The sequence below is a fragment of the Onthophagus taurus genome, chromosome 11, assembly GCF_036711975.1.
Source record: "Onthophagus taurus isolate NC chromosome 11, IU_Otau_3.0, whole genome shotgun sequence".
In the NCBI taxonomy this organism is placed as follows: Eukaryota; Metazoa; Arthropoda; class Insecta; order Coleoptera; family Scarabaeidae; genus Onthophagus; species Onthophagus taurus.
Genome location: NC_091976.1, coordinates 1565009 through 1685524, shown reverse-complemented (window position 1 = coordinate 1685524; position 120516 = coordinate 1565009). Strand labels below are relative to the sequence as shown.

Sequence of the window (120516 nt, the reverse complement as noted above, 5' to 3'; positions counted from 1 at the left end):
CTTTGGCAGCTTGAATTGAGATGTTGGGACTAGGCTCGAAATAAGCCAAGGCATTCACCTCTTCCGTTGCATTATCTACAACATTTTTTGGTCAGCTTAACACGTGATTAATTCGTCCAAAATGCAAAAAATTTGCTTCTATCCTTCTAAATTTATCTTTTGTCATCGGAGGTAAATGCGGATAATTTTCATTAAACATTCTGCAAGTTCTACCAAGAACTTTGTCGCACTTTTCGTGCACAAAAAATAAATTATGGATTTCTTTATTTGTATAAACATTATTTACGTTATTAATATCCATTTTATCTGGTTTCACACTCACAAGCATCAAACAACGTAAATCAGACTTTGTCTCCGTTAACTCATATCTATAAATTTTCCATTGAAACATCATCCTTTCCGTCCATGTGGAAGCTTGCGCATGTTGTGCCTATTCCTAAGCTAAAAAACTCCAGTTTCCCCTTGTGACTTTCGTCCTATATCAAGTTTCTCTATCCTGTCAAATGCTATTGAGCGTATTATGTATAATTAAGTATTTAATTATCTTGAGGAGCGTGGTATAATCAATGACTTACAGTCTGGTTTCCGGCCAGATCACAGTACTACAACTGCACTGATCAAGATTACTGATGATATAAGATACGCTTGTGATAACCGACGTTTGACTTTGCTAGTACTGTTTGATTTCAGTAAAGCCTTTGATTCAGTCGATCATGATATTCTCCTTGCAACTCTCTCATCTATCGGTTTTTCTCCTACTTCTTTCTTATGGTTCCGATCCTACCTTTCCCATCGCCTCTTATGTGTTCGCACTGACACAAGCCCTTCGTCCACTCACGAACTTTTTTGTGGGGTGCCCCAAGGAAGTGTTTTGGTTCCCCTGCTTTTCTCTATTTTTATCAATAGTGTCACAAAAATAATTTCTTCTAGTTATCATTTATATGAAGATTACCTCCAGATTTACACCAATACTGACTGGTCTAAGCCTTTTGGGTTAAAGCTAAATGCTACTAAAACTCAAGCAATTGTGTTTGGTACAAATTCTTTTTTAAATAGATTACCCGCTTTTACTAATTCCCAACTTATCCTCGATGGCCTCGACTCCTCTCTCCGCATAGCTTATATCTGTTTCTCTTCAATTTGTAATTCCATTAAATCGGTCTTAAAAAATTAGGGAGCTCTAATTTTGAAAAACTGATAACGGAATCCGACAATCGACATTATTTGACACATTTTGGTAAAAATCGCGTTGAAATCACCCAGATCGTTTTCAAAATAACCGCTCCACTAAACCGCGATTTTCCGCGAAACTATATGGAATATCGAAAAAATAAAATATGCCCCACATTAAGAACACATCGGTTTACCACTAGTTCAAATTTGAATTTTTTTCGTCAAATAGTTTTAGAAAAAAAAAATTGCAAAGTAGACAAAGTTTCTGGCACTCTCAAAAATCGGGTACTTTTTTCACTTAACTCGCGATAAAAGAAAAACCGCGGGCCCGAAAATTTTCAAATTAACATGTCATACGCAGAAATGTTCACTGATAACAATAAACTTTACCGTAATTTTTTCCATAGAGCGGTTACGAAGATATCAATCTCTAAAGTGAGGGGCCTTGACTTGTTGCACGGATAGTAGATATGAACTTCAATTATATCTCTGAAACAATTGTTTTTAGGACCTAGGTTTACCAAGACTTTTTTGTTTATCTTGATGAGAACTATAAGTGGGTAAAATATAGGAACACAATTTTTAAACACCCGGTGTATGAACTCCATCGCGTCAATTTGTTGTTCTTGAGTAAGGTTTGAAACTTGATTGAATGGTAAAAGCACGCTCTTTCTTCTCTTCAAATAAATTTTGAAATCATTTGAAGAGATGGCAACATCGTTTTCCTAAAAGTCCATGTCACTTTCGAAAAGATTTTCTCTTAAATTTACTTCAACATTTGACATATATTCACAAACTTTGTAAACAATACAGTCTTGTGTTTGAAATTTGTCTAAAGAGTCCGCAATTAGTTTCAATTATATCTAATAAATTTCTTTTCATATGTGCAGGTAGCAATTCAGATGATTCTTCTTTTACAGCTAGGTGTTGAAGTGACATTTTTGATTTTTTAAAGGATTTGAGAGAGGCAGACGAGAGAACTACGCAAACGTGTTACACACTTTTCTTTTTTTATTAATTTCTATAAATAAGGCATTTAAAACATGGACGGTTTTGATTTTTTCTTGCAATTGTGTTTTGCAAGAATTTAGAATTTACTCAGTTAATTAACAATGAAAATGAATTGTTTCGAATAAAATAAAATGTCATTGAATTAGAAAAAAATAGTCTTACTTTTCATTATTTGAAGCACTATCACTGAATTAAACTTTATATGAGGCGATCTGAAGAAATTACTTGAGAAAAACGAAAAATGAGAAGACGCACTTTTGGATTTTTGACAGATGTGTTTTTTTATTTTAATTGAACGAAAGGTAACTAGATACAAATGTTTTTTAAGACGAATAAAATTATTTAAATTAAAGAGTTAATTAACATTTTTAACATATTGCATTCACATTGTTCATGAATTCTTGAATACAATCACATTTCAGTACATCTCGACACAGTAAATAAAAAGTGTGTGCTAGACATTCTAATGGAATTATATGACTATACTTTTCTTGGACATATTTGAAATATTTTTGCATATTTGCAGCGTTGTCCTCTATTACACAGAAGAATCTCTTTGATTGTCACGACTTCTTTAGAATTCGCGTTCGGCCTTTTCCATGTTCATTTGAATCTCTAATTACCAGAGTACCAGTAAAAGATACCATAGATGGTCTTCGCTAGAAACTTATCCTAAATGACTTATCGAAGTATGTTCCAGGGCTAGTGGAGGACTGTTTATCAACGACATATTTTACCTGGAAGGGAGAATTCTACGAGTAATGCAAAGGCTTGGTTCTAGTTCTAGGTTTAGTGTTATCTCTGTTATTGCACTTTCCCCTCCATATTTGAATGATTCATTTGGGATCCAGTCTTGACCTGGTGATTTGCAATTTTTCAGATTTCTTAGCGTTTCACTGACACTTTCTGGTGTTATTGTAATGTCGTCATTTTTTGTGGTGTTATTTGCTTTATTTTCCTGTATGTTGCCTTCCTTAAACATTTTTGTTAGACACCCTATGCAAGTATTTTCCTCTATTTATTTTATAACATTCAAGCGCGTGAACAAGTGAGAGGTGTACGTGTCATATTCGCTGTGTTTGCTGCTTGGTTTTGCTTGGTGAGACTAGTTATTCTGAGGTATATTTATTACCGAAGTGTGAGTCTATGTTCGTGATTCACGTTGCCGTAATTAGTAAGTGATTATAGCGGTGAATGCTTGTCTTTATAAAATTTGTTTATTTGCTTTGGTTGGTATTGAGATTATGGTAGCGATTTCATTGCTCGGTAAGAAACAGGATTGATTTGCTATTGCACTCTGGGTGGTGTATTGTCTCCTTCGATCTACTCCTGACTCTCTCTTTATCCTTTTTCCTTCTCCGGGGCCTGCCTTTCTGTGTCGTCAGTCACCGTAACGGGCACTACAGGTGTGAAGAGTGTTGTATGTAGTTTCACGTGGGGGTGAGTTACTCACAGCACTTAGGCCCCAGCGGACCCTTTGTACGTCCCCACAATTACTGTTCATTCAAGGGTCAGAAAACCAGCCCAATCTTTTCATGAACGTTAATATAGAACAGAAAGGTATGTTCCTTATATCCGAAATTTGGAGCCATGGTACTCCGAAAATAGATTCCCTTAAGTACACGAGGTTTGGACAGTCACAAACAATATGACTTACCGTCTCGTCTTCCATTTCACACCCTCTACAGAGGGGTGTATTCGCCAGCTTCATGTAAAACATGTGCTTACGTAACCTGCAGTGTCCGGTCAAGAAGTGGGTGAGAAGCCTCAAGTCACTTTTCGATTTTCCCAGAAACTGAGTGGATGTCTTCCGGTCAGGGTAGAGCAGAGTTTTCTTAGCAAAGGCACCTACTGCTGTCCCATCCCATCTATCGCAAAAAGCTCGGTGGGAGATGGAGTTTATCAGTTTTGATGCTGTATTAACAGCTAGTGGTACAAACGGTTCAGGGGAGATCGGTGACTTGTTAGCCGCCCGTTTCGCCAACCTGTCTGCATGATCATGTCCTTTAATTCCGATGTGTCCTTTTCGCCATTTTATCGTGACGTTGTTGTATACGTTTGCCTCTTCGAGTGATTGCCGACAGGACTTCACCAACGATGATGCAGTATGATGTCTGCCAACCGCCAGCATAGCCTGTCTGCTATCAGTACAGATTACAAAGTTTCTGCCGACTTTTTTGGAGTCGATAATCGCATCGGCTGCTATGTTTATAGCAATTAATTCGGCTTGAGCAGTCGTGCAATACGATCCTAACGAAGTGGAAAGGTGCAGCTGGAGATCGTGCGAGAAGATTCCCGCTCCGGAACCTGCAGCCTTCTTTGATCCATCAGTGTAGATGGTCAGCGTTTTGCCCGAGCTTGAGTTGCTCTGCGGTATCGTTTCAATGCCAAAGTGTGGCTTGCCTAAGAAAGTAGGTGTAATGTAGTCTGTGCGAGCTTTAAGGAGGGGTTGTTTACTAACAGCCTCACTCCAGAGCTTGCTCCGGACTATTCCCATTTTAACAACCTGCTTTTCATTTACTGATCGCAACCGAAGCAATGCCATCACGGCCACCTCCCTGATAAAAATATCTAGGGGCAGCACGTTTAACATAGTCTTCATTGCAATCGTAGGTGTAGATCTCATAGCGCCTGTGATTAGCAGGCAGGCCAGTCGTTGCAAATGATGCAGCAATGTAGCTTTATATGCATGTTTTAGTGCTGAGCACCAGACTATGGCTCCGTGAGTTACCATGGGTCTTATCACAGAAGTGTAGATCCACATTGTAACTTTCGGATTTAATCCCCAAGTATTCCCAATAGCCCTTCGGCATTGGGTCAGTACAATTGTTGCTTTTTTGATTTTGCAACTAATGTGTGATGTCCAAGTTAGTCCTTTGTCCAAGATAACACCCAGATATTTCACCTCTGGAGCAAAGGTTAATGGATTATTGCAGAAATTGGGTGGCGTTAAGTGTCCCAATTTCTTCTGTTTAGTGAAGAGAACAGTCTCTGTCTTTTTAGGATTGACAGAGAGGGTATGTTCTTCACACCATCGTTCAACGAGTTTAAGTGCCTGCTGCATTCTGTAACAAAGAAAATTGTCAGGTTTACCTCTTAACAAGATAGCCACGTCGTCTGCGTAACCAACTGTGAAGAGATATTTATTATTTAACTCACGAATGAGATCATCAACTATTAAGCACCAGAGAAGCGGTGAGAGTACCCCACCTTGTGGGCAACCCTTAACCACAGCTCTCTGTACTATGTGTCCTTTCGCCTTAGTCTGAACAACTCTGCTTGCTAGCATTGTTTTAATCCAGCCCGCGATGACCGATGGCACGCTTCGAGATACCAGTGCCAGGTTAATGCTACTAAAGGTGGTTTTGTCAAACGCTCCCTCTATGTCAAGGAAAGTTCCCAGGATGGACTCTTTCGAATCAAATGCTTGTTCGATGCGCCCCACTACCATGTGTAGGGCGCTATCCACAGATTTACCTTTGATATATGCATGTTGGTTGAAATGCAAAGGAAACGCTTTAAGTACATTCTCTCTAATGTAATGTTCACATAGTCTTTCAAGCGTCTTTAAAAGAAATGATGAGAGACTAATTGGTCGAAAGGCTTTAGGATCCGTTGGGTCCTTTTTTCCATTCTTTGGTATAAAGGTTACTGTAACCTTCCTCCAGCTGATGGGAACGTAGTTAAAGGCTAAGCAAGCCTTAAAAACTCTCATCAAGTGTATTTTCATATCCTCTAGACTCCATTGAAGAAGAGCAGGAAATATACCGTCGGGTCCGGGTGTTTTGAAGGGCTCAAAACTGCCGACGGCCCACTCTACCAACTCATTCCTTACAACCTGGTTAGCTATCTGCCAGTCCTGGCTGCTAGGAGAGTTGTTAAATTCCACTTGGTGTAGAAGCATTGAAAAATCTTGCAAAGAACCTGGAAAATGAACATCCATTAATAAATGCAACGATTCTTCTGGATCCTTGGCAAAACTGCCATCAGACTTTTTTAGAATGTCATGACTGTGCTTTTGGCCGCGAGAAAGTATTTTGTTTAGGCGTTAGGCCTCAGCAGCGCTCTCCACCTCTTCACAAAAACCTCTCCAGGCCTGTCGTTTCTTTTGTCGCATTAAATGTTTGAATTCTGACTGGTGTGTTTTGAACAAGGTCCAGTCAGAATTCAGTCTAGTTTGCTTTGCTTTATTAAAAGCTTTTCTGCAAGTGACCCTCAGTGAATGTAGATCAGGAGTCCACCAAGGTGTAGCCCTACCTCTCTCCTCCACAATTCTCTCAGGACATGCACTATGGAAGGCCTGAGTTAGTGTGTCACCCACGAGGTTTGAGTAATACTCCAATTCATCGGTATTTCCAGGAAGGGCATCTGGAAAAGTGAAGAGTGTTATCCCGTCTCCTTCCTTTTAGATCGTCGTGGACATACGCCTGATGGATAAATGTGCCTGTTGTAATCGCCAGTACGAAGAGCATCGCACTGTGAGGTGCTGCGTCTGTAGCAAGATATTTAATGTTAGTTGTGTCGATGTCTCTGCGGCTGAGGCGCGCAATGTTCATGCGGGGAAGGATCTGTCTTTCTCATGCGTCTCGTGCGTTTCATTGGGGAATGACTTAAATAGTCTGAAAGCCGTTATACTCTCTCTCCAGAAGGATATTGCTGCTCTGAAATCAAATGTTACTCCGCCGTCTTCACATTCTTTAACTGATTTTGATTCTGAAAAAATTATACACGAAGTGATGGAACGCGAGCGTAGGAAGAATAATCTGATGATTTATAATATTCCAGAATCCCACGGTTTATCACGAAAAGAACAAGGTGATGCGGATGTTGCCTTTCTAAGCAAACCATTTACGCATTTGGGGGTTACTGAACCTATTATTCAGCATTTTCGCTGTGGTAAATTTGACGCTTCTAATACCGCGAGATCTAGGCCTATACGAGTAAAATTATCAGATCATAATTCTTTTAAGCTTATTTTTCGTAATATGCGGAATTTGAAATCCCATAATGAATTTAAGAACATCTCTGTCTCGAATGATTGTACTCCTTTCCAGGTTGATCTTGATAGGAGGGCGAGGACTGAATTAAAAACAAGAACTGAGTCTGGTGAAAAGGATTTGATACTAAAGTACATCCGTGGCATTCCCTCAATTGTCAAGGCTTCGGAAAACTGATTTTGCCCAACAAAATGTATCAATCTGTTAATGTATACTATCAAAATATTAATGGTCTTCGTACAAAAACGCGTGAATTTTATGTCAATTGTTCTGATTGTACCTATGATTTGATTGCTTTATCGGAAACTAATTTAAATTCGGATCTTGGATCTAATAAATTATTCGTGGATAAGTACAGAGTCTTACGAGCTGATCGTAAGTTTGATTTGGTTGGACATAACAGAGGTGGTGGAGTTCTGCTTGCTGTAGCTAGTCATCATGATGTTGAGCTGGTTGATTCTATAGACATTCAGGCTTTAGTACCTCTTGTCGATGTGTTGATTTGCAAGTGCTCTTTATGGTCTGTGACCTTATATATCATGGTGTTGTACATACCTCCTGATAATCCGCAACCTGATTTACTATGTTTCTTGGACGCCCTAGAACATAAAGTTTTGAATTTTAATTTGCCTGAATATATTAAGGCACCTGGTATGTCAACCAAATGTGGAAAAACGGAGTTATTTCGTAACTTTTGTGATTTTCTGGACCTTCGCCAACTCAATCATGTACTGAACTGTGACAATCGTCTATTGGATTTGGTTCTGACAAATACTGACCATCAGTTTGATCTTGTTCATGATGATTGTCCCTTCGTCTACGAGGATCAGTACCATCCTGCCTTAGATATTACAATGAATTTACTGACGGCAAATGATGGTTTGCCGAACTTTCCGTCTTTGGGTTTCGAAGACCTAACTTTCCTGGCATGTATGATAAACTACTTTACACGGATTGGTCTTTTCTAAATGTGGAGGTTAATGCGGATGATACTTTGCGAGCTTTTTATAAAAAGTTGTATGAGATTTTGGATTTATTTGTTCCTAAGAGATTGAGTCGTGGATCCTCATACCCTATTTGGTACACCCCAGAAATTAAGCGGCTATTAAAGTTGAAAGAGTATTATAGGAGGAAGTGGAGGAGAAGCAATTGTGCTTTCTATTCAGCGGAATATAAAAGACTGAGATGTTTGACTAAACAGAAAATCTCTGATGCGTATACTTCCTTTACTATTAGTGCTGAACAATCGCTTAGTTCTGATCCCCGTAACTTTTGGAATTATATAAGACAGAAAACAACGACCTCTCGACTTCCTGGAAAAATGATGCGTGATAAGTCCACCTACACTGATCCTGAAAAAATAGTTAATGCTTTTGCAGATCAATTCTCTGGAGTATATTCTGGTGTCTCTGCTTATAACATGGTTGATGTACACTCTACGTATCCTCCAGTATTTGTTGCCGATGACACCGAAGAAGAGGTTCTTCATTTCCGAAAAAGGTTACCTAATAAATTTACTGCTGGTGATGATGATCTTCCTGCATTTTTCATTCGTGATTGTTGTGCAGTTTTTGCAGTTCCGCTTCATTTAATAATTAACCTATCCTTAAGCACTTGCTCGTTTCCTAAGCTTTGGAAGCGCTCACGCATTGTTCCTGTATTCAAGCATGGCGAACGTACCAACATTACTGATTATCGACCAATATCGTTATTGTCCAATTTCGCTAAGGTATTTGAACAGATTATTTACAAGATGATTTATCCACAGGTTCAGTCATTTGTGTCACCATATCAGCATGGGTTTATCAAGCGACGTTCGACCATTACCAACCTCGCGGTGGTTACTGAGGTAATTTGTGAATCTTTGGATAGGGGCGGTCAGGTAGATGTGGTATACACTGATTTTTTTAAAGCATTCGACATGATTCATCATGACGTCCTCTTGTATAAACTTAGTGCTTTTGGCTTGTCTCCTAAGTTTATGAAACTATTTGCCTCTTACCTATCGGGTCGTATAAATTATGTGTACTACAACGGTTATGTGTCTATGGAGTTTACGGCTAGGTCTGATGTTCCTCAGGGCTCAAATCTGGGCCCCCTACTATTTGTTATCTTCTTGAATGACCTTCAAGACAAATTTTCATCAAGCGTACTAGCTTACGCGGATGATCTGAAACTATTCCGACCTATTTTTGCGGACCGTGATGTTGTCAGTCTTCAGTCGGATTTGGACGGCTTGGTGGAATGGTGTAACCGTTATCAGCTAAAGATTAATGCCAATAAGTGCGGTGCGGTTAGTTTTACACGCAAGCTGTCTCCTCTTCCATCTTCTTATTATATAGAAGGTGTTCTTCTTGAGAAACTATCTACAATCAAGGATCTGGGAGTAACTTTTAACCGCAAATTGTCTTTTGTACCTCACATCGAAAATATTGCATCTTCTGCAGCGAGGATGCTTGGTTTCGTTCTGCGCACCTCGCGTGCTTTTTCTGATATCGGTGTGTACAAGACCCTATTTTCGACCTATTTTTTTTGTATTGTCCAAATTGGAATATGGCTCTGTAATTTGGTCGCCACAGCAATAGACTTATATTGGAGAGAATTCAGAGGAGATTTCTCTAATATTTGTCTCTACGCCTGGACGGATCATACCCGGATCGTGGAATGGATTACGCATCCCTGCTGCGGCGTCACAACTTTTCTGCACTAGACGTAAGAAGAGATGACCAGTGCATCAAGTTTTTGCAGAAGTTAGTGCAAGGTGAATTGGATTGTGGTTGGTTGCTGTCGCGGATCATTTTCGCGGTGCCTACGCGTGCAACACGTAGTACAAATCAGTTTTATTTGAGGAATTGCAGATCCAATGTTTTAGCCAACTCCCCGGTGCAGAGGATGTGTAAACTAACTAACAATCAATAATAGTGTAAGAGTGTTTATGTGAATTATATTTGTTTTATGGCATATGTTATTTCTTATTTTCTTTTTCTTGTAATATTGTCCTGTAATTGATCTTTGTTGGGCAATAAAGTGAATTATTATTATTATTATTATTTGGTTCGATTCTATCAATTCGTTTATCTATTTTCTGTGTTGTCTGAAAAGTTTCCACATTTGCTTCTGTAGGCTGTAAAAATCTGATTCCTGTGCCTATATTAGCCCAGTTTAGTGTTCCTACATCTAGTATTTGAGATGGCAATACGTTCCGGTTGGTGAATCACGGATTTGTGATATAACAGTGTTCTCTAATAGAATTCTTATAGAAAATTTGTACATAAAATACTGATTATACCTTAGAATTTGGTACCTGCCATAGTGATCCTCATAAAGCATTAGAGCCTGAAAGATAATAACTTTATTATCAGAAAAGGAGTTAATGGAGGTACAGTCTAAATACTAAATTCGGATTCATCGTTTGATTAGAAAACCTTTTATTTACAACTTACAAAACCTGAATTAAAATTAATAATTTTAATAAAAGTTGAAGTTAAACTATTTCTATCGTTTCTACATAATACTTTTTATTCAATTTAATGTATAAATTGGATGTTTTAATACTAGAATATCTTTGATTAATTTAGGAATTTCCATCCGCATAATAACATTATACGCTTTAAAATTAGCACCTGTTTGATGTTCGTTAAAAATATCTTTCCTACAACGATCTCGCGCGATTTGTATTAAGCTAGGAACATGTCCCTTTTTTGCAAAGTAATTATTTGTCGTAAAGTAATAACCGTAATTGTCGATTCGATTATAGATTAACTTTTTTATAAAAGATCCACAATAATTATCATACCTGATAGGCACCTCCGACGATAAAATTGCTTCAATTTCTTCACAAAAACCTTTCGTTTCGTAAAAGACTTCGATGTCATATAATGTCACTGGAAATCCTTTACTTAAAAGCAACCAAACCCATTTTATACTGTTATGGCAACGAGTAAAACGTGCGTATATTGGTGCAAAACCAATACCGTTAATATCTCTAAGTACTTGTTCGTCTGTCGCGTCATCTATGTTTGCTTTATTTAAGTCTTCAAAAAAGTCGTCAGGTATAGAATTGTTAAACGTAAATAAACACATTGCTGCGTTCAGTGTTTCAAGTACAACAACATAATCCAATTCGTCTACATAATCATATAACATAGCCGCCATTTTAACATTATTGGAATTTAAGGCAATTATATATGGCACATATCCCAAATTATCAGCTTCATTTACAGACGCGTTGTAATATAACAACATGCAAAAAAATTCAGCCGTGCAATCATCATAAAAGTTAGAGACAATATAATGTAAAGGCGTTTTTTCAGCGTTGTCTCTAGCGTCAACAATCGCCCCATTTTCGAGTAGAAGTTGCCCCAATTCAATGTTTTCTCTAATAGCGGCAAAGTGTAACAGAGTGCCTCCATTATAGTTCTTAATGTTAACATCATCTCCATATTCGATTAGCAAGCGAATAAATTCAAGGTTATTATTCTCCTCGGCAACAAACATGGGTGACATGGTACTAACTCTAAAATCCGCTCCAATTTCAAGAAGTAGCCGATACAATTCAAGGTTTCCAGTACTAGAGGCAAACTGTGAAAGTATTTCTTCACAAAATCGCTGTGTGTTGGATATTTCTTTCCAAGCGAGCTCAGCTGTAACATCCGCTCCATTTACGAGTAGTAGTCGAACCAATTCAATGTCTCCACCTATAGCTGCAGAAAGTAAAATTGTCTCACCTGTCGTAGCTTTAGCATTAATATCAGCTCCATTTTCAATTAGCAACCAAGCAAATTCACTGTTCTTATAACTAGCAGCCCAATGTAAAGGTGTATATTTCCATTTGTCCCCCGCGTTAATATCTGCACCATTTTCAATTAGGAACCGTCCAAATTCAATGTGTTCTTTCATGGTAGCCAAATATAAGGGTGTTTCCTCACAATTGGTTTTAGCGTTAACATTGGCCCCATTGTCGAGTAATAATCTACCCAATTCAATGTTTCCATTCATAGCGGCATAGTGTAAAACTGTCTCATTTCTACTTGTTCCAGCATTAACATCGGCCCCATTTTCAATTAAGAGCATGATAAATTCTATATGATTAAATGTTACCGCCATATGTAAAGCTGTTAGGTTATCTTTCATCGTAACATTAACATCTGCTTTATTTTCAATTAGGAGCTGCCCAAATTCTAAGTTTCCCCAGAATATAGCAAAATATAAGGGTGTTTCCTCATCATTGTTTTTAGCGTTAGCATCGGCTCCATTTTCGAGTAGTAGCCGACCCAATTCTATGTGTCCTAGCTTAGCAGTTACGTGTAAGGGTGTTGTTTTATTAATATCCTTCGCATTAACATCAACTCCGTTTTTTAATAATAGTCGCCCCAATTCAATGTTTCCATTCACAGCGACATAGTGTAAAATTGTCGCATTTTCATTTGTTTCAGCATTAACATCAGCCCCATTTTCAATTAAGAACATGACAAACTCAATGCATTTACACTTTACAGCCAAATGTAAATGTGTTTGTTCACATTTTGTCTTAGCATTGATATCTGCTTTATTTTCAATTAGGGGCCGTCCAAGTTCTAACATTTCCCACACTATAGCAAAATATAAGGGGGTTTTCCCATCATTGTCTTTAGCGTTAACATCGGCCCCATTTTCGACTAGTAGCCGACCAAATTCTATGTTTCCTGCCAAAATAGTGAAATGTAACGGTGTCCTTTTATTGATATCCTTCGCATTAACATCAACACCGTTTTTTAATAATAGTCGCCCCAATTCAATGTTTCCAATCACAGCGACATAGTGTAAAATTGTTAAATTTACATTTATTCGTCCATCATCGTCGTTAACATTAACATCCGCTCCGTTTTCGATTAAAAATCGTCCAAATTCAAGGTTTCCGCACATAATAGCAACATACAAAGGAGTCTGATTGCACGCGTTGCGTGCGTTAACATCCATTCCTTTTATCAGCAATAATTGGCCCCATTCGATGTTGTTATTGGCAGCGGCAAGGTGTAGGGCAAATTCCCAATGAAAAGGACTAGTGCTGCGTTCATCCGCTTCTTTCAATGGTAAACAAATTGAACAATCGTTTTTCGCACAATCGTTCCAATGGCTTATTAGTTCCCTCGAAGAGCTACAATGTGGCACCATGCAGTTCTGAAGCTTTTGGCATGATGTCATATGATTTAGTAACGCTTTCATTGTTTTGCAATGGGGTACAGATGACGTGCATTGCCATTCATCGGCTAGTTCTTCAGATCTTCGTCTTTGACATGATGTCATATGATTTAACAACGCTGTTATTGTTTTGCAATAGGGTACGGATGATGTGCACTGCCATTCATCGTCAAGTTCTTGAGATCTTGGTCTTTGACATATGTGCGCATGCAATGATGATAAATATAGTTGTTGAATCCGGTCTTCAGAATCTAGCATTAAATTAAACTGCTCAGTAAATTATAATAAGAATTACTTTATTACAATTATTATGACAATAATTAAAGACAAGATATTGCTTTTGTCGTACTGACGGTCAAACAAGCCAGAAAGGTTCTCTTGACCAAACAAGACACAAACAAACGTACAAGTTGTAAACCAAACAAATAAAATCAATTAATCGGATTTTCAGTCAGCAGGATTTAAAGTAAAACAACTTTTTAAATAGCTTATATTTAGATTGTTGATTACAATCTTCTTCAGAGCATTTTATTGCTAAAAGATTTTACAAAGAAAAAACGTAAGTCAAGCAACCATATTTAAGAAGCAAAAAATATAACTTACTTGTAACTCGAAGATGCGTAAAATCTCAAAATTCGTTAATAATAATATTTATTGGCACAACCCACATAGTTTACATATTTAGTATAAACAAAAAATCAAACATGAATATACAAAAAAAAAAAAAAAATTTACAATAGAACGGGGTTGCAACCAAATGGACTGCGTTTGGCTCGTAACATAGTCACGATCCACTCCGTCACGCAGCCCGCAAGAAAAAAAGAAAAACTATAGATAGCTAACAATATAGATGGATTAAGCTAAATATTTCAAACAGCTTTTGACCAGAACCACCGATTGACCAATTTGAACACATTGAACATTGCCACAACTAACGAACCCACCCTCACCGCAGCTCAGATAAATATTTTATGACGGCCTTTTTAAATTTATATCTCGACTTAAAACAAAAGCAACGATTAAGATCAGTGGAATACTTTGCAATATTGTATGAAAATGATTTCTTAAATAGTTGAGTCCTATGCCTTGGAATTGCGACCTGACCTCTGAATCGAGTACCGAGATTATGAATATCAGTTCTGTAAGTTATAGGTAAGGAGGCATTCGCCAAGTCAACACACTATGAAAAAACAAAGCGGTATGTAAAAACCTTCTCCTCCACATATTATCCAATTGGCGGCCTCTAACATATGAGAAACATGCTGACGACGTTTAATACCATAGATAAATCGTAAGCAACTATTCTGCACTCTCTGAATTCTACCAGCACTAACTTGATCTATAAACGAATGATAAAGTACATCACAGTAATTAAAATGTGATAGGACAAATGACTCACATAACAATTTTCTAAGTTTCACATTCAAAACCGTTTTGTGTGAATATAACATCTTTAAACTGGCAAACGCCCTCCTGACTAGACAGGACACAAACTTCCTCAATCTTAATTCTGAATCTATCCAGACTCCCAAATACCTGACCGAATCCTGATACATCACCTCAGCCCCTCCAATAAGCAATCCCAGATCCCGCTGCGCAGCCAGTTTCTTTCTTCCATTCGCAAAGACCAAACCAACAGTTTTATCCGAATTTACCACTAAACCGTGATCATCCGCAAAGCGGAGAATCCCGCTCAAGTCCTGATTGATTTGACTAGAAGCTAACGCAACATCCGATGGCTTAAAAGAGTAATATATCTGTGTATCATCCGCATAGAGATGATAGCGACAGGTACGAATGTACTTTTGAATATTGAGTGTATGTATCGAGTACAGCAGTGGACCAAGCACTGAGCCTTGTGGCACGCCCGATTTCACATTTAAAATGCTGGATTGACTGCCCCCAAACAACACACTCTGTGTACGATCTCGCAAATAATTATCCATTAACTGAACACCACATCGGCCCATCCCAACATAATGAAGTATACATAACAACAACCTATGATCAATCATATCAAAAGCCTTTGAAAAATCCAAAAGCACAAGCACTGTAGTTAATCCCGCATCCCTAGCTGTAACAATGTCATCCGTAACGTTTGCCAGCGCAGTGGCACAACTGTAGCCAGATCTAAAAGCTGACTGAAAATCGGGCGAGATTTCAAACTGATTTAGGTGACTCGTTAACTGTGATGCCAGTATCTTTTCCAGTACCTTAGACAGAACTGGAAGAACCGATACGGGTCTAATATCATTTAAAGTGTGTGGACCAGATTTTGTGGGTAGTGGTACAACCAGCGAACATTTCCATTTATCTGGAAATATCGACGCAATTATACATGCATTAATCACGTGTGTGATGTAGGGCAGTAAAACAGGTAGACATAGTTTAATCATTTGTAAGCTTATACCGTCAGACCCGACAGAATTAGTTTTAATAGTTAATAAAGCCTTCATTACATCACTCTCCTCAACTGCAGAAAAATTCATAGCTAAGTCGCCGGTCACACCACAAACAAAATTTGAAGTGTAGTAGTTATAAATTTCATCTGGTGGAGATGCGAGTTGTATCGAATTAATGAAATGATCGTTAATAGTATCAGCATTAATTGTTTGATCAGATAAATTGATTGATATGTTCTTCCTACCAACCCTCAAATTTTTCAAAGTATTCCACGTTTCTTTGGGCGATTTTGTACGCAAACAATAATCGAGATATGCCCTTTTTTCACTTTTAATAGCAGTAGCTGTCAAATTGCGCAAGTCCCTATAGTAGCACCAATGATCTAGTTGCTCTGTATTTCCTGAGAGCTCTATCACGTAAACCCATCATCACTCTTATGGTATAAGTTAACCAAGGTGCAGGAGGACGCGTAAAGACCACCGATTTCAGAGGGGCGTGCTTATCAAAAAGATTTAATATATTTTCACTTAGTTTATTTACCTTAATATTAATGTCGTCCTCTAACAGAAAATCTTGCCACGATAGCGAATTTAAATCAGCTTGAAAGTTATCATAATTAATCGATGAAAATGAGCGCAATGTTTTCAGAATAGGAGTACGCAGAGATCTACCCAACCTAAGGCCACAAAAAACCAAATCATGATTAAATCGAGCAATGTGCGAGTACCATCTGTTACTCTCGTATGTTGATAATTACAAGATGAGCCGGCTGTTATCGTCACTACCCGGAACTACTCGGGCATGGCTGCGTTGCCAGCAGTTTGCGGAATGTTTACGTGTTCAGACGTGTTGACAGACGCAGTGGGCAGTGGATGTGTGGATTACAGTGTGTGAAAAGACCGCAGTGAGTGAAACTGTTTCTTGCACCAAGTGATTGCATTAAATAGGCATCTCAACGTCGTCGTGGTTGGCTGTTACTTTTTTTTTGAAATATGGATGTCGTTGACATGCGCAAAAGATTTGAAGACGCTCTGTTGTCTATTATAAGCGGTAAATGTGATGATAACAAAGCCTTTTTAAACCTGACCGAATATAACAACCGTATAGCAGCGGTTAAAAAATCTAAAACGATACTCATCACGCCTGGATCAAAGAAGACAGTGAAAGAATATAGGATGGTACGAAAATATGACACACTGATGATCGGTGGCAAAGAACGTCTCATTAAGCCTGTATCAGATAATGCAGTACCCGTACTGTATTATGTTCCAAACGAAGATTTATTTGATATTCTTCATTCTACGCATTCTGCTATTGGTCATGGCGGCAGAAACAGAATGGTTGCTGAACTAAAAACGAAGTACCCCAATATCACGAAAGAAACAATTATGGCGTATTTGCGACTCTGCGTACACTGCCAGAAGAAATCGTCTCATCCAAAGAAAGGTCTGGTAACAAAGCCTATATTGCACTCTGCATTAAATTCCCGGGCTCAAGTAGATCTCATCGATATGCAATCCCAAAGCTATCACGACTTTCGTTTCATAATGGTGTACCAAGATCATTTAACAAAATTTGTTCTTCTGAAAGCATTGAAAACGAAACGGGCGGAAGAAGTTGCATATTATTTGTTCGACATCTATACTACGTTTGGAGCACCCGTCATTTTACACTCAGATAATGGACGAGAATTCGTTAACTCTGTCCTAACAGAACTTCACGCTATGTGGAACGACATAAAAGTCCGAGACATAGCCAAAGCCAAGGCTCGGTGGAACGTGCCAACAGAGACATTGAAGAAATGTTGGCTACTTGGATGGCAGAAAATAATAGTAATGACTGGCCTTCTGGCTTAAAATACGTACAGTTTCATAAAAATCGAGCCTTTCATTCAGGTATTCGGCAATCCGTTTCCTTATTTATGAATGTTAAGTGATAGATATGTATTTTTAAGGTATCGGCAGATCACCTTACGAAGCGATGTTTGGGTGTTCAGCAAGGGTGGGGTTGGCATCAGCTGGAATCCCTTACGATGAAATACCAAACCTTAATTCTGAAAAAGATTTCGAAGCAGCAGCAACAGCAGCACTACAAGAAGATCAGCAAATTAACGAAACTACTCTACGAATACCAGCAGATAATGCAGAAGATAGTACATATGATAATACAAGAGATACTACAGAAGACAATAGAGACGATAATGACAGTACATCTGAAATGAAAGCGCCTAAACAAACCAAGAAAACAGAATCGGATCCAGAAATGAACAAGCGAGATAAAGATTTGGAGCGTAAGTAACTGAGACAGATTTTGCTAAAGTTATACTTATTTTCATATTTTTTAGCCTCACAGGTTTCACTGAAATGCAATACATGCAACACTTGACTACCGGATGGCGACACGGATATTAAAGGAATTTGTTTCCATTGCAGAACTCAAGAAAATATCGTCAGTCACAGAAAGAAATCTAGAGAATGTTTGGAAAAGCAAGCGCAAAAAATGATGAAGTAGATTGTACATTCACTGTACGTGTTCCTGTACCTGATGTTTGCAGAGCACGTGGATCGCCACGAAATGTGCTAGCGGTGATCACTCACGTTGAGGATAATCTGTACAAGCTTTGTAAGTTACGAATAAAATTGAAACTGTTAAGTTCATTATTTTATTTTTAGGTACAGAAAGCGGTGTCTTAAAATCCAAGTACACCAGATCCCAGTTCAATCCTTGTAAAGAAAAACTTCTCGATAAAGACCAACTTTTGCACGGAGCCACAGAAAAGGAAATCACATTGCGTGAAGCTGCTGCTTGCGCTAGTCCCTCTGGTTCTCAGGGATACCAACGATGTCAGTGCAAAACCAAATGCAAGACCAAGAAATGTATATGTAAATCGACAGGAATATTATGTAATTGAAAATGCCATGGAATGCCATGCCTGCCTTGTGAGAATAAAGCAGACAATTAGCACAATAACACCCTGTTTATTTTCATCATTGTCTAACATGATGTGGTCATTAACGACAGTGCCCAGTCGTTGTTGTTAATTGTATCGAATGTGTTTTACATCTAACAACATTGCCCACTATTAGAGGGAATTTACGTTACCGACCGGCCATTAACGTAAAAATCGACAGAAATGGCTTTTAACGATATTGCCCGGTCCATATCGTAAATGACCGGTTTACATCATCACCCGTAACATATACATCACACACAACGCCATATTTTTACCATCCACTCTAATACTGACCACCATATATTCAACACCATCCTGCACCGAATCGTACACATTTAAATGTTAAAGTTAAAGTTAAAGTGATCAAAAACATGTTAAAATTTAAAAACAATCAAAATTGAGTAATGAACCAATTAAAAAGTCGAAAAACTTAATAATAAAACGTGGAACAAGCAGACGCAAGACGCACGACCGTCAAATGTAAAAAGGTGTTTTTTTGAGTGAGAACACAAATCGCAAAAATTCATCAAACATATTCATTCCGCTATGTGCGTTCGTTTTGAGTAGACGTATTTCCGTTCCAAACCAGTGCTCTAACTTGTTTATATTTGGATCATGTCGGGCCCTGAAACTAGATTTTGTAATAAAAATATTTCAGTGACGGATAAAGATGCATTTGTAGATAAAATACTATCAAAATTAATGTAGTTGGGTGATTTATTAATAACAAAAATCCAGACGAAATTCAAGGTAACAAAAAAAAGAAGTTGTTCGTCTTTAAGGTCAACTGGAAGAGGCGAATCGTAAAATTGACGATTTAGAGCAATACACACGGAGAGAAAATTTAAGAATTTTTGGTGTTAAGGAAAGGTTTAAGGATGAATCAACTGATGATATTGTGATAAAAATATGCCGTGAAAATTTAGGAGTTACCCATTATAGTGCGGTTCACGAATCGGAATATCAAGAAAATAATCTACGCTAAGAAGAGCAAATTGAAAGGCACCAACATTGTAATCAAGGAGGATCTGACGTTACGTAAAATGTTGTTGTTGAAGAAAACAATTAAAAGAGTGGGTTCTCGTTCGGCAGTATGGACCAATAACTATAATGTTTATTTCAAAAAGGATTATAAAATTGTGGAAATTAAGTGCCTGGAAGATATTTATGAGCTGGTGGGAAGAAAGGGTGAAGGATACTAAGTAGTTACGTTTGTTTAGAGAGATTAGTAGCGATGTGGTGGGGATTAACGGCTATACCTTCTTTCGTAAGGATAGGAACACTTTGAATTGCTATTTGATTGATTGTATTGATGAGATGTGGCTTATGAGCGGATATGGGTTTTAATTAGGTTGGAATCTCGGAGTCATGTTATTGGTTATTTGTATAAACCACCGTCTTTGTTGAACAGCTGGAAATACAATTAACTGAAGTTAAGTTACAATATGATAATGTTTTGTGCCTATCTAAATATTAATTTGTTTGAAACTACCAATAATGATACAATTACTTTGCTTACTTTATTTGATTCTTTACAAATGACTCAAGTAATTGCTGAGCCGACTCGTGTCACTGAGTCTTCCGCGACGTTATTGGATGTTGTAGTTGTATCTGATGCTTCAGCTGTTGCTGGAAGCTATGTGTTGTGCTCGGAAATTTCTAATCATGATCTAGCAGACACTGATTTAATAAATCACGCCTTTGTGAATGATGTTCTTCAGCCTACTTATGATCCCTCAGACATGATAGATTTCTCATCAGAATTCTACTAATAACCTGAATCCAATCTCAATTTAATTTTGACGAATTTTGAGATTTTACGCCACTTCGAGTTACAAGTAAGTTATATTTTTTGCTTCTTAAATATGGTTGCTTGACTTACGTTTTTTCTTTGTAAAATCGTTTAGCAATAAAATGCTCTGAAGAAGATTGTAATCAACAATCGAAATATTAGCTATTTTAAAAAGTTGTTTTACTTTTAATCCTGCTGACCGAAAATCTGATTAACTGATTTTATTTGCTGCTCGCGTTGTGGTCGATGATACTTCTTGCTTTAAACCAAACAATCCTCCTAAAGACTTGTTGACAAGAAATTTCGGAGATTCCGTTCGTATTCCCCAAATAAACATAGAGATCACTAGTTACTCTAAGACAGTGGTTGGCAACCTTATCCACCCTAAGGGCTCATTCTAAAATAATTTACTCCTGAAGGGCGCATGAATGGTTGACGCAAATAAAATGTTAAACAAGGATAAAAAAGATGTTTATTAGGCACCTACATGAGGCATAGATAATACATAAGTCAGTAGCAGTTGCTAGTAATTTCAACAATTAGTGTGATCCTTGACCTTGCATTTCTTCCGACAGCTTGTTGAAATCTGGCTCATAATTTGATGTACCTGTCCTCAAACAATGGTCCAAATTGATATTTGTCATTCTGCTTCTATATTTTGATTTCAAGTGCTTCATTGTTGAAAATATGGATTCGCATGCGTACGTTGAAGCACTATACACGTGTATCTTAAGAGATAATGTTCTTAAAATAGGATATTTATTTTCATCAACAATATTCCAAAAGTTTTCGTCCCTTATGTATGATTTCAGGCTCAAGTCGTTCTTCGTGGTTATTATTTCCAGCTCTAATGCATCGTAATTTTCTATGTCAAAATAGTTTTTGATCTTCTCTGAAACATCACCTTCTGCGAATGGGTTAATTATGAACTCCAGGATAGGTTCAAGATTCTTAAATTGTTGGAAACGAGAATTAAATTCGTCGAAAAGTGTATTTAATTGTGAGGCAAACGAACTGGTATCAATATCTTTTTCACATACATTTATATAATCTGTTTTTTATTTAAATCAATTGTCATTGCCAAATTTTTATAAAAAAACGGTCTGTACCACCCTAGATACCATGTTCTATGACCACGCTTTATAATATTTTCCACTAAATAATAAGTAAGGTTGTGTATATTCTAAACAAAGTTGTCACTGATTGTCACTTTAAAGACGAAGCCATTAATCTCTCGTCACTTGGCTAATATATATTTTTGAAATTAAAACTCGTGAGCAATATATTAAGATAACATAATTAAGTGCTATAATTAAAATTTGAATATTGTTTAAAATCAGAATTACTGGAAGAATCTGAGTCTTCCGCTAGTTGGATGATGACAGGAGGTAAATCAGTTATTAATGAATTTCCCATTAATGTTGTCCAATCTTTTTTAATTAGTTCTTCACAGTGGCGAACACTATTTGCCCACATCTCCGGAGTGTAATGACCAAGAGCTTTTTGCCAAGTCTCCTTGACACGACAGATGTTTTTCTCCGAGCTGGACTGAACATGTTTATTGTAATAAGTTTTTAAGAACGCCCAACATAATTCAATGGGATTATATTGGCAATTGTATGGAGGAAGGCGAAGAACAGTATAGCCATGGTCTCTTATTAATTTGTCAATTTCAAAGGATTTTTCAATTTGAGGCTTGTAATAACGGATTATTTCCCATAACGATTTTTTATTTAAGGTTGGTTCAAGCTGTATATTATGTTCAGTTAACCATTTTTTCATATCATTTTCTTTTGTGCAGAAACTTGGAGCTTTCTCGATTTGTTTTGAGTGATATGGAGCATTATCCATTACTACCGCACACTTCGCACCCAAATTATTTAATGCTGGAAGTAATTGATTTTTCACCCATTCCATAAAAATAATTGACGTCATATTTTTATGATAATCTCTGTGCTCCGTGTTGTCACTGAGCAAGAGATCGCAATTTGGCAAAAACCCTGACGAAGTGCCTGCGTGCAAGATTGTAAATCTTTTTCCTTCGCCTTCTGCTCTTTGCGGAATACCGAATCTTTCATTTTCATTTACCCATTGATAAACTTGGGTGCCATTTTCGTAAATGCAAGTTTCGTCAAGAAAAACAAAAGTATACTCTCCGGATTCTAGGTATTGCAAGTATGTCTTTAAAAATGTAATTCTTTTTGAAACTATATGTGGTTGTTCAATTAACACTTTTCTATTGCTAATCTTTTTATATCTATATCCCATAGATTTTATAATTTTATGTAATTTTGATCTACCATTAGTAAAATCACATTCATTTCTTGCAAAAATTAAGTAAATCATTAAGATTAAAATACTGTTTCTTTTCATGCAATTTTTGTATTTGTCTTCCTAACTCTTCTTTAATAAAATATAAATTATTATCCGTTTTGTAGTTCATTTTACAACGCCCTTGTGTTTTTGGTTTTTTTGCAGTTTGATATTTTTTGTAGGTTTCAATAATTTTAAAAACCGTCGTGCTGTGAACCTAATACAATTATGTTGAATACAAATTTAATTTTAAAACTCAAGTGCAATACACATACATCAAAAATACGTGAAGCTTTATCACATATATATTTTAAATTCGTATTTGGTGTCTCCGTCTGTACTTCTTCACAATACCTAATTATAGAGTTTTTTTCGCGTTTAGACAGTTGACATCCCGTTCCACCCTTTCTTAACATTTTTATGGTAGATTTAGCAGCAAAAAAATTATATGTAAATTGTTTTTTAATCAATCTTAACAAATTTGATAGACAGTGGTGACACACAATTAAAGTAAAAGTCACGACATGCGCTTTTACTTTCAATACCAACTTGACGACACTTTGACAATTGATTTAAATAAAAAACAGATTATATGATCGAACATTTTCTTTAAGTTTGGGAAGTGTGAAATTGAATTTCTCAGTAAATGGGATTTCCATAGTGTCAATTTGGCTTTGAATGTATTCACCGATCCAACCATTTTCGCAACATGACGATTTTTTCCTTGCATTTCCAGGTTCAGTTCATTACGTTTTATTGTTATATCAGTGAGAAATCCGAAATCTGCAATCCATCTTGCAATACCGGGATCCCGGACAATTTTTGTCCGGTATTAAAAACCGGTATTGATGGTAAAATACCGGTATTTCGGTATTATTTTTATTTAGCGACCTCGATGTCTTCGAAAACGGCTGTGCTAGTTTGAAGTTGTGCTGGAAAATGACGTAGAGGATTCTTGTTTGTTATCTATCTTCTGTTCGTTCTAAGTTTACATTTTCAAGTGACATTTTTTGACGTTTCATTAAAAAAAAATGCTAGCCGGAGGCGACCGATTGAAAACTGCCGTGTTTAAAGCTGTGCTGGAAAATGATGTTGACCAAACAGAAATTTGTTATCTATCTTACGTCCGTACTAACCTCATTTTTCAAGTGACATTTTTTGATTAATGTGAATACCATCTACAAGAAATATCATTTTGCACTCTGACAGAATGTTGAATATAACGAAGACTCAACCTTTGATGACGACAACTTAATGTTCGTGTTCAATAAATTTGTCATACCTAGCCAACAATCTCTGCATATAATTACTTTTGGAGTTTTTACTCCATAATGGTGCTTCAGGTCAGTTTGATTCGTGTAGTGTCCCATCAAGTATAACAGTAGTATGATAAGTCTGACAAACTACCAAGAGCCATTATCTTAAAGTTTCTTTCTTGAATCTGCATCTTTCCAGAAAATTCCAAAGCAGGAATTCGAAACAATTCCACAGAGCTTCAGATGATGAAGTGTAATTTCATTTTTTGACGCGGTAGTGAAGTTGAAACTTTGGACCAAGTGAAAGACAACAAAACAATAATGGTATTACTAGACCTTTAAGTTTATTGGTACTTTGTACAGATTCTTAATATCTTTCCATTTTTTGATTATCTTCTCAGATTCTGTATTTTTGCCCTAAGTGTGGATAATCTTCGTTTCTCGTTGACAAGAACTGTTTGATTTCGTTTATCAAACTGAGAAAGCGCACAAGTACTTTGCCTCTGCTCAGCCATCGAATTTCTGTATGCAATATCAAGTCCGCGTACTCAGCATCTTCATCTTGCAAAGGCTGCCGAAACAAACGGTGTTGCATTGCCGCAGCCCTAATAGAGTTGATTATCTTTACGACAATCTTCATGACGTGTTCAAAACGAACAGTTTTGGCACACAACGCCTCTTGGTGGATGATGCAGTGGTAATGAACGAACTGAGAAAACACATCATTTGCCATACAAAGTGCAACGAAGCCATTTTTATTACCTATCATTGCAGGCGCACCATCAGTCACTATGGCAGCTAACTTTTTTAATGGTAACTGACTTTCTTCAGCAAAGTTTATAAATGCACCGTTAATATCTTTACCTTGCGTGCGACCCTTGAGCGGCAACAATTTTAAAAATTCCTCCTTTGTGGTAAAATCATGAAATACCATTTTAATAATAACACATAGCTGTGCAGTGTTGGAAATGTCGGTAGACTCGTCGAGTTGAAGAGAAAAAAACTTGCACTTTTTAATATCACTTTCCAACTCCGATTTCATATCAGTAGCGATAACTTCGATTCTTCTCGACACTGTTCTGGCTGACAATGGTATCGCTTCAATAGCAGCAATAATTTCAATTTTATTGTTAAAATTCTGAAAGACAGAATCAGCAGCTGTTAAGAAGGCTTCATTTATTATTTCCCCGTCTACAAAAGGCTTTTTCTTCTTAGCCAACAAATGAGACACCTTCAAAGATGCAATAGTAGCACTTTTCCAAATTTGAACTGGTCTGGTGAACACGACACATGCAGGGTATTGAAGTGTCTTTCAATGTTACTTTTTTTAGGCACTGCTACACTGGCGTTGCATAATAAACAAATACTTTTTCCGTTAAACTCTTCCGGTCTTTCACTCATGATATTTTTTGACAAGTATGCAGCTAAAACTGACGATAAAAATGCGGCTAGTTAACTCGAAGTATCGCAGCGTACTGAGTACTGACTCACTCGAATGGGCGGCAGGCTGCGTAGGCTTATTCCAAGAAACGACATGTTACGTGTTTTTGTGGAGTCAGAGCGTTGCCGTCCGCTGCTCTAAAGCGGCCCATACATGATGACTCTTGCGGCGATGCCGCCAGAGCCGCCGCAAGAGTCGTCGCATGCGACGGATTTTAACGGCCTACACACGTAGACTCTTGTGGCGTCGTGCCGCACTTCTTTAACCACTATCGACGGACCTATAGCAATGCATATCTGGCCAGACAATAGCCAAGAAATTGGCTGCAGAATACCAATACTACTTGCAGAAGACTAAATACTTCCTATAGAGGACAAATACTACCTATACAATACTAGAAACTGCTTAAAAAGATAGATATCGTCTATAGAAACCTAAGTACTGCTACCAATAGACTACAAATTGGTTGCAGAATACCAATACTACTTGTAGAAGACTAAATACTGCCAGCAAAAGGCTAAAAACTCCTTGCGGAAGACAAATACTACCTATACAATACTAGAAACTGTTTGCAGAAGATAGGTATTGTTTATGAAAGGCTAGGTACTGCTACCAATAGCCAAGGAATTGGTTCCAGAATACTAATACTGCTTGCAGAAGACTAAATACTTCCTATAGACGATCAAAAATTCGGTCCGACCCATCTTGTGTGAATGCCCCACTCTGCAAGACCTCAGAATGAGAGACTTCGGAGAGGAATGGTCGACCACAGATGGCATCAGGAACACACCTCTGAGCTGTATCCTAGCCTTCGGAAATTCCTTAGGCTGATTGATGTAGCCGGAGAGAGTGTAGGAGGACGTACAAGGTTGGGGCCTAGGTGCTTTTCTACATACATACATCAAAAATTCCTTTCGGAAGACAAATACTACCTATGCAATACTAGAAACTGCTTAAAAAGATAGATCTTGTTTATATAAGGCTAGGTACTGCTATCAATAGACTACAAATTGGTTCCAGAATACTAATACTGCTTGTAGAAAATTAAATATTGCTGGCAGAAAGCTAAATACTGCCAGACAATTTTACAAGCTCATTTATGGCGGTAGTTTTTCAGTTTCTGTTGATGTAATTTTTTGATTTTGAGTCCCATAAACATGGGTACATTCTATATAGGTTTATAAATTTTTTCCAAAAATCTTTTTCGGCGAACGATGCCATTTCAATGGACGTTGGAAATAAACTAAAGCGATACTTTCGGTGTCGTATGCACGTCGCAATCCCATACACGTTGACTCTTGCAAGGCGCCGGAGGCTGCCACGGTCTTGAATCCGTCGCCGTCGCCGCTGCCGATGCCGTCGCATGAGTAATGGCGCTTCCCTACACACGATGCTTCATGCGGCTCAACTCTTGGCGTCGCTGCATGCGACGCTGCAAGAGTCGTCGTGTATGGGCCGCTTAAGAGGTAGTATTTATTAAGATTTTTGAAGGATAACAATATTGATTTGGTCGCAATTCAGGGAACACGATATAGAAAATGCTACCCCCATTTGTACCTCTTCAGATAATGAAATACACAGTGTCGTAGTCAAAAATGGAGACAGAACCGTTTATAAATCACTTCATGGCCAACCTCAGTGATTCAAATACAACCACACCTTGCAATATACTTGGGTGACTTTAATAGCCACTATGAGCAGTGGAAATATCGAGACTGTGATGTTAATGGCGAATCAAAAAAAAAAGCAAGCAAAAAAAAGGAACTGGGGATAACAAATAAACATATAGATAATCAAACGGGGCTGACTGGGCAAACTGGGGCTAATCAAACGGTAAGAACAGCGCTATGCCATTTGCAAGACTACTTTTGCTGCACGAAAACTGTCGGGTTCTCCAACAAAAATACTACTTCTCCTACTCGTCCGGTACCTGATTCAGAAGCCTTGCCAGTACCCAGACCTATAGGTGTTTCGAGTGAAGAATATGTCATTACAGAAGCAAAAAAACAAATTTCCGAATTATCGACCAGCTATGATGAATATTTGCCATCTCAAGAGGACGAACCCCATTTAGTAAATCAGTCAAACTTAAATGATCTTATTCGAGATCTGAATTTGTCAAAATCTCAAGCGGAAATACTAGGATGTAGACTTCAAGTATGGACGCTGTTAGCTCCAGGCACACATACTTCTGTGTATCGTAATTGCCAGAAAGAAGTGTCACAGTATTTTTCAACCAATGAAGGTTTTTCATTCTGCAATAATATCAATGACTTGATGCTGATATTAGGACAACTGGCAGCTTATGTCGGTCATTCAAGCGATACGGACGTGCGCATTGTGAGATCTGATTCAAGTGATATAAACCTTAACGTAAACCTAATCGAGTGGTTTATTCATAATGTTTAACTTTTATTTATCGTGTTATCGGGAGTGTCAACCCTTATATATCGATATAAACGAGGGGCAACCCTAAGGGATTGTAATTCAACGTTAACTATATGAGCTCCAAGAGAAAATCTGACGAATCGTCACCACTAAAAATGAAACCTTAAAGAAATACATGTGGACTCCAAATACCAAAGCTGTTCATATTTTCGAAACAAATCCGTTTTTTCCACTTTCTCAATTCGACAATCGACCAGATGACAATGAACCGAGTCCATCTACCTTAAGTCAATCAAGAAATTGTCAAAGATTTAAAAAAATCATTTAACTAATGAATGTCCAAAACCTACTAGTGATGCACCTCAATGTGTTAATTGTAATGAAAATCACTCAGCCAATCGCAGAAGATGTAAATACTATCTAGAACAAATTAGTTCTACACTGAAAAAAATAATGTGGGAAAACTACCTAAAATTTAGTCATATTATCTAGAATTTTTAGTCAAAAATTAGCTAACTACTACTACTAGTTATAAAAACAAATTCTATTTCGATAATTTAAGATAGATAAGTGATCGAAAAATGTATCTTATAAATACCTAATCAAATTAGTTTCATTATATAATATTAATAAATGTTTTTACTATTAATATTATTTTTATTATTAATGGTAGTAGATAGCTTTATTATTTAAATATAGACGTCGTACCTAAATTTTTCACTGTAATATCGACAATTTGTAGTCAAAATATCTCAGTAGGTGTTATCACAACATTGTTTTGATGTATTATATAATAATATATTTATATTAACTACTGCAAATAGTTGAATTTAATATTGACGATAGTTCGTTTATCAAAATATTGTAAACCTTTTGATCATTTTTGTGTTTAAAATATTTATTAATGTTTATTATTCATATCCGGTTCACTAGATACTTTATCAAGATATAACTATAAAGAAAACAAGTATACACATATACAGGGTGTTTATAAACAAACTTTACACATGCTGGCAGGTGATAGTAGAGACAAAAACAAGAAAAAAATCCTAATACACATAGGTCCAATACTCATTGGTTTTCGAGATATGGAATTTTTAAATTTTCATTGTCAGCTTTAAATTTGAATGCGATATCGCGTTACCATTAACGCGATAAAACAACAGCCGCAGAAACTGCATGTTAATAAACATTTTGTGACTTATTCTTATTTAAGCTAGCTTATTTTCGCAATGGTTCAATTTACATTTGCGGAATACGCCGATATGCATTTATGTTATGGCGAAGCTCGTCGAAATTCGCGTGAAGCTAGACGAATTTACCAGCAGAGATATCCTACGAGGCATATTCCATCTCATCCAACCTTTCAAGAAGTCGACCGTAGGATCAGAGAAACAGAATGCTTTAAGCCGCCAAAATCAGACACTGGCAAACCTCGTACAGTCCGCACGCCAAACACCGAAGATAATATTTTGCAAGCTGTAAATAATAATCCCCACGTGAGTACCAGGCGAATAAGTAGAGCTATCGGCGTAAATCCTGTATCTGTTTGGCAGACCCTTAAAGAACAATTACTTCATCCGTATCACTTACAGAAGATTCATCATCTACGGTTAGAGGCGGACTGCCGTCCCCGTATCTAATTTTGCCAATGGCTGATACATGAATGTAATTTAAATCCAGATTTGCTTGGGAAGATTTTGTTTACAGATGAAGCCTGTTTTACGCAACTCATGTTAGAAACCATCAATTTGGATTTTCGATAAATGTCTGGTCCGGCATTGTGGGTGATTTTTTAATTGGACCATTTCGTTTACCGAATCGGTTAAATGGTCAAATCTACTTGAACTTTCTGCGTGACAATTTAAACGAGTTACTGGAAGATGTGCCATTAGACGTTATTAGAAACATGTATTTTATGCATGATGGAGCCCCAGCCCACTATTCGCTAAACGTAAGAAACTATTTAAACGAACGATTCGAAAACATGGATTGGTCGTGGAGGACCTGTCGCGTGGCCACCAAGATCTCCTGATCTAACGCCAATGGATTTTTTTGTTTGGGGACATTTAAAAGGTATTGTTTATGCCACGGAAGTTTATACAGAAGATGAACTTTGGCAGAGAATAGTAGTCGGTTGCCAGCAACTAAGAAATCAAACTGCTTTCAATCGAGTGCGTAATTCTCTTCGACAACGAGTGCAACTTTGTTTACAAGAGGAAGGACGACAGTTTGAAAATCTTCCGCGATAACGAGTGTGCTAAATGCGTTGCGTGTTGTAATTTTTTTTTTGTAAAAGCCGTATCTCGGAAAATAAATGAGTATTGGACTTATGTGTATTAGGATTTTTTTTCTGCATATCGGCGTATTCCGCAAATGTAAATTGAACCATTGCGAAAATAAGCTAGCTTAAATAAGAATAAGTCACAAAATGTTTATTGACATGCAGTTTCTGCGGCTGTTGTTTTATCGCGTTAATGGTAACGGGATGTCGCATTCAAATTTAAAGCTGACAATGAAAATTTAAAAATTCCATATCTCGAAAACCAATGAGTATTGGACCTGCCAGCGTGTGTAAAGTTTGTTTATTAACACCCTGTATACATATAACAAATATAATTTCAAGTATATTGTAGTAATTATATCAACAATTATTTTTCTTAAACTATAAAGAATACATATCAATAACACAAACTATAAAAGAACTACATATCATTTTTCATTTAATAAAACGAAGAAAAAAAGACTTATTCGAATGGTGATTTTAATTTTACACATGAGCAATCATCATTTAAAGTAATAATATTTATCGGTGGATAAGTACAACATTATATATTTAAAATGCTAGTGACGGAACTTTGAAGTTGCTGAACCAAACAAGATAAAGTATGATCGTCGTATTTTCTAATATTTACAATACTAGTAACAAAATAGTGCACGTTGGCAACACAAATAATATAGTGAAATTGTAAACCATGGACAGAGTTTCAATCTTTTATTACGATTACATCATTTTTTCTATACTTAGTATTATTTATTCTTATATGAGTACACGATAACACATTATTTAAAAGGGAACGTGAAAAAGGAAGCGCCATTGTGTTTAGTTCTTTACTTACATCACTTAAATTTAGATATTCATATTTATGAGGAACTTCACTGCAATTTCCGAACGAATGTAAGTAATTGGCTAATGTAAGTAACGTGCAATTCCCACTGCTGTAACAAAGTAGTTACAGTATCTTGAACTTGCACATCCATTTTTATTTCTTACCAAATCCTAAAAACACTCCGAATACCTGAACACGTTAATGACGACTTGTGACGACTGAGAGTACCACAAAACATATTAATATTAGTGGACTTCCCTCTAACAAAACAAGAGTATAGTCTTACAGGTTTGTAACTGTAATAATGAAGAAAGTTTATAACTGTAAGTTGGTAGCGAATCCTCAAAAACAGATGCTTTATCGATCGTTATCGACGATGAAAAAGCAATTTTTGTATTAAGAAATATGTTCTATAAACGATCGATGTAACGATGAAAATAGGTAGACAAAACGACTAAAATACATTTAAATAAAGTACTTCATAATAGTACATTTGTCCATTTAGGTAAAATATTTAAGGTAAATTGAATAAATATTACTTTCTATTATACTGTTAATCGATGTATTAATTAAAATATTTCCTTTACATGTTTCGGCTTATTAGGCCATCATCAGAAGGTTTAATGTTAATATGGTTGGGGAGGAATTGGTTTTTATTATTATTATTTTGGAGCAATTTATCGTATTGTTCATATATTAAACTTTAATTTAACTTTGCACTTCTAATAACATCAAGGGAACGACGTTCTTTTATTGGGACGAGATTTAAATAAATATTTTAAGTAGTAAAATATTTCAATGTTAAATGTATATAGAAATGCAGACTAGAACAAAATAGACAAAAATACCAAATACTTTAGGTAACTAAAGTACTCAACAACTAGACTTATCAACTAGTTTCCACGATGTAGTTTCTTTTTCTAAGAATTAGTTATATTACCTCAGTGAATAGATAAATTAACTATCATAAATTTGATTAATTAGAATTGTATATGTCAGCTAAATTACGTTAGGTAAATGAATAAATTTTCTAGCATAAATGAGTATTTGTCTAACAACTAAATTGATTTAGCTCAATTTTTCATATAATTTGTCTCAGTGTAGAAATAAACCTAACACAAGTCGACAAAGACGGCACGAATTTGCTCACACTTTAACAACCCAACTCAATCCTATTCAATTCTTCTAATAATCCCAATAAATCATACGCAAATGCAATTAAAAATACAAATCCATCACAAAATTCAAATGAACCTACAACTTCCTCAACTGATCCCATCGTTAATACCATAATATCCGCTATACTTTCATACTTACAACCGCTGCTGCACCAATTAAAAACATTAATTTTAGCAAACCTCTCCAATATTCTCCAGAAAAATGATTGATAACGCAAATATACTTCTATACGATCTCCAAATACTCTACTTAAACATTAACGGAATTAAAAAGGAACGCAATAGACTAATAACTTTCTTACAGAGAAAAAACATTGACGTTGCATATATCACTGAAACACATTTAGCTCTAAATGATAATTTCACAATTCCTGGTTACAAAATCTATCGCAAGGACAGAAATAATCGCATATCTTCCGGAAGGGTGGCTATATTAATTAAGGAAAAATTCACGAATCAACAACTCCCATTAGTTAACTGCAGTAATATTGAAATTATCGGTATAGAAATTACACTAACTGATAACTCTACCCTTAACATCTTTAGTGCTTACAAGCAACCCAACAAAGCCCTCATTGAGGAGGACATCAAATTAATCTAACCGCCAAATTCTGATGTTGGGTGACATAAACAGTAAGAACACAGCTGTGCACAGGGGGTGTAGAGCTAATAACCAAGCGGGAATTGAACAACTTCATGGTGCACGCACCTAATACATGCACATATTGTTGCATGTATTTTTACACTCAAATGATTTAAAAGCTCACCGGAATTAATAATTAATGGAGAAAGTATTAGATGGAACGCCTAGGACGAACCGGTTAAATATCTTGACATATTCCTTGACACAAGATTAACTTGGAAATGCCATATATTCCAAAAAGTTAATCAAGGTTATGGAAAGTTGAAACAACTGTATCCCTTGATAAACAGGAGAACAAGGCTTAAATGCGAAAACGCTATCCTAATTTATAAAACACTCATTCGACCACTCATCACCTATGCCTGCATTGTCTGGGGAAACTCGGCTAAATCAAATCTTAATAAGGTTCAGGTTTTTGCAAAACAAAATATTACGCATAGCAGTATCTCCAATGATCAACTACACAACGAATTAAAAATTGACAGCATACAATACACAGAAGTACTACTAGTCATACAACCTCAGCAAAAAGAACAACCACTGTCGTCTTAAAAGGAAATTACCACAAGACTACTTGAATTAAAAATACGTTAAATGTTACCATTCAATTTGACATATGTTTATTATTTTGTAGGTGACGAGATCTTAGGGCTTAGTATATTCCTGGTCAAAAGAATATACTTCATAAGGCATTAGCGGAATCTAATAAAATATTTTTACCGAAATTGCATATAAATTTAGGTTTGATGAAGAATTTCGTCAAAGCAATGTTGTGGATTCCAATACCTTTATTTCCCAATATTTCAAATACAAAACTTAAAGAGGGAATTTCTGTAGGACCCCAAATTAAGCGCCTACAACAAGATGCACCATTTGAAGAGACTTTAAATGACTTGGAATGCTTCTAAGAGTGTGGCCCAAAATTTTCTAGGAAACACAAAATCTGATAATTATATAGCAATTATTAATGAACTTCTTAGACCTTCTTTCTAGAGTAGTTCTAAGTCCTTCTTAGACCTAGATCTTCTTCGCACCTGGATTTCTTTCCCCGAAATTCGGCTACGTCAGCGACCAACACGGTGAGAGATTTTATCAAGACATTTCTGTTATTGAAAAACGTTATGAGGGCAACTGGAACAGTGATATGTTGGCTAATTATTGTTGGACATTGATATCAGAAAGTACCGAAGATACAATTTGATATAATATAATATGCGTACCTAATTTATATTATTTAATAATAATAATAATGCCTTTATTAACCCTTACAATTAGTGTACAAGTAAAAAAAAAACAAAATACAAAAACGTAATAATAATAAAAAATAAGTATAAAGTTACAAAAACAAAATTGCAAAGGCTAACAGGTGGCTGGGTCAGACAACACCACAAAGTAGTGAGGTCTGCTCGGTCTGCTCTTCCCCCAGTGCCCATGAACAAAACATATTGCTTCTAAGTAAGTAGTGAAAATGAATACAGCACACAAGACAAAAAATACAAAAAACAAAAATTGAATGCATGAATAACAAATAAAGCAAATTGAGAAAATCTAGAAAACCTAAATTGATTTCATCTGCTGCTCACAGAGAATTTAATTTGTTCTTCAATATCGTTTGTACCAAAACCTGACGTACCAGAATAAATTTGCTTTTATTGTTATTATAACGAGTGTAAGAGAAAGTAAAACTGTACACAGTTACTAAAGAAAAATTTAAAAAATGTAAATTTGTTGTCTAGTGTAATTTAAGAGATATGTTTAATACCTACCATCAGTTTCAACTTGAGCAGCAGCAAACAACGGGTTAAAGATTGATGGGTGTATCGGATTCTGTGACACTTTCGATATTTTCATTCATTTTTCGTTCTTTTATTAGAAAGTTACTTTAATGAATGTTACAAAAACACATTTTAACAAAGGAAATGAAACATAGCACGATAAATAGGCTTACAATTTATTTAATCTTATCTTTAAAATGGCTATTAAAATTATTTGATGCAATTTTTATTTATTAAAAACAATATTATCATTAAAGTGAATAAATAAATATATATTGACTGTTTTGTCTAGATTATACACAGAAATATATACAAAAATTAATTGATATAAAATGGAAACGATAAGCGTTGAAACAATAAACATTTCGTGCTTAATAACTATCAAGAAATATTATCAATAATCGTGAATAATTAAGAGGATTCAATGTAAATAAATTGTCTTTTAAAACTTATAGCCAACTTTTAGAATAATTTTAGGTAAACATGGCGGCACATAGTGGTACATGGCAAGACAATTAACGCGTAAACTATTATCTTTAAGAAAAACTAAAGAGTCAAAAAATTGCCATAAAAAAATGAGTTTTACAATTCATATTTTTTTTATGTTAAAATTCCATGGCGTTAAAAAGTTCATTAAAAAATTCAAAAGGGTTGTAAAATTTATTTCCTTAGAGATTAGGAGATAGAAAAAATGGAGAGGATAGAAGAGATAATTGAAGTAATGGTAAAGAGTAAATAGTAGAGTAGACGTAAACGCCGATGGAGAGGAAACGAGTCCGAGAGATAGTGAATGCTATCAGGCAAGAAAGGAGACAGGAAGAAATATGAGATGGTGGAGAAAAGGTAAATCGTTGGACGCTCAATACAGGGAAGCAAGGAGGAAATATACATATAATGGTATGTAGAACAAAGAAAGAGTTGGTATAAAAATGAGATATTGAAGTACATAAACACAAAAAGAAAGAAGTGGGAGGAGATCTAGCATCATATCTATGAGTAGTCTAAAGGACATTTCATGCAATTGTTGGAAGGGTGTGACGACCGGTAGAGGAGGGATTCGCAAAGGAAAGTGAGGAAAACAGGTACAGAAGAAATCGAGAAGTTATAATTTAATCTTCATCATCCAAAACTCTTCGTCACGTTGAATAACCTCGATGTGAGGTCCTCCAATTGGACTCCATACGACAAAATAATATTTAGTACTTATGCTAGGTTCAATTCTTCTTGGATTTTTGATAATAAAAGTTGTGATTTTTCATTAGCTGGAGTGCGTTATACGGGCATTTTATCTCAACCAATGTATTTTATTCATCGATTAACCCACCAGGGCTTGCTATTAAAAAGAAGTCTTCTTTGCCACCAATAAACAAGCCACAATACCATGAGGATTTTCTTTCACAGCGTTAACACCGGCTGGAAGAGTGTATAATTTCTGCTTCTGCTCCAGACACTGCCTGGAAAATTTGCGATCTGACCTTATGGTGATAAAAGGGAAACATTCGTTTTGTTACTTAGTACATGGAAATGAAAAAGTTATCTAGGGGGTCCAATAGTTTTTTCCTATCTCCATAGGAAGAGGTCTCATTGTCGTCACCTTTCTTCTCGCTGTTGAATCGATCGACTCATAATATCACAGATGTCGATAGTACCGTACTTTTTCTTTTTCCGCGGGGTCTGTGTTATTTCTTTTTTCAAATTTGGAGTCGGAGGTTATGATACAGTTGCACGTTTCCTTTGTCAATCACCATTGTCTCCAATAGAACCTAGGGGTTGCTCAACGGCAGTTCTTTCACCATCGATTGAAAATTTTCCATTACAATCCAGTTGAGTGAACTCTGCGTTTTGACTACGAGCAGATCCCTCGCCCCGACTTTCCAAATTTTCACTCTTTGATGGTTTTGACGAAGGATGGAAATCATCATCACTGTCATAAACGGTTCAAGGAATGACATCTGTTTTTGAAACTAATCCAACACGTGGCACGTGCTGCGCGGAAAACTATGCTTTGTTGAATCAACAAAGGTAAATCGTTGAATCATTCCATGTACTTCGACAAACTGATTTCGGTTCAAACGGAAGTAATTGGTGAAGACATCATCGGGAAATTCGGAAGCCATTTTAAATTGCCCATGAGTTTTTCTTTTCGATAGGTAAAAGTTATTAGGGGACTCAGTTTTAATTTCGTCAACGAGAATAATAACACCTCTTCCCCTTTAGCAGTCCAGTCTGAATCAGATTCAGAACTTAATAACAACTTAACAGAAACTAGCCAATAGAAAGGCTCAATAGAAATATAATTCTAAAACGCCTCCTATTGAATATTACTACTTAACTGATATCTTCAATTCATGCTTAAAAATTAGTTACTTTCCGGTGACTTGGCAAAAAGCTATGATACTAATGTCTCAAAAGCTCTTCCTGGCTTTTAGCAGAGCAGTCTTATATCTAATTACCGTCCTATAAGCCTCTTACCGACTCTCTCAAAATTGTTTGAAAAAGTTATAAGGCGAAGACTTCAAGATCAGCTGCTGGAAAGAAATGTTATCCGAAACAAACAGTTTGGTTTTCGAACGGGTCATTCAGCGATTCACCAATTGGTGCGTGTTACAGAATTTATTAGGAAAGGTTTTGAAAATAAGCAATACAACAATATCGCCTTTTAAGATGTAGCTAAAGTCAACTATTGCATTGAGATCTAGATGATTATGCTTATGTTATATCTTCAAGCAGCAACTTTTTGTGTGAGAATAAATGGGACCTATTCAGATATAAGATGTATTAGTGCAGGAGTTCCTGAAGGAGGTATATTGTCACCATCCTTTGTTAATAAATTTTTGGATGATACCATGCCACAGATGCAATGAAAAAGCTCTGTTTGTTGACGATATGTTGATTATGACCCAAGGTAGTGATTTGGAGGAAGCTATAGAACAGCTACAAGATGCTATTAACGACGTGCAGAAATGGCTTACTCAATCGTCCTTACACCTGAATGAAGACAAATGTGAATCTAAGATCTTTATGTAACGACGTTACCGAAATCCAACACGCATTATAATCAATAACACAGAACTTTATTGAAATCCTAAAGACAAAGCTGTCTCATATTTAGGCCTGCATCTTGATCAACGATTAAATTGGGGTATTCAACTAAACAACAGATTAAATTTGGGATAGGCTCAATTGAAACAACTATTTGCTCTAATAAACAGAAAAAGTCATCTGAAAACTAAGTGCACTATGATACTATATAAAGCTTTAATAAGATCTTTCGTCACCTATGCTTGCCCGGTATGGAGTAATGCTTCCGCAACAAATATCCGAAAAATACAATCTCTGCAAAACAAAATTCTATGGACGACAGTATATGGGCCATGGTTTATTCGCAGTGAACTAAACATAATGATTATTGAAAGTTTTATATGAGCTATACTAAAAAATTTTACGGAAACATCAATAAGTGTTCCAGTGCTACTAAGTTTAATTTAATAATAATAATAATACTTTTATTCGCCCATCAATAATAAGAAGAAAGAAAACAATCAATAATAAAATAATAATAATAAAAAAAAGTAATAATAAATTCTAAATATTAACATAATCATGTAGGTGAACCACAAGGGATAGTTCAAACCACTCTCTGGTTTACAAATATCCGTTGACCACAAGTATGCTAAATATATTAATTACAAGCCTAAAAATATAAAGGAAAAAAAATCAAAATCAAAAACAAAATAAAAGCAAAATATAAAACAGTTCATTCAATAATGTACGCATGTGCAACAAATTCCGAAACATGGCGCGCCTGAACGCCGCTCAAGGTCTATAGAACATAAGGTTACCCAATGCCGATTCTCCTCCTCTGAGAGGCAAGGTGGGTCAGTGACGTAGCTGGTTCTATGAACAACACAACACGATGCGAGGTTTAAATATTTTATATAGACTGTACCACAGTATAGGCACGTATAGGCTAGCTTTTATTCTGACTGTATCGAACCAGTGACGTCAATTTGCGGGGTAATAATCGATACTACAGAGGCATAGGGAATGAGGTAACCTTATGTTCTATAAACCTTGAACGCCGCTGTACTCAAACCCCGTAAACTTTCCGAAACAGAACCATAAAGCGAATAAATATTATAAGTAAAAGATCTTTCAAAAAAAGTGGTAGAGTGTGTAAAATTTGTAATAAAATACATTCTTTCTCAACTAATACTTTATTCCGACTAAACGTAAAAATGAAATGTAACAAGACAAACATGTGTTCACACACAAAAACCAGTCTTACAAAAATAACCCAAAATAAACCGTATTCTACATCTCTCCCCCTAAAAAAAAATTAAACTAATCTAGTATATACATATACAAATACTCTCTCCGTCAAAAAAAAAATCTATTCATATGCAAGTCGTTCAGGTGCTTTTATATGTCTTTTTGGTCTATTATTAACACTTGCAACTTGTTCAGGAGAATCAAAAATTTCAATTATTTCAGTGTTTTCTTTTGTGTCTGTGATAGGCAAAGGCGCCAGTGAACTCTCAACACTTCTACATTCTTGTATTTGATTTACGTGGCGTTTCCATACTTTACCAACCTCAGGCACATTACATAAATAAACACATTTTCCAATTCTTTTAATTATTTTACCCTTAACACACTTAGTTTTCATTGGAATTCCATAATCCTTAACAAATACATATTGTCCTATGCTAAAATTACATTTCCTAGATCCGTTATTATATTTTAAGGCCTTTGGCCTTTAATTACATTATTATTTATTGAATAATTTTTCCTACTCCTTTTATAGATTTTAGGATTCATTATATTAAATCTGAAATTAATATGTCTTTTGAACATAAGAACAGAAGGTTTCTCTTTAGTTGTTGCATGTGGCGTATTGCGATAATCAAATAAAAAGTTCTGTAACGCAAAATAGTTATTTATGTACCAAGTCGGCAAAGTGATGCTTTATCGAACGAGTCTGAGTTTGCGAGTCGAGCGAGCGAAGCGAGCGAGGCGAGTAAACAGGCGAGTTCGATAAAGACACTTTGCTGACGTGTTGCATACAACATTTTATCGCCAACCGCAAAATTTAACGATATGAAGATATTCTAACTTACCAATATTATGACATGTGTCAAACGATTTGTTTTGTTAATATACCTCGGTAAAGTTACACTATGTATCAAAGGTCGGTAGTATAGTGAAGAGGGAAGTGCGCTTTCATACAGAAGGTACCGGGTTCAAATCCAGCTGTTCAACGGCATTTTTTTCAAATTGACAGCAATTAGCGGCAGGTAATAGTATATTGTTTTATATGGAAGAGAAGCAGTGCTTTTTATGGCGTGGTCTGTCGCTTAGCGACGAACGCAGTGAGTCGCTAATGACAGATGAGCCGTTAAAATTGTGGCGTGTCCGACAGTTTGCCGGACGAACGAAGTGAGTCCGGCAATGACGGACCAGCCACAAACGAATCTGCTTCTCTTCCGAATAAAACATAGTATTTTTTCTTCAAACGTTGCAAATAATTGCAACATAAATTTTAATAAATTTAATAAAATGACAATTAACTTATTATGTATTAATGAGAAATCGAAGGACGTCATGACAAAATAACGTTAGCAACGACGACGTAAATTTGACAACCAATAAAAAAAAGTAAACAGTTTTGCGCGAATTTTAACTTTTAACTGTTAGTTAAATTTATTTTGTACAAAATGTCGTCCGAAATTAACGATATCGCGAAGAAGGTAATAGAAAATAGTTTATTACCTTCGAAATCTACTAAAATATATAATGGTGCGTACAATAAATTTCTTACATGGTGTAATAAAAAAAATATAAAAGACTATTCGGAAAATTATTTGTTTTGTTCTTTAATTTATTTAGTTTTTTTATGTGATATTAATTTGAGATGAAAATAAGAAAGCAAACAATTAAAAGGTTAGTTTCATTTTTTATTAATTTTTAAAATCTTTACTTAGCGTCCGTGAAGCAAAAAAATATCTTTTCCAATACGGCGCTAAAGTGACATGTGCTTCAGCGCTATGGCGCTAAAGTGAAATTTACTTTAGCGCCATAACGCTGAAGTACTTTTTTGCTATGTTGATCTTACCAACCGTCGTTATGCAACAATGACTTACTTCTACCGCGAGTAAACACGACAACAAAGTTGTCATTTAATGACGTTTGAAGAAAATAGTATATTGTTTTATATGGAAGAGAAGCAGTGCTTTTTATGGCGTGGTCTGTCGCTTAGCGACGAACGCAGTGAGTCGCTAATGACAGATGAGCCGTTAAAATTGTGGCGTGTCCGACAGTTTGCCGGACGAACGAAGTGAGTCCGGCAATGACGGACCAGCCACAAACGAATCTGCTTCTCTTCCGAATAAAACATAGTATTTTTTCTTCAAACGTTGCAAATAATTGCAATATAAATTTTAATAAATTTACCTAGTCCGTGAAGCAAAAAAATATCTTTTCCAATACGGCGCTAAAGTGACATGTGCTTCAGCGCTATGGCGCTAAAGTGAAATTTACTTTAGCGCCATAACGCTGAAGTACTTTTTTGCTATGTTGATCTTACCAACCGTCGTTATGCAACAATGACTTACTTCTACCGCGAGTAAACACGACAACAAAGTTGTCATTTAATGACGTTTGAAGAAAAAATATATTTTTTGTATTTTTGTCATTAAGTGCTCGTCGTAAACCGTTTTTTACTGTCCTTACTGCATTTTCAGCAGCGCCATTTGATGCAGGTGAATAGGGTGCTGTCGTAATATGCTTAATATGCATTTTATTTAAAAATAATTTGAATTCATTAGATGTAAATTGTGGACCGTTGTCCGAAACAATTACATGTGGAATTCCAAATCTAGCAAATAAACTACTTAATACTTCATTTGTGAATGAACTTGTAGTATTTCTAGTGGGAAAAGCTCAATCCATTTTGAGTGAGCATCAACTATTACCAAAAAATATCTATTATATATAGGACCAAAATAGTCAATATGTAATCTAGACCAAGGTTCCCGTGGCCATTCCCATAAATGAAGTTGATGCTTCGGTGGATTATCTTTAACTGTTCTACAATTTTCACAATTGTGTGCTTTTTTCTCTATATCACTGTTTAATCCAGGCCACCAAAAATAATTACGCGCCATTTCTTTCATTTTAGCAGCTCCCATATGAGTAGAATGTAATTCATCTAATAATTTTCGCCGAAGCTTATATGGAACCACAATTTTGTTATTCCACAAAATCACTCCACAGTTTATTGTTAATTCATTACGAAAGTTAAAATATCTTAATACCGTATTTTCTCGAATCTAATCCGCACCTTTTTTACAAATTTTGTATGCTCTAAAATCAAATGCGGATTACAATCGGATGTGGATTACATTGGAAACCCAACTTTTTTTACAACTCTTTATTTATTTCTTTATTATTCCAACCATATTTAATATATTTTTTTAACTCTTTCAAAATTCTATCTAAACCAGTTTCTTTTTTAATATGCTCATAATCTATTGACATGTCACTATCTTCAAAAAAATTTATATAGTCAACTGAACATTTATCAATTAATTTTGTATCATCCTTAATTGGTATTCTTGATAACGAATCTGCAATATTCTTCTCTGATTTTACATATTTTATATTATAATCATAATTACTAAGAATAACAGCCCAACGTCTAAGCCGATTAGCGGAAAAGGTCGGAATTCCCTTGCTTGGATTAAAAATGGTTACTAAAGGTTTATGGTCAGTAACTAATGTAAATTTATTACCATATAAAAACTGATTGAATTTACTGACGCCAAATATGATACCCAACGCTTCCTTTTCTATTTGCGAATAGCTCATTTCAGCTCTATTTAACTTTTTTGATGCAAAAGCTATAGGTTTTTCTTCCCCATTCGGAAAAATATGTGCTAACACCGCACCTACATCATAATTACTAGCGTCACATGTTAATTGAAGCGGCAGATCCGGATTGAAATGTACCAAAACGGACGCAGAAATTAAAATATCTTTAACTTGATTAAAAGCTTGAGAACACTGATCAGACCAAATCCATTTGGCGTTCTTTTGTAATAACTGATACAAAGGGTACAAAATCGTTGACAAATTTGGAACAAATTTTGCGTAATAATTTACTAGCCCTAAAAATGATTTTAATTCGGTTACCGACTTAGGAATTGGGGCATCTTGAATTGCTTTTATTTTCTCTTTTGTCGTATGTAACCCATCTTTATCAATTTTGTAACCCAAATAACAAATTTCACTTTCGAAAAATATACATTTACCATTTCTAATCACAAAAAAATTAAAGTTTACATCTTTTTTTGCGTATTTAACTCTTAATTTAACATATCCTATTGGTTTAACTTTTTGACCATTATAAACATATAAAATTTTATTTGTTTTATATAACCTATAGTTAGGAAAATTCTCTAAATATAATTTCTCATTAATTGCTGAGATACATGAACCAGTATCTATTTGAAAAATCATCATTTTGCCATTTATTTCTACATTCGCAACAATTGGTTTATTATCATCACATCTTCACTGCAACAATTTAATAATATCGCCTTCTTCTTCTCTTCAGCTTGAATATCATTTGCAGTGAAATAATTGTCTAATCTTGCCTTAAATATCGCCCATTCATCCACGTGTGGATCGAACTCACGTAATCGACCATGTGTCGTCGTTCCTTGCTTTTCTTTCCCGTCCGTAGCCATTTTTATCAATACGGTACTTCTTTTAATCACTTTGATCACTCTAACTTTTTAAAACAATTTTCCTCGTCGCCAATGTAAAATTTGTAATAAAATACATTCTTTCTCAACTAATACTTTATTCCGACTAAACGTAAAAATGAAATGTAACAAGACAAACATGTGTTCACACACAAAAACCAGTCTTACAAAAATAACCCAAAATAAACCGTATTCTACAGAGTGAGCCGGTGGAGCAATTAAATTTCGGTTCCGGATATTGACGGAATGAATGTCACCACGAAATCTAATCTTCCTCAGCAAATATGGCGGATTACCGGTACTCAGCAATCGGTGAAAGAAACAGAGAGATGAAAGCAAATAACGACCACGCATATTTAACCAATTTAGGTCTACTAAACGATAGGAGACTCTATCATATTTACGAATGCCGTAAATAAATCTAATGCAAGCGTTTTGCACTCGTTGGATCCTATTCGCGGTAAAAGCCATATACCGGTACAGTAGTATACAGTAGTTAAACAGTGACAAAATCAAACACTGACAAAGCATTTTCTTCATAGCAATACTGAGAACAGCTCTAAAAGTATATAAAACCTTCAATTTGCAGAAGGTAAGACCAATTATTTTAAGAGCGATATCTGAAGGAATTGTCCATCAATGGTCCAAGATTTTTAGCTTCATTAACAAAAGGAATTGAAAGATCATTAATATTAATATCAATATTTTGACATAGGTGTTCAACCTTCTTCTCATTACCAAATAGTAACATAACACTTTTTGAAGGATTTAACTTTAAAGAATGAGCAACTGAAAATGTATTCAAACTACTTAAGTCCTCATTAACCTTTGCCATAGCAGTAATAAATTCTTCTCGGGCAAAATGCAAATATACTTGAGTGTCATCCGCATACATTTGTATCTGACAATTTTTAACACATTTAGGCATAAAAGCAGTGTATATGCAAAATAATAAAGGTTCTAAAATGGAGCCCTGCGGTACACCTCTAGTTATATTCATAAAGTCTGAAACCTCAGTGACCTCGCCTCCCACTCGCACTAACTGTCGCCGATTCTGAAGATAAGATTGCATGAAACCTAAAAAATCATTACTACAACCTATATTGCGTAGTATAGTAACAAAATTGAATGGTTGACAGTGTCAAAAGCCTTACTAAAGTCCAAAAGCACTAATATAGTGAATTTATTATCATCCCTAGCCCTTATTATATCATCAGTAACATTTAATAAGGTAGTGGCACAGCTGCGACCAGGCATAAAGCCCGACAGTCCATCAGACAGAATGTTATATTCAATTAAAAATTCTCTAAGCTGCTTATTAATAATTTTTTCTAAAACTTTACTCAACGTTGGTAATATACTAATAGGGCGCTGATCTTTAAACTCAGTAGGTGAGGTCATCTTAGGTAAAGGCAGTATAATCGCAGACCTCCAGAACTTAGGAAAATAAGCACTAGTAATGCAACTATTTATAATATGAGTAATATGAGGTAGCAGTTGAGGAACCACCAGTTTCAATATAGAAACAGATACCCGATCATAACCATAAGCCCCACTCTTAATGGCAAAAATCAAATCCCTGACCGTCTCCTGCTCAACAACTTACAACTCAAATGGAGAGTTAGTCCCATTTAGTAAAGTAGACGAGTAAAATTTAATAGTGTCAGCTAAATTATCACTACTGACCGGGACACCATTGATGAAAAATTGATTTATTAAATTGGCATCTCTTAAATGAGACGGAATATCAGTGTTTTTATTAGGAACCACATGCACTTTTTTAAACGTTTTCCACGAGGTTTTACTATCAGAGTGTGTTCGTTGAATATTCAAAATAAGCCTTTTTTTCATTATGAATCGCGAGAGTAGTGTAGTTCCTCAACTGCTTATAGTATTGCCAATGAGCGTTCAATTTAGTACGTGTTTGATTATTAGTTGTAAGCTTGTGCCGTGAACGCGAGATGGCGCTACTTCCGAATGACTTATTTTGTAAGAGAGAGATCGAAATAAAGAGAGACATTATTCTTCCAACGATTCCAATAGAAACGACACGTGTTTTATTGAGAGTAACAGAAAATAATTATTAAAAAACCCCAACGTAAGAAATTATGGGGGATTCGTGAATCTCATTGTTCAACCCCCCAACATATGGTCCTTCGAGCCGGATAGTTACAGAAACAAAAGCGGTTTTGGGTGGTTTTGGGCGTCCATGGGAAGAGCCAGGAAGAGCAACGCAGTGACGTACGTAAGTCCCGTTCCTTTTCTTACCTTCCTACATTTTCATTCAACAATGGCAGAACGAAAGAAAGTTTTAACAGTAAATAGAGGTCAAATAAAAGCAAGAATTACTAGATTTGAAACGTATATTGAAAAAGCGTTACCGGAAAATGCAAACGAGGCAAGAATTCGGTTAGAACACGTCAAGGACGCTTTAGCCGAGTTTAACGAGATACAATCAGAATTAGAATTAATCGACGAAAACGAGCTAACAGGCAATGAACGCGATAATTTTGAAAATAAGTATTTTGCGATCCTATCTAAGGCGACTGAATTCGTGGAAAAACACATAATACGGACACCGACTACGTCGGCAGCGGCAAGTGATACAATAGATGTTTACGCGCTTCCGAGACAAAGCGATTCAAGTCAACAAAAAAATGTAAAATTACCGACGTTAGATCTTCCTAAGTTTTATGGTGATTACGTGGATTGGGTACATTTCGATGAAACTTTTTGTGCTTTGGTACATAATGATCCGCATATGGATGATATAAACAAGTTTTATTATTTGATCAGCTGTTTAAAGGGTGATGCGGCGAAAACAATCGCTTCATTAGAGATAACGCGAGATAACTACAAGATTGCACGTGATTTGTTAAAAGAAAGATTCGAGAACAAAGAAAAAATAATAAAAACTCACGTATCGGCGTTGTTCGAATTACCAGCGATTACAAAGGAATCTCATATGCATTTACGTCGTTTACTTGACGATTACAACAGACACACGCGCGCATTAAAGGCATTAGGTGAACCCGTCGAGCAATGGGGTACGCTTTTAATTCATATCTTAGCCAGAAAATTAGATGAAACAACGCGATTTAAATGGGAAGAACACGTTGTTGAAACGTACAAAAGAAAACAAATGCCAGATGCACAAAGTATGATTGATTTTTTAACAAACCGATGCAATGTTTTCGAAACGATCGAAAGAGGCAAACCAAAAATTGGAAAGGTATCGGCACATTTGACCGTCGACAAAGCGGAATGCTACCTATGCAAGGGAAATCACATGATCTACAATTGCGGTAAATTTAAAGATTTAGATGTAAAAACAAAGTATAACGAGGCAAAACGATTGAAACTTTGTATCAATTGTTTGAAGGGTGGCCATTTTGCGAGTAAATGTAAGTCGTTGTCCACGTGCAAAAAATGTGCGGAAAGGCATAATACATTGTTGCATGTAGCAAAACCAATTCCAACAGCGACAAATATAACACCAGAGAACACCAAAGAAAACGATGAACAACCAACCGTACAAGCTTTGAAGGCCACCAACGAGCAGAATGTTTTTTTGTCAACAGCGATAGTTGAAGTAAAGAATGGAGAAGGTAAATGGCAAAGAGCACGAGCTTTATTGGATTCTGGTTCTCAATCCAACTTTATTACAAATGATTTAACCCAAAGGTTGAAACTGCACACATACAAGGTAGATTTGCCAGTAACAGGAATTAACCAAACAGCTACACGTATTACCGAAGGCGTGAGTACACAGATTAAATCGATTTATAACAATTTCCACGCAAATTTATCATTTTTGACTATTGAGCAGATTTCTGACGAATTTCCAAATTTTAGAGTAAAACAGAAGGAGATGCAAATACCAGCACAGGTAAAATTGGCTGATCCTAATTTCTGCGAACCTAGTCAGATCGATCTTCTATTGGGAGCAGGAATTTTCGCACAGTTAGTTTCCATTGGACAGATCAAACTTGGCAGTGGATTACCTACATTACAGAAGAGCGTGTTGGGATGGATTGTATCAGGACCGGTAGCGATATGCAATTTAAACGTACACAACCCAAAAATCCATTGCAGTCTTACTATTGACAAAATCGGAAAACAATTGGAGAACTTTTGGAGAATAGAAGACTTTTCAATCCCAAAGCCTTATTCCAAAGAAGAGGCCAAATGCGAGGAACTATTTGCAAAGACAACAGTAAAAAACAACACGGGACATTTTGTGGTACAGCTTCCAATGCGTATGAAAAGCACAAAATTGGGTGAGTCACTTCAGATGGCAACCGAACGATTCTTAAAACTAGAAAAAAGGTTAGTCAATGACGTAGCTACTTATGAATCATACAGGAACTTCATGGCAGAATATGAAAGTCTGGGACATATGAGCAGAATCCAAGAAAACATGAACAATGTTTGGCAAGAAAATACTTATTACCTACCACACCATGCTGTGTTGAAAGACTCTAGTACTACTACAAAGTTGAGAGTGGTTTTTGATGGATCTGCAAAAACTACTTCAGGTCTGTCATTAAATGACATTCTAATGGTTGGGCCGACAATACAACAAGAACTGGTATTGATTTTATATCGTTTTAGAGAGCATAATTATGTCATAACCGCTGATATTGCCAAAATGTATCGCCAGGTTTTCGTTAGTAATGAGTGCACGGATTTACAAAGAATTTTATGGAGATCAGATATTAGACAACCTCTGCATCATTACAGACTTAACACGGTTACTTATGGAACGGCGTCAGCTGCATTTTTGGCAATTAGAAGTTTACAACAAATTGCGTACGACATCAAACAGGATTTACCTCGGATTAGCAGTATTATTTTGAGGGATTTTTATGTAGATGATTTGCTGACTGGCACGAATACTATCAGTCAAGCTTTTGAAATAAAACGACAACTAACAGAGGCATTACAACATTATGGTTTTGAGTTGAGAAAATGGCAATCGAATATAGATGAATTCGACCAAAATAAGGAAGGAACGGATCATTGTTTAACAAAGGACATCGAAACTAAAACTCTTGGATTGGTTTGGAATTCAGCTACGGATACTTTACATTACAGAGTTAAATTCATTCCTCCAACAAGCGGTGTAACGAAACGAACTATACTATCTACCATATCACAGATTTTTGATCCATTGGGATTAATAGCACCTACTACTGTTAGAGCGAAGTTAGTCCTACAGAAACTGTGGCAATTACAGACCCATTGGGATGAATCGATTCCTGAAGAGCTGCATAGCACTTGGATAAAGCTATGTAATGGTTTTTCAGCATTGAATACGATCAAAATTCACCGTCATGCATTTTTAAATAACTTTGATGATTTTCAAATACACGGTTTTTGCGATGCTTCTCAGACTGCATATGGGGCTTGTATTTACATAAGGACAAGAAAGGGAAATAAAGTAAGAACATCATTGTTAACTTCCAAAACAAGAGTGGCACCTTTAAAGGGGCTAACAGTACCGAGATTAGAGCTTTGCGGAGCACTTTTATTAGCGAACTTATTGACGAATACACTTAGAGCATTAAATAATGTTCCTACGTCTATCATTCTTTGGTGCGATTCAATGATAACATTAAACTGGATCAACTCGGAGCCAAGCAGATGGCAAGTATTTGTATCAAATCGAGTTGCACAAATTCAAGAATTAACCGAACAAAATCAATGGAGGCACATTCCATCTATGGACAATCCAGCAGATCTGGCATCCAGGGGAATGGATGCTTCAGCACTTGTAAATGCAGATATATGGTGGACTGGCCCTCAGTGGTTATCACAAACAGAAGAGAATTGGCCGAGCAAGGAGATAAAAGGCATAAGTGAGGTGCCAGAAGCTAGGAAAAATAAAATGGTATTTATAAACGTTCAAAAACTTGATTTATTTTCAAAATATTCATCGTTACATAGGTTACAAAGAGTTACAGCTTATTGTTTAAAGTTTATCGACAGAACTAAGAACAAAACTAAGAATCCTTGTAGTGAAATTTCTGGGGACGAGCTTAAAAATGCTCTCTGGAAACTGATAAGAATTGCTCAGTTGGAAAGCTTTTCTAGCGAGATTAAACGGTTAAAGGCTGGACAAAGCTTACCTAGTGACAGTGGTTTGTTGGGTTTGGATCCATTTCTCATTGATGACCTGTTGCGAGTTGGTGATAGATTGGCCAATAGCGACTATCCCTTTGATGCCAGACACCCTATTATATTACCAAAAGGACATAAACTAACTTACCTGATTATGCGAGATGAACACTTGCGTAACTTACATGTTGGACCTCAGGGTCTTCTGGCAACTATAAGACAAAGATTTTGGCCAGTAAATGGTTTAAATACTATAAAGGGAGTTTTACGAACATGTATTACTTGTTTTAGAGCTAAACCTAAGGATGTAATGTATAAAATGGCTAACTTACCGCGTGTTAGAGCTCTTGAAAGCAAGCCTTTTGATAACGTTGGAATAGATTTCGCTGGACCGTTTAACATAAAGGACGGGAAATTAAGAAATCGAGCCATTATCAAGGCCTATTTATGTATTTTTGTTTGCTTTACTACAAAGGCGGTACACCTGGAGGTGGTTGGTGAATTGAGTACTGATGCCTTTTTGAATGCTTTAAAAAGGTTCATTTCACGACGCGGATTGTGTCAAAACATTTAAACAGACAACGGAACCAACTTCGTTGGCGCAAATAATCATCTTAAGAAATTGACTTCAGAAACACAGAAAATTGAAGTATTTTGTGCAAAAAATCATATACGCTGGCATTTCATTCCTGTGCGATCCCCTCATTATGGTGGTTTATGGGAGGCGGCCGTTCGCTCGGCTAAAAAACATTTTAAACGTGTTATTGGTGATATTGTACTTACCTTTGAAGAGCTATATACTGTTTTTGTGCAAATTGAATCCGTTTTGAATTCACGTCCTCTTATGCCTATTTCCAATCACCCTAATGACCTATTAGCCTTGACCCCGGGACATTTTCTCATCGGAAAGCCTTTAAATGCGTTGCCCCAGGAAAATGTTACAGAGGTTCCAAGCAACAAGCTCAAGCAATACCGAAGGTTGCAGCAAATGTACCAGCACTTTTGGCAGAGATGGAGCACTGAATATATTCAAACATTGCAACAACGTACCAAGTGGCAACAACAGTACACCAACGTCAAAATTGATGATATGGTGGTCATCAAAGACGAACGCGCAGCACCGCAACAGTGGAAACTTGGTAGAGTCATAGAATTATTACCCCGACAAGACGGTGTGGTTCGTACTGTGAAGTTGAAGACTGCAGCTGGAGAAACTACTACGACAGTTAAGAGAGTTTGTGTGTTACCGTTTTGCACGGAAGAGAGAGACTCAATATAGGTTAAGCTGTGTTTTTATTTGTATTATTTGTTCTCTTTTATTTTGAAAGTACCAACTTTCAACGCGGGGAGTATGTTTGATTATTAGTTGTAAGCTTGTGCCGTGAACGCGAGATGGCGCTACTTCCGAATGACTTATTTTGTAAGAGAGAGATCGAAATAAAGAGAGACATTATTCTTCCAACGATTCCAATAGAAACGACACGTGTTTTATTGAGAGTAACAGAAAATAATTATTAAAAAACCCCAACGTAAGAAATTATGGGGGATTCGTGAATCTCATTGTTCAACCCCCCAACAGTACGTTTATATCTAAATTTAGCCTTACCTCTAAGTCGTTGTAGCAGTTTAACAGTGTCAGTCAACCATGGCATTTTCGGTTTACTAGCCTTTACAGTTTTCACGGGTGCAAACACATCGAATAAAAGAAGAATATATGTATTACAAAATTCAATCTTATCATCCACAGACTCTATATGGTAGATATTGTCGAAAGGAGTGCTTTCCAGCGCAGTAATAAAATCGTTGTAATTAAAAGAAGAGAAGTCTCGAAAAGTGAACCACATCGGCTTATGATTGTGTTTTTGAATAGCACACTTACAAAAGACCAAGTCGTGGTCAGATATTTCCAAATGAAGCACACCACCTTTCCTCACATTCACCTCATCGGATACAACAACCACATCCAACAAACTTACAGCTGTTTCAGACACACGCGTAGGTTCATTAATAATTTGTAACATATTCATACCTTGTATAACAGACAACAAATTAACAGTATCTCTATGATCAGGAATCAATAAATTTATATTAAAATCACCCAAACAAAAAATCATGCTTTACCTTAACCTAAGTTCAGCCAATTGGAACTCCAAATCATCCATAAAAGTTGTATTATTAGTTGTAGGAGGCCTATAAATACAACCGACAACACATTTCACAGAACCAATTCGTACGTCTATCCAAACCTGTTCGCATGAATCACGCATTTCAAAGGCAATAGACTTAGAAGCAAAAACATTTCTGTGTAATTAAAGAAAACCAAGCAGGAGATTTTTTCCTCAATCCCGTTAGCAGTTTTTATGGATAATTATTATTCTCAGGAAGGATTGTGGGCAATAAAATCGCAATTAATTGATTCACAAAGTAAATAAAGCTATAAATTACTTACAATTGCACTAAATTAGCGAAAACTTTAAACATTGTCAAGGAAACCACGTGTAAAATTTGAGTTGAGTGGCATGACTTACGACGTGGGTTAACTCTAAGTGAGTGGGATTAACGGTTAACCGTTGACAAGTAACAGCGCCACTACAAGTGAAGCTTATAGCGCACGAAATTGGGTAGAGTTTAAGAGAAAAAGTTATGTTGTAACTTTTTAAATTTTAAATTTAAACTCTACCCAATTTCGCGCGCTATAAGCTACACCACCACCACGGCCCACTCTATCTCTACGATACAAACAATAACCGTCAATGGACACCAAGGCATCATCAATAGATTAAAATTCTCACTTTGAAGTAATTCAGCAACATCTCCAGTTTTGGGGCAAGGAGCGAACGTTCAAGTGCTCCACACTAATGAGATCCTCATTCATGAGAAAGCAAGTAAATCCAGAGATCACAAAATTATAATAATACAAAAAAAAAGAATACAAAACAAAAAAAAATATTTAAAAATAACAAAGTAAAACAATAGTAATACTAAAAAAAAAAAAGGTATAATTTAAGAATAGACATCAAGCTTAAAAATCGCCAATTTTTTTTTTACCCGTGTGAAATCGCTCAAATAAGCCGTTAAAAATAAAAAAAAAGTGCGGAAAAGTGAAAAACGGACCGAAAAATGAGTTTGAAATTTCGATGTGACGTCACGTTTTCTGACGTCATCAACCATGTTCTATCGTATATTTACGCAGCACCACTGGTAATTCCAATCGTTTCTTTTTTTTTCACAACCAATCACATTACATTTATTCCATAAAATTGGAAATTTAATAATTTAAACAAAAATTAAAGAATTAACAGTTTCTTAAAACGCATTTCGAGTTAAATAACCTTGTATCTTAGGTATACGACACAACGATTGAAATGTCTTTTCTTACGTTCTACCTGAAACCCCGTCCTCCAATCCCCTTTTTACGTTACATTCGGATCCACATAATTTACTACTTTATATCAGTATTAATTTTATTGATAAATTTGATTTTTTAGCAGAGGGTGGGTCAAATATTGGTATGGTCTTGTTGAAAAAAAACGTTACATTCGGATCCACATAATTTACTACTTTATATCAGTATTAATTTTATTGATAAATTTGATTTTTTAGCAGAGGGTGGGTCAAATATTGGTATGCTCTTGTTGAAAAAAAAAACGTTACATTCGGATCCACATAATTTACTAATTTATATCAGTATTAATTTTATTGATAAATTTGATTTTTTAGCAGAGGGTGGGTCAAATATTGGTATGGTCTTGTTGAAAAAAAACGTTACATTCGGATCCACATAATTTACTAATTTATATCAGTATTAATTTTATTGATAAATTTGGTTTTTTAGCAGAGGGTGGGTCAAATATTGGTATGGTCTTGTTGAAAAAAAACGTTACATTCGGATCCACATAATTTACTAATTTATATCAGTATTAATTTTATGATAGATTTGATTTTTTAGCAGCGGGTGGGTCAAATATTGGTATGGTCTTGTTGAAAAAAAACGTTACATTTGGATCCACCTAATATACTGATTATTTTGCGAATTTTGTGTAGAAATTAGATTTTGAGTTAGGTTAATTAACATTTAAACTAGTGCGCAATCCCGAAATGTCGGGTCGGGTTCGAAGCAGGGGTAAAAACACAGATCTACACGAGCAGGTAGATGGTAAATAAAGACGTTTAGTCATTATGGGTCAAGAACCAAAATAACATGGGTATATCACCCCAAAATATGCGTTATAATACTAAAAGTTGTTAATTCTTTCATTAAATTTGAGAAAATGTTTTAATTTTTACTTCTTTATTCGTGTTGTGTGCGTGGATCTGGAAAAATAATTTTCTCGGACCTGGGTTATCCATACAATTGTGTTAAATACGTCGTAAGTAAGCTTCGTGACGTCACATTTTGTGACGTCACGTCGAAATTTCAAACTCATTTTTCGGTCATTTTTTCACTTTTCCGCACTTTCTTTTTATTTTTAACGTGTTTTTTAGGCATTTTTACGTCGGTTAAAAAAAAAATCGACGCTTTTTAAGCCTGATGTCTATTCTTAAATTTTTCCCCTGACCGTGTTTATTTCCCGTCCACTGCCCGATTTGGGTTTAACCATTACCCGTGTGAAGTTACCCATAAATTCCATCCATAAAAAAAACTTTTTTGTTTGTGTATCGATTTTAATGATTAATAGCTCATTAGGAAGATCTCGTAGAGTAGAGCCTAACACAGTTTTGGCGGCGCAGATTTTGAGCGGGAACACCTTAAATTCCGCGAAAACAGTGAATTATATAAAAAAAATCTCTAAGTTTAGAGTCCCAAAAATTGAAAAGTAATTAACATAATATCAGGTATGATTATCAAATCAGAATGCGTATACTGTCTTCTACACAAAAGTGAATTTTGGTCGTCGCTAAATCATATCGGGAATTAGAAAAGTGCAACAAAGCACGAACCTGTTTCCTGACGTACGTGGCGCCAGGCGGGTCTTTGAAAAGCAAAATCATCTCCATAAGTATAACTTTTTTGTTAATTGTCCGATTTTAATATGTGATACCTTTTTGGAAAGGGTTCGTCCTGTAGATCATTTCATAGTAATGTCGGCGCGAAATTCTAACAATAATTGGGTGATTAAACGATTATAAACGTTATAAATAATTATATTCTTAGTCCTTTAAACATTGTTAGTAACTGTCCCACTTTTAAAATAAGTAAAAACACAGTATATTAATAAAATACTATAATTCATTATTATTAACGACAAGTCAACTGTATATTATATATTTTTTCTGTAAAGATAATAAGTATCTAAAACTCGCTACAACAATTATTTACAAAATGAGATCAATTAAACAAAATTGTATAAGTAGTCAACTACTAAAATCTAATTTAATTGTAGTTACATTTAGTTGCTACATTAAATTGTATATAAAAATGGATGGCACATTTTTATTGTACCGTATAGGGCCGTTACTCTCAATCAAATAGAAAGACAGTCTTTCAAAAAATCAATAAAGTATATAAAAATAGAAGGATTGGTAACATTTTCAGATCCTAAAAATGTTTCATTTTTGCAATAATTAATATTAAAATTCAAAATCCCCTGTATAACAGCTTTGGTGACGTTTACGAAGTTTTCTTGTAAGATCAAGAAGATCAGACAAAACGTGAATCGTTCGGATCTCTTCTTCTAGCGCATAAGATTCTCGTGGCATCTCGGTCATGCACCTTTTATTAATTTTTATTTCAACCAACCGCGTGCGAAACGACGGTGACGTATCCAAAGTTTTTTCAAATTTTCATTATTTTTTTTTTTGAAAACCTAAAGCCCAGTTTGAAAAATAAAAAATTAATAGAAGTCTTCAATTTTGCTAAACTATCGAATAAACCAATAGAAAAAAGAATGTGTAAGGGCCCCCATTACAGTTTAAGATCGCTATCTACAAAATTCAAACCACTCGTCCAAACTATTTTTGCAGGTATCATGGGCCATCTACGAGCATTGCTTGCATTTGAATTCATTATGAACCTCTTCAGCGAAATATAGACATTTTTCCTTTAATAAGTCGGAGTTTTTTTTAATAAAGTTTCAATAATGATGTTTCTGTATGAATCTGCATTTAATGATTTAAATGGTTTATTTGATAATATACAGTCAATCAAATGACAGACAAGAACTCCACAATTGTACCAATCTGCTTGTAAAGGATAATCTAGTGTTGGAAATTTGTTTTAAACGTTCCTGGCTGTTGTTAAAGGTCGTATTTTCATACTGTGAATTGTATGGTAATGGATCGCATTTCGCTCAACTCTCCTCTGGCACTTTGTTTGACTTTTCGTTTATTACACATCTCGTAGTAAGTTATATTTATTAGTTATTAGTTAGTTACAGACAATTAACAAAAACGTTATATTTATGGATATGATTGTTTATAACCTTTTTAATCGTTTAAATACCGTTATTGTTAGAATTTTGCGCCGCCATTACTATGACATGATCTACAGGACGAGCCCTTTCCAAAAAGGTATTACCCATTAAAATCGGACAATTAACAAGAAAGTTATACTTATGGATATGATTTTGCTTTTCAAAGAACCGCCTGGCGCCACGTACGTCTGGAAACAGGTTCGTGTTTTCTTGCACTTTTCTAATTACCCATATGATTTAGCGACGACCAAAATTCACTTTTGTGTAGAAGACAATTTTTAATACTCTAAAGTTAGAGAATTTTTCTATATATTTTACTGTTTTTCGCGGAATTTAAGGTGTTCCCGCCCAAAATCTGAGCCGCCAAAACTATGTTAGGCTCTACTCCACGAGATCTTTCTAATGAGCTATTAATCATTAAAATCGATACACAAACAAAAAAGTCTTTTTTATGGATGGAATTTATGGGTAACTTCACACTGGTTTAACCATTTGGGTTTCAAAAATTTGCATCAGCGACTTAAAAGGAAAATGCCTCAAGATTTATTGTAAATTAAGTTTAAATTAGATTCCTTGGGAAGTTACTTTGTTTCCTTAACCAATTTAGCCGTTATGTTAATGTAAATATGAATTCAGCCACGATGTAACATAATGAAATAAAAAGCGTAATATACGATGATGATTGTTTATTTATTTATTTCGGTAAATAAATAAATAAACAATCATCATCGTATATTACGCTTTTTATTTCATTATCTACACTACGATGAAACTGGAATCCCAAATCGCTAAATGATGTAACATGTTTTAATGTATGTTGAGCTGGTTTTAATAATAAAAAAAAAGATCCACTGAATTATTCAATTTAATTTAATTTAATTTTAATTTTTATTTTTTTACACATATATGTATAATATTATACATTGGTTGCTTAAATAAATAAATAAAATCAATTGTTAATAATGATATGGTTTTCGTGAAATCTATTTGATTCCTGGTATGACAGTGTTCCCTAATAGAATTCTTCTCTCTTTTCTTTGGATAGGATTTCTATAGTCTTGTGGGCTGTATAGGGCCATCATCTTAATTTTTTGTTGCATTAATATTAATTTTATCTCAAAATTACAAAATCTGTTCTGTATTTCAATCGTCTCTACATAATATTTTTTATTCAATTTACTATATAAATTGGATGTTTTAATAATAGAATATCTTTGATTAATTTAGGAATTTCCATCCGCATAATAACATTATAGGCTTTATAATTAGCACCTGTTTGATGTTCGTTGAAAATATCTTTCCTACAACGATCTCGCGCGATTTGTACTAAGCTAGGAACATGTCCCTTTTTTGCAAAGTAATTATTTGTCGTAAAGTAATAATCGTAATTGTCGATTCGATTATAGATTAACTTTTTTATATAAGATCCACAATAATTATCATACCTGATAGGCACTTCCGACGATAAAATTGCTTCAATTTCTTCACAAAAACCTTTCGTTTCATAAAAGACTTGAATGTCCTCTAATGTCACTGGAAACCCTTTACTTAAAAGTAACCAAACCCATTTTATACTGTTATGGCAATGAGTAAACCATGTGTATATTGGCCCAAAACCAATCTGATTAATGTCCTTAAGTAATTGTTCGTCTGTACCCTCATCTATTTTTGCTTTGTTTAAATGTGCTAAATAGTAGTCAGGGATAGAATCGTTAAATATAAATAAATGCATCATTACTTTTAGTGTGAGAAGTACAAATATATAATCCAATTCGTCTACATAAATATATAACATATCCGCAATTTCAAGATTTATGGAGTATATGGCAGAAATATATGGCACGTATCCCAAATCATCCGCTTCATTTACAGACGCGTTGTAATACAACAACATACAGAAAAATTCAGCCGTACTATCATTATAAGACTTAGAAACAATACAATGTAAAGGCGTTTTTCCAGTGTTGTCTCTAGCGTCAACAGTTGCTCCATGTTCGAGAACAAGTTGTCCCAATTCAATGTTTTTAGTATTAGCGGCAAAGTGTAATAGGGTTTCTCCATTATAGTTCTTAATGTTAACATTTTCTCCATATTCGATTAGCAAGCGAATAAACTCAAGATTATTATTCTCCGCGGCAACAAATATGGGTGTTTGTCTTGATATGGTACTAGCTCTAAAATCCGCTCCATTTTCAAGAAGTAGCTGACCCAATTCAATGTTTCCCGTACTAGCGGCAAACTGTAAAAGTGAGTTAACATCTCCTACATATTCGATAAGCAAACGAACGAATTCAATGTTTTCACACCTCGCGGCAACAAATATTGGTGTTCCTTTCCAAGGGAGCTCAGCTGTAACATCCGCCCCATTTTCGAGTAATAGCCGACCCAATTCAATGTCTCCACTCATAGCGGCACAGTGTAAAACTGTCTCATCTGACGTGGTTTTAGCATTAATATCAGCGCCATTTTCAATTAACAACCAAGCAAATTCACTGTTCTTATCACTAGCAGCCAAATGCAAGGGTGTTTGTTTATATTTGTCCTTCGCATTAATATCTGCACCACTTTCAATTAGGAGCCGTCCAAATTCATATTCGTTATTAAATGTAGCACAATATAATGGGGTTTTCCCATCATTGGTTTTAGCGTTAACATCGGCCCCATTTTCCAGGAGTAGCCGACCCACTTCAATGTTTCCATACCAAGCGGCATGATGTAAAGCTGTCTGATTTCTTTCGCTTTTAGCGTGAACATCCGCTCCATTTTTGAGTAGTAGTCGACCCAATTCAATGTCCCCACCTTTAGCGGCAGAATGTAAAACTGTCTCATTTGCCATGGTTTCAGCATTAATATCAGCACCATTTTCAATTAGCAACCAAGTAAATTCGCTGTTCTTATCACTAGCAGCCAAATGCAAGGGTGTTCTTTTATATTTGTCCTTCGCATTAATATCTGCACCATTTTCAATTAGGAGCCGTCCAAATTCAAATTTTTTGTTTAATATAGCAAAATATAATGGGGTTTCCCCTTCATTGGTTTTAGCATTAATATCGGCCCCATTTTCGAGTAGTAGCCGACCAAATTCCATGTCTCCTTTATGAGCAGTAAAGTGTAAGGGTGTTGTTTCACTGGTATCCTTCCAATTGACATCAACTCCGTTTTCTAGTAATAATCGACCCACTTCAATGTTACCATATATAGCGGCATAATGTAGAGCTGTCTGATTGCTATTGGTTTTAGCGTTAACATCCGCTCCTTTTTCGATTAGCAATCGACCAAATTCAAATGAATGCAATAATTTCCTGAATGGGTATGTTTCCTTATTGCCCTTAGCTCGAACACCCGCTAAATTTTCAAATTGCAACTTATTCATACCGCCGCCATCTTGAGCAGCTAAGTGTAAGGGCGTTCCTATATAATCGGAGTTGGTAGCAATATCTGCTCCATTTTCGATTAACAATCGTCCAAACTCAAGGTTGTCGTACATAACAGCAACGTGTAAAGGTGTCTGATTGCACGGGTTGCGTGCGTTAACGTCCATTCCTTTTATCATCAATAATTGGCCCCATTCGATGTTGTTATTGGTAGCGGCAAGGTGTAGGGCAAATTCCCAATGAAAAGGACTAGTGCTGCGTTCATCCGCTTGTCTCAGTGGCAAACAAATTGAACAAACAATTCTCACACAATCATTCCAATGGTTTATTAGTTCCCTCGAAGAGCTACAATATGGCACCATGCAGTTCTGTAGCTTTTGACATGATGTCATATGATTTAGCAACGATTTCATTGTTTTGCAACTGGATACAGCTGACGTGCACTGCCATTCATCGCGTAGTTCTTCAGATCCTCGCCTTTGACATATGTGTGCATGCAATGATGATAAATATAGTTGTTGAATCCGGTCTTCAGAATCTAGCATTAAATTAAACTACTTAGTAAATGATATTATAAGAATTACATTTTTATAATTAATAATGAAAGATTAGACATTGCATTTTTAATTTTTCACTATATTACAAGTTTGATTGTGGCTCATATTACCAAACAAAAAATTATCGGCACCAGTTTACTTCCTGTAAGACGTGTAAAATGGTTTATCGATGCAATGAATGAATTTTATATATACTTATATTGAAATGCTAGTTCGTCTCTTAGCTGATTTAGCACCTTCTCCACATCAACAGAAATGGTTGCAAATGGTAAAAACCCTGAACCTCCAAACCTTAAGTCACTAAGCATGGACTTTGCTCAGGAAATTGGAAATTGGCACCTTCAAAGAAAAAAATCTAACATCTCTCCAAATACCATTGACTCCCACATAGCAGCAACGTCTAATTCGCCAAAAGACAAAGGTACCGAAATAAAACGACAACCCAAGAACCTGTGAAATGAGGCGACGGAGACCTAATATGTTACTCTTTCAGTATCATACAAATTACTTGAAAGCCTCATCTACAACAAAATTTGTTAGAGAGTATTTGATGTAATATTGATCAAAAGGCAGGTTTCAGGCAAAAACGGAGCTGCGTTGACCAGATCCGCTCGATTTCTACTTATATTGAAGCGGGATTCCTACGATACTTTATCTAGAGAAGGCATGATCTATAAGTTTCTCCGTCTTATCTCATGTAGATCCATAGATCGCGTGATAAATAATATATTATGCTGAATGATAGAACATTCCAAGTTGTCCTTAGCAAAATTGAGATAACATATTTCCATCTAAACAATAAAGTCGTTTACAGAAAGCTTAGAAAATAATTTGATAACACATGGGTTACTCAGAACAAAACAGCAGATTACTTAGACGTTACACTTGATAGAACGCTTTTGTATAAAGAACATAAATATAATAAAAACAGCGAAGAAACTAAAAATAAGGAACAATATCATCCAAAAGTTCTGTGCAACAATATGAGGGGCGTCAGAATCCACTCTGCGCTCAACAGCCTTGAACCTGGTTTTTACAACCGCTGAATACTGTAGGCCAGTGTGGTTTAACAACCTTTATGGTCACAAATCAAAACAGCATACATGGCGACAGATGAAGAATTCAGCCTAACAAGCGGAACAATTAGATCCCATATTACCCAAAAGCCCCTGATTTTGATTTGCCGTGCAAAACCTGGTCAACATTGATAGTAATAAGAGATAAATAATTTTGCAGGTTATACAGGTGTCTGGTATGAACGACCATTATAATTGCATGTTAGACCTATATTTAACCTTTCAACTTGTTCTAGAGGGTGAGTTTTTTCCATGTTTAGTACGGTGATCTCGAAAACTAGCTTAGACAGAGAGACAATTAAATAGTGAAAGAATTGCAGTTTCATGAACTCAATTTAATGAGCTTTTTATTTTTTGGATAAAATGCATTTTAGATATCTCGAAAAAACCGTATTTTTGTTATATCGTTCGATACCTATGGCTCCGTTATTATTGATTTTAGGAAAAATGTGTAAAGGAAAAATTTGTAGGGTATTACATGTTTAATAAAGTAGTCTAACTGATTTTTTTATTTAAGCAATAATTTTTGAGTTATAACACAAACTTGTGATATTTCTAATGGAAACCATAGTTGGCCATGACTTTATAAAAAAGGCCTTTTCTCAACGATTCTAATGATATACCACTTGACATAGATATTTTTATTAATAAATAAATTGTAGCCATTTATTCTTTTAATTGACAATCTGTTCAGGTAGTATGCTATGGAAACAATTGATAGATACGTTTGGTGTGTTGTGACAGCTTAACGTTGATTGAGGTTTTGTAAATTATAATCAATATGAATTTTTCTAATCAAGAAAAGCGTGATATCATTGACTGTTACATTTTATGCTATAAAAATGCAATACAAGCTGCAGATCAGTATTTTGAACAATATTTTGATCGTCGCAAGCCTTCTCTACTTACTTTTAAGAGGTTGATAAGTTGGGCGAGTATGGTTCTTTCTGTAAACCAACTAAGGATGCAAGACAGAAGTAAATCGAAGTTGATGTTGTAGTCCATTACACAGGCCGACAAAAATTTAAATGTTTTCTAAACCAACAAGTAGACTATACTATCCCGAAGGTTTTTCACGTTCTAAATCCAAATTTAACCTCAAAAATGCTTCATCACGTAAGGTTTTCAAAATATCTTAGCCAAAATATGTTAAAAATACGGTTTCTGGTCGTATTTGTGGTTATAGTTCACCATGACGGAATTAAAAAAATTAAATTTTTGTAGAAATTTTGAAATTATTACCCTTTCCCTTTAAAACTCTTTTTCAATTATTTAAATATCTTTTTTCTTCTTCGAGATATATATATGAAATTAATAAGTACGTCGGTTTGTTCTGTCCTCGATAAACTGATGTTGAGTTACATCAAGTTAGCGATGCTAACGCACAAGTAAAATAAATATGCGAAAATATGATTAAATATCTAAAAATGAAACTTTAAACTTGAAATATTTAACCACACATTTATCTTTCAACCAGATGGTATTCAATTGAGAAACAGGACATTCAAAATCCAGTTAATTTTTATGAATTTATTTGGTTTGTTAGCAAAGTTATAGTTTTAATGGGAAAACTATTGCAGTATTTACAAAAATAAAACGATTGTTTACGAGATTTATTCATTCTAAAAGAGACAATTTACATATTATTTTTTATTTAAGCTCTGTAGCGTTTTATAAGATGAAAATCACAACCATATTGGATTTTACCGCAGAACCATTAATGAATGGATTAAAAAAAAATTTTTAGATGGTTATAACATACTTATGAGAAATGTAAACCGTGGGTACCTACATCTATTTGTAATACTTGTAGATTAACTCTGATTAATTGGAACGATATGAAAAAGGAAGTTGTCATTACACCAACCATGTGGTATGAGCCTAAGGATCACAATGAAGACTGTTACTTCTGTGCCTGTGATATAACAGGTTATAATAGAAAAAATAAAGGAAACATATTATATTCTAACGTACAAACCGTAACACCAGCCAAGAAAGGAAAGATAGCGAGATTAGACAAAGTACCACCTAATAAAAATGAATGTCGTTTGGAAGAAATGAGTTCTGTTGAACGTGAAAAGGACAGTGATTATGAGGATTCTGTTAGTGCCAAAGACCCTAAACTTTTTGATCAAAATTCATTAGATGATCTTATTCGCGATCTTAGTCTTTCTAAAGATTCAGCTGAAATATTGGCTTCCAGACTTGAAGAGAGGAACATGTTGTTACCCGGAACAAAAATTACAGCGTACAGAAAAAGAGATGAGGAATTTCTGAAATATTTTTCTAGTGAAAATTCCTTAGTTTATTGTAGTGATATAGAAGGACTTATCAATACATATCAAGTAGGTGTGTATAAGTCCGATGACTGGCGGCTCTTTATAGATTCCTCTAAAGAAAGCCTTAAAGCAGTGTTGCTCCATAACGGCAATAAATACGCAGCAATCCCTATTGGTCATTCCACCAGGCGAAAAGAATCATACGAAGACCTTCAATTTGTACTCGAAAAAATCAACTACAACATCCATAACTGATTTATATGTGGTGACTTTAAAATGATCAATATTTTGGTTGGTTTACAACAGGAAATACAAAAAATCCTTGCTTTCTCTGCATTTGGGACAGTCGCGCCCGAGAACCCAATGTTGTTCTCGGGCGCGATTAAAAAAAAGTGGCCTGAAAGATTCGATTGGAAAGTTGGTTCCAACAATGTTGTTTACAAGAGTCTTGTTGACACAAAGCGTATTTTGTTATCTCCACTCCATATCAAATTAGGCTTGATCAAACAATTCGTAAAAGCCTTAAATACTGATGGAAACTGTTTTAAATACCTTAAGTGTGCATTTCCAAATTTAAGTCATGCTAAAGTTAAGGTATCTTCGTGGGGTCTGATATAAGAAACTTAATGAAAGATGACGATTTTATAAGAACAATGACAGATAACGAAAAAAATGCTTGGTTAAGTTACAAAGAAGTTGTACAAAATTTCTTGGGCAACCATCGGGATCAACAATATAAAAACATTGTATCGACAATGTTATTAAACTTTAAAAAATTAGGCTGTTTAATAAGTGTGAAGCTACATTTCCTATTTTCCCATTTGGATTACTTTCCGGAAAATGTAGGAGCCTTCAGCGAAGAGATGGGTGAACGATTCCATCAGGATTTCAAAGAAAAAGAGCGACACTATCAAGATAGATGGGATGAAAGAATGATGGCTGGCTACTGCTGGTCTTTGAAAAGAAACGATAACGCTGCTCAATATAAGCGTAAGAGTGTTAAACGATCGTTTGAATTGATGCGCGTTCGTTATCATAAGAAACTAAAATAACATCTCAATTGCTATAAATAGGAAAGAAGTTTTAAAAATACAAAATTAAATACAATAAAAAACAAATTAATTTAAAAATATTCGAGAATAAGTGAAAGTTATGAAGTTTTATTGTTATAAAGTATATCAAACAAAAATATTGTAAATTAATTCTTACTTTCTCGCACTATATACGAAATATGTATAGGTATATATGAGACAAAGTATTGAAATTCGACCTCTACATTTTCATGGATATACACGTTTTGAGGTCCCCTGAGTCCATATTGACTATTTCCAGAAAATGTCTATGCGTATTTATGTACGTACGTATGTATGTATGTGTGTAAACACGATAACTTAAAACCGCAATCAGTTACCGTAATGACATTTGGTATATAGCTATTAAACCAAAATCGAAAGCTCGTAAACACCTTTTAGACCAAATCCACTAACTGGAAATGGCACTTTACCTGAAGACATTTTCAAACGTTTCATATAAACTTACATTTTTGATATGTATAGCCTAACATATACTTTCGTATACATCTAATAAATGACAAAAAATTACGATATATTGAATTTCAGCGAAATCGCTTGACCGGAAGTGTCACTTTACCTGAACACACACTTTTGTATACGTCTGTAAAATGAGAAAAAATACCTTATATGGAATTTTATCGAAATCGTATGATCGGATCAATCATTTGTACTTTTTTGTATGTAAGTATTTACAATGTTTTGAATTCACTGCGTTTTAATGCGTTTTTCCAACTACATTAAGAAACCTTTTTTTAACAATCTCTGTAAACGACATTGATAGGGTAAGGAGAGGCCACTTCAGGTTCTTTATCATTAATTTCGTTTTAGACCATACGTTTGTTGTTATTTGTTATTTATTAATATTTTGTATTGCTTTGAAGTGTTAATAAAACATTTTAAAACTTGTAAATAAAACTGGAAAATAAACAGATGTTATTTCAAATATGATGAATTTCTTAGTTTTAGGAGACAATTTCTCAGAGATCAAGAAAAATATTTAAATGAATAACATAAGATTTTAAGGGGGCAGAGAAATAGTTTTAAATGGCATAATGACTTCTGTGGAGAAAAATTATCTTTTGATGTAAATTCAGCCTTGAATGTGCTGAAAAATCGTGTTTTTCGCATATTTTAGGTAAGATATCTTGAAAATCTTAGGTGGTGAAGCAATTCTGACGTCAGATTCGGATTCAGGGTATCGAAAATTATTTGAAAGATATAGTCTGGTCTCTGGTTTAAAAATTTGTCGGCCTGTGTTATTAACCAGTTTTTTTAATTTAGAGGTAATTTAAAGGTTTTTTGTGAGGTTTGCACTTTTACTGATTAGTAAAAAATCTTGTATTAAATATAATACGTCTCTTTATTTACATGTTTCGCCTGTCCTAGCAGGCATCTTCAGAATAAAGAGTAAGGTACAAGTTGAAAATAAAATTTTTGAACAGCGGAAACTATTATACATATGTATTGTTGAACTAATGGAAAAATTCTGTTTAAAAATCACAAATGGGCAGTTTTTGGAGATAAAACATTCTTTACAATCTGTCATGGTAACGTGACAATCTGTACCTTCAACTTGTACCTTACTTTCTTCTCTTCTAGTAAATCCATAATCACTGAGGTGTATGATTTAAAATAAGGTAAAAATTAAAAGAGCTCTTTTTCAGTTTTCTAATAAATATACTTAGTACCGGTTTCGATAATTACTTATCATCATCAGCTAAATAGTCAAATAAATAATAAAAAAGTCACAATATAAAATGATTTAAAAACTAAAATAACGAGAAATAAAGATGTAAAGTGGACGATACTGAACAACACTACAGGTTAAAATGGAGTGTACCTTACTCTTTATTCTGAAGATGCCTGCTAGGACAGGCGAAACATGTAAGTAAAGAGATGTATTATATTTAACACAAGATTTTTTTACTAACCAGTAAAAGTGCAAACCTCACAAAAAACCTTTGCTACCTCTAAATTAAAAAACTGGTTAATAATGGACTGCAACATCAACTTCGGCTACATTTACTTCTGTCTTAAACTGTCACAACACACCAAACGTATCTATCAATTGTTTCCATAGCATACTACCTGAACAGATTGTCAATTAAAAGAATAAATGGCTACAATTTATTTATTAATAAAAATATCTATGTCAAGTGGTATATCATTAGAATCGTTGAGAAAAGGCCTTTTTTATAATGTCATGGCCAACTATGGTTTCCATTAGAAATATCACGAGTTTGTGTTATAACTCAAAAATTATTGCTTAAATAAAAAAATCAGTTAGACTGCTTTATTAAACATGTAATACCCTACAAATTTTTCCTTTACACATTTTTCCTAAAATCAATAATAACGGAGCCATAGGTATCGAACGATATAACAAAAATACGGTTTTTTCGAGATATCAAGTTAGCCATGCATTTTATCCAAAAAATAAAAAGCTCATTAAATTGAGTTCATGAAACTGCAATTCTTTCACTATTTAATCGTCTCTCTATCTCCGCCAGTTTTCGAGATCTTCATACTAAACATGGAAAAAACTCACCCTGTATAAAAATATACAACAATCCAGCGCTGAATAACAATTAAAACGGGAACTAACACTAGACCTAGAACTAGAAACAAAGACACTAGAAACTTTCTGGGTCTAGTGTTAGTTCTAGTTTTAGTTCAATAAAAATGTAGAACAATCTAACGCTGAATAACAACTAAAAGTAAAGCTAACACTAGCACTAGACCTAAGACTAGAAACATTTCGGGTTTAGCCCCATGTCTCTAAAGACGGCTAAACCCGAATGATTCTACCTAGTTCTAGGTCTAGTGTTGGTTTTAGTTTTACACCAGCACTGTTATTATGTAGAACTAACACTATAACTAGAACTAGAATCATTAGAGTTTAGCCGTCTTTAGAAACGTGCAGCTAAACCCAAATGATTCTAGTTCTAGGTCTAACGGTGGTTTTAGTTTTACACTAGCACTGTTATTATGTAGAACTAACACTATAACTAGAACTAGAATCATTACAGTTCAGCCGTCTTTAGAAACGTGCGGCTAAACTCAAATGATTTTAGTTCTAGGTATAGTGTTCGTTCTAGCTTTACACCAGCACTATCACTAGAACTAACACAAAATCTATAACTAGAATCATTCGGGTTTAGCAATCTTGAAAGACGTGCAACTAAATCCGAATGTTAATTTTAATGTGTAATTTTTGCTTAAAACTGTCCAATAGCAACCCTTCCTTTTGGTGCTTCAATTTGAAAACACTCCTTCGAATTAAAAAATAGAGTATAGACCTATAAAGTTTCTAGAGTGTTTGTTATTAGTTCTGGGTTTAGTGTTAATTCCTGTTTTAATTGTTATTCAGCGCTGGATTTTTGTATATTTTTTATAGAACTAGTTGAAAGATTAAATATAGGTATTAGTACATATTATTAAGCACATTTCTCATTTTTTTCTTTAGAACTGAAATTCAAGTAATTTTTCTCTAACTCGAATTCATTCTAGCTCGAAATTTTCTTCCGCTCTCTTAGCAATGCGAGTTAGGGAAACTTCATGTATACATATGAAAAGTTTATTATTGAAAAAATATATTTTATTAAAAAAAAAAATAAAAAGATATAAACATAATTTCATAAATACTTTGAAAGATAGGTTTATGGTGAATAGATAGGTGTATATTAGATATTTATGCCTTACCACCAGTCTCAACTTCAGCAGCAGCAGACATTGGTTGAAGATCGTTGAGTGTTTCGGATTCTGTGTCACTACCGCTATTTTCATTCATTTTTCGTTCTTTTATTAGAAAGTTAGTTTTATGCACACTACACACTATGTTTTAATAATGAAAATCAAACTTTAATCTTATCTTTAAAATAATTATCAAAATTATTTGAAACAATTTTTATTTAATAAAAACAATATTATCATTAAAGTGAATAACACTTATGTTAAAGGGATCTTCTGTTGCTATATGACAATCTATATTGAATGTTTTCTCTAGATAATACACAAAAATATATACAAAAATTAATTGATATAAAATGGAAACGATAAATATAAAAATAGAAACAATGAACAATAGATATTTCCGGTGATACTCGAATAGTATCCAGCAGATCGGCCAAAAGGGAACTCAAACTGCAATAACAATTTTAACATTAGGCTTTAGTTCAGCTAATATCATGTTTATATCAAATATATACATTCTTTATACGATTGTGAATCGTGAGTCTTTACAATATGGTGTTTTACATTATACTTTTTCATACAGTATGCTACAGCTAGTAAAAGACTTCCTGAGGTGCGGTATCTACTGAGTTTATTACCTTTCCATCTTCGTTAGCTTTTTATACACTTTCTTCTGTATTCCATTTTCATATCATTGTGGCGTTTCTGATTTCACCAGATTTTCTTTAGTATTATATGGATTTCTTTGGTATTACTTATCATACTTCTTCATCTTTCAATATCAGTTTATCTCATTTTCTTTCAAATCCAGAACGCTAACTTCCTCTATGCTTTCTTTTAAAGCAATTTCTATAGCTTTTTGTATGCTACCCGAGTTTTTCTATATGTGCTTGTTCGCCACATCAGTACTCTACGAGTATAACTATCATTATTGACAGAATTGCTGGCATACGTAAATTTCTGAGACTTGTCAAGATTTAAATTTTACTATTGCCTTAGGTTTCTTACAAAAACTTTGATGATTGAATCTGTCAAAAGATCCGCTACCAATGTACTTTTATTGAAAGAAACAGAACAGAAGCACATAGCGACATGAAATTTGGCAAAAATTTTATTCAAACATTAACTAACAACAATATACACTCAAAGGTCGAAGTATCCACCCTTCGCCCTCACACAAGCCCACAGACGCTTGGGAAATCCATCCCACCATGGCGGAGAGGTACTTGAAGTCGAGATCGTCCCATGCCTTCCGAAGGGCGCGCTTTAGACTGTCGATATTCTTGTGGGAGGTATATTTCGATTGCGTTGAGTCCTGTTGGAATGTCCAAGGACGTCTGTTGAAGTGAAACTAGCTCCAAGAAAGTACTTCCTTCATCAGAATCTCATCAAGGCAGTTTTGGAACTTGATGTTGACGCCCTGATTCATAAAACATAACGGTGTCCATATTCTGAGTAGCATGACCCGTTCGGGAAACGTCCTGACCTCACTCATTCGCTTCCTGAACCGTTCGTGCGAGTATTCTGTCGTTTTACTGGTTAAATGTTTGCTGAGCTGTGCCGATGAAAAGCGTTTTAGAAATTGTACGCTTTTCCTTCTAACGTCGTTCAGGAGGATTTTTCTATCCTTTCTAACATTTCCGAGTTCATAATTTGTTTCAGTGTTGTTACCTTAACTACGGAATTTTTCTTTTCGTTATGATGCTTTCTGCTATCTACGCTTTTCTTTATTCTGCCTCTTTCTTTCTCTTTACTCTATAATCTCCATTTTTTCTTTCTGGCGTTTCTGACATCATTTACGTTCGTCGTGGAAACTGTAGCTACCCAGATTTCTTCTGAGTTTTTGTTTTGTTACTATACAGTGTGTCCGTAAAGTAACGGATATAGGCGAAATCATAATAACCGGTTTATGGAAAAATCCCTGAAACGGGTCTAAAGATTTAAATTTTTTGCAATTTTTTGGTGTAGATTTCAAATTTTTAAGAGTTATGGCGTCATCGATATTTTTTTAAAAGGCAATCCCTCATTTTTATTGCGGAATATGAAAAAGGATTTTTTTCTGGATCTAGTACAGTCAATATTAATATTGGTTACATAAGAAAATTTTCGAGAAAAATTACGTTAAAGTTTAATTACTTCAAATTTGTATAATGATAAAAATAGCAGTAGCCATGAGTAACTATGGTAACCAATTATTCTAAACAATTCCCTGAGTGTCAAAAACTGATTTAGTAAAGCTTCTTGAAGTGTAGTGGCGCGCCATCTTGTTGGAATAACTGCCGTTGGAATTGGGTTGTGTCAACATTATCGGAATGGAAGGAATGACATCGCTTTGAAAAAATTTAAACATCTCTTTCCACTTAAGGGTTCCTCAAATCTTTTGCGGATATTGGGTGTGCGACTTTCTTGGCTAATTTGGATTTTGGGTAGCGCAATACCGACAACTTTGTCTATTTACTTGTGCACTCAAAGTAAATGTCTCTTCGTCGAAGAAATTATATTTTTGTCAAAGTCTTCGTCATCGTTGCAAAATTGTTGTTGCAGAAACTACGATTCATTCCTCCTGAATCAGGTTTACTTTATGAGAATGATATTTTGCGGGTTTTAAAATTTTATGAACCGTTGATTTACTAATGTCGAAATTAGACCCAATACTCCTTACAGTAACATGAGGGTTTTCTTGCCCAACCAAAACCACAATTTGTTGAACTTCCCTTGCAACATTTAGTAGGCCAGACTTCGAGAAATGCTTCGAGAGATGGCCATGCTGTTTAAATTTAGTCACAGCTAGGCTCACCATACTTTGGCTAATGAGTTGGCGATCAGGATATGTTGTATTAAAAAGGTCAACTACTTACTAAATCAGTTTTTGACACTTAGGAAATTGTTTAAAATAATTGGTTACCACAATTACTCAAGGCTACTGCTATTTTCATAATGTCAACAAATCTAAAGTAGTTAAACTTTAAAGCAATTTTTCTCAAAAATTTTCTTATGTAAGCAATATTAATATTAATATTATTTGATGATTTTCTTTCCATTTTATGTCTAATAAACAAAATTCGTTTTTGCACTTAAATGGATTTTTATTTAAATTTTTCTCTCAACCGGTTTCGCTATACATATATTTACAGCATCTTCAAGAGATTACCTACATTGATACAAATATTCTTATGTAAATCTTAAATTAGCATTTACATTATATGAACCATTATATTAATATTTAAAAAACTTACGTCATTTTATTATAAAAATTGTGACATCATTCCCTCCTTTATTTCTAAAACTCCAATTATAACGACGTTTCGGGAAATGTTCCCATCATCAGGTTAATAATACTCTTATCTAAAGAAACACGAATTACTAAATTAAAAATAACATAATTACTATTACAAACATGAAAAACAATCTCCATACACTTAAATCACAAAAGATTTTTTTGTTTAGTTTATAGAATATGATTCTTACCTAAGACTATTCATCAATTTTTATCATTAATTGTTTCTTAAATTTATTCCGATACATCTTATCATGCTTACGAATCAAGTCTAAGAGAAATTTTCATACAAGGTCAGATAACAATTGTATTCCTTTGTCCGAAACCTGTTTTCTCTCCCATATTCTATTATATCACTAATTTATTTAAAATATCCGCATAATGTGCCCCTATTCTTCCTACATCGGTTTTAAAATTAACTGTTTTATTATTATTTTTTGTTATGAAGATTGACTCAAATTAGCATTTACATTATATGAACCATTATATTAATATTTAAAAAACTTACGTCATTTTGTTATAAAAGTGTCCTATAGAATGAGTCATTTGGTATTTCTTTTTATATTCGTATATATATTCGTTTCGTATATAATTTGAAAAGATAACACAAAAAGTCAAAACAGTTCCTGAATTAATTATTAAAACCACTTTAAAATTAGGGGGGGGGGGAATTTTTTAATTAAGGTGGGGATTTTTATGGTTATGGGTAGGATGTAGAAGGATAGGTATGATACCTACCTTCCTTACTACCTACGATCCCATACGATTCTTTTCATAACATAACCCATAAAATGGCAGCATTCAGATCATACATTCACTTCATAGAGCCTATAACTCAAATTTGAATACAGAAAAATTTAACTAAGAAATTAAGATAATAAAAGACATTGCCATAAATAATTCATTCCCAGAAGAAGTAATAGATAAAGTGATCCATAAATATCAAAACAGACAGAACTTAAATAACACTACTAAATCAACAGACACAAAAAATCAAAAACTACAGATCCATCACACACCAAAGAAACATTAATAACAAAATAAAACAAACCATGAAACAATATGACATTATAATTGCGGATAAACCAAGGACATTGCAAGGATAAACCAAATAAAACTATAGGCTAATCTACTCATAAACAATAAAGACAAAATAAACAAATTAGATGATAATGGAGTGTACGAACTACAATGTGACACCTGTCATGCAACCTACATCGGAGAGACAGGCAGAGCCCTTAAACTACGAATTAGGGAACACAAAATAAAACATAATTCTAATTTTGGCAAACACATAACCTTTAATCTTAACCACGAGTTCGATGAAGATAAAAATACAAAAATACTACATCACATTAACAAAGGATATCTCATGGAAATTCTTGAAGGATATGAAATCAAAAAATTCATCAATAATAACCCTGACTTGGCATGTCTTAATGACCAAATCCAGACAACATACAAACCACTCTATTCTTTCCTAAAACAACCCTACACCCCACCCCGTAAACCCCCAGATAGAGGAGGACTTCAAAACACGATGTCATTTTGAAGTCGCACTAATCTGGGTCCCATGGACATCACCCCCATCCTTTCCACCCTATCCTCATCCCATAACAATCCCTAACAATATGTACAGAATCTATAATTTACCTCTACCCAATAAATATCCCCCAGAGAGACGAGGATTTAAGAATAAGATGTCGTTCTGAAATCGCACTACTCTGAATCCCATGGACATCACCCCTATAACCCCTACCTTAATAATCTATAGATTCTATATTACAACCTACCCTAATAATACCCCCCAGATTAAACAAGAATTTCAAAACAAGATGTCATTTTGTTATCGCAATAACTCTGGATCCCATGGACATCATACCTATCCTTCTACATCCTACCCATAACCATCAAAATCTCCACCTTAATTAAAAAATTATATAATATAATATAATGTAACATGTTAATTTAATATTTACATAAGAATATTTGTATTAAAATAGGTAATCTCCTGAAGATGCTGTAAATACATAGCGAAACCGGTTGAGAGAAAAATTTAAATAAAAATCCATTTAACTGCAAAAACGAATTTTATTTAATATTAATATTGGCTGTATTAGATTTAGAAAAAAATCTTCTTTCATATTCCGTAATAAAAATGGAATTGGAAAATGGATTGCCATTTGAAAAAAATACCGATGACGTCATAACTCGCTTAAAAATGGCGGAAGATATTTAAAATCTACACTAAACAATCGCAAAAAATTTAAATGTTTATACCCGTTTCAGGGACTTTTCCATAAATCGTTTATAATGATTTTATCGAATATATCCGTTACTTTACGAACACACTGATGTCTGCTCCTTCTGTTCTCGTCGACATTAATACATTTTTCACTGTATTTTTCTGTTGAATAACTTGGATTCGACTTTTATTAGTTGATGAAACCTTAGTGTGTTATATGGTGGTTTATTCTGCTTTTTACTATAATTTAATGATTCTCGAACATCGTACTTATTGTTCAATTTGAGAGTCTTTTGCGTTTTTGTTAATTACTACAACAATTTAAAGCAAATTTGTTATAGTGCATTATGTTTGATTGTTGTAGTCATGAAACATAAATTTTAAAAAAGCGTATCTTAAGAACGAATTGAGAAATCAGTATTAAATAAAGAACATTTTAAAGGAAATTTAATGAAGATTTAACGTGCTATAATTTATTATAATATTAATTAAATAGTAATAATTTATTATTTTCTATAAACATCGTTGTTATGACTTTTTAAATTTAACTCTGCATATTTGAGATGTTTGTTTAGACTAGCAAACTAAATTTATACAATAAGAAAGAAAAAAATATATGTCTATAAAAAAACGTTGGCCCAAAAGGGTATAAGATATGATTAATTGCAAAGCTAAATAAATGTTATTAATATTAAGTAGGTTAGGAGTAATAATGCTATTTAAACGTTATTACAAGGGCTATCGACAGTCTCTCTGACCAGGATAATCTTGGTTTGAATCTTGTTTCTTAGTTTCGTGATAGTTTACGTAGAAGATGAAGGAAGTAGTGGCTGGATTGGGTAGTAAGAGAAGAGGTTTTTACAGGTGTCAATAGATTGAAGAGTGGTTTGCGGGTGTCGGATACGTGTGATGCATCTAAGAGCTGACCTTTCCGCCACTTCTAAATTCTTCTAAAATAGGACCCTGGTGATAATTCTTTTTTGGGAACACAATTTATAACGGAGGTGTTCCAATCTTTGGTGAAATGTTGGTTGCCTCACCAACCAACATTTCAGTAGTTTAAAATTTAGTAATCAGTACTCAATGCTAAAACTGGAAAGAGCAGTCCAGTCAGCGTTGCCAACCTTACCGATTTATCGGTAGATCTACCGATATAGAAGGTAGTCTACCGATATACCACTTAATCTACCGATTTTCAAAATTTTAACAAAATATTATGAAACACATCGTACTTAAAATCAATACAATTGCGACAGAAATTGTACCTTATAGGAATACCCTACTTATATTGCATAAAAGTATATATACCAACGATATGGCAATGTCGCTCGAGCAACGTTGTCAGATCGTTGGTATATACAATACGCGTCATAAGTAAACGCGTATCTATCTCGATATTGACGTATCTAAGAGCAAAAGTGTAAGATAGCAATATTGTTAACAATAAAATTTGCAACAATTTTTGTTATAAAAGTTTTCTTATAGCAACCTCCGATTCTCAAGTGTTACCTTTAATAACTTGAAAGAGCAACAAATGCATACAATTTTCTTATTTTCGTATTTATCTCGATATTGACGCATCGAAGAGTAAAAGTGTAACATAGCAATATTGTTAACAATAAAATTTGCAACAATTTTTGTTATAAAAGATTTCCTATAGCATGTTCCTATTCCCAAGTGTTACCTTTAATAACTTGAAAAAGCAATAAACTCATAAAATTTTCATATTTTCGTATCTATCTCGATATTGACGTATCTAAGAGCAAAAGTACAAGAGAGCAATATTGTTAACAATAAAATTTGTTACAACTTTTGTGCTAAAAGTTTTTTTGTAATATGCTGCGATTCCTAAGGGTTACCTTTAATAACTTGAAAAAACAACAAATTCATCAAATTTTCATATTTTCGTATCTACCTCGATATTGACGTATCTAAGAGCAAAAGTGTAAGATAGCAATATTGTTAACAATAAAATTTGCAACAATTTTTATTATAAAAGTTTTCTTATAGCAAGCTCCGATTCTCAAGTGTTACCTTTAATAATTTGAAAGAGCAACAAATTCATACAATTTTCATATTTTCGTATTTATCTCGATATTCACGCATCTAAGAGTAAAAGTGCAACATAGCAATATTGTTAACAATAAAATTTGCAACAATTTTTATTATAAAAGTTTTCTTATAGCAAGCTCCGATTCTCAAGTGTTACCTTTAATAACTTGAAAGAGCAACAAATTCATCAAATTTTCATATTTTCGTATCTACCTCGATATTGACGTACCTAAGAGTAAAAGTGCAAGATAGCAATATTGTTAACAATAAAATTTGCAACAATTTTTATTATAAAAGTTTTCTTATAGCAAGCTCCGATTCTCAAGTGTTACCTTTAATAACTTGAAAGAGCATCAAATTCATACGATTTTCATATTTTCGTATTTATCTCGATATTCACGCATCTAAGAGTAAAAGTGCAACATAGCAATATTGTTAACAATAAAATTTGCAACAATTTTTATTATAAAAGTTTTCTTATAGCAAGCTCCGATTCTCAAGTGTTACCTTTAATAACTTGAAAGAGCAACAAATTCATCAAATTTTCATATTTTCGTATCTATCTCGATATTGACGTATCTAAGAGCAAAAGTACAAGAGAGCAATATTGTTAACAATAAAATTTATTACAACTTTTGTGCTAAAAGTTTTTTTGTAACTTGCTACGATTGCTAAGGGTTACCTTTAATAACTTGAAAAAACAACAAATTCATCAAATTTTCATATTTTCGTATCTACCTCGATATTGACGTATCTAAGAGTAAAAGTGCAAGGTAGCAATATTGTTAACAATAAAATTTGCAATAAGTTTTGTTATGAAAGTTTTCTTATAGCAAGCTCCGATTCTCCAGTGTTACCTTTAATAACTTGAAAGAGCATCAAATTCATACGATTTTCATATTTTCGTATTTATCTCGATATTGACGCATTTAAGAGTAAAAGTGCAACATAGCAATATTGTTAACAATAAAATTTGCAACAATTTTTGTTATAAAAGATTTCCTATAGCATGCTCCTATTATATTATTTCTAGTTATTACCTTTAATAACTTGAAAAAGCAATAAATTCATAAAATTTTCATATTTTCGTATCTATCTCGATATTGACGTATCTAAGGGCAAAAGTGCAATAGAGCAATATTGTTAACAATAAAATTTGCAACAATTTTTGTTATAAAAGTTCTTTTGTAACATGCTTCGATTCCTAAGCGTTTTCTTTAATAACTTGAAAAAGAAACAATTTTTCATATTTTTGTATTTTGCTTGATATTGACCCATCTAAGAGCAAAACTGTAAAAGACCAAAATTGTTAAGAATAAAATTTGTTACAAATTTTATTTTAAAAGTTTTTTGTAACATCATCCCGCGATTTTAAAAAAATACAATCTCCCGTGTGTAACTCGTAACTTATATACAGGATATATTATTCTGAAGCGATAATAACCGCACAGGAACCGTATAATGTTCTAATGCAGAAGATATGGGTCACCTGTATATGTATATAAATTCATTTATTAACTTTTACCAAACAACATTTTCTGCCTTTGTATTTAAACCTACCGATTTTTTACCATTGATTTTACCGACATTTGGTCGGCATAGGTTGGCAACGCTGAGTCCAGTACATATGAATGAATGAGGCAACCTGTGTCCAGCTCTCTGCAATATTGTAATGAACAAAATCATATGCAAATAAATCGGAAAGATTATCATAAGATCTTATTTGGAGAAATAAATACATGCCAACAAATGGCAAAACGATAAGAGTATATCATTAACGATGCACTTAGTTCAAAAACTTACATGGCGTTGAGATAAACCAAGGTCCAGGATGTACGAGTTCAAACAGAGCTTAACAGATGTGGGGAATGGTATAATGATAACACATAACTCACGAATGAAACGTTGAGTTACGAAAGAACACGATTGTTGGTTATACTGAGTATGCATCGAATGTTATTAAGATGAGTTAAAAATCTATACCTTTCGTTAGAGTGTTTATTCAGAGTTAGTCTTAGTGTAAACATTTAAAGCATTTTTGATTAGGAATAAAACAAATTTTATATTTTTGTGCTTAATGGCAACGAGTAAAGGTGTTCTGTTGTTATTATCCTTAGCTGTAAGATCCGCACCATTTTCCAGTAGCAAACGTCCAAATTTAATATTACCACGTATAGCAGCAATATGTAAAGGCGTTTGTTCGTAGATATTGTTAGCGTTAACATTCGATCCATTTTTGAGTAACTGGTGTCCCAATTCCACGTTTCCTTCACTTGCCGCAAAATGTAAGAGTGTTTCTCTATGATTAGTTATAACGTTAATATTCCCTCCATTTCTCAGTAATAATCGACCTAACTCAATATTTCGACGCATAGTTGAAATGTGAAAAGGTGTTTGTTGACGATTAAGTCTTGCTTGATTATTTTCAATTAGCTGTTGGTCATTATTAATGTTTCGATGGACAATACGGGTAAGGTTTAAGTTTCTTAAACAGTTCGAGTTAGTATTATTATTTGAAGCATTTTCGATTAGCAAGCGGCAAAATTGAACATTTTTATACTTAGTGGCAACAATTAAAGGGGATTTTTTTCTATTATCCTTGGCTCTACTATCAGCTCCATTTTTCAGTAGCAATCGTCCTATTTCAATACTTCCTCGCGTGGCGGCGATGTGTAAAGGCGTTTTTAACGAATATGTCCTAGCGTTAACATCCGCTCCACTTTCAATTAGTATTTGACAACATTTAACATTATTGAATAAAGTGGCAAGGTGTAAAGATGTGTGGCCGAATTCATCTTCAGCGTTAACGTCCGCCCGATTTTCCAGTAGCAATCTTAATACAACAGTACTTCCACTTATAGCAGCAAATAATAAGGGTGTGTAATTATAGTTGGTTTTAGCGTTAACATCTGCCTCATTTTCAATTAGTAGTCGAACTAATTTAATATTTCCATTGCTAGCTGCAATGTGTAGTGGTGTTTCTGTCCAATAATTCTTAGCGTAATCGTCGTCAAAAAGTGGACGACTAAATTCAAGGTTATTGTTTATTGTGGTAAATTGTAAGGATGATTCGTCGTTGTTCTTGGCACAAATATTCGTTTCATTTTCGATTAACTGTTGACTCACAACAATATTTTCACGAATAGGATAAAATTGTAAGTGTCTATTTTTGGGCCTAGTGTTAACAGCATTTTTGGCTAGAAACTGACAAAAATTTAACTTTTTATGTGTAGCGGCTAAAACTAAAGGTATAATTTTATTATTATCCTTAATTTTAATATCTGCTTTATATTCCAATAACAAGCTACCCAATTCGATATTTCCATACATTGCGGCTATATGTAAAGATGTTTGCCCAACTTTATCTTTAGCATTAACATCTGCTTCATTTTCCAGTAAGAGTCGAGCCACATAAATATTTTCATTAATACAAGCAATTAGCAAAGGGGTGTATTCATAATTGGTTTTTGCGTTAACATCCGCTCCATTTTCGATTAACAATTTGCCCAGTTCAAGGTTTCCATTGGTAGAGACGATGTGTAATGGTGTTTCTGACCAAAAGTTTCTAGCGTTAACATCTGTTCCATTTTGAATTAGCGATCGACTTAATTTAAGATCATTGGCCATAACAGCACGATGTAAGCGTCTTTGTTGGTAATTGTTCATAGCGGAATTACCCCTTGAAAGTTTTTTAGAACCTAAATATTAAATTATATTGATAAGAAAATGCTTAAGAATTTAATAAAGAAAATTTGTATATTTCATTAAAATTCAAGTTAAATCTGGATGTGGATAAAAGATGAGCCAAAATTAGAGCCTATAAGCATTAAATTAGACCCTATAAGCAGGTTAATTAGTTTATTGGAACATAGAACGTGAAGACGCTGAACAAGCTAAAAGCGCAAATAAACCTCTAGAAATGATAAAATTGTATTTGGGAACATGAATGCGAAGATTGGCATTTGATTAGATTTGCAGGAGAAAGAAGTGATTAGATTTGCAGGAGAAAGTGTTAGGAAGTTATAAATATCTGGCCAAAAATCTAATTACAACTAAATGAAGTTGAAAATGTTTAATACCACTATAATATCTCCTTAATGGTTAGCTAGGATTTATTTCATCTACAGTGTGTCCCCGGATAGGTGAAACGACTCTTATAAAATGTAATTTTTTTTCGATATTAATTGTCATCTTTTGGGGTTCAGCCCTGCTTAGTTAAAGACTAATTTTAAACATATTTTCAAGTCTTAAAAGTTTAAGTGAGTGTTGACACTGAAGCGAAAACTTCTTGTGTGTCAGGTAAAGTACCTTTTCTGTTTACAGTATGGTAAAATGTTACTAAGAAATTTTATTCAGAATAAAAAGTTATGGCCATATGCAAATTTTCGGAATCATCGGCCTCTTTATAAGATTAGATACTTTATCAAGATTTTTTGTTTTGAGATTCAAATTGTTCGGAAGAAATAAACAAACCGTTGTTAAAATGTTCACAAAAAATTAATTGTGTTTTCGCCCACAAAAGAAAACAGTTAATCATAATTAACAGTTAATCAGTTTCATCATAATTTTTTTTAGAGTGAATACTTCCTGCTGTAAGAAATCTTTTGATTAAACGCCAACAAGTACTTCTTTTAATTCCAGTATTTGAAAATTTTCCACTAAATAAAGTAATAGCCATATTTATCGGTTTTTCCCCGGTTTCATAACATTGAATCACGTAAACTTTTTCCTCTAATGTGAACATTGTATTTTAAAAACACTTTAAGTTTACTAAATTACAGTTTGGCAGATTAACATTGACAGGAAAGCAATTTTGTTTTTCCATGGCAGTCTTTTTAGAAATAAAATTGTTTGATATGGATTTTTATCAAAGTAGGCCGATCATTTCGAAAATTTGCATATGGGCATAGTTTTTCATTCTGAACAAAATTTCTTAGTAACACTTTCACGTACTGTAAACAGAAAAGGTACTTTACCTGTTACAAAAAAAGTTTTTCTTTCACTCTCAAGACTCACTTGTTTTTTAAAAGTTGAAAATATGTTCAAAATTAGTCTTTCATCAAGCAGGGCTAAACCCCAAAAAATTACAATTAATATAGAAAAAATTTTACCTTTTATAAGAGTCGTTTCACCTATCCGGGGACACACTGTATAAATAGTACTTGAAACAAAATTTAGGATTTTGAAACGAATATTTGAAAATAATAGCGAAACTAAGATTTTGTTGTGGATTGGGTTGGATATTTAAGCTAATGTAACTCTGAAAACATGGTGCATTTATTTCATGTACCCTAACAATAAGTATATATAGTTATATAATATAATATATACAGGTGTCTCACGTAGCTGGTTCGTTAAAACATTTTAAGGTTCCACTATTCATAGAGGTTTGAAATTTTGGTATGGGTTGTTCATTCGGAACTTTCGATCTAAAACATTTTCAAGATGGTCGCAATTCCGGTCTACCGAAAGTAGACCATAACTACGTTATTTTAAATAGAATGCTATAGTTTTTATTACACCTTTTAATTATATGCCAAAAAATATGTTGACTTTGATAAAAGTTACTCCTATTTAATAACTTTTATGAAAGTCAACATATTTTTTTATGTACAATTAAAAAGTGTAATAAAAACTGTAGCGTTCCATTCAAAATAACGAAGTTATGGTCTACTTCCGGTAGATCGGAGGTAGCAGCCATCTTGAAAATATTTGAGATCGAAAGTTTCGAAAGAACAACCCATACCAAAACTTCAAAACTGTACAAATAGTGTACCCTAGTAGTGGATCCTTGAAGGATCCTTGTGGAAATATCATCAATTATTAATTAAAGTATCCCCTTTTTAATGCAAAAAGCCGTTTTGACAAATCACTTTCAGTTCTTGAGAAATAAATTTTTGAAATGATCGAAAATTTTTTCGAATTTTGCAATTTTAGCCGATTAAGTTTTAAAAATTCGTATAAAATACAGTTCTTGGAATATGAGTATGAAAATCCCCAAAGTGTTAATAAAAGTGTCCTCTTTCCAATGAACTAACTGGTTTTGAAAATTAACTTATAGTTTTTGAGAAAACAATTTTTGAAGATTTGAAAAAATTTTCGATGTTGCAATTTTCATCGATAACCTTCAAATTCGCTATAAAATTAATTTCTTGAAGGACCCTTGTGGAAATATCACCAATAACAATTATTAATTAAAGTATCCTCTTTTTAATGCAAAAAGCCGTTTTGAAAAATCACTTTCAGTTCTTGAGAAATAAATTATTGAAATGATCGACAATTTTTTTGAATTTTGCAATTTTAGCCGATTAAGTTTTAAAAATTCGTACAAAATACAGTACTTGGAATATGAGTACGAAAATTTCCCAACATGTTAATAAAAGTGTCTTCTTTCCAATGAACCAACCGGTTTTGAAAATTAACTTTTAGTTTTTGAGAAAACAATTTTTAAAGTTTTGGTAAAATTTTCGATGTTGCAATTTTCATCGTTAACCTTCAAAATTCGCTATAAAATTAATTTCTTGAAGGACCCTTGTGGAAATATCACCAATAACAATTATTAATTAAAGTATCCTCTTTTTAATGCAAAAAGCCGTTTTGAAAAATCACTTTCAGTTCTTGAGAAATAAATTATTGAAATGATCGACAATTTTTTCGAATTTTGAAATTTTAGCCGATTAAGTTTTAAAAATTCGTATAAAATCCAGTTCTTGCAATATGAGTATGAAAATTCCCGATAGTGTTAAGAAAAGTGTCCTCTTTCCAATGAACCAACCGGTTTTGAAAATTAACTTTTAATTTTTGAGAAAACAATTTTTGAAGTTTTGATAAAATTTTCGATGTTGCAATTTTCATCGATAACCTTCAAAATTCGCTATAAAATTAATTTCTTGAAGGATCCTTGTGGAAATATCACCAATTATTAATTAAAGTATCCCCTTTTTAATGCAACAAGCCGTTTTGAAAAATCACTTTCAGTTCTTGAGAAATAAATTTTTGAAATGATCGAAAGTTTTTTCGAATTTTGCCGTTTTAGATGATTTTAAGTTTTAAAAATTCTCAAAGTGTTAATAAAAGTGTCCTCTTTCCAATGAACCAACCGGTTTTGAAAATTAACTTTTAGTTTTTGAGAAAACAATTTTTGAAGTTTTGATAAAATTTTCGATGTTACACTTTTTAAAGATAACCTTCAAAATTCGCTATAAAATTAATTTCTTGAAGGACCCTTGTATAAATATCGCCAATTATTAATTAAAGTATCCCCTTTTTAATGCAACAAGCCGATTTGAAAAATCACTTTCAGTTCTTGAGAAAAAAATTTTTGAAATGATCGACAATTTTTTCGAATTTTGCAATTTTCGCAGATTAAATTTTAAAAATTCGTATAAAATCCAGTTCTTGGAATATGAGTATGAAAATTTTCCAAAGTGTTAATAAAACTGTCCTCTTTCCAATGAAGCAACTGGTTTTGAAAATTAACTTTTAGTTTTTGAGAAAACAATTTTTGAAGTTTTAATAAAATTTTCGATGTTGCAATTTTCATCGATAACCTTCAAAATTCGCTATAAAATTAATTTCTTGAAGGACCCTTGTGGAAATATCACCAATTATTAATTAAAGAATCCCCTTTTTAATGCAACAAGCCGATTTGAAAAATCACTTTCAGTTCTTGAGAAATAAATTTTTGAAATGATCGAAAGTTTTTTTGAATTTTGCAATTCTAGCCGATTAAGTTTTAAAAATTCGTATAAAATCGATTTCTTGGAATATGAGTATGCAAATTTAGCAAAATGTTCATAAAAGTGTCCTCTTTTCAATGAACCAACACGTTTTGAAAAATAAGTTTTAGTTCTTGAGAAAACGATATTTGAAGTTCTGATAAAATTTTCGATGTTGCAATTTTCATCGATAATTTTCAAAATTCGCTATAAAATTCATTTCTTGAAGGATCCTTGTGGAAATATCGCTAATTATTAATTAAAGTATCCTCTTGTTAGAGTTAAGAGAAAATTCAGATATGTACCAGAAATTATAACCATAATGGCCGGACAGATATGCCGCATATCCGGCCAAAGGGGATGCCGAATATCCGATTCTTCGCAAAATCACTATCCGTTCCATCACTAACGAACTACTTAGTTATGTGAGACACCTGTATACACTGTGCACATAAAGCATGAAATCAATTCGATAAAAATTTGAGGTATATTGTTCCAGAAAAAATTCTTGGATATCTAGGTTATATTTTTTAACGCGCATTTTTTGAGTTAAAATTGAAATGTACAGGTGTCCCAAAATTGAGATACCATGCCTAAGTTGACATTTTAAAATAGGAGCCCCCATTTTTTTGTTGCATTTATGGATGCTACGTAAATTCTGAGTTTTTTTCATGTGGAACACCCTATGTCAATTATCAGCTTTCTTCGAAAAAATGGCAGTTAAAAAAATACTATTACCATTTTAATTTTTGTAAAAGAATCTGAAAAATGTTGCACACAAAACTAAACCTGAATTGCATTAGTCAAGACATTAGTCAAGAAATAATTATCAGAATATTATTAGAATTAGAAAATGCACACGAACAGAAAAGAACGCAACCCACAGTTATAGCAAAAATTTCACAACACGGTTAAGATTCTGTTTGTGTCCTCGTAAGGATGACAAAGAATTACGCAGTGTCTATTAGTTTTGTGATAATTTTGTTTGTGCAGACTTGTTTTTGTCTAGACTATTAGGAGGTGAATTTACATTAAAAATAATTCTGATAGAATGTGATTTTCCGGTACCAAAGAACAGAAATTTATCCAGATTTAACTCTTAAGGTAGTGAAAAATACATTTTTCTTTTAATTTTGTTATGCTTGAAATGTTTGGTAATAGTTTCACTAAATGCTTTTACCTGTACTTTTTTCATCATTTGCTTCATTTTGAGTGGTAGTACAACTCTGTTGAGAACGTGCGAGTGTTTCCTATGACATTCAAAAAAGTGTTGCGTTAATTTTAAGCCAACAACAAATTCATGTTCTACTTATTATCTAACATCTATACTTACCAACGGAATGTTACCACAATCACACTTTTCATTCATCTTTAACAATTTATGAAGGTAAATTAAATATGAACAAAAGGAATGAAACATAATGTATAATTGATATAGCTAAAATACATCCAATCTAATCTAAAATATGCCTTTTCTGAGCGATAAAATAATCTTTGATAAATAATTCAAAGTAAAGAAACAATACCATAAACTATAAAGATACTGAAATGTATAATTAATAAAGAACAAATACAAATAAAATGTGATAAACTTGCAATTTTCACATTTACAGGTATTGCAAATTAAAATTGTAAATATCTGTGTTACTACTACTATTTGTTAAACTCATGTTATAAACAAGACCTTAATTCTTTAATATTGAAATTTTAAAACATGAATCATAATTTTATCTTTAATTAAAAATAAAATAATTATACAATATTTGTTAGTTCTTAAACGATAAGAAGATTGATCATGAATCATGATAATTGATAATTCATATCACGTTTTGCCTTATTGTCAGTATGATTTATAAGTAAATATTTTCTTTATGTTAATATACAGTAGGTCCACGGAAAAGGTGTTGAATAGAAAAAACTTTTTATTTTTAATTTTATCGAAAAAAATTAATCTTGATAAGAATTTTTGCTAGTTCTTAGGGTAAGATTAGGATAGAAACATTTAACATATTTTATACGTTTAACATACAGGATGTCCCGTTAAGCGTACGGAGCGGCTGTATCTCAACAACGGTAAGGCTTAGAGGTTTGGGAAAAAAATCCTTATAAGCAAAGAGGGCAAGAGAAATACCTGGAAATTATTTTGAAGTTCGTAATTCGACCGCTAGGGGGCGTAACTGCCATTGAGAAACATAAAATTCCCGCTATCTCAGAAAGTTAGACGATGAGCTATAACTTTGACAACATCATTTAGTAGCTTCATTGAGGTCTTATATATAATCTAGAGAGCGTATGTGGTGGTGGTGGGGGTAATCAGAAAATCAGACATGTTGGATGTACCGACCTGAACTTAGCTATAGTTTCAAGTCTCAATTGTACCTACAATTATAACCTCACAATTCTCATAAACATATTGTTATTTTTATTAAAATTTGATTTTTGTTGAAAGTTTTCGAATTCTTTTCGTTTCACATATGTTTTTTTATAATTTGATAGGTTGGACGATTATTTACAACAGTCCATAAAATGTTTCTGGTTACTTGACTTGGAATTAACAATTAAAGATCTCGGTATAAGAAGGGGACAACTCCTTCTCTTGATAAATGGAGCTACTCCCTTCTTGCAGCAAGGTCTTCAATTGAAGTTCAAGTAAAGTTTATTATTAAGGACTGTTCAGTTTTTTTTAAATAAACTAACAATTATTTATAAGCAAAGGTTAACGTGATCAATCGGAATTGCTATAAATATTTTCTTCTTAGTTTTTGTTAATTATAAGGGTTATGGCTAAAAATTATTAAGTTCTTTTAAAATATCATATAATTAATAATTACACAGGCCGACAAAAATTTAAATGTTTTCTAAACCAACAACTAGACTATACTATCCCGAAGGTTTTTCACGTTCTAAATCCAAATTTAACTTCAAAAATGTTTCATCACGTAAGGTTTTCAAAATATCTTAGCCAAAATATGTTAAAAATGCGGTTTCTGGTCGTATTTGTCGTTATAGTTCACGTGAGGGAGTTAAAAAAAACAATTTTTTTTAGAAGTTTTGAAATTATTACCCTTCCCCTTTAAAACTCTTTTTCAATTACTTAAATATCTTTTTTCTTCTTCGAGATATCATCTGTTGAAATTAATATGTACATCGGTTTGTTCTGTCCTTGATAAACTGATGTTGAGTTACATCAAGTTAGCGATGTTGACGCACAGTAAAACAAATATGCGAAAATGTGATCAAATATCTAAAAATGAAGCTTTAAAGTTGAAATTTTTAACCATGCATTTATCTTTTAACCAGGAGGTATTCAATTGAGAAACTGGACATTCAAAATCCAGTTAATTTTTATGAATTTATTTGGTTTGTTAGCAAAGTTGTAGTTTTAATGGGAAAACTATAGCAGTATTTACAAAAATACTGCTTTCATTTGCTTTCATGATTTATTCATTCAAAAAGAGACAATTTACATATTATTTTTTATTTAAGCTCTATAGCGTTTTATAAGATGAAAATCACAACCATATTGGATTTTCTACAAAAAAAAAATTAACCCTTTGTGTCCCAAGAAGTCAAACATTTTAAAACTTTGTGACAGAATCAGACAGAATTAAAACGCTATCAAAATACACTCAGTAAAGGCCTTTGGAATAAAATTTTAGCAAAATATGCAATCCCCCTATTTTCGCATAGTCTAAATCTCAAAAAAGATGCTAATTCAAATATTCCTGGAAACCGTGTTTATTGAAATTAAGAAATAAAACTTATTTTAAATTGAAGCTTGAAGCTTTCTGTTGAAATCGATGTATAACAATCGATGGGTTGAATTGAAAAAATATTGAGAAAACGAGTATTGAGTTAAAACTAACATTTTCGTATAACCTAAAAGTGTCAAAAAAGATGCTAATTTAAAAATTCCTGGAAGCCGTATTTATTGAAATTCAAGAATGAGACTTATTTTAAATTAAAGCTCAAAGCTTTCTCTTTAAAATGATGTATAATAATTGTTGGGTTGGATTGGAAAAATATTAAGAAAAGAAATGTTGAAACAACACTTACATTTAAAAGAGTCAAAAAAGATGCTAATTTAAAAATTCTTAGAAACCATGTTTATTGAAATTAAGGAATGAGACTTATTTTAAATTTAAGCTCAATGTTTTCTTTTTAAAATGATCTGTAATAATCACACCTAATAACCATTTATCAAAGAAATACCTTCTTAAACAACAAAATTCAACAACACCACTTTTCACTAAACTTCTAACCTCACATCTGGATGAATAAGTTTAAAGTGTACCTAAAAATCCTACAGTGCGGTTTGCGACGTTTTTTATACAGATTATTTCTTGTATACACTTGTATAGTAGAAAGTACAGACAGCTCTAAATGCGCCGAATAGATAACTACAGTTTAAAATGAGTGTTTAAAATTACCGGTACTTTAAAGTACCGTCGGGACACAAAGGGTTAAAACGATGGAATATTAATATAAAAAAATATGAGGCGGAAAGCTTATTCTTTAGTGACTTTTTTGCGGAAACTTCGAAACACGTCCTTATCGCAGAACCATTAATGAATGGATTAAAAAAATTTGTAGAATGTTACAACATATCTATGAGAAATTTAGTTAAACCGTGGGTACCTACATCTATTTGTACTACTTGTAGATTAACTCTGATTAATTGGAACGATATGAAAAAGGAAGTTGTCATTACACCAACCATGTGGTACGAGCCTAAGGATCACAATGAAGACTGTTACCTCTGTGCCTGTGATATAACAGGTTGTAATAAAAAAAAATAAAGGAAACATTATATTCTAACGTACAAAGCGTAACACCAGCCAAGAAAGGAAAAATAGCGAGATTAGACAAAGTACCACCTAATAAACATGAATGTTGTTTGGAAGAAATGAGTTCTGTTGAAAGTGAAAAGGACAGTGATTATGAGGATTCTGTTAGTGCCAAAGACCCTGAACTTTTTGATCAAGATTCATTAGATGATCTTATTCGCGATCTTATTCTTTCTAAAGATTCAGCTGAATTATTGGCTTCAAGACTTAAAGAGAGGAACATGTTGTTACCCGGAACAAAAATTACAGCGTACAGAAGAAGAGATGAGGAATTTCTGAAATATTTTTCTAGTGAAAATTCCTTAGTTTATTGTAATGATATAGAAGGACTTATCAATATATATCAAGTAGATGTGTATAAGTCCGATGACTGGCTTCTCTTTATAGATTCTTCTAAAGAACGCCTTAAAGCAGTGTTGCTCCATAACGGCAATAAATACGCAGCAATCCCTATTGGTCATTCCACCAGGCGAAAAGAATCATACGAAGACCTTCAATTTGTACTCGAAAAAATCAATTACAACATCCACAACTGGTTTATATGTGGTGACTACTTTAAAATGATCAATATTTTGGTTGGCTTACAATCAGGAAATACAAAAAATCCTTGCTTTCTCTGCATTTGGGACAGTCGTGACCGAGAACAACATTGGATTAAAAAAAAGTGGCCTGAAAGATTTGATTGGAAAGTTGGTTCTAACAATGTTGTTTACAAGAGTCTTGTTGACACAAAGCGTATTTTGTTACCTCCACTCCATATCAAATAAGGCTTGATCAAACAATTCGTAAAAGCCTTAAATACTGATGGAAACTGTTTTAAATACCTTAAGTCTGCATTTCAAAAATTAAGTAATGCTAAAGTTAAGGAAGGTATTTTCGTGGGGCCTGATATAAGAAACTTAATGAAAGATGACGATTTTATAAGAACAATAACAGATAACGCAAAAAATGCTTGGTTAAGTTAAGAAGTTGTACAAAATTTCTTGGGTAACCATCGGGACCCACAATATAAAAACATTGTATCGACAATGTTATTAAACTTTAAAAAATTAGGCTGTTTAATGAGTTTGAAGCTACATTTCCTATTTTCCCATTTAGATTACTTTCAGGAAAATGTAGGAGCCTTCAGCGAAGAAACAGGTGAACGATTCCATCAGGATTTGAAAGAAAAAGAGCGACACTATCAAGGTAGATGGGATGAAAGAATGATGGCTGACTACTGCTGGTCTTTGAAAAGAAACGATAACGCTGCTCAATATAAGCGTAAGAGTGTTAAGTGATCGTATGAATTGATGCGCGATCGTTATCATAAGAAACTAAAATAACATCTAAACTGTTATAAATAGAAAAGAAGTTTTAAAAATACAAAATTAAATACAATAAAAAACAATTAATTTAAAAATATTCGAGAATAAGTGAAAGTTATGAAGTTTCATTGTTATAAAGTATATCAAAGAAAAATATTGTAAATTAATTTTTACTTTCTCACACTATATACGAAGTATATGAGACAAAGTATTGTAATCGTGCACAGATTCGACCTCGACATTTTGATGGATATAGACGGTTTGAGGTCCCCTGAGTCCTGATATTGACCATTCCCAGAAAATGCCTGTGCGTATTTATGTACGTACATACGTATGTAATAATGTGTGTAAACACGATAACTTAAAAACGCAATCAGTTACCGTAATGAAATTTGGTATATAGCTATTAAACCAAAATCGAAAGCTCTTAAACAACTTTTGGACCAAATCCACTAACCGGACATGGCACTTTACCTGAAAACATTCAAATGTTTCATATAAACTTACACTTTTGATATGTATAGCCCAACATATACTTTCGTATACATCTAATAAATGATAAAAAATTACCATATATTGAATTTTAGCGAAATCGCTTGACCGCAAGTGTCACTTTACCTGAACACATTTTAACATTTTCACAATTTTAAAACTTGTAAATAAACTGGAAAATAAAAAGATGTTATTTCAAACATGATGAATTTATTAGTTTTAGGGGACAATTTCTCAGAGATCAAGAAAAATATTTAAATGAATAATATAAGATTTTAAGGGGGCAGAGAAATAGTTTTAAATGGCATAATGACTTCCGCGGAGAAAAATTATCTTTTGATGTAAATTCAGCCTTGAATGTGCTGAAAAATCGTGTTTTTCGCATATTTTAGGTAAGATATCTTGAAAATCTTAGGTGATGAAGCAATTCTGACGTCAGATTCGGATTCAGGGTATCGAAAATTATTTGGAAGGTATAGTCTAGTCTTTGGTTTAAAAATTTGTTGGCCTGTGTTATTTATCAATAAAAAATTAATGTTTTGTTTTGGTTATTATTTTCTGCCTTTCCAGTTTATAATAATGTAAATTCTTGCATAAGTATATATAAGAATTTCGAATTTCCCGCTAAGTTGGTACATCTAACATGGCGACCTTTCTGGCTTCATTTTAGGCGTGGTGGGGACAACAGCATACGCACTCTAGATTATATATAAGACCTCAATGAGTAGCTTGGATAATACCGCATCGCTTTTGTTTTGCGATATTTCTCATATCTGTCATAATAAGGGAGGGGGAGGCCAATGCGTTTTCAAATGTTTACATTTTAATATCTCCCCTAGACCATTCAACCGATTTGAATATTTTTGGTCTTGTTTGAAAGAGCATTTCATGCTCTTTTAAAAGATATTTTCAGTAAGACCGCTTGGTTTAAAACAAATAAGCTAGAGGGCGTTATCTGCAGCGGTTACATATTTTTGTGATTTTTGAAAAAAAGTTAAATGGAACGGTACTATTTACTTCACAGATCATTAATCACCATAAAATTTGCTAAATATTAGTGAAAAGCGCATCTCGATATCTCCATCCATTCTCGAATTATAAAAGAAAATGTTAAAAATTCGTATATCTTAATCGGATCAAGTTACCTTAGGAAACAAATAAGAGAGAACAAAAATTTTATTTTCTGGAACCTTCCTTTATACTTTATCCAAGCTTAGAACTGCTTCAAAACTACTTTTGAGGCGTGTTGAAACGTCAACGGATCAATGAAACATCAACAATGATAACAAAACAAAATAATAATAATCTTTATTATACTAATAACCCGAAGGCATACATTTGTCAATATAAAATTTACAAGAAAGGCGAAAAATATAATATATAAAATATTAGACGTTACATTTACATAAAAACAAATACACAGTCATAATAATCCGTGTCAGAACAGTGGTGGCAGCGAAAACAGTTAATCTGTTCTTATACTAAACACATTCAAAGGCCTCTAAATCATTCAACAATTCTTCAATAGAGTAATATGCTTTACGCAATAAAACATCCTTAATCCTTGTTGCAAAAACTTTAAATGTTAAATTCTTATAACTACCAGGCAGACTATTAAAAAATGTTATTCCATAATAATTATAGGCGTTCCTAGATCTGGTCAGTCTCAATGCATCATGTCGGATGTCACCCCCCCCCCCCTCCTAGTTTTGTAATTCTGAAAATCCCAATTTTTTTTTAGTTGACAATTTCAAACATTCAAAGATATATAATGAAGGCAGTGTCAAAATTTTTAAATTGATAAATGAAGAGCGACAGTCTTCAATATAGTTTAATTTGGCTATATTTCTAATGGCTCTTCTTTGTATACTAAATATTCTTTTATTAATCGCGGCGTGTCCCCAGGTAAGTAGTCCGTAACTGAGATTACTCTGAAAAAGCGCAAAATAAGCGGTGCGCAATACCTCCGTAGAAGAAAATTCAGAAAGACGTCTTAACAAAAAGGCTGTGGAGTTTAAACGAGAAGCTAAAGCTTCGCCATGAAAACTCCAGGTAAGTCCGGGGTCAACATGCACGCCCAGAAATCTGAAACTATCATCAAAATCCAAACTTTTATCTGTGTGCTTTAGTGAAAAGGTCATTGATACTGCTTTATCATTATTCAACGTTAGCTGATTACTTGTCAACCAATGTCTAGCCGAAATAAACATTAAATTAGTTAACAAACTTGTGTCGTCTGCATACAAAATTGATTTTTTAGGATTCAAAAATGAAGGCAAGTCATTTATATATATTAAAAATAGGATAGGGCCAAGATTGACCCCTGGGGAACCCCACTATCAATAATCCCAGGGTTAGATACCAAAGAGTTAAATTTAACAAATTGTTTTCTATTTGTAAGATAGGATGACAAAAGTTTACATGCCTCTGGGGCGACATTATACGCATACAATTTACGAATCAAAATTGAATGAGACACACAATCAAAAGCTTTTGTGAGATCTAAGAAACTTGCTTCGGTGTATTTTGATGTCTCGAAACCATCGACCACATACTCAATAAAGCTTTGTATAGGACTTTCCCTTTCTAAAACCAAATTGTTGTTTATTAAAAATATTATTATCTTCAAAATATTTGATTAATTGATTTTTTAATAGTTTTTCAAAAATTTTTGATAGTACAGGTAATATACTAATTGGTCTGTAGTTCGAAGCCTCATTAATATCACCTTTTTTGAATAACGGTATGACATTTGCAATCCCAAATTCGTCAGGAAAGTAGCCAGCGGATAGACACTGGTTAAACAAAGCAGTCAATACTGGAATCAGACAATTTTTAACATTTTTTAACATTATTGAATTCAGACCAAAGAAATCAACAGTTTTTCCAGATTTGAGGGCATCGAAGGAGTCCCAGACCTCCACTTGAGAGAAAGGTTGAAATGTAAAATATTTATTATTAGCACCATTAACATGTTCAATAAATAATGACAGAGGATCAGCACCACCACTTATATTTTTAGCTAAATTACCAGGGATATTCAAAAAGAAATCATTAAGTTGTTCAGCATCTAAATTACTATCCATTTCGTTGACTCTTTGAGAGGCTTTATTAGTATTGATTATTTTCCAAATGGCAGAAGACTGATTAGTGTGATTCAAAATAAATTTGTCAGTAGCATTTCTTTTAGCTTGACTAACTGCCAACTTATAAGATTTAGGTACGACATTTGTTACGTTCAGCAAGTGTGTACGAACTTTTATTGAATCTGTATAGATCACAAAGAAAACTGAGCTTTTCTTTATGTTGTTTAAGTTCCGAATTGTACCAAGATAAGGTCAGTGAATCGCGTTTATTAATATTGACTGTTATAGTTGGAAAAGCAAACTTAGCAGTATCCCTTAAGATATTATTTAAAGTGGTTTCATATCATTAACAAAACTAAAGTCATAATTTGAAATAATATCAAAACAAGTTTCGAGTCCCCCAACCGTTGTCGGTGCAAACGTTTTATATAATTTACCTTTATTAACCGTAGGAGTTTGAAATTCCATTATTATAGCTAAGTGATCAGAAAAAAACGTGTCAATTATGTTATAGGTGGTCGAATCTGTAAAATTTATAAAGAGGTTATCTAGACAATTTTGTAATCTAGTTGGTTCTAAAAAATTCGATTTCAAATTGAAGCCACTCAGAAAGTCAACTACTCTCAAAGTAGTCTTCTTGTCGTGTAGTTCACTTCTTGTCGTTTGTTCCAAAGTGAACATTGAAATCACCAGCTATCACAATGTTACTATCTTGTTTTTTATTTAAAGACGACAGACCTCTGGAAAGCACTTCCTCAAAGTCATCCAAGCTACCTGACGGGGGGCGGTATAAATAAACCAAAACACTTAGAATTACTTAAATTTTTGGCAAAAATAACTCACTAATGTGCGAAAAGCCTTCCATAAACCTCGATGCATTTATTTAATCTAGTTTCGACGAAAAAAAAGCGCTGCTTAAGTCTCGGTCCTGGACACGTTTCTACTGGTATTTAGTGTTTTGTCATATTTTCCCTGGTTATTGGTTTTTCTTGAAAAGTCAGGTCGTTTAGTCTACTCAATAGATAAAGGGGTGAAAGCAATGTGGGCTTTGCTCGAACCAAGAATGCATATTATGCAAGTTTACATCAGCTTGTGGACAGATGCTTCATGCATCCATAGCATTTATGATGAAAGGTTTGGATTTGCCCAAATCATATTTAAAAGTCAATGGTAATAGTTCAGTCTATTATCATAATCGGTATCTGTTAAGGCCTGATGTAAAAGAACGTGGTGGAGACATTATTCTCTTGAGAAATCTTGTGGACAATTGTTTTCGGAGTTCCCAGATTATGTGGGATCAGATTGCGCACCAATGTGCTTTACGAATTCATAGAGATGTCTGAATGGGCTACACGTTACCAGTTTTCCGTAATCGCTAAGTCAATCTTAAAAACACTTCTAGAGAAAAATGTCTTTCTTTGTCGTAATTGCATTACACATTTTTACCATGCAGTTGCATCGTATTCAAAACATTGAAAATAAATCATCATACGCTCTATCATACGCTTCTACGTTAGTAAATGACATGTTTACAGTTACCATGGTTATGTGATTTGTTTTTCTCGATGAGGTAACTGGATCCGATTGATGGCACTCGAGTTTTTAACATTTTCTTCTATAATTCGAGAACGGGTGGTTATATCGACATGCGGTTTTCACTAAAATTTAGCAAATTTTAAGGTGACTAATGGTCTGTGAAGTAAATAGTATCGTTCCATTTAACTTTTCTTCAAAAATATCAAAAATATGTAATCGCTGCAGATAACGCCCTCTAGCTCATTTGTTTTAAAGCAAACGGTCTTACTGAAAATATCTTTAAAAAGAGCATAAAATGCTCTTTCAAACAACACCGAAAATATTCAAATCGGTTAAATGGTCTAGGAGATATTAAAATGTAAACATATGAAATTGCACCTCCCCGCATTGCCCTCCCCCTCCCTTATTATGACAAATATCAGAAATATCGCAAAACAAAAGCGATGCGGTATTATCCAAGCTATTAAATGATGTTTTCAAAGTTATAGCTCATCGTCTAAATTTCTGAGATAGCGGGAACTTTATGTTTCTCAATGGCAGTTACGCCCCCTAGCGGTCGACTTCAAAATAATTTCCAGGTATTTCTCTTGCCCACTTTGCTTATAAGGATTTTTTTCCCAAACCTCTAAGCCTTACCGTTGTTGAGATACAGCCGCTCCGTACGCTTAACGGGACAACCTGTATATAATGGTACAAGAGTAAAGTGCATTTATTTGAAAAGATATGGAAATAAGTTACTAGGAAAAGTTGTTCAAAAGTAAAAGGTAGTCTCTAATACCAATTTTCGAAAAAATCGGCCGGCTTTTATTTATTTGTGATCTGTTTTGTACTAGTAGGCGTTGATAGTGACAAGCTTTATTGACGCTTTTATACTTTATTAGCCGTAGTATTGTCAGCTTAAAATGCTTACTTTACAGCAAAAACTTCACTTGGTGCTATGTTATGGGAAAGGCGAGAAATGTTATCATTGAGTTATTCAGGAATTTAATGAAAAATTCCTCAATGTGTACAGGGTGTCCCAATTTCGATGTCCACATAGGCTATCTCCGAAACTAAAGGAGATAGGAAAAAAGTAGCTTACATGTCATGATCTCGTTTTTCGAGAAAATGCTAATGCCGAAAACTCCGAACAGCTATCGTCTTTTGTTTTCGCCCTATCGGCAAAAACTGAAAATTTTGCGAAAACGACAATCGCGAATATTTCATTTATTATCAAAGATGGAGTATTATAAATAAAACATTATATGGGCAACTTTTTACGAAGAATTCAGTGGCGTAGGTAGAATTTTTTTCCTATCTTTTATTTTCGAGATTTTAGACGTAACTTTATTTTTTTAAATGGAAACCATAGTTGGCTATGACCTAAAATAATTTGTTATTTTCTTCTGATAACAAATATATATAGTTTGTGGGGTATATTTCTTATAGTTATTGAATAATTAACAAAAATTCATTTTGTTCTATCTAAAACTAATGTATGTATTTAAAAGTTAATGTTGCTATGCTGATAACTATACAGACTATGATGGAACATAATGTATCAATTTTTTTTTGTTCTATTATCTAAAAGGGCACACCATACATGAAACCCAACCTTCTTTGAACACTCAGAGACTTCATTGGTCCAGATGACATTTTGAACAAACAGCAGATTATTTAATTTTTCTAAATATCATCTACAACATTCTAATCTTAGATTGACATCTCCGGCACGTAAATAATGAGTTAGCTCCGCTTTGTATGGTTTATACATATTTTTCTTTCATATTCGGGAGCAGCGGCTTTTGGGTCAGACGTCTTGTTCAATTTCTCTGCAAGATGTTGATGGATTTATCGCAAGTGAAGCCAACACATTGACTACATCCTCTTGCAGGTCATTTTGGTATGTTTTTGCACGTGGTTTGAGGAAGGACCAAAAATCTATTAAATTTTCTGCTAACCGGCTGAAGGTTCTTACGTGCGGTTGTCTTCTTTCCGGATACCTTGTGAAATATAATTCCGTGGCTAACGTCGCATTCTTATCTGATAACATATAGCATTCCATCATGTTACATTTTTCATAATTTTCGAAATTCATTGTAAAGTTTTATTGAGTTTTGTTATACTTTGACACCTAACATGCTGGTGCATCGTAGCAGCACATAATGAAAGAGTTGTTATCGAATTTTTAAATAAAAACTTTGGTAATTATTTGATACATTATGTTCCATCATAGTATGTATGGTTATCACCATAGCAACATTAACTTTTAAATACATACATTAGTTTGAGATAGAACAAAATGAATTATTGTTAATTATTCAATAACTATAAGAAATATACCCCACAAACTATATATATTTGTTATCAGAAGAAAATAACAAACTATTTTAGGTCATAGCCAACTATGGTTTCCATTTAAAAAAATAAAGTTGTGTCTAAAATCTCGAAAATAAAAGATGGGAAAAAAATTCTACCTACGCCACTGAATTCTTTGTAAAAAGTTGCCCATATAATGTTTTATTTATAATACTCCATCTTTGATAATAAGTGAGATATTCGCGATTGTCGTTTTCGCAAAATTTTCAGTTTTTGCCGATAGGGCGAAAACAAAAGACGATAGCTGTTCGGAGTTTTCGGCATTAGCATTTTCTCGAAAAACGAGATCATGACATGTAAGCTACTTTTTTTCTATCTCGTTTAGTTTCGGAGATAGCCTATGCAGACATCGAAATTGGGACACCTGTACGTTTCTGAGACTACTTGCCGTAAAATAATTTTGAAGTTTTTAAGCACTGGGTCATTGTTGCGAATACCTAGAGAAAACAAGAGATACGATGAAAATGATGCAAGCACTTTGTTGGTATTACATTCATTAGAGGTACACCCGAAATTATCATTAAGAAGAAGAGCTGAAAATCTCCAATTTGTTAAAAAGTCCCAAATTCAGAACACAACAAGATACATCCATACAAGCCAGTTTATAATCATGTTTTGGAAATCGGCGATGAAGCAAAACGTTTAGATTTTTGTTTGTGGATTGGCAGTATGGAAAGAGGATTTCATAAGAAAATAATGTTTTCTGATGAATCAACTTTTTCGACCAATGGTGTTGTGGCTTCGCAACATGCACGATATTGGAGTAGTGCCATATTAGAATAGGGCCATACTTCTTTGACACTACTTGTAATGCGAATAGCTATTTAGCTATGTTAAGAAATTTCCTCGACGGTGAATTAGAGAATCTTCCATTAGAATACAGTCGTTCATTTTATTTTCAACAAAATGGATGCCCAGCACATTATTCGGCAACCGTTAGACAATGGCTGGATTGGGAGACAAGGACCAGTTCAGTGGCCTCCTAGGAGTCCAGATTTAACATTAATGGATTTTTTGGGGCTGATTGAAACAAATTGCTGATCGCACATTTCAAATAAATGCCACTTCTAAATGCCGTTGCTTCAATATCTTTACATGAGGTTAGAAAAAGTTTTGACGAATTAGTTGTTCGTTTAAAGGCATGTGCCCAACAGGTTGGTAGTGTGTTTGAGTAAATAAACTTACAACTTGTGCATTGGTGATTTGGAATTAGTTAATTGATATTAAAATAAATTTAATGATCACAAATAAATAAAAGTAGGCCGATTTTTTCGAAAATTGGTATTAGAGACTACCTTTTACTTTTGAACAACTTTTCCTAGTAACTTATTTCCTTATCTTCTCAAATAAATGCACTTTACTCTTGTACCATTTAAAGTTGTTTCAATTTTCTGAACACCGCCTATAAATATGTAAATGTTTCTATCCCAATCTTACTCTAAGAACTAGCAAAACTTTTTATCAACATTAACTTTTTTCGATAAAATTCAAAATAAAAAGGTTTTTCCTATTCAACAACTTTTCCGTGGACATACATGTTATGGTGATGTATTTTTTAATTAACAGGTTAAATTATTTATATGTATAAAATTCAGTTCTTTGTTATATAGTGCAATGCTATGAAATACGTTTGCTTCAACGTAACCAAAATTATTCGTGCAACGACAGCAACAAATCTATCAGAAACAAACTTTTACCCTTGATTTTGTTCGGTTAAAATTTGTCAACGTCGATCAAAAAACACTAAAACACAATGAATCCTATTGGAAATTTTCTGCCGTTTCTATCGGTGCAGAACAAAAATCGATTAAAAGATTTTCAAACCTTTTCTTTCTAGAGAAGAAAGTAGTAACATCTTTACTGATGCATTTTAGACACGCTTTACATCACTTTTCGGATAATCACTTCTTTATATGGCACAGAAAAAACTCCTATACTTTATAAAATCGCGAGGAAAATCTCCTCTATGCAGTGGTATATATTAGCAAGTAATGACTTGATTTTACAAGCAATTTCCTATCTGAATGTTAACGTCGTCATAATTTTTATATGATAGGGCCAAAACTCAAAAATCATATAGAATCGACAGTAAATTTACTATTAATACCTCTATTAGTACTGATGTTGTTTTCTGTATGGCCAAAAAGCCAAATTTTATTTGGCAAGAAATTTTATAGTATCAAACATTCTGATAAGAATTTCTTGCCATTTCTTTGTTTCTTCCTTTTCTAAGTCTGAACTCCAACACCTTCCATTTGCAATAATTTTGGTTGTGAAGTGCACTTGAAACCTTAGGATTTAATTTCCACCAAGTATTAAATCCATCAGATCAGCAAATCTCTTATCCATTCGGTGTGTGAACGGATATCCGGCAATTATCCGCTATCCGGCCATTTTTAAAAATCCGGCCGGATACCGGATAGTTCCCAAATATCCGGCTTTGGCCGGGTATTAAAACTTATTACTTAGTACTGCACCATTCACAGCAATTAGTATCTCTTCTAGGTGTTGAACACTGCAGATAACAATCAAGTTCAACCCCAATAGGACTTTTTTCATTGAATACAACTTTATTTATATCAGGATTGTCATTAGCAACCTCATTGTAACAATCCCAATACGATATATAAAATCTCTTGTTGCAGTTTCGTCTAGTTTTCTTCTCTTCGGTTGTAATTCATCATCACATTCATTACTAATAACTGACGCTGTTATCACTTTCGATTATTAATTAAAGTATTCTCTTTTGAATGCAAAAAAACGTTTTGAAAAATCACTTTCAGTTTTTGAGAAATAAATTTTTGAAATGATCGACAATTTTTTCAAATTTTACAATTTTCGCCGATTAAGTTTTAAAAATTCGTATAAAATCCATTGCTTAGAATATAAGTATGACACTTTTATTAACACTTTGGGAAATTTTCATAATTTCCCAAAATGTTAATAAAAGTGTCCTCTTTCCAATGAACCAACACTATTTGAAAAATAACTTTTAGTTTTTGAGAAAACAATATTTGAAGTGTTGATAAAATTTTCGATGTTGAAATTTTCATCGATAATTTTCAAAATTCGCTATAAAATTCATTTCTTGAAGGATCCTTGTGGAAATATCACCAATTATTAATTAAAGAATCCTCTTTTTAATGCAACAAGCCGTTTTGAAAAATCACTTTCAGTTCTTGAGAAATAAATTTTTGAAAGGATCGCCAATATTTTAGAATTTTGCAATTTTCGCCGATTATGTTTTAAAAATTCATATAAAATTCATTTTTGGGAATATAAGTATGGAAATTTCCCAAAGTGTTAATAAAAGTGTCCTCTTTCCAATGAACCAACACTATTTGAAAAATAACTTTTAGTTTTTGAGAAATAATATTTGAAGTTTTGATAAAATTTTCGATGTTGCAACTTTCATCGATAATTTTCAAAATTCGCTATAAAATTCATTTATTGAAGGATCTTTGTGGAAATATCGCCAATTATTAATTAAAGTATCCTCTTTTTAAAGTTGCTTCGTTAGTTAGATCAGCATCAAAAAAGTTCATTTTGTATCTTGGATCAATAATGTGGCGAATGTTCTGAAATGTACCAGAAATTATAACCATAATGGCCGAAGGAGATGCCGAATATCCGGCTTTTCGCAAAATCACTATCCGTTCCATCACTAATGCATACATACCAAACCTTGGACGATTTTGCTGTCGTTCAGCAAAATCGTCCAAGTTTTGGTTTTGAACGCAGACACTACTAATGCTGTGATCATCAGTCTTTATTTCTAAGCTATCGAGGTCCATGTCTAGGCATACAGATGCAGACTCTAATTGAGTAAATGTTATTGGAATTTGATTTCAAATTTTCTCAAGATATTATTTATTGTAACAGTTTGCCGTCCCTTAAAAGTGCCACTCCACTACTCTACGCTACTGGATAGACGAGTTGAGTTTATTTTTATTTTTACCTCCTACCGCTAAAATTTGCGGTTTTAATTTACATTTTTCTTATCTTATGAATGAGATCGTTTTACAAAGCTAAAAATCTTATTTTTAACAAAATTACAACAAATTATTTTTGTGTTAGTTTTTGTGTTGTTAAATATGTTTTATTGCTATTATGATTTAATTCTATAAAAATATTTAATAATAATTATGTCTACATCAATAAAATAAATATGCCATAAAATTTTTAAAGCAATATAGGCAACCAATTTCACATTGTGTTAGAAGAAGACTTGTAAACAAACATTTATTTTTTTCCTGCTGTAAACTACCCTTGAAAGCAAATAGATCGCGGAGGTTTTTCTGAATTCAGTCAGTTTAGAATTTTCTGTTTCATTAGTTCATTAAAATTATAATAAACTTTTAAAAAAGTTGAAAATTAAGGAAGGTTGTAGCAGTGATTTTGATGACATTATGATGGTAAGTATCAAATATGAACAATAACATATTTTAATAATTTTGTCCTAACCTCTTAAATCGCTATTTATATCCCTGTTTTATGTAAATTTATATTTATAATTTATATATCAAGATCTGTAGAACAAAAAGTTATTCGATTCACCAATTGTTTGCGAATTCCGGAAGGAAGACCGATTGTGACGTCGTGTCGGTCTCGTATCGATTGTTACACTTATCGAAAGTTCAATTTTGAAAACAGAACTCATAATCAGAATATAAAGTACACGACAATACAAAATAGCAACAATGTCTGTTTCCGTAATTAATTTATGTAAGATATTCACTCTGGAAATCTTCAAGTAGTCCATCATAGGTTGTACTAGGGGAATCTTCTATTCTATAATATGTTTCACGATTTGATTTTCACCGCATTCACAAAAAGACGTCAATTTCTTGCCAAATTTATGCAAAAAGTAGACGCATCTTCCAAGCTGGGTCCCGGTTCTGTTTAGAGTTTACCAGGTTTTACGTGGTAAATCAAAACCGAGAGGCTTTTGGGTAATGCATCGAATCTGATTATTGTCCTTTGGTATCTATTTATGTCAAGCATTAGTCAAGATGAATTTTTCATCTGTAGCAGTGGCTGCTGTTTTGATCGGTGAATTTCTGGATCGGAGGCAGATGTAGTTGGTATCCTCAATCTCCTTGTGTATTAGTAGCTTTTGGTTGCTCAAGATCTACTTGCACTCTCTCATGAAAGTATTTACTACTGGAACCCGTTCCACTGGAGTAAATTTGATAACCTCTGAGATCATTCTCATCGTGTTATTGACTTGATCAATTTTGTGGATATGAAGGCTATTAAGCGGTTGAGAAGAGGAGGCTCATGTTGTTCCACCGAGCTTTTGTATATAACATTGTTCCTAGTTTTTTAGTTTATTCACTTTTTCCATTACATGTATGTTTTTCAAATGAGAACGTTCTATAAAGTGTAACGACAAGTTTATTGTTTCGATGAAATCATGTTACCTCAGTTTTGCTGGCGTTTGGTTGAAGACGCATTTCCGGAAGTGCCTTCCCATATATATAGTACATATAGTATATAAAACTGAACCAAGAATAGACTCCCGATGGAACAATGACAGGATCCGACTGTACCGAATTTAATCTTACAGATTGCGGTCTATCCGAAAGATAAATATTGAACAATCTAATCGCTTTATCATCCAATCCAATAAATTTTAGAATACTAAGCACTAGGCTATGATTAAGTATATCAAAAGCCTTGGTGAAATCAAGCAAAATTAACAATGCTGAGCTATCTACATCCAATGCACCAAAAATATCGTCGATCAGGTCCAGCAGCGCACTAGCACAACTAAACTATTCCTGAAGCCAGATTATTTAAGTGGTAAAATGCAATCGGTGTCTAAATAAAGCTACAATTGCTCAACCATGAGTCTCTCCAACAGTTTTGGAAGTACCGGCAGTATTGCTATGGGTCTTAAACCCTTATATGTAGTGAACGGATTCGTTTTAAGAACGGGAGTTATAAGTCCTTGCCTCTACGACATTGGAAACACTGATTCAGTAAGACAGAAATTAAGCATGTGCATAAGCACATCAAGAATGCACGGGCAACCTAAGCGTACCATGTCCAAACCAATCTCATCAGATCCTACACTAGTGGATTTTATATTCAAAAGTATTTTCAGAATGTGATCTGAAGATACCTTACGAAAACTCATTGTTGGGGCGTCTGGGTGCATTCTATTATTGTAATAATACGATTGGAGATTAATATCAGACTCAACCAGAGTACTTTTTACAGAATTGCTGAACAAGGTGTTAATATTATTAGGATCAGCCAAATGCGAATAGAAGCAGCGGATGGTTCTTAAAATATTAAATTTTTTAAGATGATTCCACATATTTTTAGAATTATTGACTATCAAATTTTGTTCAAAAAATGTCACCTTCTCCCGACCGATTGCTCCCGTAATGTTGAATTTTTTTTTACACTTATTAAAAGTATTGTTCCTTAATTTGATCACATGTCTGATATTCCACGCGATCCAAGGTAATGGACCTTTCTTTAAGGTTTTCTTTAAAACGGGATAGAGACAACAGAACGTCATTGAAATAGCTAACTTTATCATTGATATTGTTAAAATCAAAAACATCTTCCCAGTTCATCAGATCAATATTTTTATTAAAGGCATCTATATCAATATTACGTAAATATCGAACTAATTTGTCTGGTTTCACATTTAGATACAGAAGTTTCCAATTGGCAATAAACTAGCAAGTGATCAGAAAACATAATAATTATATCAATGAGTGTTTCACAGTTATCCGATATTTATGTAGGTTGTTCAACAACTTACCTCAAGTTAAAACCTTCTAATGTGGCTAGGAAAGAATTTGCTAAAGGCCCATCGACCATAAGATTAATGTTAAAGTCGCTTAATATTAATAACTTGACATTTATAACAGTTTCGGATATAATGACCAACCCCACCACCTCTAGATAATCTATCAGCTCTAAAGAAGTGCAAATTTTCAATTTAAATAACAGAATTATTAATGTTGGGGCTAAGCCATGTTTCAGATATAGCAAATGCATCACAATCAGAACGGTCCAAATACTCACTAAAGTGTACAAGCAATGACCTCACGTTCAAATGTTCCACACGAAAATTGCGCATAAAAAGAAATAATTAAAGGAATGAACAAATGGAATAGCAATTCTAACAAATATGCCAGTCAGCAAATGAGACACGAACGGATACAAAAGACTGGCGAAGGTAACAAAAAAGTACCAATTTATAAGAACTACAGTATATCTGATGTTATAAAAAAAGAGCAAATGTAAAAAACACAAAGATATACAGGTGTCCCGTTAAGGGTACGGAGCGGTTGTATTTCGACAACGGTAAGGCCTACAGGTTTGAGAAAAAAAATCCTTATAAGCAAAGTGGGCAAGAGAAATAGCTGGAAATTATTTTGAACTTCATAATTCGACCGCTAAGGGGCGTAACTGCAATGTATGTATGGATTGGGCCCCTTGTGCATCCTCCCATTACACCCTCTGGTCACATCAACCAGCCTAAGGATTTACCAAAGGCTAGAACAGCTCCTAGAGGTGCATTCCTGATGTCATCTGTGATTGGCCATTCCTCCCCATTCCCCCTCCTCATTCTGCGGTAGGTCAGAGACGGGCAATCGCACAAGATGTGTTTAACCGTCTCGTCATCCTGTTCACAGGCTCGACAAAGAGGGGAGCTAGCAAGCTTCACGTTTTGAAGGTGCTTATTTACTTACAGTGTCCCGTGAGGAGACCTGTGGCAGTGCGAAGGGCACTTTTACCGAACCGGTGTGAAGACAGCAGTAAAAGATAGCAGTAAAAATTTCCGATGATACCCGAACGCCCATAGACGTCCGTAATACCGGACACACGGGGGCTCAATTTTTTCGAACAAAAAAACATTACATTATCAACTTAAGAAGTTAATTACAGTATATTAAAAGTAATTAATATATTTATCACTAATATCAAGGTACAATCAACAATTTTAATTAAAATAACTGGCTCCAGCTCCCTTATTGGTTCGAAGATCCGCACCAAACTTTATATACGCCTTCTAGACATGATAAGAAATATATTTATCGAAAGAAATTCCACTTGCAAAGGGTCCGCGGAGGTGAACTACCCACCAGTAGATTTTAATTACCCCTACCGCCCTTATTCGGGCGAAGATCCGAACCAAACTTTACACAAATCTTCTAAACTACATTAGAATCAAATATCCGTTAACAATTTCCACTTGCATAGGAACCGCGGGGGTGAACTAGCCACCAGTAGATTTTAATTACCCCTACCGCCCTTATTCGCTCGAAGATCCAAACCAAACTTTACACAAGTCTTCTAGACTACGTTAACATCAAATATCCGTTAACAATTTTCACTTGCATAGGGACCGCGGGAGTAAACTACCCACCGGTAGATTTAAATTACCAATACGAAGGGGGGCGTTGACAACTAAAAAAACCAGGAGGTCGACTTTATCCTTTCGGGTAAAATTATATGGGAAATAATTAATAAAAAACGCGCCAACAAAATAGACAAAATTAAAGCCAAATTCGATCCAAATGATGTTAATGATTACTTTATTAAGGTACCTCTTGAACTACTAAATGGCTTAAAAAAGTCCAACATAAATGATAAATTTGATTGCCTTTCGCAAAAAATTAATGTTGCTGATTGTGGGTTTTCCATTGATCAAGCAACATTTGTTGAGGTTCGTGACATAATAAACTCGCTAACATACATGGATGATTGCCGTAGGTCCTTTACAAACCATAATATACTGACCTTTCCGTCATTGTACATTTTGGAATGTGTAATATTTGTAAGGCGAAATCTTGACGACTTTATTAGTCATGACACTTTACATAAATATCGGACTAGAAACGGTACCCAACTGAGACCGACCTTTTGTAGACTAGGTCGAAGTCAGTGCCATTTTAAATTTCTTTGAGTAAAATTCTATAACAAAATACCGAACGCCATTGCTCGGTTGCCTCCTGAACTGTTCAAGAATAAAATTAAAACTTTTTTAATTCGGAAGGCCTACTATTCGTACTCTGACTATTTGTGCGACACCATACACTTGCGTTACTTTGGTGGTTAATGTTAATGTTTTTGTTCTGTAAACAACTGGATGTTCGATGATTTTTTTGTTAAGTACTAAAGTTAAGACTGCTGACGTATTTATATAAATATTGTTAATATTTATACTAAATAAATTCGAATTTGAATCCTCGTTTTTTTCAACTATAAATATGGCAGGAATAAATGCCCACATTTTGTACAGTTTCAGCGACAAAACAAAAGCAAAGCCGCAATTAAGAAAAGATTTTCTAAAAAATTTGACATTGAAGGTGAACGGATTTTTGATTGAAAGAAGCCAAATAACTACCCTGAACCAACAGGGTAGTTAAAACCCAAAAGGGAAAGCTCCAAGAACAAACAGATATAGACACTCCATCGACATCGCAGCAAACAGATCCACATTCAAAAAAAATCAGAGAACGATGCCAATTATGTGGTAGGGCTAAAAATAATTATACAACAAAAAAATGTGATGAGTGCTATGAATTTATGTGCAAAAAGCATCTGATTAGAAAAAAGTTTATCTTAAATGTAATGATCCCAATAATTCAGATGACTCATAATAATATTAATTTTTTTTTAAATTATTTTAGAATGTCATAAAATTGTTAACGGATATTTGATTCTAACGTAGTCTAGATCACTTGTGTAAAGTTTGGTTCGGATCTTCGCCCGAATAAGGGCGGTAGGGGTAATTAAAATCTACTGGTGGGTAGTTCACCCCCGCGGTAACTATGCAAGTGGAAATTGTTAACGGATATTTGATTCTAATGTAGTTTAGAAGATTTGTGTAAAGTTTGGTTCGGATCTTCGACCGAATAAGGGCGGTAGGGGTAATTAAAATCTACTGGTAGGTAGTTCACCCCCGCGGTTCCTATGCAAGTGGAAATTGTTAACGGATATTTGATTCTAATGTAGTCTAGATCACTTGTGTAAAGTTTGGTTCGGATCTTTGACCAAATAAGGGCGGTAGAGCAAATTATAATCTACTGCGAGGTAGTTCACCCCCGCGGACCCTTTGTAAGTGGAATTTCTTTCGATAAATATATTTCTTATCATGTCTAGAAGGCGTATATAAAGTTTGGTGCGGATCCTCGAACCAATAAGGGAGCTGAAGCCAGTTATTTTAATTAAAATTGTTGATTGTACCTAGATATTACTGATAAATATATTAATTACTTTTAATATACTGTAATTAACTTCTTAAGTTGATAATGTAATGTTCCTGTGTTACGGACGTCTATGGGCGTTTGGGTGTCATCGGAAATTTTTAAGGCTGTCTTCACACCGGTTTTTACCGAGCCCTACGAAGAACTGGGCTGTTGCGGCTGAAGGATATTTTAACAATTCCTTGGCGAGATGACAGCCCGGGGTACGGTCCCACCCGTTTAAAAATTTTTTGTGGGTAATGCGCTTTATTAACTCGATATGAGTAGCTAAAGAGGGGGTAATTATCGGCTCGGGTGCACAGGGCGCTCTACCGGCAGCACGTTTGGCTAGCTTGTCCGCGTGGTTGTTACCCTTGGAGCCGGAATGCCCTTTAATCTACTGGATTCTGACATGATTGTATTTCGCGGCCTCCTCCAGTGTTTTGTGACAATCCATAACTACTGCAAACGTTATAATAACTCTGCTTAAAGCTAAAAGAGATTGTTTACTGCCTGTAAAATTAGTAAAACACTTACCCCGCTGGTTGGATTCAACAATGCAATCAGCAGCAAGTTTAATAGCAGTTAGTTCCGCTTGTATGACGGTGGTGCCAGACACTAAAGGTTCCGAGAGGCGAATCGGAGGATCGTGAGAGAATGGATGGTCCTTTTGAAAAATCAGTGTAGATCTTAAAAGTTCTTTGTACATCTACTACTTTGGGACTGACGTGGGTACTTCACCCACTTCTTTGAGAAAACATATTTTGCTGGTCTGTGATCAGTCTTACACTCGAGTAGGGGTGTGTCTAACACTGCTTCCCTCCAGAGTGTTGAACTGCTGCCAACGTCCTCACCCTTCATAGTTCCTACTGATTGTAGCCTTTTTATGACTACCAACGCCACTTCCTGAATATGTAGGTTGAGTGGTAGTAAATTTTGCATGATTTCCATGGCCGCGGTGGGGGTTGATCTGTAATAGGTTGACCTGTAATAGACAGACACGCGAGTCTCTGTGTTCTATTAAGTGCAGTGGTGGCGGTAGACTTAGAAGTTCTAGCCCTTAATTTGACGACCCTATGTCTTAGAGTGCTATGCTTAGAAGTTACACATTGCGTAACTGCAATAGAGAAACATAAAATTCCCGCTATCTCAGAAAGTTAGACGATGAGCTATAACTTTGACAACATCATTTAGTAGCTTGGATAATACCGCATCGCTTTTGTTTTGCGATATTTCTCATATCTATCATAATAAGGGAGGGGGAGGCCAATGCGTTTTCAAATGTTTACATTTTAATACCTCCTGGACCATCGAACAGATTTGAATATTTTTGGTCTTGTTTGAAAGAGCATTTTATGCTCTTTTAAAAGATATTTTCAGTAAGACTGTTTGGTTTGAAACAAATAAGCTAGAGGGCGTTATCTGCGGCCATTACATATTTTTGTGATTTTTGAAAAAAGTTAAATGGAACGGTACTATTTACTTCACAGACCCTTAGTCACCTTAACATTTGCTAAATATTAGTGAAAACCGCATCTCGATATCACCATCCGTTCTTCATCAATTATAGAAGAAAATGTTAAAAACTCGAGTGTCATCAATCGGATCCAGCTACCTCATCGAGAAAAACAAATCACATAATCATGGTAACTGTAAACATGTCATTTACTAACGCAGAAGCGTATAATAGAGCGTATGAGGATTTAAACTTGCATAATATGCATTCTTGGTTCGAGCAGAACCCATATTGCTTTCACCTCTTTATCTATGGGGTAGACTAAACGACCTAACTTTTCAAGATTAACCAATAACCAGGGAAAATATGACAAAATACTAAATGCCATTAGAAACGTGTCCAGGGATGAGACTTGAACAGCGTTTTATTTTTCGTCGAAACTAGAATAAATAACTACATCGAGGTTTATGGAAGGCATTTTGAACATTTGTCAGCTATTTTTGCCAAAAATTGAAGTAATTCTAAGTATTTTGGTTTATTTTGTGTTATTATCATTGTTGCTGTTTCATTGTTCGTTGGCTTTTAAACACGCCTCAAAAGTAGTTTTGAACCAGTTCTAAGCTTGAATAAAGTGTAACGAAAGGTTCTAGGTAATAACATTTTTCTGCTCTCTTATTTGTTTGCTAAGGTAACTTGATCCGATTAAAATATACGAATTTTTAACATTTTCTTCTATAAATTGAGAATGGATGGAGATATCGAGATGCGGTTTTTACTAATATTTAGCAAATTTTATGGTGACAAAAATATGTAATCGCTGCAGATAACGCCCGTTAGCTTATTTGTTTTAAACCAAACGGTCTAACTGAAAATATCTTTTAAAAGAGCATAAAATGCTCTTCCAGACAAGACCAAAAATATTCAAATCGGTTGAATGGTTCAGGAGATATTAAAATGTAAACATTTGAAAACGTATTAGCTTCCCCATTTCTTATTATAACAATTTTTTATTGATATGATTGAACCATTCACTTTAGCATAAATTTTCCCATCTTATCCAGCAGTTCCTGTAGTTATATGTACTTCTCCCTAGCAGCTGTGAAATAATATGTAAAAGCGGTCAAATCTGCTTGTAGAGATATTTTTGAGTTTTTAAATTTGGTTCTTGCTTTTATTGCAGCATTTCGGATTTTATAACTAATAAATTTAATTATAATAGAACGTGGACGCTGACTGTCTTTTTTTTTCGACGTAATTCGTTGCGAAATTTTGGTTGAATGCGCCTTTTAGTTTCCACTGGGCACTTAACACATTGGTTAAATATGTGTATCGTCATTTTATTGACGTTTGCAAAGTACTCCTTACTGCAGTCTTTTACTGTGAATAAGTCCCATATTGACCCTGTAGATCCACAGTAGATCCGGTCGCTCACTACTGAGTTTAAGTACTGACACTAGTGACTGATGACCTTGAGGTGATACGCCCAGCCAGTGCACCACCCCACCCTTTGTGCCAATCAAAATGCGAAGATTCCAGTTCTAACTTCTTTGCTCAGTACACCTGTACCTACCGCGCCACCCAAATAAATACCCGAGTGTGAGTAGGTAAATAAAATAATATTTATATTTCTGCAAATCCCTAATTGTGACTATTTTACATTATTTAATTATTCCTTTGAACCGATCTCTTAATACATTGCAACATATAATATTGATGACTCTAATAGGCACGTTCGACGCAGAATGGTGCAGTTGGAATTGGTCAATCAGAATCGCCCAGCAGATGGCAGTCAACTTCTTTTGATGCACAATTTCAAGGAGGTGGCCAGAGAGGTATAAACATTTAACTTTTATTTATATAGAAAAACATTCATCAACTGTACCTTCCAGTACATGCGCTTACATAATCACACTCAGCGGACTGTTAGTGCGCAATAAGCTCAGATATTTGCGAAAAAACTAAACCTAGAACTAGAAAGTTTCGGGTTAAGCCGAGCGTCTTCAGACTAATTTTCCGTGCGTATGTACATTTTTTAATTTTTGCTTATTTTATTTTATATTTAGATCTTGATGACCGAAAATTAGTTCAAGAACAATTCATGTTAATGTTGCATAATCATATTTGCCAAAACCGAGAATTTGAGGGAGCGAATGACGTAGAACTATGCCCCATTGTAGTATCTCATTGTGAAAAGATGAAAACATTGTTAGATCATATGGTTTCATGTCTATTACAAAAATGCCCGATACCTCACTGTACCTCTGCAAAGCAAATATTAAAACATTGGAAACATTGTGTGCAAACTGATTGCCCTGCTTGTTTCCCGTTAACACAAATGAATAGAAGCAGGAATAATCCTTTTCATGAAGAAACATCTCTACATCTTGCCGCTATCGATTCAATCTTACAATGGGGTCAACTATTAATCATAAATGGAACGTATGTTAACGCTAAAAACAAATGCCAACAAACGCCATTACATCTTGGCACTATAAACAATAATTTTGAATTCAGTAAAATGTTAATTGAAAATGGGGCGGACGTTAACGACAAGGATAATCGTGAGGAAACACCCTTACACATTGCTATCGCGAATAACAATCTTAAATTTAGTCGAATGTTGCTTGAAAATGGCGCGGATGTTAACGCTAAGACCTATTTGTCAGAAACACCTTTACACTTAATCGCTACAACTGAAAACATTGAAATGATGCGGCTCATGGTGGAAAATGGGGCAGATGTGAACGCCCTAAATTACAACGAAGAAACACCCCTACATCTTTCCTGTAATAATATTAAACTCAGTCGTTTTCTAATTGAAAATGGAGCGGATGTTAATGCTAAGGATGGAGATGGAAAAACTCCTCTTCACCATATTGTCTCTGAATACGGTCGTAATTTCAACAACGAATTTATATGCATGATGTTATATTACAATGCGTCTGTAAATGAAATTGATAAATCAGGGGAATTTCCGTTTATGATTGCTGTGAAGTACTGGAACTATAAAATAGCGGATATATTATTTGATTATGTCGATGAATTAAATTATAAATCAGTATTTATTTCCACATTGTCGACAATTTTTGTTAATGACCTAATTAATTCGGTGCCTGAGCGCGTTTTCGAATACATCGATAAAATTAAAATAGAGGAGGCATCAGATGAGATAATAGACGAAGATATTAACTGCGCCGAATTATTATACACATCGATATACACGTGTTTTAGTCAATCCGCTGAAAGTCTAAAATGGGTTTGGTTACTGTTGAGTAAAGGATTTCCAGTGACATTAAAAGATATAGAAATATTTCATAACGAAAAAGGATTCTGCAATGAAATCGAAGCAATTTTATCATCGGAAGTGCCTATTGGTTACGAATACGGTTGTCAACCCTTCATAAAGACGTTAATTTTCAATAAAAGAAACAACGACGAAGGCATAATAAATAATCGTTACTTTAGTGAAGATGGGTGTGTTCCTAGTTTAAAACAAATAGCTCGAGATTGTTATAGAAAAACTATTTTTGATGAACATCAACGTGAAAACGGCGTGAATTATAAAGCATTTAATGTTATTATGCGAATGAATATTCCTAAAGTAATCAAAGATATTTTATTATTAAGGCGACCGATTTACATAATCAATTGAATGAAAATATTATATGATAATGTTTAGTTAAAGTTGTTAATCTTGTCATAACAAAGATTATTTTCAATAAAATGTTTTGTAAGAACTAAATAATTTTATAATTGAACATCCTTCTTTCGCAACTTTAGGATTGTTTTGTACTAAGTTAAGTTTGATAATAAAGTTTATTGAAACGTAAAGCAAAATTTTGTTAACCAGCTAAAAGTTAAAATTAAATAATCACCTGTATAGCATTTCTCATGATAACATTGCACTGTTTACCAAATTTTGTCTTTCTAAGACAAACCATATTGAAAATATTTAACAAAATGCTTAAAAATGTCTTTTCTTTGAATGCCCTTATCTTAGCCATTTATGAGTTTAGACCAAAAATTTTTATACGAATGGTCATCATTTTAACTCTAGTATTTGTGTTTAAAATTTTACCACGACTTACAACACCCTGTATATTTTTTATGCTAACATATTATGGAAACTGTTATGTAATGTTGTAATTGCACCGCTGCAAAAAGTCATTATTTTTTTTTATACCTGATTTAAATAAATTCCATCGCTTGATTTTAAGTAATGATGATTAAATTTTAAAAATTAAATAACCACCAAACTATATTGTGTTCTCTGTATATTTAAAAAAAACAATTAGAAGATTGATTGCTTGGTAGTAGTAAATAAATTACTATTTATTCAATTAAAATATATATATTTTAGAGCAGAAAATAGTAACAGCTTTACTGGTGCTAGTGGTTCGAACGAGACCCACGAGATGGGTCTCAAAATAAAAACAAAATAAAAATTTAACACTATTGTCACGTTTCGCCCTTGGTTCAGGGGGTAGTGCTCCTAGCTACTCGCTTGAATTCTTATTGCGGAGGTACCAACGCTAGCTAACCCTTCTAATCTGAATATAATAGTTAAGGTACTTACCGTGTTTCGTACTGAGGCTTAGTATTCCGGACGTCGGGAAGATATTCGGGTTGGAAATCAAAAACGGTATCACAAATAACTTTTAAATCTTTTTATTACCACCGAACTTAACCGCTTCTTACTCCCAACTCCCGGACAATCACTGGTATTCTTCCGAGGCGTCCCCCGCCATCGGGCAGGTCGTCGTATCCTCGCGACGTTGATAAAGCATTATCTAATTACATACCAGCGATTGTCTTACAATAACCCTCGATAAAATATTGTTTTATATCGGTGTTAAAACTATTCGTGGCATTACCCCCCGCTGGGCCAAATATGCCCCAGCATATTTGAAGCTACAGTAACAAAATTACAAGAAAAACAAAAAACAAACCCGGCTCTGCCACCAAAGCTTTAACACCGTGCTTATCTTAATCTATCTTAACCTAAACATTCTTCTCCATCTCGCAGTTAATTTAATTTGAGGTTATTATTATCCACTTCGTTCTTTTGGTTATTTGTTTTATTTAATTTTTTCAATTAAGCGTCGGTAAATGGTCAATTTGGATATCACACGCGTCTTAAGGGTCGTAATTGGTTGTTGAGGGTGAGCTTTTTGGAAACCATTGGTCATCATGGACATAAGGTAGCCCTACTTAGTTCAGGCTAAACGGCGAAGGTTTTCCGAGACGAATCTTCACTAGATAGAATCCCTGGTGCACTCTTGGGTTCTTTTAGTATTCAGCTTCGGGTTGCCGGCTTGGAGTCGTGGTGAACTTGGATGGCTTCCAACTCTAGACTCAGAACGTATCGTAGTAAGGTCTAGACTCCTGTGCTCCGTGGTTGTGTTCTTCAACTTTTAGTGTTACTTCCCCTGGCGCGTGTAATATGGAACAGACAAAAATACATCGGCAGTACACTCAAGATTACTTAGATAATACTACAAACTAATGGACACTCGAAACGATTTATTCGTTTAAACATTCCCGGCTAGTTGCTGTTTTTAAATTAACTTTGCAATTTCGCCCGTCGGGTAATACAAACGTCCCTTCCTCATACGTCTTTAAATTAACGTCTCCTTTATTATATCTCACTATCACTTTCGAACTATTCCTCTTTTTCATTCTTTCTCTAATTACCCATGCGATAGCTACAATCATCACAATATATCATAGGGGATATACAAAACCGTAGACTCTACTATTGATTGAGTCCGGTATACTCTTTGTTCATTAAGGGCGTCTATTTCTTTTAGAAGGTCATCTAGTTTTCGAGTGCCGTGCGTTAGAGCTTGCTTATCTTTCAAGTATGATATTAAGTGATCCTTTTGCGACGCATCTATGTCTCCCAGCATAAACTTGTTTTCGCTGTTATTGAAACTTGTGGCAATATGGGACACATAAATATCAGAAAAATCAACTGCGATGTTGGAATACCTTTCAATTATTGGTACTAACTTAACTAACCCTATTACCCCTATACAATTTGGACTTAAATAAATTCGACCGGAGCCTAACAAAGATTTTCGGACTTCTTGATCCTGCGAATTTATACTACACTTAATAACTAACGTTTCCTCGTAAGGCACGGTAAATAACCAGGAATTACCTCCCTCTCCCTCAATACAAGTGGTGTTTATTATCTTTACATGTCTTTCACAGGAACGAGGTATTTCCTTTTGTGGTTGAAGTAACAGTACTTCACAAATTTCCGCGAAAATTGACATAACAGGGTGTTTACCGTCAGTCAAAAAAAAAAATGGATGTAAAATTCCTTGCTTCGCCATCAAAATTATGTTTAGTAAATTAATAGTTTCTAATTGATACTCATCTATTAATTCGTTCAAAAATGACACCTGATAATGAAAGTTATGCACCTCATTTTCCGTTTTAAACGCGACTGTGAATTTATTATGTAATATTTGTTTAATTTCTTTAAATTATTTTCTATTATTTTTTCATTCTCTTCAACATGATTCAGAGTTTTGTTTACATTTTGAATAGTAGATTTAATTATTGAAGTCTGCTCACCTAATAAGTTTTCGGTTTTAACTTGTTTGTTTGTAACTTGAGTTATTAAAGATTCGAAATGATCAGCATCGTCGGTAGAAAGAGTGCCAAAGAGTGTTTTAGAAAGCTTACCGATACCGTCAAAATATCCACGTTTTACACGTGCATGCCCTACCAAATTGGGAATCAGGGATTTTTCCCATTCAATCTTGTGTACCGTGCGATTTAGCGCGCTAACATGACTGGCGCAAATATTTTGTATTTCCAAGTGAACAGACCTTCATAATAGCGTTTAAATTAACTTGAATTAATGCAAAATTTCGGTCATAATTTTGAAAATCTATATGAGTTACTACATTCCAATACATCTGAACAACGTTGATCCTACCTAATTTTTTGTACATGAGGCCTGGAATATGGTTTAATGACTCTACGTTGTATTGGGGTTCTATTGCTTTTCCAACGGTAGCCACCATAAATACGCAGAAGATTACCCAGTACATCATTAATTGTGGGACGTTGTTTTTTTTTTTTTCGTTTTCTGTAAACATAACTTAATTCCTTAACAGTAACAAGTTGTACCGAGGTCGCCAGAGCTGTGTCCTCAGCTCTGGCGACCGCAAATGATTTTGTTTTTTACCCAATCGTTTAGGCACAACAAACATCGTGCAGATCTATTATTAAGGCATTTTCGATGTTTTCTTATAGTTAACACAGTACGTGAGAATAATCTTTCCGCCGAGACTGAAGTAGCCGGTATGTTTAAGACTAAGAGATCTCGTGCCATTAAACTTACAATAGGAAATTCAGAAGCATGAGTTTTCCACCATTGTAATATATCTGTGTCTTTATTACACCGAGGCATAGAATAATATTTTTGAATAAAAATCAATTACAAAATCCGACTTTTCCGCTCTAGAACCTTCTCTCTCCTCCAATGCCGTTACTTTCGAACGTTGTCCTTCTGATTGATGGAAATAGGTTTTGTATATAGTTCATTTTTTTTCTATAATACCTGCCAAATTGTTGTAAAGTTGGCAAAATTAACAGGGAGTCATGTTTTGAAATAAATATGTCACACTGATGTTTGAACTTTCGTTATTCAAAAATTCTTTATTTGGCAAATCGTTTATTTGCCATTTATTATACCTAGAAAAGGTGTTTTGTTCTATTTAATTACTTTGTAGCACGTTTTTACAACAAATATGTACTTTATTAAAATCGTATTTATTTAAAAATTTATTAGTATTTTAACATCAACTATTTAGTTACTGAAAATGTTACTAAAAATCAACAAAACAACATAAATTTTATAAGGGTCCTAGATAATACCAACAAAAACCCTAAAAAATTGACATTGACAAGTATTATAGAAAAAAAAACAAACTATACATGTTACAGGTATTGGGTGTGACTTTTATTCTATTAATAATACTAAGTATAATAACTTTGGGGACTTCATTAGCTTTTGTAATTGCAAGTCGTTGAATGATATTCCTAATGGAAATGGTAGAACACTGGATTTGATAATTTTCGATATGAACCTCAGTGTCCATAAATGTAACCATCCACTCACGGTTGAGGATAGTCATTATCCATCATTGGAAATTCAAATAACCTGTAATATAGATAAAATAGTATTAACTCCTAAATATATACGTGATTTTCGGAAAGCTGATTTTTTGGGTATTTATCGAGACTTAAATAGTATTGACTTTTCGTTCTTAAGTTCGTTTCACAACGCGAATGACTCTGTAGATGCATTCTACAGCATACTTAATGAAATAATTGAAAAGTATACACCAATGAAAAGGGTTTGTTCTAGGAAGTATTCTGTTTGGTTTAACTATGATATAATAAAAAGTATTAAATTTAAAAACTTTCATTACAAATTTAAAAACATTTCTGCATACCGTATGGATAAATTTAAGGAGTTAAGAGCTAGCATAAGGGGGAAGAAAATATTAAGAATGAGCCAAATTCTTTTTGGAATTTCATTTTTAACAAAAAAAGAAACTTAAATGAAGCAACGTGTTTTCAACAACATGGTTCAACACTTTCTTCTGCAGAAAATATAAGTATGGCATTTGATAATGTTTCTACTTATACGCTTAATAAATATGATGAATCCGTTCAAAGAAGCTCGTTGAACATATTTACATTTAATCCCATTTCGAATAATGAAATATTGGAAGCAATAAGAAAGTTAAAACCAAAAAAGGTACACCCCCTTATATCGTAAAAGGTCGCAAAGAGTTTTTTTTTTGCCTCTCTATTACATTGGAAGTGGGCAAAGGTTGTACCTATACACAAGTCTGGTTCTGTAAGTGAAATCGCCAATTATAGACCAATTTCAATAATATCCTGTTTGGAAAAGTCTTCGAAAGCATTATATATTGTAGCGTGCTGTGGCAGCAGCTCCATTTAAAAACAACGAAACGTGTGGAGAGTCAGATAAATTCTTTATCTGCACAGTTTCAAAGCATAAGCGTCATACCTCTCGTGAGATATATCGTTCTCATAAAGTTCGATCAAGAAGTAATTCCAATTCAACTAATTTGAATCACGTATGTTGGTATCATCGTAATTTTGGTAAAAATGCAACGAAATGCGATGGTGCCACATGCAGTTTTTATTCCGTATTTGCAGATAGAACCACCACCAATAATTCAAAAAACCCGTAAAGATTCGAAGGAAAAAAGAAGAAATGTTTTCTAAATTCAAAATTAAGACTGATAGTCAGCCTGAACTTTTGGCAAATTCATTTAATACAAGAGTTTTTATATTTGATAATCAAAATAACCTAAATTTTTTAATTGATACTGGCGCCGATATTTCGGTTTTACCATTTAAACTTTTTCCCAAACACAACCAAGACACCGAATCAAGCCTTTCTGCAGCCAATGGTACTAAAATTAACACTTACGGAAAAAAATTACTCACGGTTTCGCTGAATTTAAGACGAAATTTTCCATTCGTCTTCACCATTGCGAACGTTAATAAACCAATCATTGGCGCAGACTTTCTTCATAAATTCGGTATCTTGGTTGATGTTAAAAATAAACGATTAATTGATTCAAAAACAGAATTGAATCGAATTCAATTCCGGACGAGCGGGCGGCGGTGTTGGTGTGTATGTAAGGGATACCTATAGTTATCAAATAATCTTTGACGAAATTCTTCCGTACGTTGAACAACTGTGGATAGAGGTGCGTTTTAAAAAACGATCGTTGACCCTTGGAGTTGTGTATAGACCTCAAGTAAGTATTTCAAATTTTTTAAGGAATTTTGAGGATTCGCTCTCTGTAATGCTGCCTCGCTCGGAGGAGTTAGTGTGTTTGGGTGACTTTAATATTGATGCTCATGACATATCCGGGGTGTACGGGTATAGTTATTTGTCTATTCTTGAAAATTTCAATCTCTGTCAGATTATTGATAATGCCACTCGTATTACTTCTACTTCAGCCACTGTAATTGATCATATTATAACTAATCAGGATGCAACTATCCAACAAAAGGGCGTTGTCCCGGTGCATAGCATAGCTGATCACTCTCTAATTTTTGTAACATTAAAATTATTTGACACTCCGAAGTCCCAACCTCGTCTTATAAGCTACAGGGACTTTAAACAATTTGATAAAAACAGTTTTAATCGTGATCTTGCGGAAATACCTTGGCAGGAAATCCTGTGTTATAATAATGTAAATGATAAAATGACCTTTTTTAATACAAATGTTCTTACGCTTTTCGACATACATGCTCCTATTAAGGTCTCCTTGATGAGAAAAAATTACCGTCCCTGGGTTACTGACAATGTGAAGCTGCTTATGACGCTTCATGATAATGCGTTTGCTAAATTTAAAAAAACAAAAAGTCCTGTTGATTTTACTTCTTATAAAGAACTTCGGAGCTTTACTAATTTATCTATTCGGAGGGAAAAAAAAGCGTATCTTGAGCATATGCTGAGCACTAGGGGATGTCGGGAACTTTGGACCGGTTTTAGGGCGATGGGCATTGTTAATAGTAAACAGCGTTCTATTCCGGACTTTTTAGCGAGTGTTGATGGACACTACGGGTGATATGGACACTATTAATTATTATAACTTAAACATAGTACCTGGTGTTACTGAGAAGCTGACATTAACGCTTGCAACTAAAGAAGAGATTTATGACGTACTACTCAATCTCAAATCAAATGCTATTGGTACTGATGGTATTGGTATAAAGATGTTGTTGCTGTGTTGCCCGTTGATTTTGCCTTATATTTGTCATATAATTAACTATTGCATTCAGGGCTCTGTGTTTCCTGACTGTTGGAAAACTGCTCTGATTACGCCAATTCCAAAATCTAGCAATCCCAGCCAATTAAAAGATTTGAGACCGATTAGTATTTTGCCGGTTATATCTAAAATTCTGGAAAAAATTATTGCTGACAGGTTGCGAGAGCACTTAGATAAGTTCAATATTCTACCTATGCGGCAATCTGGCTTTCGTAAAGGATACAGCTGTACTGCTGCCCTATTGGATGTAACCGACGACATTGTTCGTGAGATTGATCAGAAAAATGTTACTATTTTAATTTTACTGGATTATTCAAAGGCTTTTGATACCGTTCATCATAAAACTCTTTTATCTATGCTTCATTACATTGGACTTTCTGATGATTCCATTTTGTTTTTCTGTAACTATTTAACTGGTCGTAAGCAAATGGTAGCTCTAAATGGCAACTTCTCTACTGAATGTGCTGTATCGTCTGGAGTTCCTCAGGGATCAGTTCTTGGTCCAATTCTCTATTTAATTTACACTTGCAATTTATATAATGTACTGAGAAGTTGTAAGGCTCACATGTATGCTGACGATACGCAACTTTACTATTCTTTTAACATCAATGACCTTGCTGATGCACAAAATTGTATAAATTCTGATTTGACAAGATTGGTTGAGGAATCTTCAAAACTTTGCCTTCAATTAAACCCGGATAAATCGTCGGTTATGGTCTTTGGGGGGCGGCGAGCCGTTGGGGAAGTCAAGGCATCTGTGGATCTAAATTAGTAGTAGATAAAAGCCGATTCTAGAACCTCCTCTCAGAACCTCAGGTCAAGGTCAAGGCCAAGGTCACGTTGAGTGACCATGACCTTGACCTTGCCCTGAGGTTCTGGGAGGAGGTTCCAGAATCGGCTATTGCAAAGGGGGTCGTTGACCAGTAACCTTGACCTAAACAATGACCTTTACTTTAAGCTCACCTCAGGTCAAGATCACGTTTAGTGACCATGACCTTGATCAGCAACCTTGACCTGAACAATGACCTTTACTTTGACCTCAACGGAGACCTTGAAGTCAACCTTAATTGTAACCATGACATTGACCTTGTAGGTGACCTGAAATGAAGGTTACA

General features: G+C 34.2%; 6 protein-coding genes across 7 annotated transcripts; 3 read left to right on the top strand and 3 right to left on the bottom strand.

Moving 5' to 3' along the window:
- Nucleotides 1–9067: 9067 nt before the first annotated feature.
- Nucleotides 9068–34722, bottom strand: LOC111429068 (putative ankyrin repeat protein RF_0381). The gene is made up of 2 exons (XM_023064855.2): nt 34605–34722; nt 9068–13612 (listed from the first exon to the last, which is right to left on the bottom strand). Exons 1-2 carry the CDS (start codon nt 34687–34689, stop codon nt 10704–10706), a joined length of 2994 nt encoding a protein of 997 aa, XP_022920623.2. The 5' UTR covers nt 34690–34722; the 3' UTR covers nt 9068–10703.
- On the top strand, nt 16345–18694 carry LOC139432188 (KRAB-A domain-containing protein 2-like). The gene is made up of 4 exons (XM_071200584.1): nt 16345–17659; nt 17719–18054; nt 18109–18386; nt 18437–18694. The coding sequence occupies exons 1-3, from the start codon at nt 17566–17568 to the stop codon at nt 18147–18149; spliced, it is 471 nt and encodes a 156-aa protein (XP_071056685.1). The 5' UTR covers nt 16345–17565; the 3' UTR covers nt 18150–18386; nt 18437–18694.
- Nucleotides 34723–45671: 10949 nt separating the features above from the next.
- LOC139431791 (uncharacterized) lies at nt 45672–50075 on the top strand. Its single transcript, XM_071199966.1, has one exon. The coding sequence runs from the start codon at nt 45672–45674 to the stop codon at nt 50073–50075; it is 4404 nt and encodes a 1467-aa protein (XP_071056067.1).
- Nucleotides 50076–56766: 6691 nt separating this feature from the next.
- On the bottom strand, nt 56767–68074 carry LOC111418452 (putative ankyrin repeat protein RF_0381). The gene is made up of 2 exons (XM_023050995.2): nt 67976–68074; nt 56767–59826 (listed from the first exon to the last, which is right to left on the bottom strand). Exons 1-2 carry the CDS (start codon nt 68061–68063, stop codon nt 57086–57088), a joined length of 2829 nt encoding a protein of 942 aa, XP_022906763.2. The 5' UTR covers nt 68064–68074; the 3' UTR covers nt 56767–57085.
- Nucleotides 68075–73283: 5209 nt separating this feature from the next.
- Nucleotides 73284–84724, bottom strand: LOC111418460 (putative ankyrin repeat protein RF_0381). The gene is made up of 3 exons (XM_023051003.2): nt 84592–84724; nt 84439–84508; nt 73284–79238 (listed from the first exon to the last, which is right to left on the bottom strand). Exons 1-3 carry the CDS (start codon nt 84676–84678, stop codon nt 77539–77541), a joined length of 1857 nt encoding a protein of 618 aa, XP_022906771.2. The 5' UTR covers nt 84679–84724; the 3' UTR covers nt 73284–77538.
- On the top strand, nt 84262–112237 carry LOC111418453 (ankyrin-1-like). Of its 2 annotated transcripts, none has more exons than XM_071199704.1 (3): nt 84262–84362; nt 110284–110389; nt 110621–112237. In XM_071199704.1, exon 3 carries the CDS (start codon nt 110656–110658, stop codon nt 112207–112209), a length of 1554 nt encoding a protein of 517 aa, XP_071055805.1. In that variant the 5' UTR covers nt 84262–84362; nt 110284–110389; nt 110621–110655; the 3' UTR covers nt 112210–112237. The 2 variants fall into 2 exon arrangements, with proteins under 2 accessions (XP_071055805.1, XP_022906764.2); XM_023050996.2 differs by lacking the exon at nt 84262–84362 and adding an exon at nt 101126–101299.
- Nucleotides 112238–120516: the final 8279 nt, after the last annotated feature.

Bases quoted from the DNA above. Each gene is read 5' to 3' on its own strand.
- LOC139432188 (XM_071200584.1), top strand. From the start codon at position 17,566: ATGTTGGCTACTTGGATGGCAGAAAATAATAGTAATGACTGGCCTTCT. The intron at 17,660-17,718 runs GTATTCGGCAAT...TGTATTTTTAAG, and splicing joins AAATCGAGCCTTTCATTCAG to GTATCGGCAGATCACCTTAC. The intron at 18,055-18,108 runs GTAAGTAACTGA...CATATTTTTTAG, and splicing joins GCGAGATAAAGATTTGGAGC to CCTCACAGGTTTCACTGAAA.
- LOC111429068 (XM_023064855.2), bottom strand. From the start codon at position 34,689: ATGAAAATATCGAAAGTGTCACAGAATCCGATACACCCATCAATCTTT. The intron at 13,613-34,604 runs GTAGGTATTAAA...ATTTAATGCTAG, and splicing joins TGCTCAAGTTGAAACTGATG to ATTCTGAAGACCGGATTCAA.
- LOC139431791 (XM_071199966.1), top strand. From the start codon at position 45,672: ATGGCAGAACGAAAGAAAGTTTTAACAGTAAATAGAGGTCAAATAAAA.
- LOC111418452 (XM_023050995.2), bottom strand. From the start codon at position 68,063: ATGAATGAAAATAGCGGTAGTGACACAGAATCCGAAACACTCAACGAT. The intron at 59,827-67,975 runs GTAAGGCATAAA...ATTTAATGCTAG, and splicing joins TGCTGAAGTTGAGACTGGTG to ATTCTGAAGACCGGATTCAA.
- LOC111418460 (XM_023051003.2), bottom strand. From the start codon at position 84,678: ATGTTTCATTCCTTTTGTTCATATTTAATTTACCTTCATAAATTGTTA. The intron at 84,509-84,591 runs GTAAGTATAGAT...TGAATGTCATAG, and splicing joins ATTGTGGTAACATTCCGTTG to GAAACACTCGCACGTTCTCA. The intron at 79,239-84,438 runs GTAAAAGCATTT...TTTAATATTTAG, and splicing joins AAATGATGAAAAAAGTACAG to GTTCTAAAAAACTTTCAAGG.
- LOC111418453 (XM_023050996.2), top strand. The intron at 110,390-110,620 runs GTATAAACATTT...TTTTATATTTAG, and splicing joins TCAAGGAGGTGGCCAGAGAG to ATCTTGATGACCGAAAATTA.